General features: G+C 55.4%; 3 protein-coding genes and 6 non-coding genes across 36 annotated transcripts; 4 read left to right on the top strand and 5 right to left on the bottom strand.

The window, feature by feature from the left end:
- Positions 1-380: 380 nt before the first annotated feature.
- TRNAC-GCA lies at positions 381-452 on the top strand. Its single transcript has one exon. It is a non-coding gene; the product is annotated as a tRNA-Cys (tRNA).
- Positions 453-3,723: 3,271 nt separating this feature from the next.
- Positions 3,724-3,797, bottom strand: TRNAC-GCA. The gene has a single exon. It is a non-coding gene; the product is annotated as a tRNA-Cys (tRNA).
- A 4,631-nt stretch (positions 3,798-8,428) lies between these two features.
- On the bottom strand, positions 8,429-8,500 carry TRNAC-GCA. The gene has a single exon. It is a non-coding gene; the product is annotated as a tRNA-Cys (tRNA).
- Positions 8,501-11,986: 3,486 nt separating this feature from the next.
- On the bottom strand, positions 11,987-12,058 carry TRNAC-GCA. The gene has a single exon. It is a non-coding gene; the product is annotated as a tRNA-Cys (tRNA).
- Positions 12,059-15,926: 3,868 nt separating this feature from the next.
- Positions 15,927-15,998, bottom strand: TRNAC-GCA. The gene has a single exon. It is a non-coding gene; the product is annotated as a tRNA-Cys (tRNA).
- A 3,267-nt stretch (positions 15,999-19,265) lies between these two features.
- Positions 19,266-19,337, top strand: TRNAC-GCA. Its single transcript has one exon. It is a non-coding gene; the product is annotated as a tRNA-Cys (tRNA).
- A 5,761-nt stretch (positions 19,338-25,098) lies between these two features.
- Positions 25,099-51,747, top strand: KRBA1 (KRAB-A domain containing 1). Of its 16 annotated transcripts, none has more exons than XM_041753013.1 (18): positions 25,099-25,361; positions 33,218-33,344; positions 33,754-33,873; positions 34,553-34,699; positions 35,330-35,485; positions 36,521-36,652; positions 36,789-36,983; positions 38,061-38,216; positions 38,821-39,039; positions 39,441-39,614; positions 39,990-40,163; positions 42,509-42,661; positions 43,209-43,397; positions 44,129-44,305; positions 44,393-44,524; positions 45,565-45,669; positions 46,371-46,532; positions 48,088-51,747. In XM_041753013.1, the coding sequence occupies exons 1-18, from the start codon at positions 25,350-25,352 to the stop codon at positions 48,993-48,995; spliced, it is 3,438 nt and encodes a 1,145-aa protein (XP_041608947.1). In that variant the 5' UTR covers positions 25,099-25,349; the 3' UTR covers positions 48,996-51,747. The 16 variants fall into 16 exon arrangements, with proteins under 16 accessions (XP_041608947.1, XP_041608946.1, XP_041608950.1 ...); XM_041753012.1 differs by having other exon boundaries at positions 35,327-35,485; XM_041753016.1 differs by having other exon boundaries at positions 34,550-34,699; positions 35,327-35,485; positions 40,062-40,163.
- A 21,365-nt stretch (positions 51,748-73,112) lies between these two features.
- ZNF467 (zinc finger protein 467) lies at positions 73,113-83,475 on the bottom strand. Of its 8 annotated transcripts, none has more exons than XM_041752689.1 (6): positions 81,022-83,475; positions 79,261-79,372; positions 78,875-78,949; positions 78,271-78,384; positions 77,348-77,461; positions 73,113-74,953 (listed from the first exon to the last, which is right to left on the bottom strand). In XM_041752689.1, the coding sequence occupies exons 3-6, from the start codon at positions 78,906-78,908 to the stop codon at positions 73,479-73,481; spliced, it is 1,737 nt and encodes a 578-aa protein (XP_041608623.1). In that variant the 5' UTR covers positions 78,909-78,949; positions 79,261-79,372; positions 81,022-83,475; the 3' UTR covers positions 73,113-73,478. The 8 variants fall into 8 exon arrangements, with proteins under 8 accessions (XP_041608623.1, XP_041608624.1, XP_041608622.1 ...); XM_041752690.1 differs by lacking the exon at positions 81,022-83,475 and adding an exon at positions 80,935-80,951; XM_041752688.1 differs by lacking the exon at positions 81,022-83,475 and adding an exon at positions 80,574-80,704.
- Positions 83,476-84,730: 1,255 nt separating this feature from the next.
- Positions 84,731-136,170, top strand: LOC121489543 (SCO-spondin-like). 6 transcript variants are annotated; one of them, XM_041752681.1, is made up of 104 exons: positions 84,731-85,012; positions 85,401-85,483; positions 85,597-85,776; positions 86,027-86,271; positions 86,361-86,460; positions 87,431-87,589; positions 87,678-87,757; positions 88,197-88,334; positions 88,561-88,732; positions 88,934-89,174; positions 89,476-89,620; positions 90,491-90,605; positions 90,691-90,866; positions 90,946-91,173; positions 91,376-91,541; positions 91,766-92,000; positions 92,779-92,968; positions 93,094-93,188; positions 93,366-93,622; positions 93,953-94,087; positions 94,747-94,943; positions 95,068-95,195; positions 95,275-95,384; positions 95,692-95,841; positions 96,009-96,102; positions 96,190-96,359; positions 96,566-96,799; positions 97,011-97,232; positions 97,669-97,866; positions 98,396-98,524; positions 98,624-98,715; positions 98,804-99,035; positions 99,177-99,329; positions 99,445-99,585; positions 99,675-99,857; positions 99,965-100,115; positions 100,682-100,835; positions 100,997-101,051; positions 101,941-102,045; positions 102,358-102,561; positions 102,660-102,769; positions 103,334-103,481; positions 103,569-103,707; positions 104,213-104,261; positions 105,024-105,081; positions 106,303-106,479; positions 106,740-106,883; positions 107,469-107,639; positions 107,723-107,887; positions 108,597-108,776; positions 108,895-109,017; positions 109,157-109,286; positions 109,389-109,514; positions 109,677-109,768; positions 110,820-110,993; positions 111,317-111,469; positions 112,337-112,589; positions 113,993-114,039; positions 114,213-114,383; positions 114,915-115,046; positions 115,260-115,405; positions 116,682-116,776; positions 117,368-117,420; positions 117,573-117,779; positions 117,913-118,083; positions 118,188-118,267; positions 119,251-119,420; positions 119,924-119,970; positions 120,086-120,277; positions 120,368-120,538; positions 120,817-121,017; positions 121,358-121,454; positions 121,561-121,760; positions 122,120-122,286; positions 123,307-123,467; positions 123,650-123,873; positions 124,029-124,070; positions 124,241-124,396; positions 124,917-125,126; positions 125,279-125,446; positions 126,149-126,280; positions 126,382-126,628; positions 126,890-127,042; positions 127,127-127,173; positions 127,359-127,703; positions 128,073-128,240; positions 128,818-128,948; positions 129,213-129,337; positions 129,558-129,604; positions 129,911-130,189; positions 130,520-130,678; positions 130,848-130,964; positions 131,414-131,552; positions 131,692-131,894; positions 132,039-132,166; positions 132,261-132,403; positions 132,516-132,562; positions 133,353-133,570; positions 133,911-134,006; positions 134,165-134,225; positions 134,311-134,412; positions 134,520-134,650; positions 135,299-135,449; positions 136,030-136,170. In XM_041752681.1, the coding sequence occupies exons 1-104, from the start codon at positions 84,870-84,872 to the stop codon at positions 136,050-136,052; spliced, it is 15,477 nt and encodes a 5,158-aa protein (XP_041608615.1). In that variant the 5' UTR covers positions 84,731-84,869; the 3' UTR covers positions 136,053-136,170. The 6 variants fall into 6 exon arrangements, 5 of the variants coding, with proteins under 5 accessions (XP_041608615.1, XP_041608618.1, XP_041608617.1 ...); XM_041752684.1 differs by lacking the exon at positions 106,303-106,479 and having other exon boundaries at positions 106,728-106,883; XM_041752683.1 differs by lacking the exon at positions 111,317-111,469.
- The last annotated feature ends 963 nt before the right edge of the window (positions 136,171-137,133 follow it).

The raw sequence follows: 137,133 nt of genomic DNA, 5'->3' as shown, positions 1-137,133 counted from the left end.
TCCTTCTATGTGATTAAGTAACATTTGGACATGGGCTCTGGACCTTCTCTCAGCATAGGAGAAGGCGCTGCCACCTGGTCACAGTTATGTCACCATGCCAGGGTGCCTGACATGGATGCTCAACAACGGTTACTGCTGGAGAGAGAGTGATCTGGATGATTTTAAAGCTCTCCCCGCCCATAGAGGTTAACAAGGTGCCCAAGGGTATCCTCAGCCAGGTGCATATAGTAGAGATGCAGGGAGAGGACTGGCTGGTTTCCTGCAGGAGGAAGGCCAGAGCTGAGAGAAGCAGAGCTGGCAAAGGCATTCCAACCAGGAAAACTGATCCCTGATGTATCAACACAGATATAAGGTGTTATTTATTCCACTATACCAGTTAAGGGGGTATAGCTCAGGGGTAGAGCATTTGACTGCAGATCAAGAGGTCCCCGGTTCAAATCCGGGTGCCCCCTTCCTTAACTTTACTTTTTTTTTTTTTCTCTTTACTTCTGATCACAGGTGGGTCCCCTGTAATACAGGAGTAGCAGAGCCAGCAGGGGGCACTGCAGTAGGGTCGCTGCTTAGCTTTCTGAGCCCAGCACGGGGAGGTTAGCCTGCTCCAGATTCACAGACCCATGCCCCCAGGGAGGAATTCTGATTGGCTCTGTGGGACTGACCCCAAGGAGTGAAACTGTGAAAGACAGGCCTTTCCTACCTCTTTTCTCTCTGCCTTTGGTGTAGAATCATGAGCTCCAGTGAGCATAAGGAAGCTGGAGTTGCATTCCAAAAATCAGTGAGCACAAGGACCCGTAAGGAGCATCTGTCCTTAAAAGCTCACCTCACTCTGACAGGAAGACTTCTGGCCTCTGTAATTAATTCCAGAACCCCTTCAGACACTGACCTACTCCCTCAAGTCCAGTCAGTCCATGAGCCCTGCTCTGCTGTAAGCAGGAGGCATTCCTGTCCACCATCCCCCTCTGCACAATCCTCTGCCTCCACCAGCCAGCCACAGCCTGAGACATCAGTGTTACCCCAGGGCTGTGTCGAGTGGAGGGCTCTGGACTTCTCCAAGGCCGGGGGTCCCCAGCTGGACTGCCCATCACTGCACCTGCTGTGTGAGGCAGTAAGAGCAGCAGAGTGTGCTTTCATGGAAATACAGCTCACAGACTCCAGGTCAGACTGCCCAGATCAGAGCAGTTGGGCATGGGGCCAGGGGACTCTATTTTTAACAAGCTCATGGGACGATCCCTGTGGAAAGTCAGAATTGGAAACTGCCAATTTAGTTTGGTGCCCATGTTATAGGCTTGAAAAGAGGTCATAATTAAGAGACATGCCCAGGCACACACACACACACACCTGATTAATACTAGGGTTGGGTCCAGATCCCACATGGCTGGGCTTGGGCTCTTTCCACTTCCCTAACATGGGACAAGACATGACGGGGCCCACTGCTGTCAGCTGCTTCTGCCTCCCTGTAGCCAGGGCTGCACTGGGCTAGATGAGCGAGGCCTTCCCAAATAATGATCTGAATGATGTCCACCTCACATCCAGCATGAAACAAGATAGGCTCACAGCAGCCTGGGAATCTGAACCTCAGACCTCCTGACCTGCAGTCAGACCTCCCCCCTTGAGCCAGGGGCTCACTTCAAATTGTTTCCTATTGACACCATTTCATGATTGTGGCTTCCCCCAGGGAGGGACCCCCCCAGGACCCATTAGTTTCTGTTTATTCCTATTGGCCCCCTGTTCTGGCTGACTCACCATCTCCTGATCATAAGCTCCCTCTCATTTCCCACTGACCCCTCATCTGATGCCTAAAGCCCCCTCTGGCCTGCCCAGTAACAACTCCTCTTTCTGTCCCTGGATGGTACACTTTAATGCTTCCCTTCGCCTTCCCTCTTCACTCCACGTCTTCTGGGCTCATTTGTTCTCACCCCTGTTCCCCGCTCCCTCAGCTTCACCTCTTCAACCACTGGCTGGATGTTGCTTCTTCATCTCAAGGCCAAATCCCGGGGCTGAGCCCGGGGGAAGGCATTTGGCCAGGAAGGCTGAAGCCACCCTTTGAGTGAGCAGCCCCTTCTGCCTTGGAAGGCCTTATGTCTGGGCTCAGCACATCTAAGGGGGCAGGGATTGGGTCTAAGGCTGCCTGTTTGGGGTACCAAAGCCCCACAGCCTTCTGAACTGGTATGGGGACTCTTGCTTTGTTGCGGAGCCACTGCCTAGGACAGTCAGATCACACCCCTCCCCTGCAGGGGACTCTACACTATCCCTTCTTGGAGCCATTGGCTATGTGGATTCCAAGCCTGTAGCACAAATATCCTGGTGGCCCAGGAGGACCCCCTGGGTGTTTTCAGTTCTCACAGCGAATGGGCAGCTTCTGCATTTGGTGGGCGGGGGCCAGGGGTGCTGGACCCTCTGCAAGCAGTTCTATCAGCCCCGATGTAAGAGGAAACCCATGAGGATTGGTAGCACTTGGAGCTGGGATTGTTTTCTCCATATCCTCTCATAAATCCCCTTTACCATTTGGAGAGTACTCTTCTTCCCGGATAAATGCCCCAAGTTTCACGCAAGAGACCAAGGAGGCTCCCAGTTGAAATGAATTTAGCACTTGCAAGATCCAGGTTTGCCTTTGGGGTTCTGCTATGCTACGAGGTGCCTTCAACAGATTTTCTCATTGAGGTCATCAGAGCCCCACGTGTCCTTCCGAGGACTGAGAATGTAGAAGCTGGACCTTTGATCCAGTCATTCCCAGTGTGATGGAATCAGCCAACGGGTCCCTTGCTCCCAGTGGCACTTCATTTCAGCCAAGTACAAGCAACACTTTATTCGGCTGTTTTTGCCTCTGTTAACCCTGGGCTGCTAGATTCCTAACCAGGAAGGACCAACTGGACTTTTACTGACTTCAGTACAACTAGGTCAGGCAGGTAACCCCCAGTTCCCACACATCTGCATTTTTCTGAGGATCTCTTGCTTGCAAATTACTCCGGGTCCCAGTACGAGTCACCCACACAAGTACAAACCCAGCACATGCCTCTGTCTATGGAATCAGACTAGACAGTTGCTGGCAGGCTGTCAGGAGCCCATGGTCCTGGAGGGAGGGTGGGAGGGCGAGGCTCAAAGGGACCCCCAGTGGCTGAAATCGCAGCCAAAGCTACAACAGACTCGCAGGTGGGGCAGGAACCACTGTAGCCCCCAGAGACCACTGGAAGGACCACCAGCTCTGCTGAGGAGCCAGAGCTCTGTGTCCTGGAAGGAAGCGCACTCTGTAAAGTCTGAGCTGGGACCTAGGCCAGCAGTGGGAGGGAAGGGGGGGGTGGCAGCATCTTGCACATCTGTTTGGTATAGCAGGTTGCGGAGCTGTGCTTTCTCACCAAGACTCACTATTTTGGGGTGGGGTTCGGGTGCTGGGTGGCCACAGAATAACACAAATACCCACTGGAAGCCACTAGAGAGGGACTGACCAGCATGGTGGGGGTGGGTGGTGGAGCCCACTTGAGTCTGTGAGAAAGGCAGGAGGTGAACCCCAGGGGTCTTGGTCCGTCCCTTCTCTCTTCATATTGGTTTCTTTCTTTTATATGTATATGTATGTGTGTATATATATATATTTTTCTTTATGTTTCATTCATTCTTTTATTTATTTAATTGAAGTTCGATTTGCCAACATATAGTATAACACCCAGTGATCGTAGAAGTTTCAATGTTGGGGGCACAACAGCTGTTATAGGGCATAAAAGCAGGCATAATAGGAGGCGCCTCTGGATTTGAACCAGGGATCTTTTGATCTGCAGTCAAATGCTCTACCCCTGAGCTATACCCCCACTCGTGCATAGGTGTCTAATAAGCACTCTAATCCTGCGGAGCCACACCCTGACCGCCTCCACCTGCAGAGGTGTTCTCGGTAATACTCTGCTACCCCACAGCCCTGCAAAGGTGCCCTACCTGTCTGTCCACCCCTGCCCCTTACCTCTACTTATAGCCAGCACTCTTCCATCCCTCAGCCCCTGGCTGGAGGCATTAGCCTTAAAAATGTTGAGGTTTGCAGCTAGGACATCCTCCAGACTCACCTAGAAGAGCAGGACTCAGAATTAGCTGCTCAACAGACCCTCTGAGGCTAGGGTCGGGGAAGTAGGGCTAGGAAAAGTAGATGTTGTTGGGCCTCACCTGGGAACCCCTACACCAGACTCTCTGGGAAGGAAGCAAGGGACAAGTGGAGTTTCTCACAAGTTCCCGATGATTTTGGAGCTTCCCATTTACTTTGTGGCTTGTCCTACCTGGTATAGATCGGGGGGAGGGGGAGAGACCGTCATTAAAATCAGGCCCAAATAAAACATGCCTGGTTTAGTGACCAAGTTATGACTTGAATCTACATTTATGATTAAAGGCATCTCTGCGCTAACCTGGGCGGGAGATGACCTCCCCCCTTCACCTTTCTTTTCGCCCTTTATGTTTCATTGTTCCATGTGCTGGATGGAAGATAGAACCTGAGAGAAGGTGCAATGCATGGAGAAGTGGTGAGGTAGGAAAGAGAGGTTCATGGCCATTGGAGCACAGACCCAGACAGGGTGATTGCAAACATGTGGTCAGAACAAGAGGAAGGGCCAACAGGTGACACATCGACTTGAACCAGGCACTACATGACATGGGGTCAGATGCCCTTGCCCTGAACTCTGTCCCCGTTAAGTGTCAACACCAACACCAACATCTGTTGGGTGTTCCACTGAGCACCGCATCCCCTGTGTGGTTGTGCCTGAGCAGCCATCATGCATAGTACCTTCTCATCTCTACTGAACTAGGAGGAACTGGCTGACTAACCTCATCTGGACAGACCCCTATCTGACTCTGAACTTGCTCTGTCCTCCAGAGACTTCTAGAGATTTTACTCGCCCACAGCTCTGCACCTCCTCCATCTCTATGGGGGGCACCAATCATCGTTGAGAGCTGGAATCTTCCCTCTTTCCTTCCCTCCCACTCTGCTCCTACTTCAACTGCCCACTCCTTCTAGTCCCACCCTGATGATCACCCTCTGCACAGCAGGGTTCCCTGGGCTGCCTTACATTGTCTATTCTGTTCCCTCTGCTCTTCTCATTGCCTACTCCTTGGTTTTATTTTATTTATTTATTTATTTATTTATTTATTATTTTTTATTTTTTTTATTTTTTTACTCCTTGGTTTTAAAGGAAGGTCCCTCACTGGAGAGGTCATGGTGCCATGTTGGCCCTACACCATCAGCTCAGCACAGCTGGATGACTTGGGACCAAATACAAGGACTGGCTATTGGATGGAGCACCAGACTCAGGCCTCTGAGTCTCAGGCCATCTCCTGGACTGTGACCAGAGTAGTTCTATCATTGTAAGAAATGATATGCAAATTATAAACATACTATCTCTGAAATGACCTATTTGCTTTTCTCCACACAGGTTAGTTTTGTTTAAAAAAAAAAAAAACCAACAATTCTAATTGTCGGAGTCACTTAAAAAAGATATGCTTTTATCTGATTTCAACAGATTAAAAATGGATCAGTGGAGACTGGTCCCAACCGTCCGGGATCCCCCAACCTCACCTGTTTTCCTCCTGATGATACTGTCCCAAGGGCTCAGTATCCAGGCTGGTGGTCTCATAACACAGAGACATCCAGATTCAGGATCTCTGGCCTCATTTTGGTGCCACCAATGGCTTTATTATTTGGGACAGTTTTTGCATTTCTTTAGAACCAGATGGATTTTTCTCATAAAGCTTCTGTCCCTCATCCACTGGGCCAGTCCAAGCATTGCATCACGTTGCATTCCAAATGCTAGAAAGCAAGAAGAATGTGAAGGCATTTGTACCATTTGGTATTTTTCAGCAAACTGCCTTTTTAATTTAAGAAAAGAACTGATTGGAAATACACCATAGAATTGCTAGGAAGCAGAAATAACCCTTGGAAAAGGCATAGCCATGTCGGCCTCAGAGACTCATGGCAAGAGGCCAGAATGGTCAGGGAACTGCATCTACACCATCCAGAACCAGCCATTCTGGGTGCTTTATCTCTTGCCCATGGCTTGAATCCTAAGGAGAGCATCAACATGAGATAGCTAGTACCAGGGCATGGCTACTTCCTCGGTATAGAAGACCCTAGATTCTAGTTCTGCTAGCCCACATCCAAGGAAAACTGGGACTTTTTAGGAAGGGAAATGGGTGTTGTGAAGCCAAAAAAATTCCTAGATGTCCACAACACCTGTTTTTATTGAAACATTGCATCAGCAAATATATAGGAAGGGCTACTGTGCTTGACCATGGAAATGGTTGTTGTCACATCTGAACATATGGGAGAATGGGAACTTTGGGAGTTCAGTGTTTTCCTGTTCTTTATCTGTTGCTGAGGCATCTGCTAAATATCCCTTTGAACTAAGCAACAGAGCTGTATCTCTTATTCCAAAGCTCAGTTCACTGTTGAATAGAAAGCAGAAAGGCCAGGGCATCACATACATTCAAATGGGGAGACAGCCAAGTGTGTGTGTATGGATTCGTGCACCCATGTGCCCACGAGCTAAATATTAGGGAAAAGCTTTGGGGATTATAAAATATAAAAACAGCATAAAAACATACATACACGTAGGTAGAACTTGACAGCAAGTACCCACCCCTCTCACTACCTCACCTTTCAGGGAGATCCTTTGTACCTGAGTATTTCGCTATCCTGGCACCATTACCTGGGTAACGGGAAAGGTCCCAAAAGAGGCCAAAGTGAAAGCAAGATGTAGCAATTTGCTTGTCAAATTTGAGGAAATGCCCTGACATCCTGTGAAGCTTCATTGAAGTGGCAATTCATCCAGGAAGTGGGTGAAACTGTGAACCCAACCAGGATCACGATTGGATGATCTTCTCTTTGTTTTTCAGGATCTCAATCACTCAGTAGAGTGGGGGGAGTTTTTAGCTTTGGCTTGGGCCTAGATCCCGTTTTGTCACAACAGCTGGTCCCTGAAAGTTTTGTCCTCCAGGGGGAGCTTTATTTCGGGAGTGGTACTCAAAATATTTAGCCATCGTGGCAGCACGGATACTAACCAATCAGAAGAGACGTCAGCTACAAAAAGCCATTAGATGCCTACCAGATGAATAAGCCTCTGATCCATTGGTCAACTGAATCTAGGTGGTCAATTAATCAGTCCATTTACCACTGAGGGCCCATGGGTTCTCTGATTTTCAGCCCTGAAGAATCAACTGGATTTCCACTGTCTTCAATCCCGAGTAGGTCAGAAAAGCAATCTTACATCCACCCCACTTTCTTTGAGGTCTTTGGCCTGCAACCAGTTCCAAATGTTGTATCAGCGTAGGCACATGGTTACAGAAATAGGAATTGGTTCTGTCTATGGAAAAAGGTGAGACAATCATTGTCCAGGTGGCAGGGAGCCAGCCCGGAGCACTGCAGGGAAGTTGGAGACTCAGGTTCTTGAGACAGGGGCGATCCAAGGGGATGCAGCCAGCTAGGCTCTTGGACCAGCTAGGGAGCTGCTGGACGATGCCTGGGCTCTGCCAACACTAGAATCTGTGTCACTTGATCTGAGTGTAGTGTGAGTCAGGAGCACCTGTTGGTCCAGAAGTGCTAGGGGGCAAAAGGGAGAAAATAGCCTTTAATTTTGGCTTCTGCAGCTGCAAGGAGAACCATTTCTTCTGCCAGGGCTCACGTAATTGGGGATCCTCAAAAGATGGAAAGAGGGTTCAAAATTGGGAGGGAAAAAGAACACATCTGAATTACAATCGGGGACCTCTAGGTTATCAGTCAAATGCTTTTCTCAGGCTTGTCTAATTGGCATGTTTCAATTCTGATTTTAATGCAGAGTCAAGTTATCAGCTATGCCTGTCACCACACCTAGCAGTACTGTGCCACTGCCATCTGTCACCACGCTACCATGCCCACACCTTCCTTACCTTGTCCTCATTCTCTTACCTCTGCACCCCTGGCTGCTGTCTGTGCCTACACCTTACCTCTTACATTCCCTCAGTCCTGGGCTGAAGGCACTAACCTGAAAAGTCATTGATGTTTGGCACCATAATGTTGTTTAAAATTATATAGTGTAAATTCCAAAATAATTTTCCAGCCACTTGGAATCACTGGATGTTATAGTCAAAGTTAGCGGGGGGGCAGGGGGGGTGTGCCTCCCCAAAACACAAGTTCCCAGGTACCTCCTCAGTTCTACGACATAATAATTCCTAGGGCTTATCTGTTTTTAAGTAATTCTGGTGCAGACAGGCTGAGTAACCACTGATCATAATGTAAACTTTAATGAGGAGCTAAGGAACTTCTGCTACACACACATCATTGGCAACAGCACCATGACATGCCCCACAGCCCAGAAGTCACTTGAGAAAACTGACACAACATTCAAGGAGGGTGGTGATGTAGTGACTTTACAAAGAGCAGGATCCTAAATGAGACCTCTGTTTGCATTTGGCAATAAGTTAAGCCATCTGTAGGGGGCACCCGGATTTGAACCGGGGACCTCTTGATCTGCAGTCAAATGCTCTACCCCTGAGCTATACCCCCTTGCTGGAGTTAGGCTCCTCCTTAGCATAGTTCACCTGTGTTGCTGCATCCAAGCATTCTATAGCATACTGTATGTTCTATTCTCTCTTGGTCTACCTATGAACTTGGCAAGCCCACCACAAACTGGCTGGAGATTACCCTTCCGTTCCCCAAGAGACCCTCCCTTGTCTAATAGCACTTTTCTACCCTGTAGCTACAACCTGAACTCCTTGGATAAACTGCAATCTCCTCCCCGCTCCTTGCTCACTACCTGTAGGAGGGGGAAGGAAGAGGAAGTCTAAGAATCCTGCCTGGATTAGCTACATCTACAATAATGTTTCATAACAAATCCTCCCCAAATCTGGATGCATGCAACAATAAACATGTATTTTTATGTTCCTATGTCAGCAACATGGGTGGCAATCAGTGGGTCTAGTCTGGGTGTGACCTGGTGGCCCTGCTTCAAGCTGAAGGTCCATCTGTGCTTGGATTCTTTATGTGAGTTAGGCTTAGGTTTGCTCCAAGTCTGTTTATTCTCAGGTCCAAGTTGGAGGAGCGGCAGCTTGCAGGGCAACTTTTCTCATGGCAAAGGCAGAAATGAAAAAAAAAAGTCAAGACCAACTATGCAAGCAGGTTTCAAACCTCTGCTTGTATCACATTTGCTAGCATCCCATCAGTGAAAGCAACTCTCAGGACCCAGACCTAAATCAAGGTCAGGGAAATCTATCCCACTTCTAACGGCAGCATCTGAAAAGCCTCATGGCGAAGGACGTACACAGAATAAGCACACAACTGAGGCCAACATTTTAATCTACTGTGATCTGCCCTCTTGGTCATAATTACTTCCACATGCATAATCTACTCAGCTTGATCCCAAGGCCCCCAAAGCCTCTGCAGTCAAAGTCTGGGATCTTATCATCTACATTAGATCCAGGGGAGGCTTCTTTTAATCAGGAGAACTATAAACTTAAAAAACAAATGATCTGCCACTCACACACCCAAAATCCAATGATGGCACAGAAACAGACTTAGTGTAATATACAATTTGCATCCAAAAACTGATCACGATAGGAAGCACACACAGTCATAGAAATTAGCTCACAGAAATTGCTAGGCAAAAGTGGCCGTGCACTCTGCTACCTTGGGTTCCAGCCAGAGCCCCCTGCTGGATCCCAATTTTAGAATTTGACAGCCTTTTCACAATAATATTGTATAACAAACTACTCCCAAAACTCAGTATGATTAGGCTCTGGTTCTGCTACCTCAGGAGAGCTCCCTGTCCATGGTACTGCATGACTTGTGGTCCGACCCTCTGAGAAGTCTTCCTTTTCCTTCATCCTTCTCTGCAATTTCTCAAGAGATCATTGGAAAATATGCCCTTTCTGGTTGTTGAGCATTCTTCTCAGTTTGCTTCCCCCCTGTAGAATATGCTGGAAGCCAGGTCCTTTTACTTCCCTGTCTCCATGTCTTTTTGTCCAGGCTAGTAACACTCTTGTCAGTACAGCTTTCTCAAGCAACCTGTGGGTTTTGTATTTATTTGACTCCATGTGCCAGAAGCCACAATCATAATTCTTTTTGACATATGCTCTCCCTCCGGCTCAATTATAAATATTTGGGCACGCCTTAGTCTTTCTAGGAATATTTTTGTCCGACTGAGAGGATGTACTGGGCACCCGTTTAATTTTTCAATGCTCTTGATAAAGTGCATTCAGACTATGAGTTCATTAAGCTTGATTTGACTATGCAATTCTGAGCTATCTAGATTGCCTCAAAATTCTGACTGCAAATCAATAAGTTCTCTTCTGACCTCAATTTTTTGTAGCACCTTATTAAAAACAGCCTGAACCAAAATAGCTCACACCCTCACTATTTTTCCTTGAAATATCCTACCCCTAATTCCACAAGTTCAAGTGTATTTTCTGCCTTCCAGGTTATCATGAGCCTCTGACTTCTCAGCCCTCAATAATAGTTTTCCATTTCCCCAGGTGATTGTAAGAGTTCCCTTGCCACCCATTGCTTCATTGAGAAGACATGCCAGGTACTTCACCCATTTGTTTTAGCAGTAGCCCCCTTCTGTATATCAAATTTAGCATTTGCCAGTCTAATGTACCATATGTTGCAAAACAAGCCACCCCAAACTGGTGACACACAACAATAAGCATTTATTCTCATGCCCATGGGTCAGAATATTGAATGTGAATCAGTCGATCTAGGCTGGGCTTGTCTGGGTAAGTCCACCTCAAGCTGCGGGTCCAGCCAGCCTTGGCTCCTTAAGTTGGGCTTAAGGTTAGGCCATGTGTGTCTATCCTGGGGCGCAGGCTGAAGCGGCAGCAGCTCACAGGATAAACCCTTCTCCTCGTAAGCCGAAGCGCCAGAGCACAAACCCAACCTTGCAAGTTGATCTCAAGGTCCTGCCTGCACACACTTGCTAACATATTGGCCAAAGCAAACCACACGATGTACCAGTTATCTTTTTCTTTCTTTCTTTCTTTTTTTTTTTTTGACGCTCGTGCTCCCACACTCGCGCTGCAGTGAGGGACCGGCTTCTACCAGCGTTTCTCCTGCAAGTGAGCGCAATAATAACAGCTGTCAGTAGAGGGCGCAGCTGTCAGTAGAGGGATGTCGCAGGAGAAAAGGGGATTGTCTCCCTAATTTCTGCCAAGTGTTGTTGTTGGTGGGTTTTTTTTTCCTTCCCCTTGGTCTCTGCTGCATGGCTGGTCAGTGGTGTGGGTGTGTGAGGGCCCACCAGACACCCAGAGAATTAAGTTCCATGGCGATCTTCCATCCACAGCCGGGCAGGCCACCACGGCCCCAACTCCCCGTAAGCAACTGCCACCTGCGTGCGCAGGCCAACCCCGCTTGCATCTGCGGCTCCGAGGTTTAGTCCCCGAGCCCTCCGGGTGCAGATGCTGCGCGCTCCAGACCTCACACTTCCAAGCGGCTCTCCTGTGCCCAAGAGGTTCGCTCGCCCGGGGAGGGTGAACAGGGCAGGCTGCGGCAACCTGGCGAGTGGGCTGCAACGAAACCTCCCCGCAGCCCCCCCCCCCGCCCCGGTCTAATCCCAGCTTTGTAGAGGGGTCCCCTTTCCAGATTTGTCCTCTGAGTCCCTCTCCCCCGGGATAACTGGAGTTTCCTTTGCACCTATGTAGTTACTCTCTTTTCGTAACACAATATTTCGTTATATTAAACTTCCCACTTACGTTACTGTGTGGGTTTTGTCTCCGGGTCGGTCCAGACTGATACCTATGGCCTAGCCCAGAGCAAGGGGGTGCAGAGCACACGTCTGGGGGAGAAACGGAAGTCACGAAGCAAAGGCAACGGAAACCGAGGGGTGAACTGATCGCAGCTAATAGGTAGACCTACCAAACTTCAATATGCCGGGGAGAAAAGACACCCGAGACGCCACGGTGTGGGGAAAAGCGGCGGGGAGGGCACCTGATGACATTCAGGAGAAGGGGGTATCTGAGAAGCCATCCTCTGTGTTCGGCAATAAAGCAAAGCTCCAGCAGGGGGCACCCGGATTTGAACCGGGGACCTCTTGATCTGCAGTCAAATGCTCTGCCCCTGAGCTATACCCCCTGACGCTAGGTCGGGTGCTCTGTACATTACTTCACCGTGACGCCACACCCAGGCATTCCACAGCACCTGGACGTTCTCCTCGTTGCTAGCAGGCCTGTGACACCGGCGGGCCCTCCAGACTCACCAGAGGCCACCCTGTTCCCACGAGGCCGCCTTCTCCTTCCCTCAGAGACCCCTCGCTCCTCTGATAGGCGCTTTCCGCTCCAGCCACACCTGAGCTGCAGGAGGCACCAGGCTCTGCTGACCCGCCCCATCCTTCCTCCCCTCCCTCCTCCCTCCTCCCTCCTCCGTCTGCTCTGGCCATCCTCCCCAGCCTCACCCCTGCTGGCACTCCGGCCTGTTCCGCCCTTCTTCCCCTGGCTCCAAAACCCGTCCCCTCTTGGGACAGTCCCCTAGGGGCGCATGTGACCTCCGAGAGACAGCCCCAGAAAAGCAGGAGCCCCTGAATCCTTCCACCGCACAAGGGGGGAAGCTAGGGCAGGCCTGAAGGCTGCTGTTTGGGGGCCCCAGGGTCCCTGCTTCATGATCAGAGATCTCTTTCTTCTGCTGCCCAGCAGGAGAGCCCAGGCCCTGCAGGCCCCCCCACCCTCCCGCCCTCCCTGCTTGCAGACCTCCATTCATATACTGGGAACACACATCAGTCCTTCCTAAAAGGCATCAGTGCATCACCTAAGGGGTATGTTACATGGCATCAGAGACTGGCCAGATTCACCTTCCAGAGACCACAGAGGACACTGAACTGTGAGATGGAAGATAGAGTAGACGAGTGGAGATCCTTTTCTCATTGCTCTGCAGCTCACATCTATTATTACTGTGCTACACAGGTAACATGTTTTACCTCAAAAACACAACATAAACTCAAAATCAGTATTCTGGTGAGAATAAAGCAGTGCCCATCCATGATATTTCTACCACAATCCACCTGCTCCCATGTTGCTGGTTACTAGCCACCTACACAACACCATCCTTTCCTTAGAGGATGTAACTGGAATGTGGGGGCCCTTTGCCCGGCCTGGCTAAGTTCCCCAGGTGAGGTGAAATCCATCTGCCGGAGCTGGTTCTAGCCTCCATGCCTGATGTTTTCACCTTTGTTTCTGAGTCCACTAAGTGCTAAGTGGGTGGGATGATCCCACTTTTTGCTGATTAGTGTCCTATCTTTCACGCATGGCACAAGGATGCTGTGCATTTAACTGGCATTGTAAGATCACACCCTGCTTTTGCTTGGAGGCTTTTTCAGTGATTCAGAGGTAAGAGACAAGGCTGTCTGCACTCAGCGCTGACTAGAGGAGAGCCTTTACATATTTGAGCTTCATTTTCTTTGTCTGAGTCCCAATGCCAACAGAATTAGCCACTCTCCTGTAGGTTGCTTCCTGGTGTTCTGTGGTAACTTACTAGAGCAGGGCTTGGCCCTCACTGGGTACTTCCCACTGGTATTACCCAGGCAATATTCAACTTTCCTGCTTGGTCACGGTATGTCAATGACAGCCAGGTTCCAAATCCTGAATAACTGGCCAGATGCTCCCAGTTTTCACCCCAACAAGGCCAGATAACCAATGCCATGGTCCCCTCACTTCCCGCACCTGACTTCTAGGATTAACTTTCACACAGCCAGCATTCTGTCCCAGTAATAGTAACAGACAGTGGCTAATTGAAGCAAATAAGGAAATGCCGGGACAATGACAAAGATCTCAGAACCCTCAGGAGGTATACTCTGAAAATGGGCAGAATTAAAGGGCAACCGGGTCAGAATCATTTGCCCCCAAACAGATTCCTGGCTGAGGGGGCTGGTAATGCCCCCACTGCACAGGGTGCAGCCATCAGCCCGACTGTCCATGCCAGAGCTCTGGCTCCCCTGGAGTAGATTCCAGCCTCTTCCTGCCTGTGTGTACCTTGTGCCATGTTCCGAGTCTTAACCTGTGCATGTGATTGGCGAAGCTTAGGGCACGGCTGGGGTTGGTGGGAAGGCAAAGTCTGCTACTTTTGCCTGTTGTAGTGGAGGTAGGTCCTGGTTTCCACCAGCCATGCACAGTGGTGGACACCCCGCCCCCCCAGTGGAAAGGAATTTAAAATGTTGAAGGTGTAAGAAAGATAGTAGCATATGCCTACCACCAGTACGGAGATAACTGTGGATCAAAGCCAGAATAAGGACTGGGGGAAATTGTATAGCCTTGCCAGGGACTGGGGGTTTTGTGGCAAAGGCCTAATCTGCCTCTTCTCTTCCTCCTCCTCCTCCTCTTCTTTTTCATCTTTTCCTTCTTCTCATCCCCCTCTTTCTCCTCCTCCCCCACTTCCTCATCCTCCTCCATCTTTTCTTCTTCTTCTTCTTCTTCTTCTTCTTCTTCTTCTTCTTCTTCTTCTTCTTCTTCTTCTTCTTTTCTTCTTCTTCCTCCTCCTCCTCCTCCTCCTCCTCCTCTTCTTCCTTCTTCTTCTTCTTCTTTGAAATTCCAATGTAGTTAACATACAGCATTATATTAGTTTCTGGTGTACAGTGTAGGGATTCAGCACTTTCATTTGTTACTCAGTGCTCGTCAAAATTAGTGTACTCTTAATTTCTCTCCTCCCTTCTTGCAGAAAGATGTGGTTATCTGGAATGCCAACAAGTCTAAATAAAGATGGCAGGTCCATACCATGGAATATTTTTCAGCCACAAAAAGAAATGAGCTATCAGGCCACAAAACGATATGGAGGGACCTGAAATGCCTATAGCTAAGTGAAACATTGATCCTGAAAGGCTACATATAGTATGCTTCTAACTGTGACATTCTGGGGAAGGCAAAACTAGGGTCAGTGAAAGATTGGTGTTTGCCAGGGGTTGGCGGGAGGGAAGAGGAATGACTAGGAATAACAGATGGAATTTTTAGAACAGTGGGGCTATCCCTATGAAGCTAGGTAATTGTGGATACATGACGTCATGCATTTGTCAAAACCCATAAAACAGTAGGAACGTTGATGTAAACTATAGGTATCAGTTAATGATAATGTATAGATATTCATCCATCAATTTTAACAAATGTACCACACCTGCAAGATGTTAACGATTGGAAACCTGTGGGTGGGGGCTGGACTAGGTAAGAGGGAATAGGGGATGTATTTTCTGCTCTGGGTAGTGTAAACCTTAAACTGCTCTAAGAAATAAAGTCTACAAACATACGTATTTGTAATGACAGCATGTGAGGGCTCAATGGATGATGTTTCCGAGACCACCTGACCTATGTTCCAACGACCCCCCTAGGAGCCTGAGCGCTGTTCCCCCCGCCCCCCGCAGCAGTATCCAGAATAGTCTTCCGTGGGCTTGCCTGACACTTGGGGTGGGGCGGAGACCCTTTCCTTCTAGGCCTCCGTCTGCACCTGGCAGCTTCTCAGGCCCCTGCCCAGGCCACCGGCTTTGAGAACCAAACCGTTTGGAATCACCAGGCCTAGACCTTCCCCAATGCACCTGTCAGATTACCTAGCGGCGCAGCGGGGTTGGGGGGGCTGCTGGAGGAAGGGGAGAGAGAGGGCGCCTCGGTTTTACAATACAAATGCCCTCCCCCCTTCCCACCTCCAGCAACAGAGTGCCCAGCGGGTGGGGGCTGAGACCAAGGGCGGGTGCTCACGCGCAGCGCCCCCGCGCGGCTCCCGCACGCACCCCTAACTGCCGCTCCCTCCCTAGTGAAGGGAACTCCCCAAACACGCTCGCCGGTCAGAGGGTCACGACAAAACCTCCAATTCTTAACAAGCAATTTTTTTCCTGAGGCCGAAGGTGGCCTTTCCACCTTTTCACCCTCTCGCACTTTCTGTCCCCGGAGCCCTTCAAGAGGGAGCCAGCCCAACTTTAAAATCCACCTAATAATAGACGGAGTGAAATCACCCAGGAAAGAAAACCGACAGGGGGCACCCGGACTTGAACCGGGGACCTGTTGATCTGCAGTCAAATGCTCTGCCCCTGAGCTACACCCCCACAGCCACTAGAGCTTCCTAACTTGCTTCTTTTCACTAATGTTGCAATACCCCAGTGTCCTCCAGTACACTAACTGCCATTCATTCTCAGGAAATCTGCAGAACTGCATGCTTCTGGTCATCAGCCTCCTCTACCGACTCCTCTACAGGCTATGTTTCAGCTGGGCTGGTTTTGTTTTGTTTTGTTTTGTTTTGTTTCTATGCGCAATTAGTTATTCATCCATCTTGTCCGGTGGTCCATACCATCTTTGTTGCTTTATTATCAGGAAAACATTCTTATTTTTAAAATTGTATATTTAAGTAAAAAAAAACCCATATAATGTAAAATTAAAGCGATCTAACAGGCAGATTTATATTTTAGTAGGAACCTCACATAGACACATTTTTCCCCAAAGTAAAAAACTCAAAGTATATCTCAAATCGCCACAGCCTCAAATGTACTGTTTGCATTGTGTGTTGACCTAAATATTCTCACATTAAACCCAGGATAGTCATAGTTATTCAGGATTGTTTAAAATGCATATTTTCTAAATCATGTAATTCCTTCCTTTACTGTGTTACTTAAAAAAATAAGTTGTAGTTGAGAATTATAATTCAAAGTATTAAGCACCGATGTACATAACCTTTCTGCTGTGCAGACCCTTGAACCATGGCATTTTGAAATTAAAAAACTTTTGATGCTTTGGTGATATGAATAATTGAATAATAAAGTTGTCTTTATTGATATTTTCTATTATTATCAAATAAGTATTTTTTTACATATGAAGAAAAACAACTTCCAACCTAGAATTCTGAACCCAGGGAAAATAATATTTAAGCATAAGGGCAAAGAAAGGACATTTCAGATGTACAAGATCAGAAAGCAGAATCTCATTAAATCCACAGCTGAATCGTGTGGGGAAGAGACTTGAAATGCCCATGGATGACGGACCCTCCAGTGAGCCCTGCAGCCTCCTCTCTGAGCCAGGACCTCATACTTGATATCTTCATTCAGAGATCTACTAGGCCTTTCAAACAGAATATGGGAGAAAGAGAATTATTAGTTCTCCCCCAGGCCAGCTCCCCACTCCACCTGCTTGCCCACCTAAGTGGTATGATTCTCCTAGTAACTCAGGCCAAATACCTGCCAGGTCACCTCTATCTTTTGCATCCAAAGCCAGCAGCAAGTCCTGTCGGCTTTGGTGTCAGACGTGTGTGCATCTGAGCAGTTCCCGTGGCCCACTACCATGACTTTCGGTCCAGGCCCACCTGACCTGTTATCATACTCTCCTGACAGGTTTTCCCCTATGTGTATTTCAGACATGAGTCAGGAAACGTTTCCCGATCTGCTTGGTAGTCTTGCTCCCCTGAGAGCAAAATCTCAGTCCATGCTGCAGCCTACAGGATCTACAGGAGCTGGCCCTGGCTGCTTCCTCCCCTAACTCCTTCCCTTTTTGCCTCCAGCCACACTGATCTTCAGTGTTCCTCTAAGGGTGCCACTTCAGAGCCGTCTGGTGCTTCTTCCCTGCACTCAGGGCTCTCTGCTTGCCATCAACTCATCAGTTAGGCCTCCTCTGGTGGCTCTGTCTAAATTGCACCCTGTCATTTCTATCCCCATGCTCTGCTCTGTTTTCCTCGCAGTCCCCATTATGACCTGCATTATAGTAATACAGATTTTTGTTAATTATCTGTCTCCCTCACAATTCATGGCTTAAAAACAAAACAAAACAGCAAGTTAAGAATAAAAGCAAATTTCTGTTAAGGAAATCTCCAAGGACAAGGATGTTCAGATGCATCTCTGGAGAACTCCACATTTCCATGTTCTAACCTGGATACTTTCCTTTGTGGGGCCAAGGATACCTTCTCGCCTTCTATTTCATTTGTAAATAGGAATAATTCTACAACCAATCCCCTCAAGCCTGACTTTTCTGAGATGAATTCAGCTTTTGAACTCACACTGGGCTGCTCCAAACAGAACAGGTGCATCTCTGGCTTTACTTGCTTGAACAAGTTCTTCCCATATTGGGGAGGGGTGGAAGGCTTCTTGGGTGTTGGTTTCCTAAATGGCAAAGTGCGAAGATGGCTAACCAACAACTGAGAGCATTGCAGTGGTCCCAGGTAGGCACTAGGAGAAAGGGGAGAGGGACCTCAGGACACTGTCTTTGGTGGAGTGAAGGCATCAGTGCCTGGTGACCATGCAGAAGAGGCACCGGTGAACAGGTGCCCTGGCTGTGGCTGCAGATGTGTAGAGGTCTAGAGTGGTGCTTCTCAAGGTGAGGCCCCACACCAGCAACATCAGGATTACTTGAGACCTTGTCCTTACAAACTTTTAGGGGTGGAGCCCAGCCATCTTAGTTTTAACAAGCCCTCCAAATGATTCTGAGGCACCTTAAAATTAAGAAACACTGATCTAGGGCAGAGTTCAGATGACAAGCAGTTTGACCATCATCTTTGGTTTTAATCCTGGTTGATCCTGGAGGGGGTGCTCCAATTCCGAACTCATTCCTTTCTTGGGTGTTTCAGTACCTGAGTCTTTCTGCCAGTGGTACAAAAGGAAGCCGTGATGGATCTGTGGACAGTGTTTCTCAAGGGGGGGGGGGGTCCCCTGACTTTCCATAAGGAGTTTGTTCCTAACCCCAGATCATATCTGCATGTTTGACAAGCTCCTGAGATGTTTCCTAAGTACAAAAATCTGAGACTGTCCCAATGTAGTCCATGCACCAAGTCAAATCCTGGTGTCCTCCATTAGCTTTCCCCTTGTGGTCTTTGAGCTGTGTGGCATATTCATGCTCTAGAAGGCTGCATTCTAGTCCCTCTGCTGGTCTTCAGGTTTGTATAAATCTATTCAGATGGCTCCAATTGTGTGGCCTTTACATTTTTTGACTGATGGAAGACAGGAATGCGAAGAAGTTAAGAGAATCATTGGTTCAATAAAGTCAGAAAGAGTGGATTTAGGTACCGATCCTATCAATAGAGGGCTTTGTGTGGTAGAAGGCTAGTAATCCTGAATATCTGCATTCAGATGTTCGCTGTGAATGGCACAGACTAGTGACTCTGAAGACCCTTCCAGCTTTAAATGTTGGGATCAGTGCTCTTCTAGAAAAAAGCAGGGAGGCAGCTACAGGGAGGGGAGGCTTTTGCTCATTTTGCATCAGAGAGGTAAAATTGTGGTGAGGTAGTCTTGGCAGCTTCCAGGAGGCCCAGCCAATGAACATTTATGACAAAAATTTATAGGTGTTGGGTGTGGCTGCACATGTTAAAGGTATTACTTAGGTCCATACCTACATCAGGGGGTATAGCTCAGGGGTAGAGCATTTGACTGCAGATCAAGAGGTCCCTGGTTCAAATCCAGGTGCCCCCTGCCATTTCCCACTTTTGTTCAGGGAAGCTGGTACTAAAGATTCAGCTCCTTTCCCTAATACTGAGCCTGGGAATATTGAGACTTCCCAAATCTGGAAAAAAAAAAAAAGTCAAGGGTACCTTAAAACCCTGTCGCTGAGCACCACAGCCCCACAGTGATAGATCCTCCAACTTTGACTTCATATTTCACTTACCATGGGTCTTGTTCTACATAGGTGTACTTTTTCTACATGTTTTTATTGTTCTACATCAGTGGTATGCTGGTAAATATTTAACAACCAGCTCTTGGTGGAGGGTATTTTTTATTTTTAGTGTTTTCCAGTTTCATGGTACAAATACTCACACTGTGACCAATTTCAAGCTACAAACATAAGATCTTCGAACATGGGATGAAGAAGATATGCTAACAAGTGACTCTCTGGTGCGAACCAGCTCTAGCACACCACTGTTCCTAATCCATCTTCCCCCAAAGAGGTATGGATGGGCTCTTTGGCCCCTACTCCATCCCCACAATGCTTACTGACATCAAAGCAGTGGCTGACATCCACCTGTTTATCTAGAATCATCCATTCACTCAAGACATTTTTGATTCCCACTCAATGCCAGACACAGGAAAGACATAGTTGGGCAAGAACTGTCTGTGGTGGGCAAAACAGTCAAATGAAGAAATGGTCAAGTGTATGATAAGGATTGCCAGACAAAAGAGAGGGCCATTTTAAAATAAAAAGATTTCTGTTACAGAATTCTGTTAGATTAGATAATCTAAAACTCCTTCTACCTCAAAACACCCAGAAGTGAAAGATAAAATATCACTTTATCAAATGCTGTCAAACAAATATCCAATCACAGGTATAGTTGAGCTCTCATGACAATAAAGGATATCTTGATTGGGGAATGAACTAAAGTCTTAATGCCTGTGGTTATGATGGGACAGCTGAGGTGTTGAGTTTTAAGAGCCATGTGGATCCAGATTAGGTCTAGATCTGAAACACCCCTCTTGCAAGTAAAGTCATACTCCCAGAGAGCCACACCATTAGAAGAAGAGTGGGCTAGTAAAATACCAGCACAAACAGACAAGAGGTCTTTCTCTTCTCAGGGAGGAAGGGAATCTCCCCTGAAAATTCATAACCACAGATCTATACTTGTTAGAACTTTGAGTTTATGCTACCTGCATGGTTCAGAAATTCCCCAAGCTAAAAGTTGACATAAAAAGTGTGCCCAGCCTAACAATGATTGTGGAGTACAAGGAGAAGCAGACACAAACTCTGAAAGGCACATCTGCAAGTCAGGCCACACAGAATTCCCATGGATGAAACCTGTCTTAAAGTGGGTTCACAATTCAAAATAATAAAGTAAACAAGGAATCAGCCAACCATGAGTGAAGACCACCAGACAAAATAAAGAATGTCAGACAGGAGAATTACCATATAGATACTATGAAGTAAGTTGGTCAAAATTATTAAAGTCATAGGAAATTGAATGTATGAGAATATATGACTTTCAAAAATATGAAGCAGATACATATAAAATGAAAAATACAATCACTGAAATTAATAGTATAATAGCAGATTAGACAGAAAGATGAGAGATTTGTAAATGAAATAGAATATAAATCTTTTAAAAATTCCAGGAATGAAATGCAAATGTCTAAAAAAAAAAAAAAAGCAAAACAAAAAAGAGTGGCTAAGACTAGAATAGAGTTCTGATAAATGTCAAATATGAATTCTACAAGTATAAAACATAACAAGGGAGAAGCAATATTAAAATATATAATAGCTGAGAAATTTCCAGGCTTGTACAAAGACCTTGGATTTAAGGAATGAATCCCAAAAGAGATAAAGCCACACCTAGGCCCATTGCAGTGTCTTCATAATACCATAGACAAAGGGCTGATCTTTCTTTTTTTTTTTTTTTTTAAGATGATTCTTTTTTTTTTTTTTTTTTAATTTTTTATTTATTTATGATAGTCACAGAGAGAGAGAGAGAGAGGCAGAGACACAGGCAGAGGGAGAAGCAGGCTCCATGCACCGGGAGCCTGATGTGGGATTCGATCCCGGGTCTCCAGGATCGCGCCCTGGGCCAAAGGCAGGCGCCAAACCGCTGCGCCACCCAGGGATCCCCAGGGCTGATCTTTCTTATTAAGAGTTTATTTATTTATTCATGAGAGACACAGAGAGAGGCAGAGACACAGGCAGAAGGAGAAGCAGGCTCCCTGCAGGGAGCCTGATGCAGGACTCAATCCCTGGACCCTGGGATCACATCCTGAGCCAAAGGCAGACGCTCAACAGCTGAGCCACCCAGGCGTCCCCAAAGGGATGATCTTAAAAACAGCTAAATAGAAAAGACAAATCAGGTACCATGATGGCATAATTAGAATGACAGCAGACTTTTCAACAGAAGCAATGATGGTTGGTGGACAATGGAATAAAGTATTCTGAGTGAAAGACCATAAGTTAGAATTCTCTACTCAGTTCAACTATCAGTCAAAAGTGACGGAAATATAGCTGAAATAATTTACTTCTAAGATATCCTTGCTGGAAGAACCTTTAAAACTTGTAATTCCAAAAGAAGAACACTGAACCCAAAAGGAAGGGGAAAGAGGCAAGAGGAAAAACAGTGAACAAAGATACTAGTGAGCACATTGGTAAATCCAAACAGCACCAATTATACAAGACAAAAAAAAAAGGAGCTGAGGAGGGCTTAAAAATAATATTTAACCATAGAGAACAATTACACAGAAGACAGGGGAATGATGTGATTGAACTAATACCTTAAAATCCTTCTTTTGTGTGGAAAGAGGGTGGAAATACTAATTATTGTTAGACTATATCAAATCAGATGTGTGTGTAAAAATTTAAAGAGCTATCCCTAGATATATAGAAAATGAAGACTAAATAGTTTTCAAATTAGTAGAAAGATGTGAATCAAGGTGAATTCCTCAAAGGTGTATAAAGAAAAAGTGATCAATCGAATAGAAGAGTGGAAAGAAAGGCATAGGAAAACATCAGAATAAATAGAAAGCACAAAAACGATGGTAGAAATGAATAAAAATATATTACTAATCACAATAAATACAACTGGACTATTTGCCAATTGAGACAGAAATTGTCATTCTGGATTCAACAACAAACTCTAGCTATATGGTCTTAGAAAATGCTCTCCTGAAACATAAATAAAAAGTTTGAAAGTGAAAAGTTGGGAAAATATACACCAAATGAATACTGACCAAAATAAAGTTAGTTTAGCTATATTGATATCAGATAAAATGAATTATAGATTAAAGGTATTCCTAGGGCAAAGACTGTAACTTTATAATAATAAAATGAACTTTCTCAGAAAAATACAATTCTGTACTTGTATTCACAGTGTCAAAATATATAAGGCAAAAATTGTCAGAAATACAGGAAGAAATGGACAAATCCACAACATTAATAGATTTTAATACATCTTTCTTAGTAACTGATACATCAAAAGGCATAAAATGATAAGATGGAGAGGACACAAATAACACAATCAATAAATTTGATTTAATAGACCTAACTAGATCCCTACAACCAACATTAGAATACACATGCTCTTTCAAAGCAAAGTTTCAAACATTTATTACATACTTGATTACAAAGCAAGTCTCAGAAAATCCTAAACAAAAAGCGACATTATATACCACATTCTCTTAGTACAAGGTAAAACTCAATAACAAAAAGATAACTCTAAAAAGGACCCATACATTTTGAAACTAAAAAGTACTTTTAAATAACCTCATGGGTAGAAAAAGAAATAATGAAAAATAGAAAATATTTTAAAATTGCAGCCATTTTCACATGGAGCAGTGGACAGCACCATTTATCTATAAAAGGAAGCTAGCCAATTTATTTGGGAAAACTGTAGCTGGCTAATTCACCAAAACTCAATTCACAGAATAGCCAGGGAGCCAAAAGCCAAATATGATGAAAATGAAACCACTGATTATTGATTTGCTCCAAACCCATCTGAATTATTGAGAATTAAAAAAAAAAATCTGTTCCATCTGCACTCCTACCTTTGTCCGTGTCCAGAACTGCCAAATAGACACTTTAAATGGAATTTAGGACAGTTCTCCACAATCATCTTGCAATGTGGATACAGAGGCAGGGGTGATGCAGGAATAGGGTCAGAGGTACCAATAAAACTTTGGGGGTAGAGGGATAGGAAGGTTTCTCAATCATGGGGAGAATTGGCCACTCAGCAAATTGAGTTTTGGCAAACTGGTCATTCAGCAAATTGGATGTTGGTGAATTAATATTAGGAATGGCTGAGCCAGAGTCTACAAGTGGGGTCTAAGCCTGCTCAGGTAGGGTGAGGTTGAGTCAAAGAGGTGTCAAGATTTCTACATGCAGCAGTAAAGGTGTATCTTGGATAGAGGAATTACATTTTTCTAAATTAAGTGATTTTAAAGCTTTAGGGATCCTGAGATGGAGGGTGGGGTGCAGGCAGGCTCTGGGAGAAGGGTGACACTGGCTACTAGGAGGAAGTCTACCTCAGCAGGAACGTGCTTGCCACTGGCTCTATGTCCTTTAGGGATCCTGAGATCAGATGCTGAACTTAAGCTTTCCTTTTCCAAGCAGTGAGAAGCTTGTGACATCTTCACATCCTCCTACACCTGGTACACACACACACACACACACACACACACACACACACACACACACACGGGTCCTGTGCCAGCGATTCTTTAGGTATGAAGGAGGGGGCTTGGCCCGGGGGTGAAGCTGGGCAGGAACTGAGAGTGGTCTCCTCTCACGCCTTTCCCTGGAGGCCAGGCCAAGGATGACAACCCTGTACCCCAGAGTTCCGGGAGGTGACCAGTAGCAAGGCCAGGAGAGACCTACGGGGGGCCAGAGCTGCGTCCGGGAACAGCACTGAGACTTCTGGGCTAGAAATTCTCTTTCCCCAAATATTCCAGAGGAAGAGAACCTACGGGGCAGGGAAACGGGGGCAGCGGGCTCCCCCCCGCGGCGGGCCTCTCCGCCTCGCTGCACCCCTGCTTCGGTCTCACCGAGCGGGTGAGCTCCGCACGCCCACCTTCTCTGAGCTGTTCCAACAGGGGGCGGTCCTCCAGAGACGGAACGAGGCTCCCAGTCCTCGGCCGGGACCTGCCCCCCACCGCCAGCCCGCCGCGTCCTGGCCAGGAAGTGAAGGGGCTCATGCTTTGTTCACTCATCACACACTTATTCGAGGCCCTTACGTTCCAGGAGCTTCTGGGGTCACCTAAATCAACCAAATCGACTAGCAACTGGTCACACGAGATGTCATGACCGGGCTCAATGCTCTGGTGGGCGAGGGAGCTGGGTGGCAGATCTGAGGATGTGCGGGGGGTCTGGCACCCACCGCAGACCGCGGGGCCGCGCCGTCCGCCCTGCAGCCCCCCCGCCCCCTCCCCCAACACACACACCTCCCCGTGGCCTCGGAAACGGTCGGTTTACGGGATGTGATCTCTGGGAGAGGCGGGTCCCGCTTCATCTGAGCATCCGCACCCGGCACAGAGGATGCGCTCAGTAACTGTTGGATGCACGCATGGGTGATGGATGGATGATGACGGACGGATGCGTACCTCGGACAAACACACCCGCAAGCTGGCCACCAGGCGGGACCCGGCGCGGAGCCCCTCCCCGCGGTTTCCTGGGGTCCTGAGAGAAGCAGGTCGGGAGGAGGCTTCGGGGAGACGGCCCCCGGCTCCGCCCCCCGGCCCGCGCCGCGGCGCCCTCTGGGAAGTGTAGTTCGCGCCTGCGCCCAGCGGGCCGCCGAGGCCGGGGGTCTCCGGGCGGAAGCCGGACCACCCCTCCTGCAGCGGGGGGCGTCCGGCGGCCGCGCCGTGCCCAGCCTCGCCTCTCCCCCGCTGCCCGTGACCCCAGCCGTGCTTCCTCCCGCGCTGACCTCGGTCGCCGCTGTCGCCGAGGGTCGCGGCACAGTCTGCGGTCGAGGAGCGGGCGCCGCGGGCCGCGCCGGAAGCTGAGCGCGGAGGCTGAGTCCCGGGATGGCGCGCCAGGTAAGGCGAACCGGGAGGACAGACGGACCGACCCACGCCTCGGTGGGTCAGCTGGGCGCGGCGTGGAGCGGTCCCCCGGCGGGGGGGCAAAGACCCCGGCATCCACCAACTTTGGTATCGGGCTGCGCTCGGCCCGACGGGCCTGGTGCGCAGGAGTCTAGGTCCTCGGACGACCCCCGGCGCCCTCCCCAGCCCTTGACCCCCAGTGCCCTGTGCGCGGAGCCTGTCTCCACCTGCGGAAACTCGTTCCTTGGGGTTACGCGTCGCCCTCCCTCGGCCTGGCTTCTTTTAATTATTAGTTATCCTGGGAGCCGTGGGCATCAAGGCCTCAGGGGAAGGCGTAAATCTGATGCTTTTATTCTGGGTAGGATCCTGGATCCTTGGGGGAGGGGACATGAAACAAACTCCCAGGTTTTATCCACCAGGTAAGGTGTGTAGATTCTAGAGCTGGAGGAAGAGCCACATCTGTCACAGCCTGGCAGTTTGGGGGAGTGGTGTGCGGGACTGGGAAGATGCCAGGAAAACATGATGGTACCAATGGGGAGTTGTTGCAGTTCCTCTGGGTGGGCGCCTGGAGCCAGTTCTGTAATTTTGGTGGCCATGAACTTGGGCCATCCTCAGCCAATTGTAGACTCCATGGTTTGGAGGTGGGTTGGTATTGGGATAGCGGCTGGGACATTCTGTGGCCAGACCTAGCCGCCTGCAGCCAGAACCTCCAGTCATTCATGGCCTGCAATCTGGAGAGAAACCAGGAAAACCAGATGTTGTGGGAGCAGGGGCGGCCTTCCTTGCAGCTCTGGCTGTGCAGCAAAGCAGCCCAAGGATACCCTTGCTCGGGTATGCCCACTGGTCCCGTGCTAAGCTCTCCTGCAATTTCCTCTTCTACGAAATGAGGGATTTGGACCACCAGTCCTTCAGGTCTGATATTCCAAGTAGGATGCATCCTCACACTGTGTAGCCTCACAGAGAAGGTAGGTAGGAGTGGCTTTGGGGATTGGTAGATAACAGTCAGAGAGAGAGTTACAGGGAAGGCCTCTTGTCTTCCTATCCAGTGTGACTCCCCAAAGGCCAGGGATGTGTGAGCACAGCCCATAAGTGGGAGCAGCAGGGTGCAGGGTCCAGACTGGGAACCCAAACTTGAGGCATGCTGGGGGAATGGATCTAGGCTGGGAAGGAGTGCGGAAAGATGGACAGGTCCTGTGGGCACCAAAGCTGTGGTTTTCTTGTTGGGCTAGTGACAGGGTAAGGAGGAATGTTTTAGGAGGAACAGCATGGTGGCAGTGAGCTCAGAGGCTGCACAGTTAACAACAGCCCTGGGTCAATCCAGAAAGCTTTTCTCCTGTTGGTTGAGGGAGGGAGGCAGACCTGAAAGCCCAAAGGAGTTGAAGTAGGGCCCAGGGAGGACAGTGGGTCCAGACTGTAAGACAACAGTGTGTTTCCATCCTCTGAGGCAAGCATTGGTGCCTTACATGTTTGCACACTCATGTTTGCTCACTCCCTGATACACATACTACCCACTTGTCCTCCACCTTTTCTGGGCAGAGGGAGGCCATTGATTGAACCACCTATTCTGGCCATAGTCAGTTCCCATTTCCATTTCATAAGAACTTTGTTTTGGAGAATTTGTCTTGAGGCTAAGATGGTGAAAGACCTGGAATCCATCTCTTCCAGCTGTCTAAAAGAGTTGGGTATATTTAGCCAGGAGATAAAGAGGCAAAGTCAGGAGTAGCAGTGTGCTGAAGAGCCCATTCTGTGTAGCTGGAGGTGGCAGGCTCTGACCTGCAGGTGGACGTCAGGCAGACAGATTTGGCCATGTAACACTAATAGCCCTTATTCCATCCCAGTATTTGTTCTAGCCTCTTTTCCTATGTTGATTCACTTACTTTTCACAACATCCCTGTGCTGTAGGTCATTATGATCCTGATTTTATAAATGAGTTCACCGAGGCCCAAGTGGGTTAAGTAGTTTAGCAAGGTCCCATAGCTAATATGGAGCAAAGCAGGGATTGGAACTCTAGCAGTCTGGTTCCTGAAGTCCAGCCCTAACTCCCATGCAGTAGCTCATCTGTGTGTCCAGCACTTCTTTTTTAAGATTTTATTTATTTATTTATTTTAGAGAGAGACCGAGTGCAGCGCACAAGCAGGGGGATGGGCAGAGGGAGAGGGAGAAGCAGATTCCCTGCTGATCCCAGGACTCTGGGATCATGACCTGAGCTGCAGGCAGATGCTTCATCAACTGAGCCACCCAGGCACCCCTACATCCAGGATTTAAATGCCACATTGGGCCAGTGATAGGACCAGCTGCTGGGAATGTGGTGAGCCACCCATTACTGAAGGAGAAATTCTCTTCAAGGAGGAATTGAAGAGCCATCTTGTTTTGGGTGGAAATCAGCATTAAATGATCCCTGCCCCGGGACACCTGGGTGGCTCAGCATTTGAGTGTCTGCCTTCCGCTCAGGGCATGATCCCGGGATCCTGAGATCAAGTCCCGCATCAGGCTCCCTGGGAGGAGCCTGCTTTCTCTCTCTGCCTATGTCTCTGCCTCTTTTTGTGTCTCTCATGAATAAATAAATAAAATCTAAAAAGAAAAAAAAAGATCCCTCCCTTTAAAGTTCTAGGCAGTTGTCTGATTTCTGGTTCACAAGTGCACAGCATTTGAGAGCTGGCTACTGGGAAGAAGGAGGGCCAAGCCTGTTTTCAGGGGTCTGTGCCCCAGCATATGTTTCATTTCCAGCAGGGCTGGGCAGGCCTCCAACCTGTGACAGGGCTGCAGTGCTCCTCTGGCCTGTGGCTCTGAACTAAGAATTTGTCAGAGTCACAGGAGGCTTGAAAACCTAGATTTCTGGGCTTACTGCTGATTTAGTAAATCAAGGATGGGGCAGGGAAGTCAGACCTAATTAAAAGGAACTTGAAGTCAATCATTTGAACCTAAAAGCACTTTTATTTTTTCAGTCATTATGTTCTAAAAAGCTTCTGATAAGGCCGAGGAGAGAGTATTTTTCACTCCGTTTGTTAAACAGAGAACTTGTCTGCTGACATCTCGGGATAAACTAGCTCCCCAGAACTGTCACATGGCTCTGCTGGGTCCTTCCTCCTATGTTCCCCGCCCCAGCCAGAGCAGTGCCATTTGGACTCTGCCATTTAGCAGTGTCAACAGGAACATTTCTTTGTACTCAAGATCTGCCACTACAAACTTTACTGGGTAATGATAATTTCTAAAATTAGATGTTTGGGGATCCCTGGGTGGCGCAGCGGTTTAGCGCCTGCCTTTGGCCCAGGGCGCGATCCTGGAGATCCGGGATCGAATCCCATGTCGGGCTCCCGGTGCATGGAGCCTGCTTCTCCCTCTGCCTGTGTCTCTCTCTGCCTCTCTCTCTCTCTCTGTGTGACTATGATAAATAAATAAAAATTAAAAAAAAAAATAAAATTAGATGTTTGATGCTTGTTTTCTTAAGGTGTACCAAGATTACTGGTGATAGTCACAATTAAGCAGAGCAGAAAAGGCACTAAGATCTCAGTTCAGAGATCCCAGTCCTAGACTTAGCGCTGTGATTTTTCTACCAACTGGTCTGACCAGCTGCCTGCGGAGATCCGCCTTGTTAATCAACGAGAGCTCTGAAATGCTCGGAAAGGAAGGATCACACTTCTGATGTTTGGGTACCTTGACAATAGAGCCTGTGAGGACACATCTCAGTATCTAGCAGAGTGCCAGTAACCTGTGAGTGTTCAAGCTTGGTTCAAGCAGGTAGAGCCAAGGTAGGCTGAGTGTCTCACATACCTGGACCACATGTAGGATAGCATGTGTCAGGGAAACCTTGCCTTCAGAGAAGTAGCCACATGCCTGTGATCTCCGGCTGTCACTGTCAGATGGGAGATGTTCAGGCTGGCTTCAGTTCACATGAGCTATGTCCCATAGAGAGGGCACAGGAGATTATCAGCTAATATCCCGGGCTGGGGAAGTGGCCTTGGTAGAAAGAAGATCCTCCATGCTCAGTAGCTGATATCAGCATGACCTTCCCTGGAGCTCACTTGGACCTGGTGAGCCAGCCATGTGTTGTGCTACCAAAAGGTAAAGAGGAAACGAACCTTGTGGCCACCCTGACTGGTCTCTTCTTACTGGCCTCCTGGGGGTGTGTTTTGGGTAGAACTCTTGTTTCGAAGGTACAGAGCCTGATGTTGGTAGGGCACCCAGACTGTACATGTCTGCCGGTGGCTCGGGCCCCCTCCTGCATATGGCTAATCTTTCCTGTGGGGTTGGTTTGACTAGTTTCCGGATCCTGGGGACACCTTATTTTGTTCTGGTGTATTGGCCAGAGTGGGAGTTTAATAAATTTTTGTGTGGCAAACAAAAGACAGCAGAATAACTAGCCCACTGGCCCTTTCCTGCCCCTCCCCACCTTTCCTCCTCCAGAGCAGTGGGTGAGTGGGGTGATAAATAGGGGGTTCCAACCTTGTTCACTGACTCTGGGATCCTCTTCCTTAATGTTGAAAACTCCCCCGAACCCTACATAGTTGTATACTTAGTACATTCAGTTGTAGTGTTTGCAAATATTTTAAAATCAGTTCAGTATTACTTTTAAAGGGTGTGCACGTACTCATCACAACAGCATCTATGTATGTTTAAACATAGTGACCGAAACGTTCAAGCAAAAACACATGTGGTTAGCCAATAAGACAGTGTTTGTGCCCATTCTGACACTGGGCCAGTTGGGACAAGTCTGAAGTTCTGGGACTACTGTGCAGATGAGGACTTTCTGACTGAGGTGTCCCCCTGCTCCATCAGCCCTGACGTTCCCCAGCCTAGGAGAGAGAGAAGAGTGGGAGTGTAGCTGGGAGGAGCAGAGAGACCAGAGAGCAGAGCCAGGCAGGTGGGCCATGAGCTCTGGGATGGAAGGGAGTGGCTTGAGCAATGGGAAATGAGGTTTCAAACCTAGAACAAGGCTGGGCCATGAGGTCCCCTGCCAGGTGGGGGCGTACTCTGAGCCCTCAAGTGTCTGTGTCTTGTCAGGAAATATAAGGGGACCCTGTATTGGGGCCCAAGTCCTTCACGAGGAGGACTCCCAAGACTCAGCATAGACTCATATTCACAGCTGTGATTTGTTACAGTGAGAGGACACAAAGCAAAATAAAATGAAAGGCACATTGGGCAAAATATACAGGAGACCAGGTGTGAGCTTCCAGAGTCTTCTCCCAGTGGAATCACATGGGATGTACATAATTCTTCCGGCTAAGTTGTGATGGCTGGTGTGAAAGGTGGTCTACTAAGGGAGGCACCTGGCTTAGTCCGTAGAGCACGTGACTCTTAATGTCCGGGTTGTGAGTTCATGCCCAACATGGAGCCTACCTACTTTAAAAAAAAAGGAAGAAAGAAATGAATGAAAAGAAATGTTGTCTACCAGGGAAGCTCACTAGAGACTCAGCGCTCAGGGTTTCCATTGGTGGCTGGTCATGTGGCTATTTCCACCTAACACAGACCAGAGTCCCAGAGCAAAAGTAGATGCCCAGCATGAACCACGCTGTGCAAATAGTTGGCCCAGCAAACCACCCTCCTGAAATCCAAGTTCCCCAACAGTAGCCCAAGGCCAACCTTGTAGGGACAGTGGCCTCAGGCCTGATCCTCTAGCTATTCCGCATAGACCCTACCATTGGCTATGTTGTATCTGTCCAAAGTCCAGGAAAAATGGGGATAGCTCTTTGAGAGATGTTTTTGAGGGTGTCTGAATGTGTTCCTGAAAGGGAGCAACTATACTTGGGCTATCAGGGTGGAGATGACTTCCAGAAGGTCTGCTGGCTGGCCAAGTGGGCAGGAGGGCATTTGGGAGCCTCTGGACTGAAAGCAGGTAGTCTGTGGATAGGCTGCCTCCAGCCAGGTGTGTGGACAGGGCCCTGACCAATTCAGCAGGAGAGTGGAGGGCAGTTGTGACCATGTGGTGGTGCCAGCTGTCAGAAGGTAAGAGGTGTGTGGGGAGCAGATGCCATCAGTGACAATGCCAAGGTTAGCAGCGATGGTTTTTATTTTGTAAAATATTATTTAGTTATTCATGACAGAGAGGCAGAGACACAGGCAGAGGGAGAAGCAGGCTCCATGCAGGGAGCCTGATGTGGGACTCGATCCCAGGTCTCCAGGATCATACCCCAGGCTGAAGGTGGTGCTAAACCGCTGAGCCACCAGGGCTGTCCGCAGCGATGGTTTTTAAAGTTGCCGACTTGAGTTGATGAAACAAGGCAGTAGATTAACTTCTTTGTGTTATTAGGAATGTTTTCATTTTGTTCAATAATTTTAATTACAAAGAGTTTAGCATCTGTTTCTACAGCAGAGGGACCCTTCCCATAATTGATACTCTGCTTAATTTGCACGAAGTTCATTTTTGCTGTAATTTTAAGTGCATGCCTCTCAGACGCAGGTAATCTTTTAGGGTCTGATCACCATTTTAATGCCCACATAAGGATGATTTTTAAAGAAGTGAGGACAGAATGTTTCTCATGTCTTACAAAGCAGGGGATACTGTCCAAGGATGATCCGAGGTCTCTTCAGAGCCCTTCCTTGCAGAGTGGGCCACAGGCTGAAGAGCTGCAAGCCTACAGGGGTGAAGAGTGGAGAGGTCAGGGAGGGGGCCAGAATGGGGGAGTGTGGCGACCAAGGCATGGAGGCCTGGATGGGTTCCTGCAGTGCATAGTACCCACGGGCTGCACGGGCTTGGTGGTAAAAGGTCATGGGGGTCACTGTGGCTGGCCGTGGCCCTGGAGGTCAAGTTCAGCCGGGGAAGTGAGGGCAGGCTCAGCCCAGCACGGGCCTGGAGTCCAGCAGAACAGCTGGACACCAGCACTGACCTGGCTGGGCCAGAGGGTCTGTAGAACTGTGGCCATAGGATTTGGGGTCTGAGGATCAAGGGCCACCAGTACAGGTGCATTGGCTGCTGGTTTTCTTCATTCCCAGTCACACGGCCGTCTGTCTGTCCTGGTACAGGAGGATCTGCCTCCTCTAGACTTGCCAAGCTGTTTGAGGTGTTTTCTCTCGCTTTCTTCCTTGTGGGGCTGGGAGGGGCCGCATAAACATTTTGCTTGCTTGATTCCTGGCTGTTGGGTCATCCCCCACTAAGAGTATGGAGTGTTTGGTTCCTTATCAGACTTACCTGTTTTATGTGTATCTTGTCTTAATGTTGTAGTGATAGGAACCCAGGGCCTTGCACATTCAAGGCCAAGGTTGCTTATTACCTCCAGTAACTCTCCAGCATGGTGACTTTAGGGCTGGCTGGGCTTCCCAGCCTGGAGTTGACCTTTTCTTAGGCCCAGGCTGAGGGTCACGGAGTGTGAGGGCTCCTGGGGGGTTGCTGTAACAAAGAACCACACCAGGCAGGCTTTACCAGCAGGTGGATTCTCTCCCTGTGCCAGGGAGTCAAAACCAGGGTGGTGATGGTGGGGCGGGGGTGGAGGGGTGGGCTCCCTCTGAAGGCTCTAGGGGACAATCCTTCCCATCTCCTACAGCCTCTGCTGGTTCTGCCTTTTCCTTGGCTTGTGGCTGCGTCATTTCATTCTCTGCATCCATTGTCACCTGGCCTTCTCCTCCCTGTGTGACCCTATTGCTCCTCTTCAGCTATATCTGTGAGGAACATGTTTCCAAATAGGGCCACGTTCATGGGGGACGAGGGGAGGGACTTCAGCATACATTTTTGGGGACACAGTCCAAACCCCAGCACTGTGTCTTGAGCACATTCCCGCCCTGCCTTCACCTGCTCCCACCCATCAGGCCCGCACCATACTCTCACTGCTCCCCACTTCCTGGTGGACACCTGGGGACACAGAGAGACTGGTGGTGCTGGGAGGGAACCCCCAACTCCCCCGAGATTGTGCCCACAGGTGTCCGTGGCCTTCCAGGACCTGGCGGTGCGGTTCTCCGAGGAGGAGTGGCAGCTCCTGGGCGAAGGGCAGAGGGCACTCTACCGGGACGTGATGCAGGAGAACTATGAGACACTGCGCTCCCTGGGTAAGGAGCGGCCTGGCCCCGCTGACAAGTGACAGGAGGCGAGCGATCCAGGACCAAGCCAGTCCTGAATCAGCCAGGGCCTGCCAGGCCTTAGTCTCACCAACAAAATGAATGCCATCTGAGGTGATGTTCCAACAGCCTCAGACTGACCTGGGGGCCTCACTGATCTTTTGTTCCATCGTTGTTTTGATAGCCTGCCCCAGGGTTCTGGGTAAGATTCAGTTGGGGCACTCCAGAATGGGCGGAACACTGAGCAGCCTGGTCTCTGAGCATCTGGTGGCCCCACGGTTCTTGAGGTTTGGAGGACCACACAAACACACCTGTAAACAGGTGCCTGCGTGGTTGTGGTAGGTGGGTGGAGGCCGACTTCCATTCCCAGGGGGCTGTGCCTCCTTCTTTTCTTTCCCAGGGACAGCTGAGCGACTCCCCCTCTCTGCCTTCTTGTCTCCTACGGAGCCTGGAGGAACCATGGAAGGCAGGAGCTATGCTGGTGAGGGACAGGAGCCTCCTAGGGGAGGAGGCCCCCTGGGTGAGTAATCTTGGCAGATGAGGGACAGGCCATTTTGGGTATCCTGGTCCCCCTGGGCAGCCTTGTCCCTTCCACTGTGTGGTCCTCAGCCCCTGGCTCTACTCCTCAGGGAATGCTGTGACCTCAGCCCTTGCCATGCTGTATACCCAAACCTCTCTGAGACCTTTCACCCTTTGCCCACTTCCCTCCCTGCCCCCCAGTGTGAACAGTGTGAACCTGGAACACTGTTGCCATTGTATACAAAGCCAGGAAGAAACCTGGGGTCACTCTTGGAGAGCGTCCCCTACTCAAGCCCTCTTCCTGCCACCCACCATACAGAGCCAGCTGGCAGCTCCTGAGTGCTGCCACAGGGCTGACTTCTGGAGGCCTTGGATGGGGGATGTGGCCCACGGGCCTAGCCCTGGTTAGGCTGGGAGGGTAGGAGTGCCAGAGGGTCTGGCTGGTGGGAGGGAGCAGCTCTCCTTGGCATTCCCCTCCAAGAGGTACCGGGTACCGAGGGACAGTACCTGGAGTTCCCAGCCCCTGGTCCTGGCTGTCCCCTGGGGCAGATCCTTCTCACTTCAGGGACCTCAGTTTTTCCTTTGCTGCTACTCACGGAAATGCTGGTTTGAAGTTGTGCGCAGAGCGTGAGTGCCAAGCTGACAGAGGGCGTGGGGGTTCACTGTGGCCTCTCCAGCAGGAGGAGCACCCCCGCACAGCCTTCACCTCACCGCCCTGGTGCAGCTGGTCAAGGAGATTCCAGAGTTCCTGTTTGGGGAGGTCAGCCCAGAGGGCGAGAGTGGGAGTGGAGCTGTCAGCCTGGACAGGGAACGGGGCAGCCCTGACGGTAAGTCAGGCGAAGTAGAGTCGCAGCTGGGTGCCGGGTGCCTGCCTAGCCCCGGCCAGACCCTAGCTAGGGTCATCTGTTGCACAAATGCCCAGTAGCACGTCTGCCCCCAAGAAGGAATGGGTCATGGGTGAGACTGGCTCCTGGCCTTTCTCGTGCCCATTTCTCCAGGGCTTCAGCCACACCATCAGGGCTGTGTGGCGGGTGAGGTCAGTCCCTGTTCTTAGATGAGGCTGTGCCCCATCAGCATGGCCAGTGGGGCCCAGTCCCCCCACCCCAGCCTGTGCTCCTCCCACATCACCAGACTCTTGGTCCTTAACCCTGCTCTGTTCAGCTGGTGCTTTCAGCTCTCAGACTATACCTCCTCGAGGTGTCTGTCCCCACCAGCCCTGGCCCTCGAGCCTGCTCAGTGGATGGTAGATGACCCAGAAAGTAGGGGTGAGGTGGTCTCATCAGAACAAGACTCTGAATCAATGTTTCAGAGCCCAGGAATGATGATGCAGAGGATGCTGACATCTGGGTCATTGTAATGGAACAGGGCAAGGAAGGCCCAGATGGGACAACTTTGGGGGCATACCCCTTGCTGGGCTTAAATCTAGCTTCGGGTGTCCTCCTCCTCCTCCCCAGTAGCAGCTGTGACCGTGGAGACTTACCCTCTCGGAGGCTTGCTCAGCTGCCTTCCAGAAACACCTACTGGCTGGCCCAGCATGGCTGCCACATCCAGCAGCAGCTCATCATCCAGTGGCCTGCCTGGAGCCGGTGGACAGGGAAGCCCCCTCCCCATCAGTGAGTGTGACCCAGCGGGGCCAGGCCTCTGACCCTGGAGTCAGGCAGACTGGACTCTGTGCTCTCTTCATTGTCCCTGGAACTCAGTTTCCCTTATTGTTAATGCGGGCCAGCTCCCCAAAGAGTAGGACAAAGGCCCCTGTCTGTAGACCAAAGAGGAAGTGTGATGCTTGGCCCCTGAGCAGTCTCTCTCCCAGCCCTGCTTGCAGAGCACCGCAGGCCTAGGGAACATGCAGGCCCATCGGCACAGGAATACACTTGTGTGCACCTGCTCTGAGTCTCAGACCTTCTCACCAAGGCAGCCCCAAGAGCAGAGGAGGGCAAGGGCAGCCACTAGAATTTCTCTGTAGAGTCTGATTGTATTTTAAAAGATTCTTGCAAATTTTGTATTTGTTGGAATATCTGTTTTTTTATTTAAAATATTTTATTTATTTATTTTTAAAGATTTTATTTCTTTATTTGACAGAGAGAGAGTGAGTGCACAAGTGGGGGGAGCAGCAGAGGGAGAGGGAGTACAAGACTGGGTCCTGCGTGTCAAGGCTGCTGGACTCACTTATTGAGCCAAAGTCAGAGGCTGGAACTGGGGGGCTCTGGGTTATTCAGAGCAAGCAGTCTTGGTGTTTAAAATATAATGCCTGTGCCAGGACAGACTCCTGGGATAAGCCTGCAGAGACTGACTCTGCCACAAATGCAAGTTTCTAGGACTTGGCTGCCCTTTGGGGATGGGATAGGGGGCAGGGACTAAGAGGCCTGCCCTCTATCGGGACCGATCTGGGGCAGTTCCTCTCAGTCAGGAGCTAGGGTTAGAAAGACCTTTCTGTCTCTCCTTTTTTTTAAAAAAGATTTTATTTATTTATTCATGAGAGACACAGAGAGAGAGAGAAAGGCAGAGATACAGAGGGAGAAGTAGGCTTCATGCAGGGAGCCCGATGTGGGACTCAATCCCAGGACTCCAGGATCACACCCTGGGCCCAAGGCTGGCACCAAATCATTGAGCCACCCAGGGGTCTCCTCTTTCTGTCTCTCATGTAACAGAAACTGCTGACAAACCAAGAGTTACAGAGAAGGAAGGCCCAGAAGCCCTAGCTGGGGAGCCCAGCCCTCCTACCTCTAGCTCCAGCAGGAAGAAGGAGAATGGAAAACAGGAGAGAGGGACCCTGGGGACAGGTGAGAGGCTGGCTCTGCTGAGAGTGGGGTGTGCCCTGAAGCTGAGCGGGGAAGGGAAACAGGTATGCTCAGTTCACACAGGTGTGTCAGGCCCCCTGACAGCCCTACGCAGCAGGTGTTGTCCCTGTTCACACAGGTGGTCTTGCAGGTGCCATAGGACTCTCTCCTGGGAACAGCCCCCTGGAAGGCCTTATCAACTGCCTGAAGGAAATCCTCATGCCTGGGCCCCAGCACCCTGAGGTGTCTCCAGGCTTGCCACCTCCTGTCCCTGGCCAGGGCACCTCTCAGCTAACCAGAGTGGAGCTGGGGCCTGGGAGCCCACCCTGGGAAGGTGAGTCCCTGGGGACCTGTCTCCTCAGGCCAAGGTTTCTGAAGCCTCTGAAAGGCTCGATTTGCCTTTTTGTAGCTGTTTCTCTGTAAGTACAATGTCTTCCCAAAGGAACCTTCCCAACACGCCTGCTCCACTATTTCCTATTTCCTATTTCCAGATCCAGGTGGCTTTCTTAGCAGAATGACATTTGGTCAGCTGGTAGAAGGAAACTCAAAAACACTTTTCCCTGGATCCTTTTGTGATTTTTACTTGTCCTAATATGGAACCTCTCAGGAGGAGCTGCTGAATGTCACTTTGCATTGACTCTAAGTGGGTGTGTAGAGTCGGCAGGGGGCGGGAGGGACTGGGTGGTGCAGTGGGGGCAGGAGCCCCGTCCTGGAGCCTGGTGCCTGTTAGCTGCAAAGACTAGGAAAGCCTCCTGAAGCTTTTGAGGCTTGGTTTCCCCATCTGTAAAAGGGGATACTTGTTCCCACCTTCAGGTACAGTGAGGCTAGGATACAGTAATATACATGTGTGAGTGAGTGTGAGAAAAGCTCGGTCCTCTGCAGAGAGAAGCTCCGAGGGCAGATAGGGACCTGTCAGCTCACTTCCTTTCCCGTGTGCTGGCAGGGACGCCACGTGCCCTACCTTGGTACTGTGCTCTCACATCTTCCCTCCCTCCAGCTGTCTGGTTTGGGTGTGAAAACAGGTTGTTTTTTTGTTGTTGTTGTTTTGTTTTTTTTTTAGATTTGTTTATTTATTTTAGAGGGAGGTGGTGAGGAGAGGGGCAGAGAGAGAGGGAGAAAGAGTCTTAGACTCCTCACTGAGTGTGGAGCCAGACCCAGGACTCTATCCCATGACCCTGTGATCATGACCTGAGCAGAAACCAAGAGTCAGGTGCTCAGCCGCCTGTACTGCCCCTGCGCCCCGGGACAGGCATTTATAAACCAAACACCAAGAAGACAATGGCCTGTGCCAATCTAAATGAGTTGCAAAAAGACCCACATTTCCAGATTTCTGGCCCTTACCTGGATTGTCTACCTTTTGTTGTTTGTTGTGACTGGGCTCAGGGTGAAAATATGTTCCTGTTTCCTACAGTGAAGACAGAGGCAGTTTCTGGGGCTTGTCCCCTTCAGGGTCTGCTGAACTGTCTGAAGGAGATCCCGGAGGCTCGGCACAGACGTTCTGGCCCCTCAGGAGTGGGGGACCCACAGCTGCAGGAGGATCCAGGGGCCTGCCAAAGGAATTCTGGAGGTAAATGCCTGTGGCTGGGCAGGGATGGTCCCAGGGCCACCCCCCTCCCCTGCTCCAAGCAGGGCTCCACATCAGGCCCTCAGGCCCTCACCTCCTGTGTAGGTCAGAGATGCTGCGTTAGGGACTCTCCCTGTAGACAGAGCTGGGCATGTAGGAGGTGTTTCATCTGTCCGTGCTCATGATCCAGGTTGGCTGTTAGAGGAGAGCTAAAAGTTCCAGAAGGGAGGAAGTGTAGGCAGGGGAGGCTGAGAACAGTGCTGGCCCCACAGACCCTTGGGGCATACTTTTGAATTGGGCGTTCTTGTCATGTTGTCATGTTTATGTGGACTGGGGTAGCATCTCCATACACTGCAGCTTCTCACACTGCTGAGAAAGGTGAGTTGAGACAGGCTCACCAGCCTTGGAGGAAAGATTTGGTGCCACTGAGGAAGCCGATGTGACATCCCTCAGTAGAAGCCTCTGGAGGCACCCCAGAGGGACCAGGGCATGATGGGAGGGTGAGTTGCTGGTATTTAATGGGTGACCGCCTTGGAGCTAGAGACTGCTGTGGAGGCCAGGGGCTTTGGTCCTGACCCTATAAAGGTCTCATGGGGTCTTCCCACAGGGCCCCGACCCCTCCAGACCCCTCCTCCTGGCCCTGGTCCTGGAGCTGGCCATGTGCTGTCTGTGGTGAAGATGGAAGACGGCTGGACCCAGAGCCCCCTGGCACCTGCATCCTGTCAGCTCAGCAAGTGGACCCACAGCCCCTCTGCTACCAGCAGCCAGGGGGGTGACGGAGAGACCAGAGGGGGCCAAGTGCCCAGCTGGGGCCCCGTAGCTCAAGGTGAGGCCTGGGGGCATCTCTCAAGTCTTCCAGTGGGATTCTCGGCCCCACCGAGGCTCTGCTGGCTAATGGAGGGAGGACCTGGCTGTCCTTCTCAGGCAGTGACTTCCCCTCTGTTCACCCATAGCCGCCTCATCCAGGAGCCTTCCGTTGTAGAGACTCTTGTTTTACAGAGATTTCCTATCTGTCAGGAAGCTGGCCCCACTACATAACATGTGGGTCTGTCCACCCGGCCCCTGGGCTGGGGTACAGATCGTGTCATTACCCTGCAGGACGAGAGAGCTAATCCATGTCCCCCTCAAGGGTGTTATCCCTGAAGAAGGCAGGTTGGGGCAGCCAGCCTAGGGCTGGGCCAGGGGAATGTGCCTGAGATGGTGATAGAGCCATCTCCCCTGTCCCAGCCAGCAGTGCCTCGAGCTCACCCCTGGAAGCCCTGGAGGCCTGTCTGAAGGGCATTCCCCTGAGTGGGTCGTTACCTCCCCAGCCGCCGGCAGCCTCTGGATTCCAGAGCCCTCAGCCAGGAGACCCCGGGTCCCAGAGGCCCCAGCTACAGTCCTGCAGATCACACAGTGAAGGTAAATGGGGCTCTGGGCTCAGGGTGCTGAGGACGCTGGTGGGTCCCCCGCTCCTCATCCTGGGCCTCTGGAGGTGCATGGCCTTCCTAGCTTCTCACTGATGCCTCTCCCCAAACAGTTCCAGAATGTGGTGGGAGCCACTTAAACTCTTCTGGTCTGCCACCCCCTCTGAGGGCTCTTACTTGCTTTCCAGCCCCATGAGACCAACATATGGGTTCATGTGGGTTTAACTAGTGCTTGAGCCACTAAGCTAAGGGGAGACCCTGTGCGAGATCCTCTGGGGTAGGTGTCCTTGGTGCCCACTCACAGCCCAGGGCCCAGGGGACCACCTGGCTAGTGGCTTTCTCCTGATGTCAGCTGTGCTGTTTCCTGCAGAGGTGACTGTGGGGCCTCTTCTGGCTCTGAGTCTGCAGGGCTATGTGAGAGGCAGCCCCATCCTCCCCTCAGGTCCCCACAGCACCCCTCCCAGCTTCTCCTCATCCAGCAGCACCGATGGGGACCTGGATTTCCAGAGCCCTGGGGGCAGCCAGGCGCGTCCGCCTGGAAAAGGTGAGCTGGCTGGCCTGAGGCTGGGGTCAGTCCTGGGGAAGGACGAGAGGGCCCCCTGCCCGCCATCATGTCGGACCCAACCAGCCCAGGCTGCTGTGCCCTCTGGAGCAGAGCCGGGGGTGTTGGGGCAGGAGCAGACACAGGGCTTGTTGCAGGGTGGCAGTGGGTCAGGGCGGGGGGGAGGTGGAGGATCTGTTTTAGTGACTTGGCTCAGAAGGAGTAGGACAACATCTAAGATCCCTTAAAAAATAGAAGGTCGTCTCCTTTGTGACAACTCTTTCCTTATCCCAGACACAAGGAAATGCCTATAACATCAAACTGATGTTTTCAACTTAGGAAAAAATGTCCTGAGTTCATGTAAAACCACCCTAAGGAATGTCTCTGGTGACCCATGTCTCTCCTCAGCCCCCCGCGTGGAGGTGTCCGTGGTGAGCTGTCACACCTCTTTGGAATCTTGCAGGACTCTCTAGTGTCCCCTCTTGACCTTTGCCCCCACTCGAATCTTTGAGCGCTCTTGGTCTGCCTTGTCCACAGACACCCGGTCCCCTGCTGCTCGCCTCCAGACCTTGCGTCATCTGTTGTCTGCAGAAGGCCTGGAGCTGCCCCCAGGACTCTGCCCCCGGCTGGCTGGAGCCTACAGAGCGGCACTGGGGCCTCCCTGGTGCCCATGGCAGCCTGGACTCCTGCGCCCGGCCCTGGCTGGCCCTGGCTGTGGGGGCTTTTTCCTCCCCAAGTGCAGCCACCTTTTCTTTTTTAACTTTTAGGGTTTTTAAAATTTTTTATTTATTCATGAGAGACACACAGAGGGAGTCAAGGACACAGGCAGAGGGAGAAGCAGGCTCCATGCAGGGAGCCTGATGCGGGACTCCATCCTAGGACCCCAGGATCATGACCTAAGCCAAAGGCAGGCAGACGCTCAACCACTGAGCCATCCAGGTGCCCCAAGTTTTGGTTTTTATTTTTTATTTTTATTTTTATTTTATTTTATTTTATTTTATTTATTTGTTTATTTAAAGATTTTATTAATTTATTCATGAGGGACACACACACAGAGAGAGAGGCAGAGACACAAGCAGAGGGAGAAGCAAGCTCCACACAGGGAGCCCGATGTGGGACTTGATCCCAGGACTCCAGGATCATGCCCTGGACCAAAGGCAGGCGCTAAACCGCTAAGCCACCCAGGCGTTCCAAGTTTTGGTTTTTAATAGGTGATCCCAGGGTTTTGTTCAAAAGCTGCAAACGGTTATAGAGGAGAGGTGATGTCACCCCCCCACCCTTATCCCCACCCCAAGTCACCACAGCTGAGTCCTCTTACCTTTCTGGGCATTCCCTGCATGGCCCAGTGCTGGTTCCCTCACACAGCCGGTAGTGTTATATACACACCTCCACCCTGCTTTTTATTTTACCATTTGCCTTTGGCATCTTCCCGAATTTTCTCTGCATGTTTCTTGAACACTAGCAGCACCCCGTTCCTCCTAACCGCTGCACAGTGTCCATCCATAGGGGTTAGCATGGTGCTTGTTTGCACAGCTCCTGTTGGTGTACTTTGCTTCCTAAATAACGCAAACCGCAGGAGAGTTCATGCTGCCTTCTACAAGCTTTCAGCCCAGCTCCCTCTGCTGCCTTAGAACTCAGGGTAACTGCATTTGGGGTTTCTTATAGTTGAACTTTCCAGCCCCATGCCGCAGTCTGAAACTCCCATTCTCTCTCTCTATGCCCTGTCGGCCCCGCGTCAGCAAACGCCTTCAGGAAAGAATGTGGCCACCATGTCAGCTTATGTAGAAAGGGCTTTTCCTTTTTTGGACTTCTGGTTCATCTACTTCCAGCTGCTTCTACAGCTCTGTCACTAGAAATGGGATATTTGCGATTTTTTTTTTTCTCAAGTTGTGAACACACTAGTGTTGGCCTTCTCAGCTTGCTAAATCGTACCTGTGGTGAGGGCACCTGTAGTGTTTCCCTCTGACCAGGCAAGGGAGCCTTATGGCATTTGGTCCTCTGTGGCCGGGGCAGCATAGTGGCAACCATCCCAAGGTGGAGCAGGGTGTCATGAGGGAGCCCAGCCTGTGCCTGTGGCTGATCACCCCTGTCACCGCCCACTGACCAGGCTCTGTGGAGATGGTTGGGACAGGTTGCTTTCTTTCAGGGCCAGGCCAAGGAGGTCTGCCCAGAGCCAGGACTGACCCGTGTTTGGGCCCAGGTGCCTGGCGTGACAGGTCCAGTGCCCTGTGCCTCCTCCCATGGCCCCAGCTTCCCTGGACATGAGGGTGTAGGCAAGGCGCCTGGGCTTTGTGGAGGCTGACCTCTGACTACCCAAGATTGCAAATGTTGCAAATGTTCTTCTCCAGGAAGCCCAGTGGGAAGCTCCCCGCTCCAGGGCCTGGAGAACTGTCTCAGAGAGATACCAGTGCTCAGGCCACAGTCAGCCTTGTCCTGGTCTTCAGCAGGGGACAGGGGGCCACAGAGAACAGAGCCCAAGAACTGGACGGCGGACAAGGAAGGTAAAGCACGGCTTCCCCAGCATCTGAGCAGGGAAAGGCGACTCTTGCCCTGCCAGTGCCAGCCCTGCTTCCCCATGCAGATGGCAGGCCCACAGCCAGCCCTCAGAGGAGGAGATGCTCTGGAAATGGCCTGGGCAGAGGCTTGTGTGAGGCCATGAAGCCAAAGGGCGTGGCCAGCATCTGGGTGGTAGGTGGAGGCAGGGCAGGATACCCAGCCCCACTGTCTGCTGCTCCAAGTCCAGGCCTGAGCCAGGGCCTTGGCAGTGGAGTATCTTTCAATCCTGGCTATGTTGTCCCCGTGTACCTTGGTCCAGAGCAGTGGCTGAGCTGGGGGGCCTCCAGGAGTCCAGGGGGCTGGGTATGGGATAAACAGGTCCTGGGAGATTGAGGGCGGCTCCCGGGAACACCTGTAGGGCTGGCATGTGTCCCACACCTGGAGCTCCTGTGCCCAAGAAGCCAACAGGGGCAGAAGCTGTCCTCTGTCCAGTGTCTTCTTGCATCCATGCCCCACAGGGCTGACAGGCCTCTTGGCTTCTCATTCAAACAGGGCTGAGAGGCGAGGCCTGTGAGCCAGCCCACCTGGGACAGGGGCAGGGAGAGGCCCCCACCAGGAGCTTCCGGCTGGCCAGCCCACAGGCACTCACCTCTAGCAGCGTCCCCGTCCCTGTGTGCTACCAGCGAGGGCTCAAAGACCCTGGGGTTCCCAGGCCGGGGCCATGGAGGTGGCTCCAAGATGGTGAGCTGACATCTTCCCTGGTATTTGGTGGCACGTCTTCCCTCCCAGTAAAATCTTCGACGAGGGACTAGATTTCCTGTCCGTCTCCTCTGTCCCTCACATTGCAGCCCAGTGCCCCTGGCTGCAGTGCCCTGAGGTGTGCTGGAGGAAGACCAGAAACTCGATCGCTGAAAGGACAGGGGAGGACGGTTTCCCTGCAGCCACCGGGTTTCTCTGGGAGACGACTGATTATCTGCTTTGTTGTAGTAGCTGCTGGGGTGGTGGGGTCTCCCTCTGCTGCTGCTCCTGTGCACTTGGAGCCATGTTCCTTCCTGGGCCTGCTGGAGCAGGCTGGCAGGGTCTGACTCATCTGGATAAACGTGGTGTTTCTAAATGTTCCCAGAAGAAAAAACTGTCCCTGGGGGGCTTCCCGTGGATGTGACTGAGTCTCTGCTCTTGGACCAGTAGTTCCGAGTGAAGTGCCTGCCTCTAATCCTGGGGCCTGTCTGGAACCAGTCTGTTAGAGGCTGATACCAGGAACTTGAGACTTCAGGAATGTTCCCCGCTGGCTTTCTAGAGCACCTGGGAAGCTGGCAAGGGCGAGAGCTGTTCAGGGTCTTCCCGAGCTTGGGTGGGGCCATTAGCTGACCTGAAGGGGGACCAGCTCTGCATGCCTGTTCATGAAGGCAGAAGGTCCTCCTGACCATCGCCAGGCTAAGGGATAGAATGTTCTTCTGTTGTCATTTGCCCAGGGGCAGCCATGAAGCCCTCCCCACTCCACTGTCTGGAGAACTCTCTGAAGGGGATCTTGCCTGGGAGGCCCCTGCGCTTTGCCTGCTTGGCAGGTCCCAGCCCCAGCCCCAGCCCCGGCTCCAGCTCTAGCTTCAGCAGCTCAGAAGGAGACGAGCTCTGGCAGCTGTTCCCACAGGGTGAGTTTGCGGGGGACAGAATAGGCCAGGGAGCCATCCCTGCTGGGGGATGTAGCCACTGCTCTGACACCAGCTCTGTGTTGCCAGAGAGGGACCGCCTTCCCGGCTACAAGGGTCCTGGCCCTCTGTCCCCGCGCCCTGGCGGCGCCCCCACTGGCAGCAGCCCTAGTGAAGGCCCAGGGAGAGCAGAGCCCAGGGACCACTGCGGCCTCAATGCAGGTGAGCGCGGGGGCTCCTGAGAGAGGGCCTGGATTCTCGCTTTGCCTGGCTCTTGTCATAGTTGTCTACTTTTGTCATGCTTGAGTTCCCTGTGAGTTGTGCTGTGTCTGTGAGAGAAGGTCGGACATAGGATCCCAGGATTGTTAAACAAGTGAGCTTCATTAGAGGGCAATGAACTTAAGGTGTGTACGTTCTCTCTGACACATACACATTGTATGCGCTAATAACATCTATATGCATATATACTATCGGTCCCAGCCTGTCAGTAGTGACACTCTCAGCGAGGGATGCCTGAGGCACTTGCCCAGCCCATGTCCCTTGTAGGGGGCCCCATGGACGTTTACCATCCCTGGGGCTAGTCCTTGTGCTTCTTATGACCATTGGACATATGTAAGCAAAAGCCATTAGGGAACTTCGAGGAATGGGATTTATTACCCACAGTCCCGGAGGGGCACATGGGGTGGTCGCAGCTAGAGAGCTAGAGGAAAAGCAGGCATGGACCTGGGACTCTACCTTTATTTGACTCAAGGGTGGGGTGTCTGGGTTTGGCGGGTTCACTCTTTACCGGTGAATTTAAAGCATCAGAGCAGGAATTAGGGGCACAGCGAGGGAGAAGCGGGATTGCTCAGGTGGCCAGTTATCTAAAGCTATGTCACCCTAGGCCTTCTGAAAGAGGGATATCTATGGGTCGGCAGGGATATCTATGGGTCGGTTCCCTGTCGGGTGGGTTTGCGAGTCACCATGTCACGCAGCTGGCGATGTTTGTCTGAGATGGGTGTCTTCTGAATGGATAGCCCACCGATCAAAGGTTCAAGTCAGGCACTTGCGCTGCGTGTCCACACGTATGTATGTATGTAAGACGATGATGGTGATAGTAATGTGCATTTTCAAAATTTGAAAACAAATGAAAACTGTGTCAACAGTGAGGTTCACCCACCTGGGAGGATTTAGAGGTTGTCCTGTCAAGAATGCCAGAAATGTGTCTGCTCTCCCAGGCAGCCTGGCTCCTTAGTCCAGGCCTGACCCAGTGTGTCTCCCAGCAGGAAGAGCAGAAGAAAAGACAGGAGGCAGGTCCCAGTTGCCCTGGAGAAACGTGTACCCAGAAACCCCGGGCCGGCCTGGCCCTCTGGGCAGTGCTGGAGGAGGTAAAAGTGGGATAATAGTTAGGGAAGGGAACTCCCCACCTACTCAGGCCAGTGGCTCTATGTGGTCCTTGGCTCCTGCACAGGCCCGGCCGTACCAGTGTTCCTCATGGCTCAGTGGGTCTAGTGGGACATGGCAGAGGGGGCTGGGCACAGAGCAGTTTCCCATGGCCTACGGGCCACCCCCAGCATGGGGCCTGCAGATCACCACCCTCTCCATCTGCCGCTTCTGGCCCCCCGCAGTAGAGCTAGAAGTGTCACACCCTTGCTGTGGAGGACTCCAGAAGAGTCCAGTCCACCTTCATCACATATGCCCTGGGGGCCCATCAGCCAGGGTTGGACTCCCTGAAGGGCCCAGTATATCTGTCTTGCATCCTATTTAACCATTGTTTGAGAAGCTGAAAGTTCAATTTTTAAAAAAGAATTTTGAAGACTATTTATTTGAGAAAGAGCACATGCATGCAAGCAGGGGGTACGGGGGAGAGGAGGGAGAGAGACCAGCAGACTCCACGCTGAGTGCAGAGCCTGACTTGGAGCTCCGTCCCAAGACCCTGAGATCATGAGGAGTCCCAATCCAGAGTCAGATGCTTAAGTGACTGAGCCACTCAGGTGCCCTGAAAATTCAGTTCTTTTGAGGCTCTGTCCCAATATCCACGCATCAGAGTGGGTCTCCACAACTCAGGTGGTCTCTGCTCTTTCTACAGGGGCAGCTGTGAACCCCTGCCCTGCCCCTCAGCCGGAGAAAAGGCCTGGGCCGGGCCCCAGCAAGCTTCTCGGATCTGCCCATGGTCCCCTGTCCTGGAAGCCCAGGATCAGTGAAGAATCCAGGGGTCTGGGGCCTGGAAATGGAAGACCAGGTGTTGCAGGTGAACCAGTGGCTTCAGGAGTGCTGAGGGCACAGGGTGGTGGGCAGGGGGTCAGCGTCTACAGTGGTCACCCATCTTCCTTCCCTCCTGCTCAGCTCCTCACGGGGCAGGCTAGCCAGAAGCCTGGGGAAAGCTTTTACCTAGCACCCCTGCAGGCTTATTCGGGTCACAGGTAGGAAGGGTCTCACCTTGAACTCCAGGTTGCTGTTTTGTTCAGTGTTTTCCTACAGAAATAGCTGGCTTTTTCATCAAAGCCCACAGGTACTTTTTAGAAGCAAGGATACCAGGGTAGATAATGCCCAAAATCAAAGTCTGGCGTTTGAGGAGACTTTTCTCGAGAGATGAGGTAACAGGCCCAGTAATGGTGAGCAACTTGGCTGAGGGCATCCCAGGAGCCAAGAGCTGGGCTTCTGTGTCACACCTGCCATGAGGAAGCTCCTCACTGTACACTTAGAGGCCCGGAGGGGGTGTGTGGGCCCGGAGGGGGTGTGTGGGGCTTGGGCTCCAGCTCCCTGTGGGACCCACACCCAGACCCTCCCACCGGCGGCTTAGTGGGGCCCCAGTGCTGTCTTCCAGGTTCTGCTGCTCTGAACGTGCAGTGCTTTCCTGAGAGCACTGAGCTGTCCTGAGGTGACCCCACCCCTTGCCTCCTGCTCAGATAGAAGTGTACCTGCCACACAGCCAACATCTTTGCCCTTAGCTTAGCTCCTTCCTGGAGAACCTGGCCAGGTAGCACTCCAGCCACTCTGTGGTGCTCCAGGATCCACTTCTCTGTTTGAAGCCTGGAAGTACAGAGAGGGGGGCAGAGCTGGGTTGGGGTGCAGATGGGAGGGGGGCAGGGCTGGGCTGGGGTGCAGAGAAAGAGGGGAAAGCAGGCTGCCCCACCAGTCCCTGGTAGTAGCAGGGCTTTCTTGTGATTTTTGCCTAGGGTGGAGGCCAGTTCCAAGGGGCCTTACAGCAAAGGATTAGGTGATTTAAAAAAAAAAAGTAATTTAAGATCTAAAATCTTGTGACTCTGACCTCAGAATGGAGGGGTAGAGGTCAGGAGGGACGTGCTGATGACCAGCAGCCCTGGGTACTGACCAGCCCCCTGCTTACCGCACTAAAAGCCTCCCTGCCCCAGGCCGGTCTGGCCATCCTGGGCTCCTCTCCCACAGGCTCTCCGGCCTTGGCCTCCTGCTGTCCACTGAGCATTTCCAGACCCAGCCTAGTGACCTGGTAGGGCAGGGTTAGGTGGTCTGGGATGCCACTTACTCTCAGAGGTGTCACAGAGAGCTGCTGAACCTTTTCCTAGAAGGTGGGCAGGCCATTTACCATCCTAGGAGAGTTTGAGACCCAGGCTGTGGTTTATCCTGTCCATGAATTTGGGGAGGAGCCAGGAGATGTGCCACCTTTGATGCCATGAGCACTGGCATCGACATTCCCAAGCCCGAGTTACTTCGTCCCACCTGAGGCTGGGCCTTAGTGGGTGGGGAGGATGCTGAAGGGGCCCCCCAGGGGGAGACAGCTCTGACAGCCCAGGAACTCTCATCTTGTGTCCCTGCTCTGGTTTTAGCAAGGACGCACGGGAAGCCGGCTCCCAGAGGCCTGCCTGAGCCGCCCCCTGTGGCTGCCATCCCTCCGGCTTTGCCTCAGGCACCCCCGCAGTCCTGCCCCTGCGGAAGTGGTCTGCAGCCAGAGCTCCGCAGCCTTGGCGCTGCCCTCTCAGAGAAGCTGGATCGGCTCGCCACGGCCCTGGCAGGCCTGTCTCAGGAAGTAGCCACCATGAGGACCCAGGTGGATCGGCTCGGGAAGCGCCCCCGTGGCCCTGGGTCCAAGTGCCAGGCTTCCTGGCCATGGGCCCCCTCCCGGGGACCTCGCTGGTCTAACGGCCCTGCTCACAGACACCTGCCCTATTGGAGGCAGAAGGGCCCCACCAGACCGAAACCAAAGATCCTGCGTGGTCAGGCGGACGGCTGCAGGGCCGGTGACGCCTCGGGCCTCTCCAGAAGGTTCCGCCCGGTATCTCAGCTGCCGCCAGATGCCCCCACGGCAGAACCTTCTGGGCCCAGCTCCAGCCCTTCCCAGCAGCCTCTCTCCTCAGCACGCAGCTGCCGTGCTGGAGTGCCTGTGCCTGCCTCCCTTGGACACACGGGGGGTCACCAGAGTCCACCCCTCCTTTCAGTGCCTACTGCCTTACCCCCACAGATGGCTTCTCTCACAACCAGGGGAGATGCAGAACCACGGTTTGCAGCAGTGGTGCCACCTGGGACCCTCAGCTGGCCCAAGGATGCAAGCAGCCTGATGGCAGGGGTCCAGAGAGCCTGCGAGGAGGAACTGTGGGTCCCGAGGCGGGGGACCCCTAGCCACCTTCTTCAGCAGCTTCGTCCTGCTGATGATGTCCCGACCCTGCCCCCTTCTCCTAGGGGCTGTCCCACCCCCTCAACCTGCTCCAGCCGAACCTTCCCCGCTTCCGGGCCGTGAGGGGGCTGGGTGTTCTGCCACTGGCCTGACCAGCCCTGACCCCAGGACGCTGTTTGCTCAGGGAGGCCACTCTTTGGTGTGCATCTCAGCCACGCCTCTGGCCTTCTTGGCTCAGGTTCATTCAGATGCTGCTTCCCCAGCTTGTCCTTCCCACTGGGACAGCCCTGGCTTGCAGGTGGCTGGGGTGCCCGCGCGTATATGCATGCCACGTTTTCCTGGCTGCTCCAGCGGCTGCCCTGCCTCCTTGCACCTGCCCTTCCTGGTCTCAGCACTAAGGAGGGCTCAGCTCTCCCTTTCCTGGTCAAGAGGGGCTGTGGGTGTTCTTTGGAGAGAAACCTGCCCCTTGGTTGATGCTGGATTTGCCTGCAGAGTCTAAGTGGAGAAGTAGGGGTACCAAGGGAAAGGCCCTCAGCTTCTTGGAAGGGGCCCCGGTGCAGCTGGACCAGGGCCGCCATCGGTTCTGTGACCAGGATGAGCATCCAGTGGGCTCATCTGCTTGCCTCTGTGCGCCCTCGAGGGAATTCAGTCTCTGGAAAGGTGGGAAGGTCGCTGTGGAACGGAATTCCCAGATGGGCCCTTGGGTGAGCAGTGCGCGTTCCAGGGCCCACGGACCACAGCACAGGTAGTCATTCATGGCCTGGAGGCCACAGTCTGAGGTCAGGGTGGCGGCAGGGCAGGTGCCTGCTGAAGCAGTGAGGGAGAGTCTGCCCCAGGGCTCCCTCCCGCTGTCACTGGTCCACTTGTCCACCCCCGTACGCACGACTCGGGATACTGCCTCTGTAGGGACCTTGTTGGACTCAGCTCATGCTGACGCCCTCACTGTGACTTGACCTTCCTGCTGTTAGGTGCTGGGACTTAGGACTTCAACATGAATTTTGGGGGCACAGTTCAAACCCTAACACGTGTAAGAGACTGGGTTATGCCTTCTTGAGTTTGTCTTGGGAGAAGTGAGCATGGCTAAGGCGTCTCTAGGCCAGAAGGACCTGCCTCATGTCCTTCCCCAGGGTCAGCTTGTTCCCCCCCGCCAGGCTCACGTTCCCACTTCCATCCTAATTAAATGTGAGGAATCCTCGGGAACTGTCTGTGTCCAGGTTGCTGAGGCAGGGCCACCCTGCTGGGCTGATGTGGTCAGCTCTGTTGTCAGGGAACACAGGTGCCACTGCAGAGGCGCAGGCCGGCTCCAGGCCCTACAGGGGCTGTAGCCCCATTGCACAAGCAAGGTCCTTTGGCTGCTGTGCCTGGTCAGGGGACTGGGGACGCACACAGGGCCAGGCCCATGCTCCTGGTCGCCCCTCTGGAAGCAGCACCTGCTGAGGTGGGAGGGAAGGGAGAGGGCCTGGGGCTGACAGTCTGTCATGGGGTAGGGCGGGGTGGGATGCGCAGGGAAGCATTGAAATGTTTCCAGGTCAGGAGTAAGTCCTAAGATGACTGTCTCAGAAGCTGAGGTCTAGAAGATCACAGTAGTAAGATGTTTAGAATAGGCAGTCTCTTCACATCTAGCCATACTTGATAAAAGAATAAGGAACAGAAAACTTCTAGACTTTCCATTCAAAGACCTCAGGAAGAGGAGTCCGTTGCTTTTCAGGCTTCAGGGACCATGGAAAGAGTAGGACAGGGCCGGGAGGGGGCGAAGGGTGCAGTCAGCAGGAAGAGGTTTTGTGCACTCCTCCCCCCTTCTCAGCAGCGGTCATGGGGGTGGCCCAGCACCCACCTTTGAATGGCATCTTAAGGTTTTGTTTGTGGACCTCCTGAGTATCAGCCATCATACAGACCCTGCACGGCAGGCGTAAAGGAGCAAACGAGCTCAGAGGGTGTAAGTGACTTTGCATTTGCACAGCTTGTCCTTGGCAGAGCCTGCAGGGGCACCCCTGTCGGTGCTTGGCAGCGGGGCACGCGCCCTCCTCTGCTGGGTGACCCTCCTGCCAGCCTTCACCTGCCCTGCAGACAAGGATGTTCAGGGTGAGCCCAGTCTGAGTGGTCCAAATCCAATCCCACCGTACATGAAGTTTAAGTTTTTTTTTTTTTTTTTTAAGAATGTGGAAAACAAGTAATAAAATGAACAGTAAGAAGCTTCCTGATCTGTGTGTTCGTCTCACAGGTCCACTGCCGCCCAAGTACAAAACCCTCTTTCAGTCGTTAACTGGAAAATCTAGAATCACTAATTTGGTAGAAAGTCTGTGCGGTTTAGTATAATGCGCGCATCTCCTTCACCTACTTCACGAGGAAACGTGGTCCCCTTTGGTGAGAGGAAGAGAGGGGCTATTTGGGACTCAGGAATTTCAGGCCCCAGGGGTTGGGGCTTAGTGCTTAGAGCGGAGAAGGCTCCAGCCCTGCCTGCCCCTGTGTAGTCATTCCTGAAGTAGTTTGGCCAGTGGCTCCTGGTGCACCTGGATACAAACCTACCCCACATTTCAGGGGTCCTTGAAGTCTTCCCTCTGCTGCCTGCCAGAAAAGCAAGAAGGGGCTTAATCTATCAGAATCAGAGCGGGCTCCCCAAAGCCTCCAGGCCTCAGGCCGGTCAGAGGGTCCACTGGAAGAGGGGCTGTCGTGGTGGGGGGTGTAAGAACCACGGTTTGCTGCCTGCCGTGTCCCCTGATGTCACCACTCCCTCCCAGGCCAGACTTGACTCCACCTTTCCTCCACCTTTCATCTTTCTGTTCCAGATGTGGCTTCTGTAAAGAGCCTACAGTTGGCTTTTATTTTTGAATCCAACTTGACAAATTCTGTTTAGTTAGAGACCTTAATCCATTTATGTGTATTATAATTATGATAGAGTTAGATTTGAATATATGGTCTTATTTTGTGCTTATGTTTGTCTCACTTGTTCTGTTTTTCCCCCCTCTTTCTTGCCTTTTTCCTTTTTTAAGATTTTATTTATTTATTTGGCAGAGAGAGTAAGCAGGGGAGGAGCAGAGGGAGAGGGACAGCAGACTCCCTGCTGAGCACAGAGCCCACCCTGGGGGGCTCTATCTCAGACCCCAAGATCATGACCAGAGCCAAAATCGAGTCAGATGCTTAACTGAGCCGCCCAGGCACCTCTCCTGTCTTCTTTTTAATTGACAATGTTGTGGGTTTTGTCTGTTTTTAATCATTTCATCTTCCCTCTACTAGCATCAACATTTAAAGAACTAGGAGGAAAAACACCCAAATTTACAATCAGATTTGGGAATTTTTAACATACCTTTTTCAGAAATTTTAATTTTAATTTTAATTTTTTCCCTTTTCAGAAATTCATAGAACAAATCAGGAAAGATATAGACGTGAATAAGCCAACTAATAAAATTGGCTTGATTGATGAATATCTAGAACACTGAGCCATAGAACTACAGTACATACATTCTGTTCAAGAATACACAGGACATTTACAAAAGCGACCATATACTAAGTTCTGGAGCAAGTTTAAACAAATTTAAAAGTAATGAGATTATACAGAATATGTTCTCTGACCGTATTTTACTATCAAAAATCTTTTACTGCTTCCATACTAGAAGTGATTTTTTAAAAGACTGTATTTATTTATTCATGAGAGACACACAGAGAGAGGCAGACATAGGCATTGGGAGAAGCAGGCTCTCTGCAGGGAGCCCGATGCAGGACTCTATTCTGGGACTCCAGGATCATGCCCTGAGCTGAAGGCAGACACTTAACTGCTGAGCCCCACCCCAGCATCCCTAGAAGCAATTTTTTAAAAAATATTTTACTTATTTATTCATTCATGAAAGACACAGAGAGAGGCAGAGACACAGGCAGAGGGAGAAGCAGGCTCCATGCAGGGAGCCTGATATAGGACTTGATCCCGGGTCTCCAGGATCTTGCCCTGGGCCAAAGGCAGGTGCTAAACCACCAGATGCTTAACTGACTGAGCCACCCAGGGATCCTTAGAAGCAATTTTTAAATGAGAAATCATATTTTAAAAAATGCATTATGCTCCTAAATAACCCGTGTGTCAAAGAATAACAAAGAACCACATCTCAAAGCTTGTAGGACAAATCTAAATCAGTACTTAGAAATATGAAGACATACACGGGTATGTGAAAAACTAAAGACGGAATTTACAAGGAGGTACAAGTAGTACCTCCTGGCTCGGAGCCCGCTCAGGGATGCTAGTTCTAGTGATCTGGAGTAGGGCCTAGCAGTGATGTCTGTCTGTCTGCCATCTGTCTATCCATCTATCAGCTACTATCGACTTTCAGGTTGTTGTGAGCAGCAAAGAAGGCTCTTCCCAGTCACCTCTCCCGGGACCGCGGGCTGGGGGGGGGGGGGGGGGGGGGCGGGGGGGGACCCAGGCAGGGGGGCAGGAAGCTGCATCTCGGGAATTCCCGGCTCCCAGGCCCCAACTGGGATCCTGACGACGGAAGGGGCTTCGGTTCCCGGGCCCGGGCGCCCCCTGCGGGGAAGGACGAGCACTCGCAGCCGGCCGGCCGCAGGCGCAGGAAGGAACGCGGAGGACGGGGGATCGGCCCCACCTGCTCCTCCTCGGGGCGTCCCCGGTCCTGCACGGGAGCCCAGCCTGTGTGTTCCCGGCTCCTGCGGCCCCCTTGCTGGGCGGCTGGGAGGGGCAGCTGCTCCAGAGACTCCCCAGAGTGCCCGGACCCAAGTGCCAGGCGGTGGGCCGGCGCCCAGAGCCTTCTGCTGGCGGCCCGCGGGACACCTGCCACCCTGCGCTCGCCCACGGACACCTGCTCCCTGTACGAGCTGAGCCCGCGCAGGCGCCTCGCGGCTCCCGCCGGCAGTGCCCTTCCGTCCTCCATGCCCACGTTTTGTCCGAGTCCACATTATTAGCAAAGTCCAGCGTCGGTGTCCCCACCGAGGGGATCAAGTCACGACAGAGCGGACCCTGCGTCCAGGAACGGTGCTGCGGGCTATTTAATCGTCAGGCACTCTTGAGAGGTAAAGTTGGTTATCCCGGGTTTTGTTTTTTTGTTTTGTTTTGCTTTTTTTTTTTTTTTTTTTTTTTTTTAATTCAGAGGCCCAGGATCACACCCCAGGCCGCAGGCGGCGCTAAACCGCTGCGCCACCGGGGCTGCCCGGTTTTGTGGGTTCAAGCACCGAGCCTCAGAGCGGCGCGTCCTAAATCACGAATCTCGGAGGCAGTGGGGTGGGCCTCGGCCTGTAACTGGCTGCTGCTCTCTGTGTCGCCTCCACGTGATCCTGTCCCTTCCCAGGATAATACCATCACTGACTACTATTCCCCGCGACACCGAGGCCCATCACTTACTCAGACATCTTTCTGCTGTTTGATGTTTGGCTTGCCGTGAACAGCTTTGTGCTTGTGGCTTTCTTCCCCCTGTTTTTAAATCTCCAGAAATAGGATCACTGGATATGTGTGCATTTTAGGGATCTGGACAGGGAAAGGCCAATTGCTTCTTTTTTTAAAAAAAAAAAAATTATTTATTTATTCATGAGAGACACACACACAGAGGCAGAGACACAGGCAGAGGGAGAAGCAGGCTCCACGCAGGGAGCCCGACGTGGGACTCGGTCCCGGGTCTCCAGGATCAGGCCCTGGGCCAAAGGCAGGGGCCAAACCGCTGAGCCACCCAGGGATCCCCAGGCCAATTGCTTCTAAACGCTTAACTTCTTTGACACTAACAGTCCATCACTGTATCCGTTTTACAAACGTATATCATGGAGTGGAACTGATAGTTTTCCCTTTAATTTCAAGCCTTCAGAAAATGTGAAGGAATGGTGCAATGAACATCCATAGACACTTCACCCAGAGTTCTCCAAATGTCAATGTTTAACCACGGTTGCCTTATCTCTCTCTCTCTCTCTCTCTCTCTCTCTCTCTCTCTTTCCCTTTCTCTCTATATGTAGATATTTTTTACCTTTTTTGGTGAACCATTTGTAGGTATATTTCAGACATTATGGCATTTCACTACAAAATATTTCATCATATATATCTTAAGTGGAACAATCTCCTACATAATCATGGTATTACTAACGCCCCGCAAGAAACCGAACATTGAGACAATAACATCACTGCACAGGAGTGCCTGGGTGGCTCAGTTGGTTAAGCATCCCTCTCAGTTTTGGCTCAGGCCCTGGCCTCAGGGTCTTGAGATGAAGCCCCATGTTAGGCTCCATGCTCAACACTGCAGATTTTCTCTCTCCTTCTCCCTCTGCCCATCCCCCATGTGCACTCTCTCCCTAAAATAAATAATTAGGAAAATCATTGCACAATGCATAGTCTGTATTCCGATTTCTTCAATTGTCCCCAGAATGATTTTATATTTTTTTGTCCAGATTCAGCTAAGAATATTGCATTGCATTTGATTGGCATGTCTCTTTCATCGCTTTTATTTTTAAAGATTTATTTATTTGAGAGAGAGAGCACAAGTGGGAAGAGGAACAGCAGAGACAGAAGGAGAAGCAGGCTCTCCGCTGAGCAGGGAGCGGGATGTGGGGCTCAATCCCAGGACTCTGTGATCATGACCTGGGCCAAAGGCAGATGCTCAGCCAGTTGAGCCACCCAGGTGCCCCTCTTTTGACTCTTCTAATCTAGAACTTGCCCTTGTTCTTTTTTCTTCCATGACATTGACATTTCTTAATAGGTCAGAGAATTTGCCCTGTACAACATCCCATTACCTGGATTTGCCTGTTTTTCATGATTGGATTCAGGTTCAACATATTGAGTGAGTCTAGACAGGTGATGTTGAGCACTGTTTCCCATTGTTTCATGTCAGGAAGCATATGTGTCAACCTGTTCCATGATGATGATAAATGTTATCGTTTGGTTTCAATGGGACCCACTAGATCTCTTCCCTATGAAGATCCCCTTTCCCTTTGTATCCTTTGCATAGTTGGTCTTGGACAACACAGGTTTGAACCATGTAGTCCGCTGACACATGGGTTATTTTCAATAAACCCAGTTTAGTACGTCAATGTATCTTCTCTTTCTTATGATTTCCTTAATAACATTTTCCCTCTCACTTACTTTATGGTAAGAATACAGTAAATAATACATATAACATACAAAGTAGGGATCCCTGGGTGGCGCAGCGGTTTGGCGCCTGCCTTTGGCCCAGGGCGCGATCCTGGAGACCCGGGATCGAATCCCACATCGGGCTCCCGGTGCATGGAGCCTGCTTCTCCCTCTGCCTGTGTCTCTGCGCCTCTCTCTCTCTCTCTCTCTCTCTCTCTCTCTGTGACTATCATAAAGAAAAAAAAAAAAAAGACTCAAAGAATTGCCTAATATAGTGCCAAATAATTTCAACATAATTGGAAAACTTTGCTTTCATGAATTTATATACAACCAGTTTAGAGTAACACAAATAAACAAAATAAAAGTGTCAAATGCGAACAACTATTCCAGTCCAAGATGTTAAAAAAAAAAAAAAAAAAACATACAAAGTATGTGTTAGTTGACTTTATGTTATCAGTAAGGGTTCTGGTCAGCAGAAGAATATTAGTTCAGTTTTGGGGGAGGGACAGAGAAAGAATCTTAAGCAGAACCCTTGCTGAGTGTGGAGCCTGACTTGGGGCTTGGTATCACGACCCTGAGATCATGACCTGAGCCGAGATCATGAGTCAGATGCTCAACAGCTGAGCCACACAGGTGCCCCTAAAAATAATCATTTTGAAAAGGCTAGTGGAGCCCTGGGTGGCTCAGCGGTTTGGCGCCTGCCTTTGGCCCAGAGCGTGATCCCGGGATCCTGGGATCGAGTCCCACATTGGGCTCCCTGCAAGGAGCTTGCTTCTCCCTCGGTCTATGTCTTGGCCTCTCTCTCTGTGTGTGTCTCTCATGAATAAATAAGTAAAATCTTTAAAAAAAGATATGGAAAAGGCAAGAATATAAAGAAGTACAAATAGCCCACAGCATCTCATATTTCTTAAGTGCTCACCATATGCCAGGCGCTGAGCCCCTGTGTTACTACTTTAGACCATGTGATACCATCCCCCGGCCACAGCTGATCAAAGCGGGGCTGAACGTGACCTCAGCTTAGCCAATGTCCTCTCCTAGGAACTTGGAACTGAGGCCAGTCGGTCGTTTGACCACACTGGCAACAGGTAAACATGGAAGCCATGGGGAGGCCACTCTCACCGCCACGGGAATAAAGAGGCAGGAAGGCTGGTCCGTGGAGAAGAAGGAATGAACAGATGCAGAGACGCAGGGCTGAGAGAACCACCTATCTTGTGAGCCACTCCTGCAGAAAGCGGCCATCCAGAGGGTGCACTGCCCTCGCTGGGAAGCAGCATGGGCTGCAGGGGTCCCCTCGGGGAGCGAGCGACTTGGAGGAGCCCAGCAAGCACCTGGGAGAGACAAAGTCAGGGTTCCAGCAGCTCCCTGCCCCTCAGAGGACACTGCGCCAGGTGACACCACCCCTAGCCTAAGGAAGACCCCCCCCACCCGGCCATCCCTTTGGGAGGGCCAACTGAGGCAGGGACAGTGAGGAGGAGGAGGCAAGGTTGAGGTGGAGAAATATTGATACCTGGGGCTCTTTCCTCGTTGGCCTAGAGGCAGGCTGGCCCTGAGTGGGAGAGGGTTAGATCAAACCCGACTGAAGATGGGACCATTCCATCACCCAAGACATAGGGGATGCGCTGCTGTGAGGTCTGGGAGTGATGGTTGTCCACGGAGGTGGCTGTAGCCCTTCCTGCTCTGCCACGTGACTTTGCTGCTGTCCCCCCACCCTCGGGGGTGATTTCCCATCTCTCCAACCTCGGCTGCCCTTGTGACTTGATTTGACCAAGAGAATGTGCCAGAAATGACATTGTGTGTGTTCTGGAGCCAAATCCTTACAGATTCTGCTCCCACCTCTCAAAATATGAAGTCGCCATGTCAGGAAGCCCAGGCAGCCTCCCAGAGCAGGAGTGGCCCAGCCTGGGTAGCAGCACTAACCCCCAGACACATGAAGGGAGCCCCTGGTACCATCCGGGCTCCATCAAGCCCCAAAGCCACAAGATGACTGCCAAACACTCGGATCTTAGGGGAGGCCAGCCAAAAACCTGTCCACAGGGCCCATCCCAGGGTGCCAACCCACAGAGCCGGGAGCAGACTGGTCCATTTAGCAGTGATTTGTTGCTTAACAGTGTAAATCTGGTACAATGGAGAAGACAGGTCTGACAGGATGTGTTCCACAGTGATGATGGGAGAAAAAATAGTGTTTTTCTTGCCTCTTGCTCACCAACTACCCAGCCTAGCTCATTTAACGAACCAGTTGTGTTTGCAAAAGGCAGATCCCCACAGTGATACTGGACAGTCCTCAGAGTTTCTCCCTGGGGATGCTTAGGGACCTACTTGACTTAAAATGGATCCTTCAAGTTTCTGGCCATCTTCCTTGTCCCACTCAGCAGTGGCTGTCCAGGCATCACTCCCGCCGAGATGTTGAAAGCTCACAGGACTAGCATGGCCCAGAAGAAGAGAAGCCTGCGTGCTGACTGGGAATACAAGTGGGGGCAAGGGTGGGCCCTTGCTGCTCTGTTTGCTTCCTGCAACAAAGCACGGCCGAGGTGAATGGGGCATCGGGTGGGCAGCTGTGGGGCAGCTGGGAAGTGAGGAGCCCCTAATCAGCCTGTTCCACCCAGATAGGGGCAGCTCGAGAGTGTGTACCTGCAGAGTGCCCTGGGCTTTCTGGGTCCCACCCTACTCTGGGCCTAGCCAGGTGGGGTGGGCTTCCATCTGGGTTTGCAGGTGAAGCAGGGGGTGAGGATGGGGGTCCTTCAGCTAATTTTGAATGTGGATCTGGTCCCAGATCCTCAGCACCCTGTGCTGTGGGTTTGAATATCCCACCCTCCCCAGCCTGCCAAACAGGAAGGGGGTTGCAGAGCTGGGGTGTTTCCTCTGGCCCTACAGCGGTTCCCAAATTGCATTTAGGCAGCTCCTGTGGTAGGGGCAGCCCAAGCCCAGCGACACAGGGAGAACCAGACATCTGATAGCAAGGTTTGCCAGATAGAAGACCTTGGGATTCCATCTCTCCTTTCCCTCACCCTGCGGTCCCAGCGGGGACTTGTCTCCTTCTCCAGGCCTTTGCTCTCACCTGTGCAGGATGAGAGGTTAAAACTGGTCAGACAGCAGAGGTTCCTAAGCCAGCTTCAGGGACCTTGAGGGCCATGGATGGGCTTGCATGTGTGTCCACGTTCCCTCTGAGCTGACACGCAAACTATTATCTCTGCCACTTTGCTGAGGAAAGCTTTAATCTCGATGGCGTACTTGGTGGTATACAGAAGGTTAGGAATGTCTGCTCTAGGGAATTCTTAGTTCCCTCCGACACCTGCTTTCCCTTTCTGTACCCTCCCCCCATGTGGCACTCTGTTCCTGTCAGTCTGTGTGGCTGGCTCCTCATCGAGGAGCATACTTGGAGAGCAGCCCCAAGAACCCCCAAACGATGGCACATTACACTAAGGCTGTTCAAGTGGGGGAGACAGAAAATATGTGGTGTACACCAGACATCTTACTCCGACAGTGGACCCAACCAGTAAGCTTAGCTTTAAGTATTCTAGCAGCCGAGGGGGAAAAGTAGTTTGCAGAATATTTATGAATTCTCCAGGATTTGTGCTTTGGCTGTTACTGCAACTTAGCCCAAAGCTTTAACTCTGAACAGGTAGACTCTAGGCACTAGGGCTCCCTCGCAGGGCAGAGATTTTGAGATAGGTGGGCCTTCCGAAGGGTCTCCTCTTACCACTACCCCAGCAGTTCAGCAAGCTTACAGTCAGTGAAGGCCCCAGGTCCCAGGAATCCAGACAGGTCTCCTCGACTCCTGCCCTGGAGCCGCTCCTGGGTGGCTGGGGAAGGCAAGGCCCTCACACCCATAGTGGCTTCCCCATTCTGAACCTCACTTTCTGTACCTGGGACATGATGATAACAGTTCCCCATCAAAGGGGATTTTGGAATGCTCACTTCGGTAGCATATATACAAAGGGGATTTTGGAGAATTCACCAAGAGCCTAGGGCACAGCAAGCAGGGATTTAGGTATATGGCAACAACCACATGCAGAAAGCATCTGATAAAGTGGCAAACAGCAGGTCCTCAGGCACATAGAAAGACGCTCCCTGTGGCTGGGCCCTCATGACAGGCCACCCTGGGGAGGGGGTCTCTATCTGGATTTGAAGAGGAAGTCAGTGTGGGTGGGCAGACCAAGCCAGGCAAGAAGGGGAGATGGAAAGGCTTTGGCATGCCCAGGAGACAAGAGCAAGGTCTGTCAGGGGTAAGGGAGGGTTTGTACCCAGAAGCCTGAAAATAAAGGTTCAGAGTTAAAGGTTTGTTGGGCGGGGGGACACCTGGGTGGCTCAGTGGTTGAGCCCGGGTCCTAGGATTGAGTCCTGAATCGGGATCCCCGCAGAGAGCCTGCTTCTCCCTCTGCCTGTGTCTCTGCCTCTCTCTCTGTGTCTCTCATGAGTAAATAAAATCTTTAAAAAACAAAAAAAAGTTTGTTGGGGCTGAGCGTGGGGGGCTTTGGATGAAAACCACAAACATGTATCGGGTGCTAGCCAGGCGATGGGTGCCAAGCTGGGCACCAGGGAAGCTCCCAACCCATGGCAGGAGACAGATGCATCCACAGCAGACAACACAATGTGCCAACCACTCCAGAGTTTGGATTTTCAGGGGAAAGATGTATTTAAGTTACAGGAAATGAATGAAAGTTTATATAGCAGGTTACATAAGTAACAAGTTACAGGAACACCAACCTGCCAGTTGTTGGATAAATGATAACATGAGAGCAGCTGGAGGCCAGACTTGAAAGGAGAAGATATCGATAATCCAGGTGGGCGCACAAGCCTGGACTTGTGTGGACGGCTCCAAGGCCTATTGTTCTGGAAGAAAGGATCCCCCCCGCCCACAACGGCCCAGCCTACCCAGAGAGGGTCAGCCTCATCCTTCAAAACTACAGCCCTTCTGGGAAGAAGCCATAGCACGATGGTGGTCTCTGAGGGCCTCTCGACAGCCTTCGGGGAAACCTTGGGAGGAGAAATCCCAGCGCGAGAAAGGGGGTTCTGAGCTAGGCAGTGACTGTTGAGCTGGGCTGGAGGAGAGCCCAGGGCCTGGCTTCTGGAGAGCCCGAAGGAGAATCCAATTTGCAGTGCTCCTAATGATGTTACATAATGACGTTACATAAGTCCATGACATAAATCCAGGTCCTGGTGTTGACCAGGAATGCCCCTGCCCCGACGCTGACCTCAGCCCAGCCCGAAGCCCTGCCCTTGGTTGGGTAGTTGGGAAAACCTGTTTCCTAAAAGCTTTCCACTGGTGCCTGACAGCAATGCCTTTTCTTGAAGAGCCCTGGTGCCCTTTGTCCCCCCCCCCCCCCCCCCGCCACAGTTGCTGTTCCTGGACTGTGTAAGGCACAGACCAGCACACACCAGCCTTTCCCCAGATACAAGCCCTCAGGAAAGGACAGGATGTCACCTATTTATAACAGTGATCACCTCTGATTGCGAAGTGTAAGATGTGTCTCTGGTTAATTCCAAGGATCCATAGGGAGTGAAGAGTAGCTGTTTCTCCCACCCTGGGCCCAATTAGGGAGTTGGGTGGGAGGGGAATAGAGGGTGGGGGTGCTGTCTCCCCCTGCCCCAGGCCCTTGGAATCATCCCCCCCCACTCAGGATGCTGGTGGGGAGCCTTCCCAGTGCCCCTGTCTCTCCAGTCCACCGCCTGCCAGCTCCCCTTCAAGCTGCTCACCCTCTGCGGAAGCCTCACCCCTGGGTGGCTCCTCCACGCTCTGTCTCTTCACCAATAAGCCTCAGAGCAGGCAGGTGCTCACATGCACATGTGCACACACATATCGTTTACAGAAACACTAAACAGAATGGTCATGTCTGCTGGAAGAGTGCTCCATTCTTTTGCTCCTGCAGTGACCTAAAAGTCAGCTGGGCTTTTTCATTTGTTTATGGTCACGTCAAAGCCTTTTTGCTATTAGAGAAGAAAATATAAATTTAAAAATTACTTGTAAAATAAAGGAACATAAAGCAAAATTATTATCTTTTGGGGTTTTTTGGAATGCTATGATGCATCTCCAAAAACGTCCATCCGATCATGGTGGAGATGCAAGAGGTTGGGGGAATGTGAGCACCTGGAGAGCCCAGGTCCACCACTGCCAGCATCTGATCAGAACCCTGCTGCCTGCAGCCCTCCCCTGGTGGACAGACCAGCCCTGTCCCTGTCTGGTCCCTATCCCATCCCCGCCCAATGCCAGGACCCTGCATTTCCTTCTCTCCTCCTCCAGCTATGGTATCACAGTGAAGCTTGTGGTCTCCGTTGAACCGTGTCCCCTAAAGAGGTGTTGAAGCCTTAGCCCGTCCCTGGGAAGGTGACCTTATTTGGAAATGCAGTCTTTGCAGATATCATCAGGTTAAAAAGAGGCCATTACAGTGGGCTAGTCCAGTATGGCTGGATCCTTCTAAGAAGAGACACAGAGAGAGACACATGCAGAGAGAAGACCACGTGAGGACAGAGGCAGAGATCGCAGCGATGAGCCTACAACTGTCATCTCAGAAGTTAAAACAACGAGTATCCAGCAGCAAAAGAGTTTATTTGGGAACAGCGCAGGAACTGCCACGTGAAACACACGAACGATGGGAGACCGTGGACAAGTCTGGTGAGCAAAGGTGGACGCAGACCCTTTACAGAGGAAAGGGGAGGGAGTAACTGGGAGAGGATGTTACGAACAAAAGTTCATTGGAGGAAAATGGAGGCCCAGAGTGGTGGCGGCCTCTCATTGGCTGCAGGTGATTAAAGTGACAGTGTCTCATGGGGATCCCTGGGTAGCTCAGCGGTTTGGCACCTGCCTTTGGTCCAGGGCGGGATCCTGGAGACCCTGGATCGAGTCCCACGTCGGGCTCCCTGCATGGAGCCTGCTTCTCCTTCCTCCTGTGTCTCTGCCTCTCTCTCATAAATAAATAAATAAATAAATAAATAATAAATCTTTTTGAAAAAAAGTGACAATGTCTCATTGGCTGCAGGTGATTGAAGTGACAGCCTCTCATTGGCTGCAGGGGAGGGCAGCGTGCAGTTGCGGGGCAGAAAGGAAATCCGCTTTCTTCCTGCAGCTCTATGTAGGCGGCCACAGGTGGAAGAAGTGCGGAAGAGCCATCCCTTCATGGCTTTCAGACTCCGTGTTGAATGAATTCTCCTTTACTCGTTTACACAAAAGCAAGGAATGGCCAGTAAGGATTGCCAGTGATACCAGAGGCTGGGAGAAAGGCCTGGAACGCATCCTCCCCCAGAAATGTCAAAGACACAGCTCGCTGACTTTGGACTCCTACCCTCCAGAACTGTGAGAAAATACATATCTCAGTTTCCCCCGTTTGTGGGACTTTGTTACAGCAGTCCTGGGAAGTAATCCAGTGCCCTTGGTGAAGGAGCCCTGTAGTAGACTCCTGCACGCGTGTGTTTGTGTGGGCGCGCGTGGGCGCAGGGGAAGCAAGCAGAGCAGGCAAGCTAGGCAGGCAGCCTGCAGGTAGCCCTCAATCCTGGAGCCTGGAGATGGGCCTAAGCTGGGCAGCATCACTAAAGTTGTGAACCAGGGCAGCCCGGGTGGCTCAGCGGTTTAGAGCTGCCTTCGGCCCAGGCCATGATCCTGGAGTCCTGGGGTCGAGTCCCATGTTGGGCTCCCTGCGTGGAGCCTGCTTCTCCCTCTGCCTGTGTCTCTGCCTCTCTCTCTGTGTCTCTCATGAATAAATAAATAAAATCTAATAAATAAATAAATAAATAAATAAATAAATAAATAAATAAATAAAATAAAGTTGTGAACCATAGGTTCTTGTCCCAGATTCCTACCCACCTGCTCCATGAACACATCCTGAGGTCCTGCTAATGTCCTCCACACACACACCTGTCCTTCCTTCCTCTACCTGTCCACCTTGTCTCACCCCCTCTGCGATTCTGGACACCAGCGCCTCTTCCCAGTGCCTCTGTTCAGGATGTCACAATATATGTTTACTATGGAGACTAAACTTCATCCTGTGACAATTGCTCACTGCTCAAAATCACAGCTGGTGACCAGCATTCCACCTAGACTTCTTTCTCACCACTCATGGTGACTCCATAACTCGCAATCGCTCCTGGAAAGGGAACATTTTGCAACAGATCCCCAGGCCCACTTTCAGTGGCTTCGTGGTTTTGCTCAGGTCTGGGCCACCAGGAAATGTGACTTCCTATCTTGGGCCACTGGGGCAGGAGCCCTGTTTTCTCTCCCAGGAGACAGACATGCACTAATGCAGTGGGGGAATGGACCATATGGCCGAGAGCCCAGTCCAAAGGACATGGTGTCAGCAAGTTACCCCACCTCCTCAGAGAGGCCCTCCTGGCCCTACAGGTGTAATTCATTGCTTCCTACCCTTCATCCCAGGACCCTTCACATAACTTCCCTTACACATTGACCTAATATATCCACCCACTTGAGTTCCTTGAAGACCAGGAATGTGTGTATCCTCTCTGCAAGAAAATTGCAGAGTCTGCTGTACAAAAGTACAGGCTCTAGGAAAATGCAAATCAAAACCACAATGAGAGATCAACTTACACTCAATGGCTACCATCAAAAAAACAGAAAACAACAAGTCTTGGTAAAGATGTAAAGAAATTGGAATCATTGTGCACTGTTGATGGGAACGCAAAGTGGTGCAGCCACTGAGGAAAACAAGTGGTGGTTCCTCAAAAAATTAAAAATAGAACTACCCTGTGATGTAGCAATTCCACTTCTGGGCATATGCCCAAAAGAATTCAAAACAAGGACCCGAAGAGATAGTTGCACCTCCATGGTCCTAGTGTATTATTCACAATAGCCAAGAGGTGGAAGCAACACAAGTGTCCCTTAATGGATGAATTGATAAGCAAAATGTGATATCTACCTACGATGGAATATTATTCAGCCTCAAAAAAGGAAGGAAATTCTGCCACATGAGACAACATGAATGAACCCTAAGAACATTACGCTGACTGAATAAGCCAGTCAAAAAAAAAAAAAAAGAATACTGTGTGATTGTCCTTATCTGAGGGACTTAGAGTGGTCATATTCATAGAAACAGACAGTAAGTAGTGTGATGGTTGCCAGGGACTCGAGGGAGGGGAGTGACTGGGGAGCTATTGTTTAATAGGTACAGAATTTGAGTTTTGCAAGATATATCAGTCAAAGTTTTCCAAAGAAACAGACCTAAGAGGATGTGCATAGAGAAAGAAAAAGGTTTATTATAAGGGATTGGCTTATGTGATTATGGAGGCTGGCAAATCAGACTCTGTAGGGGAGGCCAGAGCCCGTGGACCTGTAGAGAGACCCAAAGAAGAGCCTGTCCTGCAGATCATGCACCTCTGCTGGCTGAAGGCCTATTACCCAGAGAAGGTCAGCCTTGGCTCTGCTCGTGTCTTCAGCTGGTGGGATGAAGCCCACCCGTATTATGAAGGGCACTGCTTTACTTCAAGTCCACCTATCTAAATAATGTCATCCAAAAACACTGCCCAAAAAACATCCGGAATACTATTTGGACTAATATATGGGCTCCATGGCCCAGCCAAGTTGCCACATAATGTTAATCGTCACACAAGACAAAAAGAGTTCAGGAGGTGAATAGTGGCAACAGTAGCTCAACGGTGTGGACGCACTGAATGCCACTGAACTGTACACCTAAAAGTGGTAAAGATGGTGTGTGTTCATGCTATGTGCATTTTCCTACAACTTAAAACAATCTTTTTAAAAAAGGACAGGTTCTAGAACTGAACCACTGGGTTACTTTCATCATGTACTGCTGTGTGACTGTGGGCATGTTACTTAGACTCGCTGAGCCTCTTTTACCTCCTCAGAAAAGCTAAATAAGGGGCACCTGGGTGGCTCAGTGGTTGAGTGTCTGCCTTTGGCTCAGGTCATGATCCAGGGGTCCTGGGATTGAGTCCCACATCGGGCTCTCCCACAGGGAGCCTGCTTCTCCCTCTGCCTGTGTCTCTGTCTCTCATGAATAAATAGATAAATATTCTTTAAAAAAAAAGAAAAGAAAAACTAAACCAAGGACAATGATGCCCACTCATAGGATGGTGGTAAGGAAAAGAGGGCAGCCCCTGTAAAACCCTTAATTTGTAGAGTACTTAGCACAAAGTAAGTGTTCAAGATAGTTTAGTTTATGACTATTATTCCCAGCATCTAACAGTGCCAGACACATAGCAGGTACTCAAGGCATGTTTATTGGATGAATGAATTACCTCATTCAAATGACTTAATTGCTCTGTGCCTCAGTTTCCTCATCTATAAAGTGAAGATAATGTAGTTATTGTGAAGATTGGTTGTGTTTATTTTTTTAAATTTTTTAATATTTTATTTATTTACTTGAGTGAGAGAGAGAAAGAATGAGTAGAGGGGAGGGACAGAGGGAGAAAGAGAACCAGACTCCCTGCTGAGTGGTAGCCTGATGCAGGCCTCAATCCCAGGCCCCTGAGATCATGACCTAAGCCGAAGGGAGATGCTTCACTGACTGAGCCCCCTAGGCGCCCCTGTGTTTACATATATGTACATACACACACATGTATATATGAAGAACTCAGGCTGGGACCTGGCACACAGCAAGTATTAGGTAAATATGTGCTACCATTATTACTAGTGGTAGTAACAACAAACCCTCCCCATACCGCCTGCCCCACTGCTCCTGACTGCTCAGCTCAGCACTTAATTACCCGCTGTCTTGGATTGTTCTGGATTATCCCATCTCCTCTTTGTCTGCTCCGGGCCTAACATCCTTCAAGACTCACTCAGGACCCTCCTCCTTACCCTGCCACCTGTGACTGCTCTGGCCCACTGCCTCCCCTGCTCTGGACTCCTCCTGTGCTCATCCCTGAGCCACACCACTGCATGTGAGGGTCTAGGTGTTTGGTGATGCTCCAGCCCTCTGTCCCTAAGGCTTAGCGTTGTGAGTCAGGACCTTGGCTTTTAGTTTTTTGGAGTCTCCTCAAGCAGCCAAAATGCCGGGCCCCAAAGCCACAAGCTGCCTGTCTTCTCTCTGGACTCTAAATGCCACAAGGGCAAGATCTTTCATTTAATTCCCTATAGTGGGGATCCCTGGGTGGTGCAGCGGTTTGGCGCCTGCCTTTGGCCCAGGGCGCGATCCTGGAGACCCAGGATCGAATCCCACGTTGGGCTCCTGGTGCATGGAGCCTGCTTCTCCCTCTGCCTGTGTCTCTGCCTCTCTCTCTCTCTCTCTCTCTCTCTCTCTCTGTGACTATCATAAATAAATAAAAATTAAAAAAAAATAATTCCCTATAGTGTCTGCACAAGACTGGATAGACATTAAAGCTCAGCCAGTCTTAACAGGTGGAAGATTTAAACGCCAGAGTGTCCCTGTCTGCGGAGTTGACCAACCAAGCCTGGGGAACATATGGAGATTTCTGACTCAAGATTCACAGGGATGTCCAGCAGGTCTCTCTGACCCATGGTTCTCCTTGCCCAGCCCTACCGATGGAGAAGGGGAAGAAATAGGGGGCTGACTGCATGGAAGCTTTTTTGTCTTACTAACATGGAATAGGACGACTTCACTAGAGCCTAGATTAAGTATCTCATAAGTTTACCCACTTCCTTTTGCTCATTTAATTGCTGCCAAATACCCTCTTTAGAACTAATTTAGGGCAGCCTGGGTGGCTCAGTGGTTTAGCACCACCTTAACCCCGGGGCGTGACCCTGGAGTCCCGGGATCGAATCCCACGTCGGGCTCCCTGCAAGGAGCCTGCTTCTCCCTCTGCCTGTGTCTCTGCCTCTTTGTGTGTGTCTCTCATGAATAAATAAATAAAATCTTAAAAAAAAAAAACTAATTTAATTTCCCAAGCCTGGTGTCCCCTAAAAAGACAATAGGAACAGTGTGAGCATCTGAATATCTCCCGATACAAAGCACACCCGCCGTGTGTTTATCCACAACACACCAGGCTGGCTCCTTCACTGACCCCTCCTGCTCAAATGGAAAAGCAACAAGGCAGGAATGGAGTGCGTGGGAGCGCTGGGTGCCTGCTCATTGCTATTCATGCTAGAAGGAGTGGTGGAGCTGTCAGGAATGGTCTTGAAGTGGCAAGCAGGTAGGAAGCATTGTCTTTTGGTCACCGTATGCTCTGGTGCAGGAGGCCAACACGGTTCTTCATCTTTCTCCACCTCCCCCTGCCACATGGTCATCACCAGAATGGCTATGGGGATGTGTTCCATCTAAGACCTCCCAATTAGATCAGTTGGGGGTTAGGAGGTTGGGGAGGGGCAGGAAAAGACCTAGAGATGGGGGAAGTGTCTGTCCATCAGGAATGAGTCCCTTGCTCTTATGTGTACAGATCCCCTGAGTGCTGATGGCCCCCAAAATCCTATAAAATGATAGCAATAAGAGAGTTGTCCCTGGCCCATCCATTTGGGATGGGGTGGAGGTGGGATACAGAGAGGCCTGAGGACTCTAATAAAGTCTAATAAAGTCTAGATCATGAGGAAACACTAGTGGATGCCTTGTGGGGTTCAGGCCTCCATGGTGTTTGTCATCTCTGTGAACTATTATAGTCCAGGGAAACCTGCTAGAGAGCCATAGCTTCCATGGTAAGTTAGTTTGGACCCCATTTCCCTCACAGGCAAGAACTTGGATCTGTGAGGTAGAAGAGAGTTTTCTAACCTGTTGGCAGCTACAGGGATGTGAAGCTCATTCTTCCAGCTACCAGGACAGTGGGCTGGGATCTAGGGCAGCCCCCCTTGCACCTGCTAACCCCCTACCCCACCCCACCCCTAACACCGCAGGCCTTGTACTGCCCTCTCCCTGACCCTAAGAGTAACCTTATTGCCATGTGCCATCACATAAAAAACAGTGGGACAGAGTTTCTGTTTGGGATGAGAAGGTTCTGGAAACATAGCAGTGATGTTTATATCACATTGTGAATGTACTTAATGCCATTAGAGTGTATACTTAAAAATGGTTAAAATGGTAAACTTCACATAATGTGCATTTCACCATGTTAAAGGCGTGGGAAGCACGGGTTCCATGGCACTTAGGAGAAAAAGGAGAATCACCAGCTGTGAGAGAGCAGGATCTGAGGAGTCCACGGGGCTTCAAGGGGCACAGGGGAGAGGTGGGTGGGGAGAAGGCTGAGTTGGATCCTTCCTCTCCCTCAGTCCTTAGCTGGACCCCGTCTCTGCTCAGTTCGTGTTCAGACCCACCCACATCTTCCACCCTGTTGTCTCCTGACTTTAGAGCCACAAAACTACTAAGCGCTCATGTGGCATTTCCTTCATCCTTCATCTCTCACGTCCAATGCAAGCTCCTGAATGACACGTGGTGTGATCAAACACCCCGGAGTTCAGCTGTGGCTGGTACATATGGGGGGCAAAGACCGGGTACTCAACACCCAGAGGCTACCATCAATCTTTGTTTGGAACAGGACTGGAGAAAAATAAATAAATTTCAATTAATTAATAAAACCTTCTGTTTTCTATGTAGAAATAGTACATTTGTGCTTTACTTCTCAGAGCATTTTCACATGCTGGGATGTGGTTCTAAGGTAAAAAGGTTGATGCTTTACCAAGATAGTCATACCTGGGCTGGTTCACACCAGGGGTGTCATGAGCGGTGTATGTTGTAACTGCCTGGAAACAGCCCTCACGAATCCTAGTCTTTCATTGCAGACACGCTGCATTTTTTAGCATCATCTCCTGTCTTTGTTGTGTGTGGTTTTTTTTAGATTTTATTTATTTATTTATTTATTTATTTATTTATTTATTTATTTATTTATTTAAAAAGGGGAAGTGAGAGAGAGAGCACAGGGGGTATTGAGGTGGGCTGAGGGAGAGGGAGAAGCAGACTCCCCACCAAGCAGGGAGCCCACTTCGGGGCTCAATCTCAGGACCCTGAGATCATGACCTGAACCGAAGCAGATGCTTAACCATCTGAACCATCCAGGTCGGGATCCCTGGGTGGCGCAGCGGTTTGGCGCCTGCCTTTGGCCCAGGGCGCGATCCTGGAGACCCGGGATCGAATCCCACGTCAGGCTCCCGGTGCATGGAGCCTGCTTCTCCCTCTGCCTATGTCTCTGTCTCCGTCTCTGTCTCTCTCTCTCTCCGTGACTATCATAAAATAAAATAAAAAAATTTGAACCATCCAGGCACCCTCATCATCTCCGGTTTTGATTACCACCAGGCTCGAGACTAAATGCTTTGACTATTTGCAAACAAACTCAAAGGACAAAGATACACCTTGTCAAGAAGATTCAAAAGAACAGGAAGTCCTGTAAATGTCTCACCAAATATGCTACAGGATAGAAAAGCTATTCTTTTTTTTTTTTTTTTTTTAAGATAGAGACAGAGAGCACCAGTGTTGGGGGAAGGGGGGATGAGGGAGCAAAATAATTTTTTTTTATAGATTTATTTCCGTGAAAGACGGGGGAGGGAGAGAATGCGCATGCTTGCATAAGCAGGAGGGGCAGAAGGAGTTTGAGAAAGAGAATCCCAAGCAGACTCCCCACTGAGTGCAGAGGAGGATCTCAGGACCCTGAGATCATGACCTGAGGCAAAACCAAGAGTCAGATGCTCAACCGACTGAGCTACCCAGGCACCCTGGGAGCAAAAGAATCTTAAGCAGTCTCCTCGCCCAGCATGGACCCCAATGGGGGGCCCCCATCTCAGGACCCTCAGATCATGACCTGAGCCGAAATCAAGAGTCAGATACTTTAACCAACTGAGCCACTCAGGCGCCCCTAAAAGTTGTTTTTACACAAGAATTCCAGAATGTTTTTTTTTTTAAATTCCAGAATGTTTAGAGAAATATAAACATTGGTATAACCAACATAAATGTTGCTTTCATGTGTTTGATTTGATAAGTCTGTGAGATGACTTTTTTTTAGCAGGAATCACAAATTCAGTGCCTGGGAGGCCTGGGAGGCAACCCCAGAGAAGAAAGCCAACGGGCGAGCCGAGGGCCCAGCACACTGCACCTCTCCCTGTGTCTGAAGAGGCCACTTCCACTCAGCTCCAGCCACAAGTGGCCAAATCTTCCAACTTTTCACAAGAGAAGCTGGAAGTCCAGAGTTTCAAGTGAAATTACCAATTAAAATGCTGCCAGGGCCGAACTCAATAGCCCCTATTTTATGGCCACACGTCCGTCACCTGGAATCACCTACTCATTCTTGGCCACAAAAGGTAAATTAACTGCATTCCCATGCACGTGTGTGCCTTCCTTCACTTTACAGTCAGAGAGGCCTCCTAACTAACCTACCTCAGTAGCACCTTGTACCTCACTGGCACCTTGGTCTCATTTTCTTCTACCTTCTGTGGAACTGTGCATTTGTGATTCACCACTGCAACCTGAATTCTGTCCCCACTGCCCCGGGAGCAGCTCTCACCAAGGCCGCCAACGATCTCCTTGCTGCAAAATCCAGAGGATTTGGAAGTTCTTATTACGTGACCTCTTGACAGCCTTCAGCTGCTGACTTCTTCCTCTATCTGGAAACACTGCCTTTGCTCAGCCCCACTGTGCATCTCAGGGTTTCCCTTTTCACTCTCTGGCACCGCACGCTCTCAGTCTTTCCAGGCTTCTCTGCACACCATCCCCTGAACATGAGTGTCCCGAGGGCTCTGTCCCAGGCCCCCTCTTTGCTGGCTCCACACTCACTTCTTGTGGATCATCCAATGCCCCACAGCTTGAGAAACATGCCAATGGGCCTCAGACCTCTCTCCAGCCCAGGCCCCCTTCGGAGCTTGCACCCACAGGGCCTGCTTCCTACTAGGTACGCACTGGTTCCATCCTCTCAGCAGATCCAAGACTGCTCCCCAGGGGGCAGAACTGCTCCTCCTCCTGTGTTGCCCATCTCAGGGGGAGTGCCACTGTCAAGCAGAAATCAGGCCAACCTCGCCACCCTCCATCTCCCTATCCATCCTGTACCTGGTGAGTGTCTCTTCGGTCTTCTACTTCTCTCCATCTCCTCTGGCACAGCTGTGGTCCACAGTCTCCACCACCTGTCACCTGGACTGCACACCTGCAGGTCTCCCGCCAGCCCCTCTTTAAAGGCAGCCAGTCATCTTTCTAAAATGCATCCATGTCAACGTCATCCTATTCCTGCTCTGCCCAAACCCTTGCATGGCTTCCTGCTGCCCCTGGGTAAAATCTGAACTCCCTCATCTGTGCTGAAGGCTTTCCAGGTCTACCTGTTCTTGTCCTCATTCCCGGGCTACTTGAGCAGCCCTCTCATTCCATGCTCACTCTGTACTACAACTGTGCTAGACTTTGGACCTCTACATGCACATCCTCTCCCCCTTCATTTGGCCACTCATGCTCATTCTTTAGGCCTCACATTAGAGGTGTCCTCATCTTGCAAACCTCTCTCGACATTTCCTTGATTTTCGGTGCCTTCACCAAAGGCTTCTCAGCTCACCCTAGCCTAGGATTTCTTACATTTCTTGCAAGTCTGTCTGTCTTGCTTACTACCTAGCATAATGCTTGGTATGCAGTAGGCACCCAGTAAATATTTGCTAAGGTTGTTTTTGGTGATAGTAATGCTAGAGTTGGAAATTGCCTCAGCCCTCATCAACCAACAATCTATGGTAATGAGAAAGCAGAGTCCCAGGAAAATGACTGCTCTGCTCCAGGTCCTACAAGAGGCGCAGGAGAGGTCAGGCCCAAGCCTTCTCCAAGTCCAGCATGTTCCCCTTTGTCCTACTCTGCTCTTCACTGCCTACCAGCCAGCCAGCCCTGGCTGGGCACGTGCAGTTACAGGGACATCTGGATCAGGCATCCATCATAAAGACAGAACTTAGGGGAAATTGTGTTGGGAAAGCAAACTTCATCTGCTGCTCTTGTCCTTCCTCACACTGCCAAGCAGGGTGGGGCTGCTGTCCCAAGATCCCCTTGGGAAAGATCCAGAGCCCACGGTGTGTCACACTGTCTCACTGTCTCGTGGGAATGGCCAAAGGGCACCCTGCCCCCTCTGCATTCCCTACAGCTCTAGCCTCAACACTTCCAATGAGAAATGCATGTTAATGTTTCTTCCATCAAATGGCTGATCTAGAAGTAGGAGCCGGGAGAGTGGTTTAGCAATTAACTCTATTATATTTTCATTTGGTAGAGCCCATTTTCAGCAACTGGCTAAATTTAGCTTACCCCGGATAGGAAGGGATGGTCCGTGGGAGGACTGAGGTGGGCAGTGGATGAGAAGAGGCAAGGGGTTCCCACCCTGTGCTCATTTAATAGCCCCAGAACTTCAGATTTTAATTTTAATAACACTTCACACAGATGACCATTCTTTCACTCCCCCTGTAGAGGCTGCTGACCCAGCCAGGCCATAGCCAGTGTGGGCTCCAAAAAACAAATGTCTGCTTTCTGATGGGGTCTCTTGGTGGGATTCTCTCCAGGACTGGGGCCTGAACTGTTCCCAGCAAGTGTTCATTCTTAGCATTGTCTTTGTCACAGAATGTCAAAGCTGGTTATCCTTTACGGACTTCTCTCCGGCAAGATAAGGAGGGAAGGACACCCATGGCCACCCAGGCCATCGTGCTCACCCCCCAGATCTGCGGCATGGATCTCTCCAACCAGTGAGCCGAGGAAGGGTCCTGGGGAGGAGAGGGTTCAGAAGAAAAGGGGGGGCGCCCCTACCTCTGTGGGAGTGGGCCAGGCTGGGGCTGAGAGGTCGGCGTCGGAGGCCGGCTGGGCCACTTCGCCGTGGATGCGCTGGTGCCGCACCAGGTGGGTCTTGCGGCTGAAGCTCTTGCCGCACTGTGGGCAGGAGAAGGGGCGGGAGCCTGTGTGGATGGCCTGGTGGCGCACCAGATTGGTTTTGGAGCTGAAGCTGCGGGCGCAGACGGCACAGGCGTGGGGCCGACTGCCCGTGTGCACCGCCTGGTGGCGGCCAAGGTGTGACTTGCGGCTGAAACGGCGGCCGCACTGCGCGCAGGCGAAAGGCCTGGCGCCGCTGTGGGCCCTGGCGTGGGCGACCAGATTGGGCCTGGAGCCGAAGCGGCGGCCACACTGCGCGCAGGCGAAGGGCCGCTCGCCCGCGTGCGCCCGTCCGTGCCGCGCCGGGTGTTGCCCAGGGGCGAGGCCGCGCCCGCAGTCCGGGCAGCAGGGCCGCTCGCTGGCCGGAGCGTCCTGGGTCGCCGGTGTGCCTCCGGGCGCTGGGTCCCCGGCGGTGCCCAGGGCGCACTCGTCGCACCCGAAGGGGCGCCCGTCGCCGCGGTGCAGACGCTGGTGCGTGGCGAGGTTCTTCTTCCAGCCGAAGCTCAGGCCGCAGGTGGCGCAAGAGAAAGGCTTGGGCCCGGGAGGGGACCGGGTGGGGGACGGAGCGGGGGAACCGGGCGAAGCGGGCGCGTCGGGAGAGGCCGGGGTGCGGCCGGCCGCCTCGTGCACCCTTTGGTGCCGCACCAAGTGCTGCTTGTGCGTGAAGCTGCGCGAGCACCGCGCGCACTGGTAGGGCCGCTCGCCGGTGTGGATGCGCTGGTGGCGGATCAGGTGAGTCTTTTTGCGAAAGCGCTTCTCACACTCGGTGCAGGGGAAGGGCCGCTCGCCCGTGTGCGTCTTCTGGTGCGAGCCCAGGTGTATCTTCTGGCTGAAGCGCTTGCCGCACTCCGCGCACGGGTAGGGCCTTTCGCCGGTGTGCGTACGCAGGTGGCGGGTCAGGTGAGCCTTCTTGCTGAAGCGCTTGTCACACTCGGAGCAGGGGAAGGGCCGCTCACCGAGGTGGCTGCGCTGGTGCAGCAGCAGGTGCGTGCGCTGCGCGAAGCTGCGGCCACAGTCCGGGCAGGCGCAGGGGCCCTCGCCGCGGTGCAGCCTCTGGTGCAGCCGCAGAGTCAGCTGGTCCCGGAACCGCCGCTCGCACTCCCCGCAGCCGTAGGGCTTCTCCGAAGGCGGGGCCCACCCGGCCAGCGCGAGCCCATCCAGGGCCCCTGGGACCCCGGGTTCCAGCTTGTACGTGGCGGCCAGAGGCCCCAGGTCCGGCGCGGGAAAGGGGCCAGGGAGTAACGACAGATGCTGGGGCCATTCGACTTCCTCTTCCGCCTCCTGATCCTCCTCCTCCACCTTCACCTTCCGAATCATCCACTCATCTCCTGGGAAGTCAAAACGAGAGGAGCCGATCAAGCCCCACTTTTATTCAGGCAACGTTTATTGGCCAACACTACCACCACCGCTTCTGGAACCCCGAGGTCTGGCTTTTGTTCTCTCCATTCTACCGGAAGTTTCCGGGGAATTACCAAACCTGCAGGTCGCCTTTCAGTCCCCCTCCGTGGTTCTCTGCAGCCAAGAAAGGTGGGGAGAGCCCCCAGTCCCTCCTGGGGCTTTCTCCTGGCTTCCTGGGGCTGAGGGGGTGTTCCTCCCTGCCTCTGTAGAAGGGGGTACTTTTGTGCCTCCTGAATGTAAATGATGCTCGTGTAGTCCTCAGGCTTCACTCTAGATTCCTCTGCTCACCTCAGCTGTCCCCCCACCCTATCTTCCAGCCCTTTCCAGAACCACAGTCTCCCATCAGCTGAGCAGCTCTAACAACCTTCCAGTGGCCAGGGAATTGCCCCTCAACGGCTCTCCCTGACCCTTACTCCTTTCATTTTGCCTCTGGTGCCAGGTGAGAAATCCCAGTTTAGGAAGATGAGAATGGAGTTTTTGGGAATTGGGGAACCAGTGAGCAGTGCCAACCTCTGGAGAAGCAGAGAGGGCCCTCCACGGGAGCAGACTTGAGGTGGGTCCCACTGGAGCTTTGCCCTTCTTGGGCCCTGCGATGGTCCAGCCAAAAAAAGCTCAGGTCCCAGACTGGGAACATCCACTGGGTACTCCTCTGCCACCAGCTAGTAGTGTGACCTTGGTTACCACTCTGAGCTACGTGAGTTAGTTTGCTTAGGCATAAGGGTTGTATTAGTTCATGATTCCTAACCATGGTGCTGCAACATCATCTCCTGGGGGGCTTTCTGTGGGAGCAGGGTGCACGAATCTGTTCTCTTTCTTTAAAGCTCCCCAAATCATTCTTCTTTAAGCATCACTGAACCAGATCTGAGTTCCTGTCTGGCTCTCTAAGTCTGTAATAGCCTGAGCACTATTGGACATGTGCACACGGACTGTCACAGATTTACTCCTGGTTTCTTTATACTGGTCCATCAGTTCCAAACAACTATTTATCCTATTGTCCTAGTGCTTTTGTTTCCATTACACCAGTCTTCTACTCAAGAACCATCAATAACGCCCTGTTATTTCCAGGATAAATTAAGTTTGAGCTGCATCTGAGATTCACCACAACCTAGTCCAACTTTCTTCCTACCCTCAGGCATAAACGCTCCCCTGCAGCCAGGTTGGTCTGCTCTAACCCCAGCCACATGTTGACTTCTCTGTATTAAAGTTTCTTCTCAGCCTAGAATGTTTTCTCAACCTCCACCCTGCTATCAGGGCTGATGTCACAACTCCCTCAAAATGCAGCACAGATCAACAAAATCTGACAAATCCAATGCCTGAGGATCACTTATACACCTACAGCATTTACTATTAACACAGTTATGCTTACTTGCAATGTGGCTTTATTGTCATTTGTTCTTTTAATTCTTTATTCTAGTTCATACTAATGCCATCTCAACTAGACTTTAGTTCCTGAAAGGCAGACATCTTGTGTTCCATTTCTTTATGTGTCTAATAAAAATGAGGATTGCCACTATTTATTGAGTGCCAGCCACAGATGACACACTATCCACTGTCACAAAGCTTCACAGCAACCATGGTGTGGTTCTTCTCCCTGCTTACAGGTGAACAAACCAGCTCCTACAGGTGAAGGAGCCTATCTAAGATCACTTGGCTAGTCGACATGGAGCAAGGATTAAAACCAGGTCTGTGCCAGCCCAGGAGCAATCTCGTTCCCTTCTACCTAACACAGTCTGTATCTAGCAGGCCCTCCATAAACCCCTGGAATAAATGACATCACTCAGGCAGAAGGTGATATGGTTGGTGGTAGTAAAAGGAAATGACGGCAGCATTGTGGAGAGAGAAAGTCAACTGTTCGATCACCCTGGGTGTGGGGGAGATGAGTCCACTGTGACATATTTGGAGCATCTGGATACCACTGAGATTGAGATCAGTGGAGATTTGGGGAAGGGAGCTTGTTTGGTGGAGAGGCAACGAAAAGGTAGGTCATCCTGGGAATGGTGATTCAAGTCATCAATAAGCACAAACTTGGCAGGGGTGGGGGGTAGGAGAAGAAGTTAAGACTTCTAGAGGATGTGGGGGTGAGGGTCAGTTTTCCTGGGTGACCAGCCTCTCTGAGTTCTGTCATCTAGGATGTGGAATGTCCCCCGCCTCCCCCACCCCCTGGGGGGTGCTGAAGCTCTATAACAGAAAGGTGTCAAGGACTGGTTCATCTTAGGTTGGAAGAACCCAAAGTGGCTGCCTCATCAGATAGCAGTCAGGAGTTTACAAGGCCCCCATCCCCTCTGCCTAGGCCCCTGGTGGGCTAGAGACATGGGAGGACTTACCTGGGCAGGAGCCCATGGGCTCAGCCTTCTGTGGTGTGCATGCCTGGCCTCCTCTGCAGGGAGCTTCAGCTTCTTTAGTGTGTCCGCCTTCCTCTGGTCTGGGGGCCTCGTGCCCTGGCAGAGAACAGGCTACCTCAAGGACTCCAAAGACATCACAGGTGCACAGAGGCCCCACTGGTACAATCAAGCAGAGACTTTCGAAACCCGAGTCCCAGCCCTGCTGTCAGGATTGTGTCCCACATCACACATGCAGGGACTGAATTCTCAGCTGCCCCAGGGCAGCCTCAGGCTCCTACAGCAGGGCAGGGGCAAAGGCTCTGTGGGTTTCAAGAGCCACAACTCTGAGGAGCTTCTGGAATAGGTGTGTGAGATAGTGGAAGCAAGGAAAGGTCCCTGCCCTCTGAGACTCCTTAGGAGGAGGGATGCAGACCTCCCAGCCACCAGATGGACCCAAGTTCCAGGCAAATCACTGCAGAAGATCAGAATGTCAAGAAGCCAGACACGGGCTTGCTTTGCGTGTCTTCTCCAGGAGCTACTTAGCCACCTTCCTGCCTCTTCCAAATCTTGCTCAAATCTTACCTTCTTACACCCCCCCCCCCCCGGCAGGGGGGGCCTACTCTCACATTATTTAATCCTGTAACACTCCCTCCCCTCCAGCTCCACCTCAGGCTCCCTCACCCTGCTTTATCCCCGCCCATCCCCAGTGAACAGAACCCCTTCCTACACATTTGTTGTTTGCTGACTTTCTGCCCTCTCTAAGATTAAGCTCCTGGAAGGCAAGGATCTTTGTCTGTTTGGTCATTGAGGTATTCCAAATATCGAGAATAGCACACTGGCACTTAGTGGGTGCTCAACAAATACTTGATGAAGAAGGAAAGGTAGATCCCACTCTGAGCCACTGTTCATGGTCCCCACCTCCTTACCAGAGCATGTGCCCAGCATGCTGTCTTCCCTGGAAGGGGACATCTGTTCCTGGTTATGGGACCCTTCCCCGGGCTCACTTTGGGGGGCCATCTCCGGCTGTCCCACAGAGAATCCTGTTACAGATGGAAGGATGGGACCAAGTAAAGCATCTAGTACAGAACAGGTGATCAAAGGGAGGGCTCTTCCCCTCCCTCCCAAAAAAATCTAAGTTTTTTTTTCCAACTTGCTCAGGAAGGAAGGGTCTCTAGCCAGCATGACAGGGGATAGCCAGGCCCCCCAGCAGCCTGGCCAGGTATCAACCTCAGCCCCTCTGCATTGAGTCAAGGGCAGGTGAAGGAAGAGTTAGAACAGATTTAAATATTCGGGTGCTCTGTGTGTAGGCATGTGCACATGCAGTCCAGCACAGCCTCCACAGGGCCAGGCACTGAAACAGACCCTGGAGAGCTGATGCTGCCCTACAGGTTCCCAGGGGTCTCTGGGGTCTCAGGGTGGCAGTCCCCTGAGGATGACCCTGCTGTCTGAATAGTAGGGAAGCAGCCGGCCCAGGGTGCCCCTGAATCCTGGCTCCCGCCCACCCACGTTCCTTGAATGCTGCTGGCTCACCCAGGGAGCTGAGGGCCTCAAAGGTCTCTCTCATGGCAACCCAGGTAGCTCCTCCTGGGGATCAGGCCACAGACCCTAAGGAGAAAACACATCCTTGTTCGCATTCATCTCTGGACAGCTGCCACCTGGGCCCTGGCTCTGCCCAACCTCTCCCCATCAGCTATCCCCAGGAGCTCCAAAGGTGAGGTCCCCAGGTACAGGTAAGGGGAATGAGGGAAGATGGGCTTCAGAAAGCCAAGAGGTCTTCAAAGGCCAAGGACCAGGTCTTGAAGCCCCTCCTGCACGCTCTGGTCAGCTCCAGAAATCAGCTGCACCTCCACCCTCACCTGATGGGTCTCTGCACCAGGCCCAGCCCACCAGTGGTCCCCACCCCCCAGTGCCCTTGCCTGGGGACGTGAGGAATCAATCGACTCTCTGGGGAGGAGGTGGAGAGTGGAAGATCGGGGTGGGGAGCCGGGAACTTCATCTCCTGGGCCCTCCAGCTGTCACTTGCTGGAGCTGGTGAAATAGGAGCCAGCCAAGGGGCGGAGGTGAGTGTCACTATTGGGCAACCGGTCGGGGAGGCCCTCAGAGGAGGGTCTTCACTGAAGGCAGGAAATGGCTCTCGCTTCCTCTCCCCAAAACCATCGCCCCTCCCCCTCAGGGCTCCCCCCCCCGCAGGGACACCCCGCCCCCGGGACCCCTCCCCAGCTTTTCCTTCAGCGGGTTCCCTGCCCCTCCCCCCGCAGATTCCCCTCCCCCCCATCCCTGGCAGCTTTCCCTCTGCCCCTCCCTTCTCGGGCTCCCTCTGCCTTCCGCCCTCTCTCCCCACCGAATCTGGCCGGCTCCCCAGCTCCGCCCCCTGCCCCGCCCCTCCGGCTCCTCCCCCTGCTCCCGGCCGGCCCGCCCCTCCCGGCCCCCTCCGGTAGGCCCTCCCCAGCCACCGCCCCCCTGACCCTCAGCTCCGGGCAGTCTCGGCGGCGACCGGGCTCCCTTCCTCCTCCTGGAGCTCGGGCCGCCTTCCCTTCCCTCCCGGTTCTCCCCCGGCTCCATCCTCCTCCCCGACTGCACGCCCTCTCCCTTCCTTTCCCCCTCCTCTTTTCCTTCCTCCCTAACGCCGCCCTCCTCCTCCCCGCTCCTCTCCCTCACCCCGCACTCCCCTCCCCTCTCCCTCTCCTCCCCCACTCCGGTTTCCCTTCCTTCTCCTTTCCTCTCTTCACCTCAGCTCCCTCCCTCTTCCCCCTCCCCAGCCCTCCTCCCCTCACCCTCCCTTCCTCCCTCCTGCAGCTCGCCTTCCCCTCCGAGGCCCCCGGCTCCCTTCCCCCTTTGCCTCCCCAGCAGGCTCTCTCTCGCTTCCCTACCCTCCCGGTCCCCAGTCCCTAGAACCGCTCTTCCCCTCCCCCCTCCAGTCCGCTCCCCGCGCTCCCTCCCTTGTCCCCCGGCTCCCCCGAGCCTGGGAGTCGGAGGCTGCGGCTCGCCCCGGACCCTCTCGCGGACCAGGCTCCTCTCCACCCCTACCTCCCAACATACCTCTGCTCCCCTCCCCTCTCTCAGAGGCTACCTTCCCGGTTTCTGCTCCCCACTGACTTCTACCCCCCCCAAGTTTTCCTCCCGCCCAGACCCCTCCCGTCCCACCCCTTCCCCGCCTCCGTGGGTCCCCTGGAGCCTCTCCGCCCGGACCTCACTCGGGGCCCGGCCCTTCCCAGGCTCCCGGACTCACCTGTCAGCGCCCTGCTCTCCCGCCCCTCCCAATCGGCCGGATCCCTCGGGGTCCCCCTTCCCCCACGGCCCCCTCCCACACCCCCCCTCCCCTTTCCGGAGACTCCTCACTCCCTCCCCTCGGGAGCCTCCCAACCGTCTCCCCCGGACTCCCACCGGGCCCCCTCCCCCCCTCCGGCCTCCGCCCCTCCCTCCGGATCCCGGGTCTGCCCTCTCTCCTCCGCTACCGTGACCACCCCCAAGCCGGGCCCTCCCTCCCCAGCCCCTGCCCCTCCCTCCCCGGCCCCAGCCCCTTCCCTGCCCTTTCTCCACCCCCCCGGCCCCTCCGGCGCTCCCAGCGCCCCCACCCCCGGGGCTGTCACCTGCGCGGAGCGGGCAGTGACTGAGTGTCGGGGTGGAAGGGGAAGCGGGCGGAGCCGCCAGCCGCTGGGCGCCTCCACGGCCCGTACCTGGCGGGCTGGCCGGTCGGCCCTCCCCGCTGCGGCGGGACCCAGGCGCCCCGGCCTCCTGCCCCGGCCGGTTCTGCTCGCAATGGCGCCCGCTGCCTGTAGCTCGGGTGCCGACTGCCCGAAAGACTGACAGACTGACAGCCCCGAAACTTCGCGGGGAGGGGAGAGGAAAAGACGCGGAGGGAGCGGGAGCGGGGAAGCGGCGCCCGGCGGGGGGGAGGGGAGCGCGGAAGCGGGAGGAGAGCTGCGGGGTACCCCGTGGGGGAGGTAGGGGCAGGGGGTGCGGGAGTGGGTTGCGGGAGGGCGCACGGCGGGGGGAGGCGTGCAGGTGACGGTGTGGAGGGACGGAGGCCCAGAGTAGGTGATGGAAAGTGGGAGCCTAGGAACGGGGGGGGGAGGGAAGAGGGGGGAAGGGAAGGGAGGAGTGTGGGGGGAGGGGTGGAGGAGGGAGAGGAGGCAGGGAGGAAGGGCACGCGGGCTGCGCGGGAGGGTGCTGGCTGGCGCCGAGGGAGGAGCCAGGGGAAAGGTGGAGCGCGAGGGGAGGGTGCGGTACGGAGTTGGGGAGGGGGAGACGAGGGGGCGTGCTCGGGGGAGGGGGGCCCCTGAGTGTCGGCGGCGCAGCCTTTGAATCGCGAGTGCCCCGCGGGAGCGAATCTGTGCCGCGCGTCGCGGCGGGATCGAGTCTCCGGACTGTGGGTCCGCGGGGCTGGTCTGGGAAACTCCGACCCCGCCCCTGCTCTCCACCCCGAGTGCCCCCGGATCCACTCCGACCCACGGCCGCCGACCCCGATTCCGGAGGACCGGATCCGACCCCTGCGACTGGAGCGGGGGTCCCTTGGGGCAGCGGGGGGCGGCTGAGGGGGACAGAGCTGGGCCTCAGTGCCCGCCGAGAACGGGCCCTTTGAAGCAGAAATTGGGGTGGGGGCTCTGAGCCGGTTTCCAGGAGAAGGCGGGGCTGGAGAGGAGGCACCAGGGGGTGAGGCTGGAGACCCGCTGGGCGGAGACTCCGAGGGCGGGGTCCGGGGAGGGGGCTGCGAGGAGGGGAGAGTTCTCTGGGCGGGGTAGGGGCTGGTCCTCCCACTGGCCTGGCAACCTGTACCAGTGAGGTGAGGAGGTATGCCCTTAGCCCTCAGATCCGGCTTCTGGGGGGCTTGGGGTCCCCGCCCCGGGTTAGGATGTTTTTCTTCGGCCTTGCCACCCTGGCACTTGACTCCTTCTGAAAGCTCCCTATAGGGAGCCTGTCCTTGTCCAGCTGAAATGTGGGCTGGTTATTTCAGGGCCCCTCTCCCTTTTCTTTCTCTCCAATCTCCCCTGGCTTCCAGCTTCCTCCCTCCTGCCCCCTTTAGGGGAAAGGGGGATTGTGATTTGGGTTTCTCCCCAACCCAAGTGTTGCCTTTATCACCTGTGGTTGGAATCCAGAGCTGGGAGGGAGTCCTCCAAGAAGCACAGCGTACAGCAGGGGTACCGTCAATATTCCCTGATGTTTAGGAGAGGCATGGGAGTAGGTGTTATCTGGAAGGGCACAGGTACCTCGGAATCAGCTGGGAAAGGCTCTGCAGTCTCCTGGATAGGCTGCTTCAGCAAGTCTGTGCACAGCCGGCTTATGGCCCTGGGAGCAGAATGTGTCTCTGTGCTAGGGTAGCCTGTGAACACCTGTCTGCCCTTGGGAGACCTGCAGTGGGGGTGTGAGCATGCGAGGCACAGGGAGAGAGTGTATAGGGTACATGAGTGAGAGACTGGGAACAGCAACATGTCCAAGGTTCAACCCAGGCCTTTTCTGAGGACTCTACCTGAGAGCTCCCAAAGGGAACTCTCTGTACCCTCTTTGGGCCACAGGACCAATGTGGGCCCAGGAGAAATCCCTGGCATGGCTCTGGTTCCCAGCAGCCTTCTCGCCCTAGGTGGGGTAACTATGGGGGTCTGGAGATTCATGCAATCTGAGGCCCGGGCCACATTCCAGCCTGGGTGTCCTGGAAGCTGGTAACCAAGAGGTAACCAGGATTCACCTGGGCCAGCTGTTGCCCCAACCGGATACTTAGATTATCCCATGAGGCTGCCTCGCCCCCCAGCGCTGGTGGGGGGGGGCTGCCTTCCAGGCCTCTGTCTCCTATTCACTTCCCCCGCCAACACACACACTTCCCACCCTTGCTGATCCTCCCTGAGGCTTGCTGTGTTCCTTGCCCAGGCTTCCTGGTTCTGAACCCTAGAAGACTCTCTCAAAAGGAGACCCGGATGGACCCAGCCAGCCGCACATAATCACCCCCCTAAGGAGTCAGACCACAGAGGAGAGGGCACACATTCTCCCCCCTGTCTCCACACAGTCCAACCAGCCTGGAAACTCAGCTCCTTCTGCTCACTGGTTCCCAAGTGCCTGGTGGGAGAGGGAGCAGGAGGAGGTAGGAAAGGGAGCAGGGAGAGAATCATACTCAGAATTTTAGGACTAGAAGACCATATCAGTTGGGATCCCTGGGTGGCGCAGCGGTTTGGCGCCTGCCTTTGGCCCAGGGCGCGATCCTGGAGACCCGGGATCCAATCCCACATCAGGCTCCCGGTGCATGGAGCCTGCTTCTCCCTCTGCCTATGTCTCTGCCCCTCTCTCTCTTTCTCTCTCTGTGACTATCATAAATAAATAATAATAAAAAAGACCATATAAGACCATATAAAAAAGACCATTTATACAATAACTTAACCATTTTGTGGGGTCACAGTTCCTCTTGAGAATTTAATAACAGTTATGGAACTATCCTCAGAAAAACGCGTACACACGCAATTTCTTTCTTTCTTTTTTTTTTTTTTTTAGATGTATTTATTTGAGAAAGAGAGAGAGAACATGGTCAAGAGCGAGGTGGGTGGTGGAGCAGAGGGAGAGAGAGGATTTCAGGTAGATTCCCCGCTGAGTGCCGAGCTCTGACATAGGACCTGATCCCACAACCCTGAGATCATGACCCAGACCTAAATCAAGAGTCTGATGCTTAACCAATTGAGTCACCCAGGTGCCCCTGCACACACACAATTTCAACGTGGAGCCCTTGAGTCCCACCCAAGCAAACATCCCTGGGAAGCCCCTGAAATTTTTTTACTAGCAAGGAAATTGAGGCTCAGAAAGAGAGTGGCTTGTCCAGAGTCCACACTAATTTGTGGTACAGCCTGAGGGGAAAATATCCGAGGCTCAGAGTGTCTGGCTATAGCCCCGGGCACATGCGCTCCCCCACTGAGCGCTCACACACACACACACACACACACACACACACACACGCATCTATACACACACAAGAGGGGCAGGAAGGTGAAGGTTTCCAGGGAGAGTTGGCCTCCAAGGGGATTGTGCAATGTGCAGGCAGGTCCAATCTGGTTCTGAGCAGCTGGTGCCCCAAGGCATGGGGCTGAGATAAAGCCTCCCCAGCCCCATGGGCCTTGTTCTAGCTGTCTGGGCTGCCTTGGACACATTGCCACCTGGCTGCTGTAGAGCACTCACCTGCCACAGCATTGCCTTCCCCAAGCCCAAGCCTCACAGCTCCCCAAAGCTGACCTGGGGGGAGCACCATGCTGCTCCCCGCCCTCCTCTTTAGGATGGCGTGGGCACTGGCTAACGGGTAAGCAGCCCAGCTTGGGGCCCCTCTAGCTAAGATCCTCTGCTTCTGCCTCTTGAACAGGACCCTCTGGGGCAGCCAGATGCTGTCCCCTAGGCTTCTTGCTCCCAACCAGCCTCCTCTTCATTTCACTAAACTTTCCCTGGGAGGGTCTCTTTTGGGAGTGGGATCACAGGACAGGGCTTCTTGGCAATAGAGGGGGCTGGTGGCTACAGTAGCTGTCATTTCCCATCTGTGGGCAGGCGGTGGTGTGAGCATATGGAAACCTTCCTGGTGGAGGAGGAAGTGACCCCCCGCCAGGAGGACCTGGTGCCCTGCACCAGCCTCTATCATTACCAGCGCCTGGGCTGGCAACTGGACCTGTCCTGGGGTGGACGTGCAGGGCTCTGTCCCATCTACAAGTAAGTGAGGGTGGGAGTCTGGGTTGGCTGCTGAGAAGGAGAGAGCAATGGAGCCAATACTCTGAGGGGAAGGTGAATTGGGGGGGGGGCTGCCCTGGAGAAGCAGGCATTTGGGAAACATGTCTGGCTGGGCTCAAGAAGAGTCAGGAGTGTGGGATTGGGCATAGGCAGCACAGGGAGAGGTACTACGTCTCCAGTCTGCTTTGTCAACATCACTCTCACTTTGCACAAAGGGAAATTGAGACCTGGAAGGGCAATCACATGAGAAAGTCACTCAGAGAATAGATGACCAGATTGAATGTCCCAGGCCATCTTCAGGGACGGGGACGGAGACAGGGCTGGGCTGAATACTAACTTCTTCTCCCTGCTGTCCGCTCGGTGGACCCAGGCCCCCAGAAACCCGGCCCACTGCAAGGAACCGGACAGTGAGGGTTTGTTGTCCAGGCTGGGGGGGCACCCACTGCACCCTGGGTAAGCACCTGCTATTAACCCAAATCTGGGGTTTTGTGGAGGCCACCTGGGGAGGGAAGCTGGGTCCAGGCTGACTCTGTGGGTTGCCCCATTCTCTCCCTCCACCCCCACAGCCCTTGCAGAGGCCAACCCTGGGGGTCACTGCTTTGCCACACGGCAGTGCCAGCTGCAGGCAGGCTCAGCTAATGCTTCTGCACGAAGCCTGGCAGAGTGCTGTGCTTGGCCTTGGGGACACAGCTGGCAGGATGGCCGCTCCCAGGCCTGCCTCAGCTGCTCTAGCCCACACGGCCCAGGTGAGTCTGCTGCCCTGGCCATCCCTTTCTCCCCCTGCAGGCACTGCTACAGAATTCTTGGGCTCTGGGCCTTTCTGCAGAGTCCATGCCCATTCCCCTGTCCTCTGGGAGAGTCACCTCCAATCCCTCCTGCCTCTAGAGTGAACACACACTCTCCACCTGCCTCCTGCTCCGGAAGAAGCCCCGTGCCCTCATCCTCTACTCTCCTGCCTTCACACACAGAGGCTCATAGTTGATGATTCTCCTCCAGGCAGCTCTCCCTCTCCAGCTCTCCTGCAGCCCCTGCTGGGGGCTGTGGCCCAGTTCTGGAGCCAGCGCCAGCATCCCTCAGCCACCTGTGCCACCTGGTCAGGCTTCCACTACCGAACCTTTGATGGGCACCATTACCGCTTCCTGGGCCGCTGCACTTACCTGTTAGCAGGAGCTGCTGATTCCACCTGGGCTGTCCACCTCACGCCCAGGGGGCATTGCCCCCAACCTGGGCACTGTCAGCTGGTGAGGGAGGGGGAAGGACACAGGGAGGGAGCTGGACATGAGAGAAGGTGAGCCACTGAACACCTCTTCCATTTTGTGTCTCCCCCAAGGCTCGAGTAATGATGGGACCAGAGGAGGTGCTGATCCAAGGCAAAAATGTCTCTGTGAATGGGAAGCTGGTACCTGATGGGGAATCTCAGCTGCTCCACGGTACTATAGGGAGTGGGAGACTTCCCAGTGCCTCACTGTTCCTGGGGACAGCCTGCCTAGCCCTCAGGGCAGGGGACTGCAAAAGGGGCAGTTGAGTGGGAGCCTATTGCCCCATACCTACCGCTGCTGGGAGGTATCTGGAAATGAGGAAGCCAAGCTGACTCCTGCATGGCGCCCCTGTCATACTCTCCCAGGGCCGCTTGGGGCAAGTCCCTCTACTTCACCTCTTTGGGTGTCAGGATGCCTGCCTGGGCTCAGTCAGTAAAGCATAGGATTCTTGATCTCAAGGTTGTGAGCTTGAGTCCCACCCTGGGTGTGGAGGTTACTTAAAATCTTTAAGGGGCCCCCCAGGTGGCTCAGTTGAGTAAGCATCTGACTCTTGATGTCACCTTAGGTCATGATCTCGGGGTCATGAGATGGAGCCCCATGTCAGGCTCTAAGCTCAGTGTGGAGACTGCTTGGGATTCTCCCCCTCCCCTGCCCTGCCCTGCTCCGTCCCCTGTCCCCTGCTTGCTCCTGCTTGTGCTCATGCACCTGCATGCTCTCTCTCAAATAAATAAATCTTTTAGTAAAATCTTTTAAAAATTAAAAACAACACTCTTTTCCCACCTGCCTCCCAGTGGTGTGAGGAAGGGCTTAGTGCTACTAGACGGGAGCCTCTCCTACCAGAACTTTTTTCCTGGTTTTCAGTCCATGAAGTGAGGTCGGGTGGGGTTGTGCATGTGTGCTCACAAGAGCTTTGTGGTTCACCTATTACTTGTAGTTTCTTGTTCAAGAGGGCATCTGTAGTGTCCACCAACTTCTCAGAGAGGGCTCTGATGGAAAGCCCGTTGCTTCTCCTTTAGAGAATATGAACTGCAGAACTCTCTAGCATTGTCAGAATTCTATTGCCACTCCTTCCCTGGGCAGTCCAAGCCTTGGTGTGATGGTGGGAGAAGTGGGAAGTGTGACCCTGCCTTCTCTTGCCCAGGGCTGAGCCTGCAGTGGCAAGGGGACTGGCTGGTGCTCTCAGGGGGCCTGGGGGTCACTGTGCGCCTGGACGGGTCGACTTCGGTCTCCATTTCTGTGGACTATGAGCTCCAGGGACAAACTCAAGGTCTCTGTGGTGTCTACAATGGCCAGCCTGAGGGTAAGTGGGCATGATGTGGTGGTTGGTACAGGAGGGAAGGAAAGACTGGAGAGCCCAGACAAGGCACCCCTGCCTTACCCTTCCCCAGATGACTTCCTGGAGCCTGGAGGGAGACTGGCTGTGTTAGCTTCCACCTTTGGGAATTCCTGGAGGCTCCCTGACTCAGAGGTGAGACCATAGCCCTCAGGGAGCCCCTGGTCCCTGCCCTGTCCCTCCCCACCTCCTCATTTCTCTGACATCTCCACACCTCTGTTCTGTCTTCATCACTGGGCCTGCTCTGTCCCAGGTCCTTGGTTTGGGACAGGCTCAGGGTCCCATGGAATTTATGTGGTGAACTGACCACTCAGGAGACACACTCCACAACCTGGTCACTGACCAGCTTTGGTTCACTAGCTAGTTATCAAACCTCCTGCCTGGGGGTGGATGTGACCCCAGCTCCCTCACCCCTTACCAGAGGTTACAACTTTGTTGCTCCCCAAAACTCCAGGATGTCTGGGCTGGTGGCCATGACAGTGGGCCATGAAGCAGCCATGAGGGTAGTGGCCACTTCTCTGGTGTCCCAGTTAATGTCCCTCAGCCCCCATTGACCTGACTTAAATGTCTCCAGCCTGGGTGTCTGGATTCGGTGGAGGCAGCCCAGGGCTGTGAGGACCCCCTGAGGGGCACAAAGGCAAGCACAGAGGCTGAAGCCCAGGATGTGTGCCACCAACTGCTGGACAGTCCATTCAGGGAATGCCATGTGCAGGTATGGGTGGGGGTGGAGGTGGTATCCACCACCAGAGAGGTGGGAAGGATGGGTGCTAGTGAGGTGCCAAACGGAATCTGGTCCTGTCATTGCTTTGTATGTACGTGTGATCTCAGAGGTCCCTTCTGGTGCTCATTCTGTTTGATTATAAGTCCGGGTGTGATTAAAGCTAGAGGAGGGCGTGCTGGCGAGGCTGGTTGACTGAGGGGCTGTCCTTTCTCTGCAGGCTCCCCCTGCCGAGTACTACCAGGCCTGCATCTTTGCCTACTGTTCTGGGGCCCCAGCAGGCAGTGGGCGAGAGGGCCGGAGGGAAGCCGTGTGCGCCACCCTGGCCAATTATGCCCAGGAGTGTGCCAAGCAGCATATCCACGTGGGCTGGAGGAAGCCAGGCTTCTGTGGTAGGGCTGGTGCCTGCCCCTCTTTGCACAGTCCCTAGCCTCCCCACCCTGCGGCGCGGGGAACCCACTGACAGCAGCCCTGTGGCCCCGGTTTCTGGAGCGCTGGGCCTCCTCCCAAGGGGTCTGGAAGGAGGAGCCCTACCCCCACCCCCACCCCCACCCCACCCCACCGGGACCTCACAGCCCTCTCCCGGCCCGCAGAGCGTCTGTGCCCTGGAGGCCAGCTGTACTCAGACTGCACCTCGGCCTGCCCACCCAGCTGCTCCGCGGTGGCTGAGGGAGGGGAGGGGTCCTGCCGGGAAGCGTGCGTGAGCGGCTGCGAGTGCCCGGCCGGCCTCTTCTGGGACGGCGCCCTCTGTGTCCCTGCGGCCCGCTGCCCCTGCCACCACCGGCGCCGGCGCTACGCCCCCGGGGACACCGTGCGCCAGCGGTGCAACCTGTGGTGAGTTCGCGGGCCTCGCCGGCCCTTTGGCTGGGGTTGGAGGCCGCGTGGGCCCCTCGGAGTGCCCCCTTATACGCTCTCCGCAACCTGCCTCCCCTTCCGGGGGCCTCTCACAGGGGCCTGTGACCTCTCGTGGCACGCGCACAGTTGATGGCCCTGCCCAAAGACCTAGCCAGTGACCTCCACCGGCTGACCCCCAGACCTAGAGGGTTAGCGAGGTGGCTGGGGGAGGAAGGGCCTCGGGGTTGGGGGGCACGATCAGAGCTGGATCGGGGCGCGCCCCCACCCCTTGTGCCCACAGCGTGTGCCAGGACGGCCGCTGGCTCTGCGCGCAGGCGCCGTGCCCCGCCGAGTGCGCGGTGGGCGGGGACGGGCATTACCTCACCTTTGATGGGCGGAGCTTCTCCTTCCGCGGCAGCCCGGGCTGCAGCTCCGTCCTGGTGCAGGTGGGTCGGGGGAATTAACTCCGGGAGGAGCCCTCCTGGGGTGCTAGAGGGGAGAGGTGACTGTCGGGAAACCTCTAAATAAACCAATGAGAAGTACACAGTTGCTATTCCGGAAAAAGCTGAGAGGGAACAGCCTCTGGAGGGAAGGTGGTTGGCCGCAGACCCCTGAAGCCTCCCCTTGGGGTCCTTCCCTCCGCCTTAGGTTCCCATGAAGGGTCCTGGGTCATCGCCACGCTAGGCAGCCTGGGGGCACAACGCAAAACCCATCCTCGAAGTCCCTTCTCACAGATGGGACAGGCTGGGCTTATCACAGGCTGTTTCCTGCAAAACAACCCCAGGAGACATATGGGTTCTCCTTCCTCCCCAGCCCTCCCCCCAGTAAAGTCAGGTGACTTACCGAGTTTAGGTCCACAGACAGGAACAGGTGTGTACATCTGCCGCAGGCCCATGCAAGTGCACATAGATTTAGCGTGTGCATACACACACACACACACACACACACACACAGATGAGCGTACATACCCACCGAGAGAGAAGAGGAGAGGCATCTTGCTCCAGTGTGCACACACACCTCCACATCCTTGCACACACACATGCCTGTGTGCACACACATATGCACGCACACACACCTCTACATACTTACACGCACACACATAGAGATACTCAAAAGTGCCCGCGCTTGCCAGAGTTAAGCCCTATACCTCACAGAGAGTCTGGGGGGCAAGAAGGTGGTCGCGCCTGCATTGAGTGGGAGCTGCCTCCAGATGTGTCCTGTAGGTGCCCTGCAGAACAGGAGAAGGTGCAGAACAGATCCTGTCCTTGAGGTCTTCCCCACCCCCTCCCTACCACATTTCTTACCCTCTGCTCCAGGACCTGAAGGGGCAGCTGCTGATTGTGCTGGAGCACGGGGCCTGTGACAGTGGGAGCTGCCTCCATGCCATCTCTGTCTCTCTAGGGGACACCCACATCCAGCTCAGAGACTCAGGTAGCCCTCTCCTGCAGTGTGATCACCCCCCAGGTCTCGTCAGCCCACCCTGCAGGGGCAGCCCCTCACAGGTGCCCTATTCCAGGGGCTGTGCTCATCGATGGGCAGGATGTGGGCGTGCCGTGGAGTGGGCCTAAGGGCCTCCGTGTCTCCAGAGCCTCCTCCACCTTCCTACTGCTGCGCTGGCCTGGGGCCCAGGTCCTCTGGGGAGTGTCTGACTCTGCAACATACATCACTCTGGACCCCCGCCATGCCCATCAGGTGTGCTGGGGGGGCAGGCGAGTGTCTGGGCAAGGCTCTAGTGGGCCTGGATTTGACAGTTCCATGCCCCCGCCTCTAGGTGCAGGGTCTGTGTGGCACCTTCACATGGAACCAGCAGGACGACTTCCTGACACCTGCTGGCGATGTGGAGACCAGCATTGCAGCCTTTGCTATCAAGTTTCAGGTGGCAGGAGAGGGAAGGTGCCTCTCAGAAGACAGTGCCCCACTCTCCCCCTGCAGCACCCACAGTCAGCACCGCATTTTCGCCGAGACAGCTTGTGCCGTCCTGCATGGCCCAGCCTTCCAGGTAGCCAGATGGGGGGTACTCCTGCTTGCACCTGTAAAATGGGGTCCAAAAGTGCTCTGCCCTCATCCTGGGCTATTGGAAGGGCCCTGCTCCCTGCCGTGGCAGGGCTACCAAGCACAGGGAGGTGGTAGCGGGACTGGAGGGCACAGGCGAATCTGTGGAGGAGGAGCCAACCCAATTTTTTCCTCCTCTCCCCCCTAAGGAATGCCAAGGGCTGGTAGACAGGGAGCCGTTCCACCTGCGCTGCTTGGCAGCTGTGTGTGGCTGCGCTCCCGGCAAGGACTGCCTGTGCCCTGTGCTCGCTGCCTTTGCTCGTCGCTGTGCCCAAGAGGGTGCCCCATCTCTCTGGAGGACCCAGACACTCTGCCGTGAGTCGGCTCAGCCAGCCAGCCCCACCCCCAGGCTCCTCTTCCCAGCCCCTTCTAGAAATAGTGCACAGGGACCCAAAAGCTTTGCAGCAGGGGAAGGCCCCCAGGAGAACCTCTAATGTCTGAGTGTGCCTTCTTTCAGAGGCAGAGGGGGTGTGAATTCCAGAAGGGTGGGTAGAGCAGCAGCAGTTAGGCCCCTGACCTGTGTGTGTCTCTCTGCCCAGCTGTCCCGTGTCCTGGGGGCCAGGAGTATCAGGAGTGTGCCCCAGCATGTGGTCACAACTGTGGGGAGCCAGAAGACTGTGGGGAGCTGGGCAGCTGTGTGGCTGGTTGTAGCTGCCCACCAGGGTTGCTATGGGACCCTGAGGGTGAGTGTGTGCCCCCCAGCATGTGCTCCTGCCAGCTTGGAACTCATCGCTATGTTCCTGGCAGTGCCACCATGAAGGACTGCAACCACTGGTAAGGGCGGTGGCCTTGTGGGAAGGCAAAGAGCTGGAGGGCGAAGGGGCACAGTTAGAGCAAAGAGGTTGGGCTTGTAGCCCTGTGGGTTAGGGTATGGCATGCACCCGCAGGGCGGCAAAGCACTGATAGCTTCTCAGTTGTGGAGTGTTTTTCAGACCTCTAAAGCACTCTTGTACATTATCTTTTATAATTCTAGTGAATTCTTACAATGGCCTAGTAAAGTAGGAAGTAGAAGAATTGTTCCTATTTTGCAGATGGGGAAACTGAGGCTTGAATAGGCCAAACGGCTTGCAGGGTCACAGAGCTTGTTAGGGATGCAGGGCTATGAATCCAGATCTCTGAATTCTGGTTGAGTGTGGTTCAGAGGCTCTTCCAAGGGTTGGGGAGAAGTAAAGGCCAGTTCTGGGCCTGTGGAGGCAGGATCAGTGGCCAGAGCTTGGTGGGTGAGGATGAGACTTCAGAGAATCCCTCTCCTACCTGGGCTGGGAATGGGGTTCTTTGAGAACCCCAGAGCCCAGAGAAGGGCCCCCGTGGTGCTGAAGCAGGAAATGCTGACCATGTCTGTCCCAGGTATGGCTGGCGCTGGGAGCAGCCCCACTTCCTGTGCTTGTAACTGGGGTGTGGGGGTAAGACGCTCAGGTCTCCGGAGTCAATGGAGTCAACGTTAGGGCCTCAGACCCCCTGGGTTCCTGAGACTCTCCCAGGTCAGACTAGAGGCGTCTGGAGGTGAGTCCTGCCTTGGGACTGCCTCTTACCTCCCTCCCCACCCCGGCAGTGTCTGCCAGGAGAGGGGCCTCTGGAATTGCTCTGCTCACCACTGTGGCCCCCAGCAGACATTCTGCCCCCATGAGCTCATCTATGTCCCCGGTGCCTGCCTCCTCACCTGTGACAGCCCTAGTGCCAACCATTCCTGCCCCCCAGACAGCACAGGGAGCTGTGTCTGTCCCCCAGGGACCGTGTTGTTGGTAAGTCTGGGAGGGGGCTGCCCAGGGCACCACGGGGCCTGCTCTAACCGGGGCATTGCCCGAAACAATGGGTGGTGAGTCTGGCAGCCCTCCAAGGTGCCCCCTTGTCCCCGGCCTCTGCCCAGGAGGAACGCTGTGTGCCTCCTGAGCTCTGCCCCTGCCGTCACGGTGGGCAGTGGTATCTGCCCAACGCCACCATCCAGGAGGACTGCAACATTTGGTATGTCTAACCCCTTGAATTAGGATGAGGTGGGATAACCAGACTGACCTGGGCACCGGGGGCTTTCCAGGATTCCCGCAAGCCTCAGTTTGGGTCTGTCACCTGGAACCTGGACAGCTTCATCCCCTGGATACATGTCCTCATGACTCTGCCTCCCTGCCCCCACCCCCATCCCAGTGTATGTCAGGGTCGGCAGTGGCACTGCACAGGCCACCAGTGCAGTGGACGGTGCCACGCATCGGGTGCCCCCCACTACGTGACCTTTGATGGGCTGGCTTTCACCTTCCCTGGAGCCTGCGAATATCTGCTGGTGCGCGAGGCCAGTGGTCAGTTCACAGTGTCTGCCCAGAACCTGCCCTGCAGGGCCAGCGGCCTCACCTGCACCAAAGCCCTGACCGTGCAACTACAGAGCACTGTCGTGCACATGCTCAGAGGTGGCTGCAACGTGGAAGGGTGACACTGCCAGGGAGGGAGGGGCACGCTGGGTGGCATCACACTTCTGCATGGGGGGCCAGGGCCTTGGGGTTCTCTACTGCTTACTATCAGTGCAGCGGGGCTGGCACCTCTCTTCTCTCCTCTTGGTTGGGAATCATAATCTGGAAGGCTCCAAGAAATTAAGACCCAGAGAGGTCGAATGACTGGCCCAAGGTCACACAGCTGGAGAAGCAAAAGGAAGGTTGGAGGCAGGCCGGGGAGGGCCTCTTGGAGGATCTGGGAGCCCTTACAGTCCAAGGGAGAGCCTGAATACCTGTCTTCCTCCATAGGCCGGGCAGTGATGGTGAATGGGGTGAGCATAACACCCCCCAAGGTCTACACAGGCCCTGGGCTGAGCCTGCGTCGTGCTGGTCTCTTCCTGCTGCTCACGACCCGCCTGGGCCTCAGCCTGCTCTGGGATGGAGGTCAGGTCCCCACCCTTAACCATCTGACCCATGTCCCCTTAGTGTCATGAGGCTGACACCCCACAGACTCTTCCTCTTCTTTACAACTGGTGGGAGTTCCCAAATTATGTTTTTAAAGTTATGTTTCTCTTCGATGTAAAAGCAATACCTCCTTGCCAAAGAAACATTTAGAAAATACCCAGTTTGGGAAAGAAGAAATCTAACATCCCACTACCCAAACCCAAGCAGTTGGCATTTTAGAAAGAACAGTCACTGAGAAATTGAGGAAAACCAAAGAAACGCCTGATGTGGGAAGGGGTCGCCCGGTCAGCACAGTGGGGCTGCCCTCTGAGCCTCTGGGGCTGGTGGGTGCCACAGTCTGTCTTGAAGTGGGGGTTCCCACCTGGAATTTCCCGGTTGCCCATGACCTGGGTTTAGTTAGGAGGGTGCGCTCCTACTTCTGCCCTAGCCCCCCAGATGCTGATGTCTTATCACCAGTCAGCTCTGCAAAAAACAAAAAACAACAACAACAACAAAAAACAAACAGGTGTAGTACCTGTGCTGATGGTTAAACAGGCCCACAGAGTACCCAGCCTTGGTCTTCCCCTGCCCCTGGCCCTGATGAGGGCCAATGGGGTCATTTCTGCACAAAGCTGCACCCTGCTGCCCTCTCTGCCCAGGCACCCGGGTCCTGGTGCAGCTCGCCCCGCAGTTCCGCGGCCGTGTGTCTGGGCTGTGTGGAGATTTCGATGGAGATGCCAGCAATGACCTGCGGAGCCGCCAGGGTGTCCTGGAACCCACAGCTGAGCTGGCTGCCCACTCCTGGCACCTGAGTCCACTCTGCCCCGAGCCAGGGGACCTGGCACACCCCTGTACCGTGAGCATGGGCAGGTGGGGGGGAAGGGTGTGCAGGACAGCTGCAGAAACCTGCAGGGCGGGGAGGATTCAGGGGCTGGGTGCAGCAGATGGGGTCTGGCTGGTCCACGGTGCTGTGCCTGCAGGTGAACGCCCATCGGGCCGACTGGGCCCATGCCCGCTGCGGGGTGATGCTGCAGTCGCTCTTTGCCCCGTGCCATGCGGAGGTGCCCCCACAGCAGCACTACGAGTGGTGTGTGTATGATGCCTGCGGGTGAGAGGGGTGAGCCAGGGATGAGGTGGGAACGGGTGGGAGGGGCTGGGGTCCAGGGGCTGAATAATCCCTTCCACAGCTGCGATTCAGGGGGTGACTGTGAGTGTCTCTGCTCAGCCATTGCCACCTATGCAGATGAGTGTGCCCGGCGCGGACTCTATGTCCGCTGGCGCAGCCAGGAGCTCTGCCGTGAGTGTGCCCTGCCCTCAGTCCCCGATGCCCAATTCCACCAAGCCCTCAGCTCCTTTGTGGATGCTCTTCCTGGCCTGCAAGCAAGCTGTGTGTTCATTCAAGGGCAAATATGTGTGGTGCGCACACTTTAAGCACACTGAGGTTGCTTTCCTGTAGAACTTTCACATTACAAACAGCCCTGAGAGGGGCTCAGCAAGAGTCTACACCATGCTGCCCCGTGTGCTCCGTGTGTATCATCTTGGGCTGGCTTACCTGCTGATGCCCTTGCACCACCTTGACCCAAGCCTCTCTCCTCTCTACCCAGCTCTGCAGTGTGAAGGGGGCCAGGTATATGAGGCCTGTGGCCCCATATGTCCCTCCACCTGCCATGACCATGGTACTGAGCCTGGGTGGCACTGCCAGGCTGTTGCCTGTGTGGAGGGCTGCTTCTGCCCCGAGGGGACTCTGCTGCATGGTGGGTAGAGTCAGAATCAGGGGCGGGGGTAGGGGTGGTGAGGGGTAGTGGGGGGTGGTGCTTGGTGGTGCTGGGACAGGGAAGAGAGCCACAAGGTCATGGCCACAGGACTGGCGCTAGGGGCTGCTGTGCCCCATTTGCTCCAGTCTTGCCCCCTGTGATCCCAGGAGGAGTCTGCTTAGAACCGGCTTCCTGCCCTTGTGAGTCAGGCGGCAGCTTCTTCCCCCCGGGGACCATACTGCAAAACAGCTGTGGGAACTGGTGAGTGGGGGGGCCTCAGGGGAGCCCCATGACCCTGGGCTGCCAAAGCCCAGCACTGTGACTGATCCCAGGACACTGTGTGCTCAGCACATGCCAGGACAGTCAGTGGCTTTGTGGGAGCGACAGTACACGCTGTGAGGAACCGGTGCCTGGTTGTGTAGAGGGAGAGGTCCCATGCCAGGAGAGTGGGCACTGTGTGCCCCACAGGTGGCTTTGTGACAACCAGGATGACTGTGGTGATGGCTCAGACGAGGAAGGTGAGTGTCCTTGCCTGCGTGGGGCAGTGGCTGAGTGATGGGTCAGTCGTCGTACAGGTAACTAAAACCTGTGCTAGAGTGGCTTTCTGAGCTCACATTGCCAGCGGCTATGCCTGGTGGGCAGGGCTGTTCTGGTCTTTCTGGGGGAGGGGGGGCTTCTCTAGGACCCTTTGTCATCCTAACCCTATCGGCTTGCCTCATGCCAGGCTGCGCCACCCCAGGCTGTGGGGAGGGGCAGATGTCTTGCAGCTCTGGCCACTGCCTGCCCCTGGCCCTGCTCTGTGATGGGCAGGACGACTGTGGAGATGGGACAGATGAGCGGGGCTGCCCATGCCCCCACAACTCACTGACCTGCGCTGATGGGCGCTGCCTGCCCCCCACGCTGCTCTGTGATGGGCATCCCGACTGTCCAGATGCTGCTGATGAAGAGGCCTGTCTGGGTGAGTGGTCTTCCCCTCTGGACTCCAGTCCACTGGGCACCCCCCTCCCACAAGGCCTGTCTTGTGAGCCCCAACCTTCCTGCCTCCCCTCCTTCAGCAATTCAGGTTCCTGCTAGGAAACTGACACCTGTAGAGGTGTGAATAGGGGCACCCCAAACAGTGAGCTTAAGGGGCAGTGCCTTGGGACCACCCCTCCTTTCCCTGGCTGCAGGGCAGCTGCACTGCACTCCTGGGGAGGTGTCCTGTGTTGATGGCACCTGCGTGGGGGCCATCCTTCTGTGTGACGGGATCTGGGACTGCCCAGATGGAGCTGACGAGGGACCTGGGCACTGCCCCTTTCCTTTGCTGCCCACCCCCCCGGCCGGCACTCTGCCTGGCTCTTCCGCTGGCTTTGGGGAGACTGTCCAAACTCCCCTGGCCGGTGCCAGCTCCGGTGAGTGTGCTGGGGGAAAGGGGGTGAAAAAGCTAGAGTCTAGAGGCCTGGGAAAGAGAGGTGGGGAGAGCATCTCAGAGGGAGGCACTGAGGCAGGTGCGGGGTGGGGGGGCTGAGGGGTGGGGGGGAGGTAGCACAGACCCAGGCCCCCAAGACACTAGAATTCGCAACCTGAAAGGGGTGGTGCTGGAAGAGTCGGGATCTAACTTCGTGACATCCAAGGCCTTCCCACTGATGTGAGGGGGCTGGAGGTGGTGAGCGGAATTCCTGGGTGAGGAGGGGACAGCTTTTGGGAAACCAGTGCGGGAGCGGAGTGCGGGAGCGCCTGGACGTGTGGAGGGGCTGCAGGTGGGGAAGGTCCGGGCGCAGGAAAGGACCCTCAGGGCCAGGGCGCAGGGAGGCGGGCAGCCTGGTCTAGCGCGGGTGCCCGTGGCAGCGCCGCCCTGCGGTCCCCTCGAGTTCCCGTGCGGCAGCGGCGAATGCGCGCCCCGGGGCTGGCTCTGCGACGGCGAGGAGGACTGCGCAGACGGCAGCGACGAGCACGGCTGCGGCTGGCCCTGCGTGTCCCCCGCACAGTTGTGTGACGGCGAGGCGCACTGCCCGGATGGCTCAGACGAGGGCCCTGCCGCCTGCGGTGAGAGCCCGGCGCTGCACAGCCGCCAGACCCGGTCCTTCCCCACCCCCACCCCCACCCCTGCGGCACAGCCAGGGAAGAGCCACGGAGGTGTCCCGTCGTCAGAGCCTCCTTTGATCTTTTTCATGACACTGTCTTTGAAGACTTTTGCCCTTCCACCCAGGCCCAAGGGAGAGAAGAAAGGGGCTTTTGCTTTGGCCCACATTTGGGCAAGAAGGGATAAAGCCGAGGGCAGTGGGTCTGTGGCATGACCAGTGGGCCTGTTTTGGGGGCTACCCCTCCTGCTCCACCCCACCAGACCTGGGGGTTCCCTTGTGCCCCTGCAAATCCACCCTTCCCGCTCCCACCACCTGTCCCTGGGAGGAGGGGACAGCTGCCCAAGGCTCCACCCCTCCCCAGGTCTGCCCGCCCCTCCCAGACCCCTCCCAAAGGTGTCTTTGGGCTAGGTTCAGGTTCAGTGCCTTTGGTTCCCCCTGCCAGCCCCTCTGCAGAGAGAGGGCACAACAGGATGCTTTTCTGGTGCCCGCAGGCTCCACCCAGCTGCCCCCGTGCAGTGGCCTCTTCTGGTGTGGTTCAGCTCTGCAGCTGTGCCTAAACCCCGAGCAGCTCTGTGATGGAATCTCTGACTGTTCCCAGGGCAAAGATGAGCTGGGCTGTGGTAGGACATTGTTCCCCTGGGGGAGGCCTAGGCTGGTGGGGGGTGAGGCATGTGGGGCAGTTCTCACTCCTTGTCTGCTTTCTCTTCTCTTCCCCTCAGAGGGGGTGACAGCCCCAGGAAGCCCCAATGGAACAAGGGTTCCCTGCCCAGAATACTCCTGTCCTGATGGCCTCTGCATCAGTTTCCAGCTGGTGAGGTTGTGGCGGGGGGGGTGCACAGGAGGCAGAGCCATCGTGCCACCCAACTCAAGAGGAACCTTAATTCCCATTCCCTCCCTAGGTGTGTGACGGACAGCCTGACTGTAAATTGGCAGGGGACGTAGGGCCTTCCCCAGAAGAGCAGGGCTGTGGGGCCTGGGGCCCCTGGGACTCATGGGGACCATGTAGCCAGACATGTGGGCCTGGGGTGCAGGGCCGGAGCCGCCACTGCTCCCCACCTCATCTGCCAGTGCTGCAGCGCTGTGGGGGCCCTGAGCACCAGACGCAGGCCTGCTTCACAGCCGCTTGCCCAGGTGAGGGGCCTGGGGTGCCCGGGAGGACCAGCGGGTTAGGTGGGGGCCCCTGGAGAGAGCAAAGGAGAGGAAGACCACTGGGCTCACAGCCTGGCCTCATGTCCTACCCCCACCAACCTGTCTTGCCCCTCCTCCTCACAGTGGATGGCCAGTGGACCTCCTGGTCTCCCTGGTCCCTGTGCACTGAGCCGTGTATGGGTACCGTGACCCGTCAGCGACAGTGCCAACACCCCCAGAACGGGGGCCGGACCTGTGCCATGCTACCTGGAGGCCCTCACGCCACCCGTCAGATCAGTGAGTGCAAGGAAGGAGAGCACTGTGGGGAGGAGGGTGTGGAGGGGTTGCTCCTGGGTGGCTTGTTTCTGCAGGGGACCCACTTTCCCAGACTCTGGTTCTGATTTCCTCTCAGGGCCCTGCCCTCAGGATGGCTGCCCCAATGCCACCTGCTCTGGGCAGTTGGTATTCTGGCCCTGTGCCCCCTGCCCTCTGACTTGTGATGAGATCTCTGGTCAGGCTGTGTGCTCAGCTAACCAGCCCTGCAGCAGCCCAGGTAAGGGGGGCCCTGGGCCCAGGGGGTGGCAGGTGTATCTGCAGAGGCGGAGCTCTCTGCAGGGAAGCCTCACCCTGGGCTTCCCCTAGGCTGCTGGTGCCCTGTAGGCCAGGTGCTGGGCAGTGAGGGGCGGTGTGTGTGGCCCCGGCAGTGCCCCTGCCTGCTGGATGGAGCCCGGTACTGGCCTGGGCAGCGCATCAAGGCCAACTGTCAACTTTGCACCTGCCAAGATGGGCGGCCCCAGCGCTGTCGGCCCGACCCAGACTGTGCCGGTGAGCTCCTGCCCTTGGCCTTTCCTAAGGGGTCCCTCGTCCCCTCCCGGGCCAGCCGGTGGGGTACCCAACCCTCTACTGGCCCCTGACTCTTGGCTCTCCCTCAGTGAACTGTGGCTGGTCCTCCTGGTCCCCCTGGGCTGAGTGCTTGGGCCCCTGTGGGAGCCAGAACATTCAGTGGTCCTTCCGGAGCCCCAACAACCCCCGCCTCTCCGGCCAAGGTCGCCAGTGTCGTGGCATCCACCGCAAGGCCCGCAGGTGCTTGTACCCACTCCGGGGGGACCTGCAACCCTCAACCCCAGCTCCCAATTAGGAAGCCACTGGTGTCCCCTTTCTCACTCGAGATGCTTCCAGTGCACCATGGACCCCAGATGAGGAACCTCCCTATTCTGAGCCCTATCAGCCTAAACATCAGGATTCCCAGCGCATCTTTGGGGAACCCCTGAATCAGTTTTATGCCCTCCAGGTCCAAAAGGGGGATTAGGGAGCCCACAAGTCTAGGGGCAGGTATGGGTCCTCTGGTTTGTATCCCCATGCCTCTGAAAGTAGTGGGGTCTGGCTGCCCAACCCCCTCTGAAAGGGGCTCCACTGGCCAGGGTTTTGGCATAGCTTGCTTCCATGCCCCTCTCACGGGCCAGTTGCAGTTTCTCGGGTGCAGAGGTGGGATCTGGGTGATGGGGAGACCAAGCTTCCCAGTTGACCCAATACTTTCCCGGTTTTACCACTGAAAGTCCCAAGCCCTGGGAGGCCACTCACTCCCAGCACATCAGGACAAGTTGGTTGCCTAGGTGAGCCCACTCAGCCGGTGGCGGCCCTTTGTGCAGGTGCCAGACGGAACCCTGTGCGGGCTGTGAGCAGCAGGGCCGGGTCCACAGTGTGGGGGAGCGCTGGCGAGAGGGCCCCTGCAGAGTCTGCCAGTGTCTGCACAACAGCACCGTGCACTGCTCCCTCTACTGTCCGCTGGGCAGCTGCCCCCAGGTGAGGGGGGCAGAGGGGCCTGGGGCTGGGGTAGCAGGGGTGAGGTGGGGGTGGGGTGGGGGGGCTGGTGGCAGTGTGCAGAGGCCAGGGTTGCTGATAGACTGGGTCAGAGGTTGGTGGGTTGCCAGCTCAGCATGTCCAGCCCGACTCTGTGTCCACAGGGCTGGGTCCTGGTGGAGGGAATGGGAGACTCATGTTGCTACTGCGCCCAGCCTGGTGAGTAGGTCTGGAGAATGGCTGGGGAACTCCTAGGATAGGAGGAGGGCAGGTACTCAGAGGGAGCCCCAGGTGGCAGCACAGAGTCAGAGTCAGAGTCAGAGTCAGAGGGGGGAGCAACTACCCCAGCCTCAGGGTGGAAGGAGTCTGGGTCCTGGATCCTGGGGAAGGAAGGGGCCCTCTGGGTGGGAAGGCTTGTCTCTGCCCTCCTAAGGTCAGGTCTCAATCTCTGCCTGCCTTCTCTGTCCTTTTGGGTCAGTGGGCAGCCTTCTTCTCCCTCTCCTCCCTACTCGTGTTCTCTGTCATTATCTCTGTCTCTTTCTCTCAAATAAATAAATAAAATCTTTAAAAAAAAATAAAAATAAATGAAACAAGAAAATACAAAGGCTTGAAAACTAATGGCATTTATGGGTCCAGATTGCTCATCCTAAAAGTCCACCTACAGGCTGCTGAGGTTAGAGGAGAGGCAGCATACACAGTTGTATAGATTGTTCACTACGCAAGTTAGTCAGCAAATGGGAGCTAGACCCCAACCACAGGGCTGCTTCTATCCAGAGATACCTTTTCTAGGGCCCACAAAGGTCCCCTATTAGCAATATCAGCCCTGGATTAGGAACTGCAGCTGCTTGGTCCCGGCCCTGAAGTAGTTTCAGGCTGGCGGTTTTATTCTATGTTCTCTAAATAAATATTCGGTGGAAGTGGAAACCCCCAGCTCAAGCCAAGGGAAGGAGGATGGGCCTTTCCCAACTGGGAGGTTGTTCTGGGGGCTCCTGGGAAGTCCTGGGAGGGAAAGTGCTCCAAGAAGGGGAGAGCCCTGGGTGCCGGGCCAGGGGCTGGTGTGAGCCTATCTGCAGGTCTCCCCTCCTGACCCTCGAGTCTCCCTACACAGGTGAGAACCAGATGATCCACCCCATGGCCACTCCTACCCCCTCTCCAGCCTTCCATCCCCAGATCGGACCCCCTCTGGTCACCTACGTTCTGCCTCCGCCTGGAGGTGAGGGCCACATGCTGTTGCAGAGCAGACGGGAAATTGCCCAGGGGTCTCCAGCCTAGGGGGGAGGCAGGCCTTCTGGGATCTGCCCACCTTCCACGGGAGGATGGTCATCCTCAGGATCTGGAAGTCATCATGGCTTAAGTTGCTTGTCTGACTCTCCTCCCGGGACCACCCCCTTCCATCCTGGGTCGAGGTCAACTGCAGGGCCCTTGGCATCCCTCAGCTCCCCTGTGACTTCCCGACTATCCTCCTGGAGGGCTCCTGCCACCCTCTGCCCTCTCCAACACCAGCCCCTCTCTGCTCTGCACCTAGACCCCTGCTATTCTCCACTGGGCCTGGCCCAACTCCCCAAGGGAAGCCTGGAGCCGAAGCTCCCCACCCAGGCTGCCGTGCTGGGGGCTTCCACCCCGGGGCCTGGCTCTCAGGGTCGGAACATCGCAAAGAATACTTACGCTCAGCAGCACACCTGGCCCACCTACCTGCAGCTGGACCTGCTGCTGCCCCAGAACCTCACTGGTCCGTGGGGTGGGGGGTGGGGGCTGGAGGAATGGGCAGTGATGGTGGGCTGGGGGTGGGCTCATTCTTTCAGCTCTGACCCCTGCCCTACCCCCTAGGCATCATCACGCAGGGGGCTGGGTCCTTGGACCTGCTCCAGTTCAGCAGTGATGGTCTACACTGGCACAACTATAGTGACATCCTGCCTGGTAGCCTGCCCCCAGCCGAGGTACTGCTGCCCAAGCCTCCTGGGCCAGTGACCCACCATGCCTCTTTGTGGGTCCCACAGTCTTCGTCCTGGAGGCCTTCCAGTCTCCTGAGGGACATTCCTACCTTCAAGGCTTGTTGAACACCTCTCAGTAGCAGGGGCTGTCAAAAGGGTGTAGGAAGCAACCACAGTGGCTCAGGTGCAGGGCAAGGGTGCAAAGCTCTGTGGAGGGAGGTGGGTAGGGTGAAGTCAAGTTCACTGAGGATCTCAGGGATCATTTCAAGAGCAGCTGAGATACAGCCTTGCCCTTTTGGGGTTTGTATCCCCCCCAGGGAGACAAGCCTCCTGAAGCGGGAAGAATCAGGCTATACCACGTATTGACTCTTAATTCTGTCTCTGGGGACACACCAGGGCCAGAACGCACAGCCTTAAGGGATCCTGATGATTAATGCCAGGAGAGCAGGAGCTCTGGGTTCCTTGAAGTTTGGGAGACTTGAATCAGGCGGGGTCTCTCAGCAGGGTCAGGGTGGCAGCTTGAAGAACAGGCCAGCCCGGGCCTGGTGAACAGGGCCCCTGTCCTTGCAGCTTTTCTCTAGGAACAGGGATGATGTGCGCCCCCCAGTGCAGATGTTTGGCCAGATGATACAGGCCCGGCATGTCCGGGTGTGGCCCCACGTCCCCAGGGGTGACCACAGCATCTCCCTGCAGGTGGAGCTGCTGGGCTGTGAGCCAGGTAAACGTACAGGTGGGCTGGGGGAGGGACAGCTTGTTGGGGGGGAAGCACTCAGCCACCCTCTCCCACCTGTGTCCCTGCTGGCAGCACCCCTGTGCCCAGGGGCTTGGCACCGCTGTGCCTCTGGTGAGTGTGCTCCACGAGGGGTGCTGTGTGACGGCATGAAGGACTGTGAGGATGGCTCAGATGAGGAGGGCTGTGGGCCCCACCCCGCCACCACTGGCAGGTATGGGGTACCCTGCTACCCAGCTCAGCCTCAGAGGGACCGGCCCTGTGACAGATGCTCTGCAACATCTTCAGCCCCGAGGTGCCCAGGGCCTTGTATACCAACTGCCTGTGGCTGGGTGCCTTTGGAGGCCCCTGCCCACCATGGGAGTCTAAGATTCTATGCCATTTGCCTAGAGTCTGGAAGTTGGTAGTTCTCAAAATGTGGCCTCGAACCAGCAGCATTGGCATCCCTTGGAACTTACTAGCAATGCAGATTCTCAGGCCCCAGATCAGACCTACTGGGACAGATACTCAAGGATGCGGCCCAGAAATCTGTTTTACAAGTCCTCCAGGGGAGTTAATCATTGAAAACCACTGAGATAGCATCACCTGTGTCTAGTCTTAGCAGGCAGTGCCTTTCTGGGGTGCCCCAGCCCTTCCCCCAGAGAGAGCACTGACCACCCTGCCCGCTGGGGACTCTGAGGTTGGGAGAGCCCCCCAGAGTCCCTTATTTTTCTTCTCAGAGTCTGGTCCACGGCCAGGACCCCAGCACTCTCCACCCAGCCCAGGGAGGTGAGTGGGGACCTGAGGCCCAACACATGGGGTGTAGGGCATGGGGAGTCCCTGCCCCAGGGCCTCTGCAGCCATGTTCCCTCACCCTGCAATCCTCCATCTCTTCACTCCTGCAGCCAGCACTGCCTTCCTATGCGTCCCTGGTCTGCTCTTGCGGTTGGCCTCAGCCTGTGAGCCTCCTGGGTCCAGCCTGGTTCTGGCTACCAGAGGGGCAGAGACGCACAGGGCAGATGCCTGGCCTGGAGGAGTCTGGGAGACAAGAGAGGTCTTCAGCCTGGGTAGTGGCATCAGGGCATGAGGCACTCAGAGCTGGGAAGAGCCTACTTGTCCCTGGGGTCCCCAGAGTTCTGGAAAAGGCTGGAAGGATGAGGGGGTTGTATAATGTGGAGATGAGGGGTAGGCATTTCCTCTGGAGAAGAGCCTGGTCAGGAACCCAGCAGGGAGAGTGATCGCAGCACTGAGGCCCACCGGTGTGGGTCCTGGGGGAAGATGGGGGTTTGAGGGGCAAGAGCCGAAGTAGGATCCTGAGTGGGGCAGTGAGAATGACCCCTGAACTCCCAGGACCGGGGGGGGGGTGTCCAGCCTGGAGGTGTGTGGGGGAGTAAGGCTCTGCTCTCAGCTCTACCCTGCACTTTGGGGACAGGAGAGGGGCCATGGGCCCCGGGTGCTTCCCACTGGGAATGAGATGTGGATGCCTAGTCGCCAGGCAGAGCTGCCTTAGGGCCCAGGCTGTGTGGGTGGCTGAGCCCTCTCCATCCACAGGGTCTGACAGAGGCTGAAGGCTGGCATCCCTGGCAAGGGTCACCCATACCCCCCACAGGTATGTGCACAAACTCGAGGCCCCTCGTCCCCAGCCCCCAGGGCAAGGGACCTTACATCTCAGTAGTCAGTTTCCTGGCCCCTGGCATCCCTCACTGGAGTAGGGTTGCCTCCAGAGGGAAGACCTGGTCACTACGCCTTGGCCAAATCCTGCCCCTGCTCGCCCTCCCAGATTCCAGGGTTGGATGCCCCAGGCTGGCTCCCAGGGCTGAGCCTGTGCCCTGCTGTATGGCTGCTGTCCCCACTCCCCTGGCCAGGACAGGTCTCCCTGGGGCTGTGGAATGCTGCCTGGCCCCACTGCTCCCTCATGAAGGCAGCCGGGCACCCCTTTCTGAAGGGTCTCTAAGTGGGCACAGGGAGGTTGGGGTCACCAAGTTAGCATGTTCCTAAACTGGCCAAGAAAGGAGCTCCCTGCTGGTTACATACCAGCCTTCCTGAGCCGTCATCTGGGCGTGAGCCCAAGGCCAGCTGTCTCACAGCAAGGCAAGGAAGGGGTGGGCTGTGAGGGCAGTCAGCTGTGTCCTGGAGCTGGTCTCCTCCCTTGGGAGACGTTGGGTTTGCCTCACCACCTACCCAGTCTCCGTTTTTCCATCTGTAAGACCAAGAGGTCTTATAGACAACGTGCACAGCCCTTTCTGGTAAGCTCCAGCGGAAGCCGTCCAGGAGCCTGGTTGGCCCGTGTTTCTGTGTCTTTTGTGAAAAGCAGATGAAGCAACTTGTACCATCGCTTGAGTCTGTAACACGCAGACTATGTGATGAATTCTAATGTCATCCTAAATCTGCTTCTAGAAAAATGACTGTCTTTTAACACTAATCTCTTATTTCAAACCCCTTTCTGCTGTAGCTTCCAGGGTATCATTGGGTACAGGGCCTTCAACATTGTCCTGTCAGTTGTACTTGGAAGCTGCCATGCGTGTGTCCTTGAGAGGAGGATACATCTCTCAGCTCAAAACAAAGCTCATAACAAAACAAAACAAAACAAAACAAAAAAACAAAACAAAAACTAAGCTCTTTTTTACTTTAATGGAAAACCCTCTTGTGTTCCTTGGACCAAATCCCACTTCATTTGTGGTCTGAAGGCCCTCAGAAGGTAGGGTGTGGTCTGGTCTTACCCTGCACCACCCCCAGCCCAGCCCGGAGACCCTTGGGAGAACCTGTTGTCTGCTTCATCTCATGGAAGGGGAGTGGGCGGGTCTCACCCCTCTCCCTCCTGCACCCACAGAGAAAGGGCCAGTGACTCAGGTCCCAGGCTCTGAGGCTCCTCGCTTGAGTCCTAGGGAATCTGTGCAGACCAGGACCACCCCCTCCCCAAGCCAGCCTGAGGCCACATCCCCAGGACCAGGAATGGCAGCCGTGACAGTGCTCCCCGAGTACCCAGAGACTCCAGGGGCCCCTGCTGGTAAGATTCTGTGGTCTTCTACCCACTAAGTCCACACATCCCAACAACGTCCCTGTTGGAGAGACAGAGGCCCCAGGAGATTAGCCACTTTGCTCAAGATCACACAGCACGAGGGCAGGGTTTTGGGAGGACCTAGGGCCAAGCCTCCTGATGCAGGAAGTGGAGGCACACCAACTGTCAGGAGGAGGGAGGTGGGGGGCTGAGGGACGGAAGGCGTGGTGGGCAGGTGTCCCATCAGCTGGCTGCAGTGGCACCCACAGGCCAGAGTGTCACCCCGGAGCCGTTCCCGCCAGTGTGGTGCAGCCCAGGCCAGGTGCCCTGTGAGGTGCTGGGCTGCGTGGAGCAGGAGCAGGTGTGCGATGGGAGGGAGGACTGTCTGGATGGCTCTGACGAGAAGCACTGTGGTGAGCAGGGGCCCTTGGGGAGGGTTTGAAGTCACAGGGGTGGCAGTGGCAGGAGGGCTTTAGGTTTGGGGAAGTCTCCGCCCCCTGTTCCTAGCTCCTATGGGAAGGAACCGTGAGAGGCTGGAGGGGAGCAGAGAGTAGAAAGAAACAGTGGGTAAGAGCCAGGAGTGTGTGTGTCTTTGCAGATGGACAAGAGGGCAGGTGGGATAGGTCTTGGGTCCTAGCCTGTTTCACAAACCCTGTCTGATCTTTGAGGAGATTCATCCATTAATCCAACCATCTGTCTATCCAAACATCTGTCCATCCATCTGTCCATCCATCCATCCACTCACCCATCCATCAGCCAGCCAGCCTTCCAACATACATTCAGCCACCCTATCCGTCATTCTTATCCATCCATCCATCCATCCATCCATCCATCCATCCATCCATCTATCCAACATGCATGGGAAGCTTCAGGAGGAAACAGAGGCAGGACCTCTGGTCAACAAGCTGTTCTGCTCGTGGTCTGAGGCAGAAGGGGCTCAGTCTATCAGCCGGTCAGGAATCACTTACGTGGCTCCCTTCCCCCGACCTCGCGGGCAGTGGGCCCTGTGCCCTTCACGGTGCCCACCACGGCCCTACCCGGGCTGCCGGCCTCGCGAACCCTCTGCTCCCTGAGCCAGCTGAGCTGTGGTAGTGGTGAGTGCCTGCCGGCTGAGCGGCGCTGTGACCTGCGGCCCGACTGCCAGGACGGCTCTGACGAGGACGGCTGTGGTAGGTCCCTGGCAGGGATGCCTCTGAGGGCCCCGCTCCTGTGTGAGCCCCGCTCTGAGTCTTGGACACCTGTCCCCTTGCAGTGGACTGCAGGCTGGCGCCCTGGTCTGCCTGGAGCAGCTGCAGCCGCACCTGCGGGCCGGGCCTCGCCTCCCAGCGCCGGGACGTGTTGCGGCCTTCCCTGCCTGGGGGCAGCTGCCCATCCGACAGGTTCCGCACCCAGCCCTGCTTCGTGCAGGCCTGCCCAGGTAACCGGCTCCCTGGCCTCCTCCCCTGGGTGGGACACCTGTGGTGGGCTCCCATCCAGACCCATACCGGGGAGGACAGCCTCGATCTCTTGGGGACCCCAGGGTCTGAGCTCCTATCCGGGACTCTAGGAGAACAGCCCCTTCCGATGTCACAGCCTTGTACCTCCAGAGGGCTAATCAGGGAGCCTGCCCCTGGCCCTGCCCTCTTCCTGCCCAAGTGGCCCTGGATGGGTCTCTGACTTCCTCAGTGTGGGAACTAGAGCCCAGAGGCGGTCCCACTTCAGAGTGACGGTGTTACCAGGCTGTGCCCAAGACCTCGTAGACCTTTTGTTCTGTAGGTCTGAAGGAACAGTCCCCACCTTGCCTCTGCATTGCAGAGCGGGGCACCGGGGTCTCTGGAACCCCCACCCCTGGCCTCCTAACCTGCTTTGTGTCTGCTGCCACCAGGAGACGCTCTGCTGCAGGACTCCCACATCCCAGCCCCTTCCAGGGACCAGAGCCTTATCCTGGGAGGCACCTGGAGGTCTTTACTCAGATCCCCCCACCTAGCGGAGGTTTTCTGGGACAGGAGAGGAAGCTGTGGTGCTGCCCTAGGCCACCTAGCTGGCCACTGTCCAGGTCCTCTCTCCTCAGCCGCCTGGCTTTCTCCTGCACAGTCTGTGTCTCCTCGGGCTGCCCTGCTCCACCTCCATTCTTTCTTCCCACACAGTGGCTGGGGCGTGGGCTGTGTGGGGGCCCTGGGGGCCCTGCAGTGTCTCCTGTGGGGGTGGCCATCGGAGTCGCCAGAGGAACTGTGTGGACCCCCCGCCCAAGAATGGTGGTGCTCCCTGCCCTGGGGCCTCCCAGGAGGGGGCACCCTGCAGCTTGCAGCCCTGCACAGGTGACACAGGTGAGGGAGCTGGGCCCTGCAGGGGCATCCAAGGATGGGGCTCCGTGGGGGTGGGGCTATTGGGGAAGGTCACTGGGCCTCCTGTACCCACCCTGCCTAAGTGCCCATCTCCCGCCAGACTGTGGGCTTGGCCGTGTGCATATTAGTGCTGAGCTGTGCCAGAAGGGGCTTGTGCCACCGTGTCCACCCTCCTGCATGGATCCTGAGGCCAACCGAAGCTGCAGCGGGCACTGTCTGGAGGGTGAGGCACACCCAGCAAGCAGGAGTGAGGCGGGTGGAGCCCTCAGGGGGAGTCTAGGATGCTTGCTGGCCCTCAGTCTCCAGCCTCCCCTCCCACTGCCCCCCACTTGGGGCTGAGTGTCCTCCTGCCTGTACCCTAGGATGCCGCTGCCCCCCTGGGCTCCTCCTCCACGATGCTCGCTGCCTGCCCCTCTCTGAGTGCCCTTGCCTCGTGGGTGAAGAGCTGAAGCAGCCAGGGGTGCCCTTCCTCCTGGACAACTGCACCCGCTGGTGAGGATGTCTGCTCTGGTGGGGAAGGCCTAGGTCAGGGGACCGGCCCCTCCCCACCCCCCTTCCCAGTCCTGACCTCCTCTGCCTCCCTCTCCCTTGCAGCCTGTGTGAGAAGGGGGCACTGCTGTGTGAACCAGGGGACTGCCCCGTGCCCTGCGGCTGGTCAGCCTGGTCCTCCTGGGGTCCCTGTGACCGCTCCTGTGGCTCTGGAGTGAGGGCCAGGTTCAGGTGTGCGGGGTGGAGCCATTGGTGGGGGCAGGGGGAGGAGTATGGGAGAAGGAAGGGAAAGGGTCATGGAGGGAGGGTGGTGGCTGGAGGACCCTCGAACAAAGAAGACAGGAGTGAGGGCAGGATGAGGACAGTGGGTGCTCAGGCTGCCTCTCCCCCCAGATCCCCTTCCAACCCACCGGCTGCTTCCGGGGGCGCCCCGTGTGAAGGCAACAGTCAGGAGCTGCAGGCCTGCCATGTGGAGTGTGGGACAGGTATGGTCAGCAGCCAGGATCGGACCCAGGATGCGGGGGCCTGCTACCCACCCCATGCCTGCCTCCCTCCTCCTAAGTCCTGCCCTAGGAATACAGCGCGACCGACCCCCCTGCATGGCGGTCAGGGAGGCCTTCCAGTCCAAGAGGCCCTGGAAGTAGCCTTGACACATGAGGCTTGGTCGGGGACAAGACAGAGGATGGGGCCTGGGCAGCATCCTCTCCCCATGTAGCCTGCCCGCGTGCCAAGAGCAGGCTGGTCTTGCGGGAACAGGGTGTCTGAGAGCAGGGGTGAAGCTGGTCCTGTTGGCCGAGTGTTAAGGCTGGGGTAGCCGATCAGGAGGACACAGATGCCACACGAAGGAGCCCAGAGTGTTTCCCTCTCCCACTGCTTGGGGTCCTCTCTGGCAGAGCAGGTGCAACAGAGACTGCAAAGCAGGCAGGTGGGGCAGAGGGGAGAATAGGAGTCAGGGGCACAGGCGTGGCTCCATGGGGTCTGGGCCAGGCTCTTACAGCAGGGAAGGGAAGAAGGGGGCAGTGGGCCCTGACAGGTGTCTAATTGACAGTATCTGTGGGGGCTTGGGTTCCCGGCATTGAAGCTGAATGAAGGACAGGTGTTTAGAAGACTCTGGAAGAGTTGATCTGGGGGAAAATGTGAGGGTAGGTAGTGGACATGAGGTGCCAGCCGGGCCCATAGATAGAGGTGTGGCCTGAGCTGGAGCTTGGCTGAACAGGAGGCTGTGCTGGGTGGTGGGGGTCCCCAAGGGGCAGAGGCCACGTCTGAACCCAGAGAGGCACTCCCCATCTTTACAAGTCCATCTGATACCCGGCCCAGTCTTGGCTTGGGAGCTTGGCTTGGGAGCTTGGCTTGGGATCTTGGCTGAACAGGAGGCTGTGCTGGGTGGTGGGGGTCACCAAGGGGCAGAGGCCACGTCTGAACCCAGAGAGGCACTCCCCATTTTTACAAGTCCATCTTATACCCGGCCCAGTCTCCCAAGTCTCTCAGCCCTGCAAGGACTCCTGTGCAGGACCCCTGCTCCCTCTTCCCCTCCAGAGGTGCTGGGCTGGACTCCCTGGGCGCCCTGGTCCTCCTGTTCCCGGAGCTGCCTTACCCTCGGAGGAGGCCCCGGTTGGCGTAGTCGTTTCCGGCTCTGCCCCAGCCCCGGGGACACATCCTGCCCAGGAGAGGCCACCCAGGAGGAGCCCTGTAGCCCCCCTATGTGCCCAGGTATGCCCCCCCCCTCTGTCCCTGGGGTGGGTTGATCACTGGAGTGGGATGAAGAGCGAAGGGGAAGAATGACCCCTTGGGCAGATTCTGAACACCTGGGACGGGAGGGGGCAGAGGGGCTAGAGCAGACCTGTTGTCCCAGAGTTTCTCCTCCAGCCCCACCCTGGGATTAACAGGGTGGGCCTAGCCTGCAGGGGTGCTTGGGACAATCCTAGCTGAAGCTACAGTTGAGATTCTGCACACAGCCCCGGCCCTCCCATGCCCCATCCCCTGCCCACATCTTTGCTCGCTTGCATGGTGATAGACTTGGCTCTTCCCGACAGTGCCAAGCACCTGGGGTTTGTGGGCTCCCTGGTCCACTTGCTCAGCCCCCTGTGATGGAGGCATCCAGATACGTGGGCGCAGCTGCTCTGGGGACCCCGAGTGCCAGGGACCTCACAGCCAGACCAGGGATTGCAACACACAGCCCTGCACAGGTGCAACCTCCCCCAGCCCCTGCCCTTCTCTACCCAGCCAGCCCCTGGCCTTGACCTCTCTTCACCCCACCTTCTCACATCACTGACCTCTGGCTCCAGGACGGGCCCTGTCCTGAGCTAAGAAACTGCGGAGCATCCTGGTCTCTGTCCTCTGGCTCCTGTGCCCTGGGGACCAGGCACGGGCTGCGGCCCAAGGCTCAGGCTCTTTGCTCCTCCCTGGCCAAGGTCTCCTTCCCAGGCATGTGGCTAAGGAAGTCAGACTGGCTTTCGGGCAGAACCACTCACTGCAGGAATTTCGAGAAGCAGAGCCAGCCCTTCTCTAGAAACCCCTGGCCCCGTGTCCCTCTCCTTTTTCCTTTGAGCCCTGCTCCTGGCCCAGTGACTGCTCGGCTTTCAAGGATATTTGTGTTGGGGCACCTGAGTGGTGCAGTCTGTTGAGCGTCTGACTCTTGACTTCAGGCCCAGATCTCATGGTCTTGGGATTGAGCCCTGTGTTGGGCTCTGGACTCAGCATGGAGTCTGCTTTAAGATTCCTCTCCCGGTGTGCTTCCCACCCCCCCATCCCCCCCCCCCCCCCCCGCAATAGAATAAATCTTTTTTTTTTTTTTTAAAGGATATTTGTATTAAAGTCAGCCAAAGCTATGAATCTTTACCAGCAACCTCCCAGACACGAGAGCAAGCCTACGGGGGCGGGGGGGGGGGGGGGGGGCTGGCTGGGGGGGGGTGTCGTGGAGAGCGGGAGGGGCTTCCTCTGGCTTCTCACTCCTGCTCCCCCCACCCCGGTCACCTGCCTGCAGCTTCCCCTCACCGCTCCATCTCCTAACCCTTTCCTGCCCATGCTGAGACCCGCTCTGTCTTCTTGTCCAGCTCAGTGCCCGGGGGACATGGTGTTCCGCTCAGCAGAGCAATGCCAGCAGGACGGGGGCCCCTGCCTTCAGCTGTGCCTGGCTCAGGCCCCGGGGGTGGAGTGCACCAGCTTCTGTGCCCCTGGCTGCACCTGCCCCCCTGGCCTCTTCCTGCACAATGCCAGCTGCTTGCCCCGTAGCCAGTGTCCCTGTCAGCTGCATGGGAGGCTCTACGCACTGGGAGCGGTGGCTCTGCTGGACTCCTGCAACAACTGGTAAGCCTCTGACCCCCAGTGAGGGGTGGGGGGCAGGGGTTGCTCGGTGGCTCCAGGGGTGGACAGGCCTGGACACACACACCGGGGGTCAAGCTATCCCAGGCCTGGGCCCCAGGGATACCAAGGCGGGTGAGACACCTGGCTGGGCATCTGTGGGGAGGCTCAGGCTCAGACAAGGGAGGTGATTTGGGAAGGGAGTAGGGGCTGGAGAGGGTCCTCTAACCTCCCCTTCCAGTCACCTCCACTTCCCTTTCCTGGGTGTACTTCCTACCTGGGATCCACTTGATTTCTGCTCAAAGATCTCACGGCTCCACGCTGACACCCCCCCCCCCCCCCCCCCCCCCCCCCCCCCCCCGTGCCCTGCCAGCAGGGGACGCACTCCCCCATTCTTACCGCACTTTCTGTTTTCCTTTTCTTACGTTTAAATTCATTTTCTCCATCTTTCCTACTCCTCTTCCTTTTTCTTCCCCATCCCCTGCCCCTCCACCCATGATCCCCTTCGGCTTCCTCTCCCCCACCCCTTCCTCTTTGGCTTTTTCTTTCTTACATTCTTTTTCTCGAAATCCCCTGTGTTTGAGCAGTGGGCTTTAAAACGTTGATTAGAGGGGCACGTGGGTGGCTCAGTGGTTGAGACGTTGGCTCAGTTTGTGATCCCGGGGTACTGGGATTGAGTCCTACATTGGGCTCCCCAAGGAGCCTGCTTCTCCCTCTGCCTATGTCTCTGCCTCTCTCTGTGTCTTTCATGAATAAATAAGATCTTTAAAAATATATAAATAAAATAAATAAAAAAATAAAACATTGATTAGAGAAAAGTAAAAGGAAAGAAAAGTTCACACTTCTTCCCAAAGATTCATGGTAGGGTCTACTCTTTCTAAATCGCTTCTTCCGGGAACCCCGGGTGGCACAGCGGTTTGGCACCTGCCTTTGGCCCAGGGCGCGATCCTGAAGACCTGGGATCGAATCCCACGTCGGGCTCCCAGTGCATGGAGCCTGCTTCTCCCTCTGCCTGTGTCTCTGCCTCTCTCTCTCTCTGTGTGTGACTATCATAAATAAATAAAAAAAATTATTAAAAAAAATAAATATATCGCTTCTTCCTGGCTCTGCGAGCTGTTCAGAGTCCTTTCCAAACTGTAACAAATGCAAACAGAATGCAAGTTAGGTAAAGGTGACTCTCTGATCAAAGTGAGAGACAAGAGACAGCGCTGTGCCTGGGGCCTCGGGTAGTTTACTGGGTGAGACTAGGTGAGAGGGCCTGGACGAGAATTCTCAGCCACCTCATGAAGTTCAAGGGAAACACGGGGCAACTGGACATGGTGGTGCCCGCCGCTTCCCCCTGGGGACAGGTGCGTTGAGCTGCACAAGGCAGGGCCTGATTGTGGCCACAACGGGTCCTCTCTCTGCAGCACCTGTGTGTCTGGTGAGATGGTGTGCACCTCGGAGCCCTGCCCAGGTACCCTTGATGCCCAGGAATCTGCAGTGGTGGGTCCTCGGGGACCACAGAGGCTGCTGGTCCCTTCAGATGAACCCCTGGGCTGTGGATGGTGCCCTAGGGAAGTTGGGGACTGGGGATGACCTGACCTGGCTTCACACCTACTCTGCCCCTCCCCATACCCACCCTGGCAGTGGCCTGTGGCTGGAGCCCCTGGACCCCATGGAGTCTCTGCAGCCGCAGTTGCGACGTGGGCATTCGGCGGCGCTTCCGGGCAGGCACTGCGCCTCCAGCTTCCTTTGGGGGTGCTGCATGCCAGGGCCCCAACATGGAGGCCGAATTCTGCAGCCTGCGGCCGTGTCGGGGTAAGAGCTGGGACTGAGGCCCTCAGAACCCCCAAGAGAGGAGGCAGGAACATCCCCAGTCACTTCCCCACACCCCCAAAAGATACTAGGAAGTGTCCCCAGAGAGCCCCAAAAGCCCTTCCCTAAGGGGTCCTCTGTGGAGGCCAGCCCTGCTCCAGGCAGAGGAGTGAGGCCTCCTGAGGTGGGCTGTAATGCTGCAGGTGTGAGAAGGGAGGGGTGACCTAGGGTGTCGGGGGGGGGGGGGGAGGGTGCTGTTGATGCTGAAGGTGTGAGAAGGGAGGGGCACACTAAGGTGTTTGGTTGGGGGGGCATGATGCTGCAGGTGTGAGAAGGGGGCACCTTAGAGTGGGTGGAGCGGGGCCATGATGCTGCAGGTGTGGGAAGGGAGGGGCACCCTAGGGTGTCTGGGTGGATGGGGGGCCGTGATGCTGCAGGTGTGAGAAGGGGGGACGCCCTAGGGGGTCTGGGTGGAAGGGGGGACAGGGGTGAATGTGGGAGGCAAGACCCACAGTGACCTGGCTGCCACCCCAGGTCTTGGTGGGGAGTGGGGCCCCTGGTCTCCGTGCTCTGTGCCCTGCGGCAGTGGCTACCGGAACCGCACCCGAGGCGGTAGCCTGCCCGGCCTTCTAGACTTCTCCAGCTGTGGGCTGCAGCCCTGTGCAGGTGAGGGCGGCACTCACCTCCTCCACTGCGCCTCGGCCGTCAGGAATCGTCCCACCCTATTAACCCCTCCCTGTCACCCCAGGTACCCCTCTGAGTTCCCGTGTAGCCCTGTGACCTCCCTGGCCCCACCTAGAGCCAGTTCCTCTCCTGGGTTGGGAGCCCCGGGAAGAGTCAAATGTGCTGGGGCTGGGCTACCAATTTCTGTGTTCCCAGGGCCCGTGCCTGGCATGTGTCCCGGGGGCAAGCGGTGGCTGGACTGTGCCCAGGGCCCTGCCTCCTGTGCAGAGCTCAGTGCCCCTCCAGGGATTGACCAGACCTGCCACCCCGGCTGCTACTGCCCATCCGGGACACTCCTGCTGGTGAGCTGACTTCCTTAGGACCCAAGCAGGGGCAGAATCAAGGATATAGGGCTTCAGGGTTGAAAGGAAAAGCACTGAACTCAGGGGTCACAGCTCAGCTCTGCCAGCAGCCGGCAGGTGACCCTGAGTGAGTCACATTCGTGCCTCCATGAGCCTCTCTTGCCATTTGTGAAATAGTGATAGGTCTAGAAGATCCTTATGATTCATGCCTACTTGAGCTGCTCTCTTCTCTTACGTTATCATTAGTTATTTATTGAGCGCCTTGCTCACTTAGTTTTAGAGGGCTACGCGATAGGGAAAAAGCAGACTCTGCCTTCGAGAAGCCTCTAGTCTGGGGAAATCAGACCCAGAGCACCTAGAATGAAGATAGAACCATCCTTACACAGGAAGTGAGCTTTGCATATTGTGGAGCTCGGGATGCAGACTGGCGGGGGCTGGGTTGGTGGCAGTGGGCTTCCTGGAGGAGGTGATCCTGATGAGACTGTCAGAGACTTCAGAGTGTGGAGAGCTGCTGTGGGAAGGCAGTGGGAAGGCAGTGGGAACCAGGTCGGGAAATCAGGCGGGCACCATGAAATCTGGACCAAAGCTCAGGGGGCGGTGGGGAGGGCTTACAGAGGAGCTGCTGAAGCCCAGGGTGTGGGCAAGGGGCCAGACTCCAGGGGGGTCTGGGTTCAAATCAGACTCTTCTACTAGGAGCTCTGTGACCTGGGGCTGCATAGTCTTGTGCCTCAGTTTCTTCCTTTGTCAAATTGGGGTAATAATGTACTTAGCCATCGGAGTCTGTAAAATGCTGACGTGTCTCCCAGGGCCTGGCTCACACCTCAGTACATTTGATCTTTGAATCATGTGCTGATGGATGGCAATTTTAAAAATTTGGGACACTAGCAACTTTTGTCCAAACTCCTTGTGTGTATAATTCACCAGTTTAAATTTCCTTGATGAAAATGTGGCATTTTTTTTAAAAACATCATTGCTATATGAATTGCTCGTTTTGTATTTTGTTGGCTGATTTTGTGGGCATTTGACAGTTCAGTTTCCTGTCCTGCAATTGGAGATGGTCTTTTGCTTCAGAAATAGGGATCCCTGCCCCTCCTGTAACCGCTGGCATGGATTTCCCCATGAGCGGCCATGGGAGCAGAAGGGCTGTTTGCGGAAGGAGCATGGGTGGGGTTGGAGGGTGGGAGCCTGAGAAAGGGTGCTGGGTTCTGATGGTGGGGAACAGGCTGGGCCAGACCCACCTGGAAGCCAGAAGATGATGGAAGGTTTTTGGTTCCAGAACAACATATGTGTGCCCTCCCAGGATTGCCCCTGTGCCCACGGTGGGCGCCTTTATCCCCCGGGCAGTGTGGTGCTTCGTCTGTGCGAGAACTGGTAAGGACCCATGGCTGTGACCTGAGAGCACCCTGCCATCTCCCCACGCAGCACCAGGGGGCTGTGGAGACCCCCCTGCCCCCTTGGGCACAGCTGTCCAGCTCCCCGAGGCCCTTGCCCACGCCCTCCGTGCCCATCTTTTCTCTCCCCACCTGTCTTGGTCTGTAGTGTGTCGCAACAACACAACAGACCTGAGGCTGGTGTTCTCACACATCAGGAGACTAGAAATCAAGGCTCGAAGTGTCAGGGGGTGGTTCCTCCTCAGGGCTGCGAGGCAGAGTCTGCTCCAGGCCTTTCTCTTGTGTGGCTGCTGGTGATCCTTGGGGTTCTGGGCTGTGGCTGCATCCCTGCAATGTGCCTCCACGTGGCCACCTTCTTGTGTCTCCATGTCATTCCTCTCTGTGCCGGGTCCATGTTTCCCTTTGTATAAGGACACCAGTCATATTGGACCAGGGCCACCCTGACACCCTCACTGTGACTTGATCACCTCTGTAAAGAAAGACCCTGCCTCCAAATAAGGTCACATCCTGAATCCTGAGTGTTCAGGCTTCAGCCTGTGACAGCACCCTGACCTCTGCTGCTTTCTTCTAGCTCCTGTGTTTCTGGGCTTATCACCAACTGCACCTCCTGGCCCTGTGAGGAGGGTGAGAAGGGGCCCCATACACGGCTCCCTACCAGGAGAGGAAAGCACCTGGGCAGAGCAGGGGGGAAGGGAGGAGGGTGCTCTGCCCAGGCCAGAACCTCTGGCCTGTGCTCGCTCCATCCTCGCTCTGCCTTTCCCTCCTGTGTACCCCAGGTCAGCCCCTGTGGTCACCCTGGACCCCATGGAGCGAGTGCTCTGCCTCCTGTGGCCCTGCCCGACGCCACCGGCACCGCTTCTGCACCAGGCCCCCCACCACGGAACTGACCCTCAAGGTGCCGCTATCTTCACCAAACCTGCCTACACCTCTGTGCCCAGGCCCCGACGCTGAGGAGGAGCCCTGCCTCCTGCCAGGGTGTGACCGTGAGTCCTCCGGTGCCCAAGACAGTGCATTCCACAGTCCATGGATGCCCGCTGCCTTGCCCCAGCTGGCCCCCAGCCCCCGCAAGACCCGCTGCCCCCTACAACTGCTTCCTTTCCTTTGCCATCACGCCAGGAGCTGGGGGCTGGGGTCCTTGGGGGCCCTGGTCCAGCTGTAGCCGGAGCTGTGGGGGAGGCCTGCGGAGCCGGATGCGAGCCTGTGACCAGCCCCCTCCCCAGGGCCTGGGGGATTTTTGCGAGGGGCCTCAGGCCCAGGGAGAGGCCTGCCAGGCTCTGCCGTGCCCAGGTACCTGCCAGGAGCGAGGGGATGGGGGTCAAGGAGCACGACAGAGAGACAGGCCAGAGAGGGCCATGCACACAGCTCTCAGCCCATCCCATCCCCTTCACCAGTGACCAACTGCACTGCCATTCAGGGGGCAGAGTACAGCCCCTGTGGCCCTGCCTGTCCTCGCTCCTGTGATGACCTTGTGGTGAGTCTGGCTCCCTCAGAATGAATGCCCTCCAGTGGCCCTGAGGGTCACTCTGCAGGAGGGCAGGGTATGGCTTTGGGTCATGACCCCTTTGGGCTGCCTGGGGCAGCGTAGCACTGTAGGGAGGGGTGGGGTAGTGCCGCCCCGGGCTGGCTTCCCTTTGTTCTGGAGTGAGCTTCACCCAGCAATCTTGCGTTCATCACATCAAGCCTTTCTGAATGTAAAGACTGTATTACAAAAATAGCATAAACACGTGTGAAGGGGGGAATGAGCCCATGATGTCATCTGAAACACTACGAGCATTTTGGTGTGTGGATCATGACTCTGAAGGTACATGTGTGTGCATGCATGTATGCATCCATGCCCTGGTGGGTGTGACTTCGCAGAACACCTGCCCAGGATGCTGGAGAGGGACAGAGGCAAGATACAAGGGGCCCCCGCACGGAGCACAGTGCGGGGTGGAAGCTGACCTGGATCGGGGATGCTCAAGGGATGGTGCCCTGAGGTCTGCTGCAGGGGTCTAAGAGGGGTCAGGGTGAGGAAGGAGGAAGAAGGGCTGATGCCTGGCTCCTGGCTCCCCCAGGGGACCCCAGCGCCTTCCCAGGTGACCCCCTGCCCAAGCCAGCTTTCTGTTGCCCTGCTTCCTACGTTCCAGGGAGGTCAGGGAGATGCCTTGGTTCCCAGGCACTGACCAGGTCCCCCATCGAACCTTCCACAGGGTTCACATTTGGAGGACACCCTCCCTACCCCCTTACCCTTGCCCAGGGCAGACCTTCTCAGGCTCTTGTCTTCTCTCCCCACTCCTCCCCTCGGGAGGGGACGAGCAGATACTGTATTTGGACAGAATGACTGTGAGCTACCTCCTCCTTCACTTCATCGTTCCCATGGGGCTCTGCACTGACTCCCCAGGGCACCCCTCCCTGCCCCCTCGGCCCTGTTTTCTGCTCACCCGAGCCCTTCCTTGCTGCCTCCCCACCCCCCAGCACTGCGAGTGGCACTGCCAGCCAGGCTGCTACTGCCCTCCAGGCCAGGTGCTGAGTGCCGATGGGGCCTTCTGCGTGCAGCGCAGCCACTGTGGCTGCTTGGACCTGCTGAGCGGGGAGCGGCACCAGCCAGGGGCTCGGCTGCCCAGGCCCGATGGCTGCAACTACTGGTGAGCAGAAAGAGGTGCCAGGGTGAGGGCAGGGGGCACCTGAGCTCTCCTGAGTCTCAGCCAATGCAGGTTAGATTCCCATGATCCCTGAGAAGATGCAGGCAGGGACTCTCACCCCTGTCTAATAGGTGGGGAAACTGAGGCTCTCTGGGAGACATGGCAGGCTGGGGATGGGTGTGTGCTTGGAGGGGATGGAGGGGTGATAAGCATGGTGTTTCTGCTCACCGTCTGGCCCCAGCCAGCAGCAGACTACCTATGGTCATCCCCCAGTAGGACACACCAGCCAGCGACCAGCAGGGAGCCACAGGACACCTAGAGGCCCCTGAATAAGACAGGGAGCAGGGTCTGGAGGCCCAGGAGAATGGAGAGGTGGCATCTGATCCCCTGAAGGGGAGGAAGGGGTATAGGGGGAAGGGAAGAGGCAGGTTAGGAGGGGTGCATGTGGAGGGCACGGGCAGGGCTGAGACGCTGCCCTCCTTCCTGTGCCTGCATGCCCTGCCTAGCACCTGCTCAGAGGGGAGGCTGAACTGCACAGACCTGCCTTGCCCAGGTACGTATGTTCCAGCTCAGAGGAGGTGAGGAAAAGTGGCCAGCATCACTGAGAGGGCTGGGACCAGGGAGGAGATGCCTGTCCCCCAGTGCCCTTCCACCACTGTCCCCTGCAGTGCCTGGTGGCTGGTGTCCATGGTCGGAGTGGACAGCGTGCTCCCAGCCCTGCAGGGGCCAGACAAGGACTCGCTCCAGGGTCTGCACCTGCCCCACTCCTCAGCACGGGGGGACCCCATGCCCGGGGAAAGCAGGGGAGGCAGGGACCCAGCATCAGAAGGAGGCCTGCCCCAGCTCCCCCGACTGCCCAGGTGAGATGCCCCCACTAGTCTGCTCAAATCTCAATAGGCCAGGCACCTCCCAGGCCTCCTAGGGCAGATGGTTCTGTCTTCCTGGCACAGTGGATGGAGCCTGGAGCCCCTGGGGACTGTGGTCTCCCTGTGACCCGTGCCTGGGGCAGTCCCATCGGAGCCGGGCGTGTGTCTGGCCCCCAACCCAGGAGGGAGGCAGGCCCTGCCCTGGGAGCTACAGGCAGAGTCGCCCTTGCCAGGACAATGCCACACAATGCACAGGTGAGGGTTTCTGCAGAGATCTGGGAGGGTCCCCTTATAAGGCTAGGGAGACACTGCCTCTGACCTTTGACCCCAGCATACACTGCCGTGTCACTTTCTTTGAGGAACAGCCCTTAGATCACTCACCCCGTAATCCTGGGGCAGGGTGGAAGGTCAGAGCAGGTGGGTGGCGGGGGTAGGGGTGGGGGGGGCGTGGCAGGAGGGCTTGTCACCTGTGTGCTAGGATCCTTTAGGATGGGCCCCTGCTCATCACCCTCTCTGCTTCCCTCCTGCCACAGACTGTGGGGGTGGCCAGGGTCTTCTCCCCTGCGGGTGGCCCTGTCCCCGCTCCTGCCAGGACCTGTCTCCTGGGAGTGTGTGCCAGCCGGGCTTGACGGGTTGCCAGCCCAGCTGTGGGTGCCCCCCTGGCCAGCTGTCCCAGGATGGCATTTGTGTGCCTCCTGCCCACTGCCGCTGCCAGTACCAGCCTGGAACCATGGGTCAGTGCTTCCCTTTGCCCTCTCCCAGTGACCCCCAAGCACAGCAGTGCCCTCCTGCCCGGCCTCTACCACTCTGTCCCCCACGGGCCCAGCCTGGAGCTATAGGATGGGAACGGGCCACCTGTCCTCTCCAACGCTCCTGGAGTTAGTCTCTCATGCGTCCCACAGCATTCCTGGCCTGCTCCGGGTTGGGGCTTCCATCTCCCAGGCCCGGAATCTGGGGCATCACAGGGTGAAGGCTGATAGGGAGGGAGGAAAAGGCAGTGGGGCAGGAGGAGGGATTCAGGGTTGGGAAACACACTGAGCTATCTGGAGTCCCCCACCCTACTCATGCCTTCAGGGATTCCTGAGAACCAGAGCCGGTCAGCGGGGCCTGGGCTCAGCTCCTGGGAGAGCCTGGAGCCTGGAGAGGTGGTAACTGGGCTCTGTGACAACTGGTGAGCTGAGAGAAGCAGGGAGGGACTGGGCTGCAGAGCCGGGCAAGAGGGCTCTTGGGGGAGCTGGCCAGGGTCCTGCTTCTCAAGCCCCCTCCCTTGTCCCCAGCACCTGTGTGGAGGGTATCCTGCGCTGCCAGGAGGTGCCTGGCTGCCCTGGCCCTGGTGTGTGGGGTACTTGGGGCCCCTGGGAAGACTGCAGTGTTTCGTGTGGAGGTGGGGAGCAGCTTCGCTCCCGGAGATGTGCCCGGCCCCCCTGCCCTGGGCTGGCCCGCCAGAGCCGCACCTGCCACACCCAGGTCTGCAGAGGTGAGTCCCAGGCCAAGGGTCACCCTGGATGCTCCAACTTAAGTTGGATTCCCCTGTTGGCCTTTGACATGGACACACAGGTGTCTTTGCCTTCCTCATCCCATCCTGTATGCTGCCCTTTTGGGCTGATGATGGACAAGTGGAGGAGGGAGTAGCCAGATTCAGGGAGGGGAGTGTGTGGGAGGGTGTGATATGGACCCCGAGGGGCATAACCCAGGGAGGGGACTGCTGACCCAACTGCGGAGCCCCGGGAGCGTGGGCACTGGGGTGAGTAAGCAGGTCCCAGTGGGGTGGGTGGAGAAGTAGCCATCTAGGGCTGCGCGGGGCAGCGCTGGGCACTGATGCAAAGATTACCCCAGAGGCAGGCTGCCCAGCTGGACGTCTGTACCGGGAGTGCCAGCCCAGTGAGGGGTGTCCCTTCTCCTGCACCCACGTCACGTGGCAGGTGGGCTGTTTCTCCGCTGGCTGCGAGGAGGGCTGCCACTGCCCCGTGGGCACCTTCCAGCACCGCCTGTCCTGTGTCCAGGTCAGAACCCACTCAGCCAGGAGCCCAAGGCCCGCCCCCTCCCCTGCCTTTCCTTCCTCTCCCCTATAGCTGCTCACCCCCACAGACCCTGTGTGACCCCAGGCTGGCATTCAGCTCCCAGAGCAGACGCTGGGGCGACACTGCCTCAGGATGTCGCTGGTTCCCTGGAATGGGGACCTTGCTCTTCAGCAGCAGCTCTCCCTGGCTCCCAACTCCAGGTGGAGCTGTCCATGACTGACGGGCGGCCAGGTGCCCCCTCTGGCTCCTCGATGCCCAGCAGCTGGCAGTCGGGCTCCCCACGCCATTCAGACCACAGCAGGGAACCGTGGGTCCTCACTGCCCCCCTCTCCCTGCCACATCCCTGTGGGGAAGCATATCCCTCCCTTTACTCTGGCTGGCCCCAGACTCCTTGTCTCCCGCTGTGAGGTCCAGACTGCAGACAGGTGCCAACAGTGCTCTGCTGAGCTCTACAGATGCATGGGGATTTCTTTCCCTGTCTTTAATCCTACTCTTGAAGCCAGTGCCCGGTGGCTGCCCCCAGCCAGAGTTCCAGAATGCCATGCCCAGAAGGGCCCGAGCAGCCACCTGGTCCCATCTGCTTGACTTTGAGCTGATGACACTGGGTGAGCTGCAGAGAAGAAAAGGGAACACCGAGTCACACACACAGACAGTTACTGGTGAAGCTAGGAGCCAGGTGTCTGTTTCCTGGCTGCTCCGTGTTCCCTCCAAGTGCCACCCTATGAGGGCCTCTGCTGACCCTGCCTGGGTCCCATGCAGGACATCCACTGGCCATTCGGGCCAAGCTCGTAGGCCACTAGTCCCTCATGTTCATTCCCCTGACTCAGGGAAACAGTCCCACTTGCTCCAGGGAATGCTCTTCTGGGGCCCAAGCCCCTCCCTGCTGCCACCAAGGAGCCACCAGGAGCCTTCCTCCCCAACCCCTTGGAGGCAATGCACAGGTGCAGAGATCTGGCACCTGGTCTGTGTGATTGCACCTTCTCCTCTGCTCCCACCCACCAGGAGTGCCCCTGTGTGCTGCCAGCCTCACTGCTGCAGGAGCTGGGAGCTGCGGGTGCTGACCCTGGGGCTCGTCCACCCATTCTGGGAGAGGATGGTGGGGCCCTTGGGCCTGGGGATGAGTTGGGCTCAGGCCAGAGCCTTCGTACAGACTGCAGTAACTGGTGAGGGGATGGTGAGAGTGGGGGAGGTTTGGAATGGGGGGTGGGCGTTGGCTGCTCCGCCCCTGCCCAGCCTGACTACCAGCTCCATCTCTTCACTGTCCAGGGGGCGGAGACCCTTGCCCACACCCCTTCCTCTCAGAGTCTGTCCTGTGCAGCCCCTCAACCCCGTGCCCTTTCCACAGCTCCTGTGTGCATGGGAAGCTGTCTTGCTCCATGGGGGACTGCTCCGAGGCTGCTGATGGCTTCAGTCCCTGGGGGCTGTGGGGCCCATGCTCCCGCTCTTGTGGTGGGCTGGGCACCCGAACCCGCAGCCGCCAGTGTATGCAGCCCTCCCTGGCTCCAGGCAGCCTGGGTTGCAGTGGGCCCCGCCAGGACCTCAAATACTGCCTCAGCCCCGACTGCCCAGGTGAGGGAATTGGGAAGTGCAAGTCTGGCTGTGTTTGGGGCCTTAGGGTCCACAGGAGACCCAGCTGAGGGAAGGGCTGAATCAGATAGCAGTGGTTTGGTCCTGGTGTACTGCACACTCAGAAGCATCCTGAACAGGGCTTTTCTTTGGCACAGGGGCTGGAGGGTTCACAGTGGAGCCAGTAACAAGCATTCCAGGTAGCCCAGACTCCTTGGGTCCCAACCCCTGACTGCCTCTACCCCTCCCATGTGGCCTCTCTTTGGGAAGAACACGCCCAGGACCTCCTCCCTTCCCGGCCCTGCTTCCTGGGAGTTCAGGAGCCCAGGGTTGACTCAGCAGGAGATGCCTCTCCCCCTTCTCCCTGCAGGTGGCTGGGGCCCGTGGTCTCCATGGTCCCCCTGCTCTCACACCTGCACAGACCCCACACACCCTGCTTGGCGCAGCCGCACTCGCCTCTGCCTGGCAAACTGCACTGGGGGTGACGCTTCACAGAAGCGCCCTTGCAACCTGCCCTCCTGCACAGGTGTGTCTCCAGTCTTGACCTCTGACCTGATCCATGTCTGAACCACGGCCATCCCCTCTAACCCCATCATCCTCCTTCCAACAGCTCACTCTGACCCCCAACCCACGTCCAACCTCCAAAACCCTTTAAGCAAATACTGAGTTCTGAGCACAATATCTAATCATGAATCCTTGCATGACTCTGGGCCCTGGGGTGCTCTGTGCAGCCCTGGCAGCTGCTGGGGAGCCCAGCAAACACCAGCACATCCTCCCTTATGTGTGTCCTCAACACTCACCCAATTTCCCACCCAGATCCCTCAGCATCCCTGTGAGTCTGGGACCACTGCCCCTTGTGAGAGTGGGGACACTGAGGCCTAGTTACCAAAGCCCCACAAGAGCCAGTATTAGACCCTCAACACAAACCCAAAGGTCTGGATGAGGTCACGGCTGGCCCAGCAGATGAGGAAGGCCGCACCCAGGCTGAGGTCGAGGAGTCAGGGCTGGCTCCAGCTCAGCTTCGTTCCTCCTGCCCTGGCCCGCAGAGCCATCCCCGTGCCCCAGCCCTGGCTGTGTGGCTGGGAACTGTTCCTGGACTGCCTGGGCCCCGTGGGAACCTTGCTCTCGAAGCTGCGGGGTAGGCCAGCAGCGCCGACTACGGGCATACCGTCCCCCGGGGCCCGGTGGGCACTGGTGCCCGGACATCCTGACTGCTTACCAGGAGCGTCGCTTCTGCAACCTGCGGGCCTGCCCAGGTGAGAAGGACTGGTGAGGACCAGAGCATGCCCTTCCCTGGCATCACGTGCCCCTGTGGCACTACCAGGACCCTGCCCAGGGCTCCTGGTCTATGGAGGGGCCCCCCTGCCTGAGCTAGATCCCTCACGAGGCCCTTCTCTTTTCCACGCAGTGCCTGGAGGCTGGTCACGCTGGAGTTCCTGGTCCTGGTGTGACCGGAGCTGTGGGGGGGGCCGGTCCCTGAGGAGCCGCAGCTGCTCAAGCCCCCCGCCCAAGAACGGGGGTGCTCCCTGTGTTGGGGAGAGGCACCAGTCTCGGCTCTGCAACCCCTTGCCCTGTGGTATGGCAGTGGGGATACCACATCCCAGTGGCCTTTGCCCTCGGCACAGGTCTTCCCATGCCCCTCCTAATTTAATTTCCATGATGCCTTGTGGCAGAGACCCTCACCAGCCAGCTGAGGAAACTGAGGCCCACAGGGGTAGATGGCGAGGTCTGGCACTGGGTAGGGGGGACTCGCTCAGGTAGGGGGTGCCCTCCATGGACCAGGCGCAGTGTTGCTTGGAACCACCCAGCAGGTCAAGGCTTTTGGAGGATTTGAGGGTTCCAGTCCTGAGTGCAGCTGCACCTGGGGTGTGGACAGAGTCAGACATGCTCCTCCCACCTTCTGCTCCAGTTATTGGTCCTTCTGAGCTCTGGGGGCCCCAGGGACCCTGGTTACTCTTGTATGGCCTCCAGGTGAATACAGAGGAGCCAGGTAGGTGAGCATGTTGGCTTCACAAATTCAGTCCAGGTCAACAACATGTATTGGGTGCCAGGCTAGGTGCTGGGATCCCCCGGGTAGGTAAGAGGAACTCCCTGGCACTCAAACGTCCCAATCCCGGGGGTCTCCCCAAGGCCCCTTGTATCTGTGGGCACCAACGTGGGGTGAAAGATGGGAGTATAGCTTCACAGAGGTAAGAGTGGTTCCTGGGCAGGCAGGTGGAGTGTTTCTGAGCCCCGGTGCCCAGAGCCCTCTTGACTCTGGTCTTCCCCATCTGCCCAGAGGAGGGCTGCCCAGCAGGCATGAAAATGGTCAGCTGTGCTGACCGCTGCCCCCGCCACTGCTCAGACCTCCAGGAGGGGATCGTGTGTCAGGATGGCCAGGCCTGCCAGCCGGGTTGCCGCTGCTCTGAGGGTAGGAGCTGCCCTGGCCCCATGGCATGTCACAGCGGCTCAGTGGGAAGGCAGGTGGGAGCTGGGTGCCAGCACAGCTCTGGAGGGCTGCCTCCCCCACAGGCTTCCTGGAGCAGGACAGTGGCTGCGTGCCAATTGAGCACTGCGAGTGTACAGATGCCCAGGGCCATAGCTGGGCCCCGGGCAGCTGGCACCAGGAGGCCTGCAACACCTGCACCTGCCAGGCTGGGCGGCTCTCCTGCATGGCTCAGCCCTGCCCACCACCTGCCCACTGTGCCTGGAGCCGCTGGTCAGCCTGGAGTCCCTGCAGCCGCTCATGTGGGCCCGAGGGGCAGCAGAGCCGCTTCCGGTATGGGGCTGGGCAAGGCTGGCATCCCCTCCCCAACCCTGGTCTGCTGCTGCCCGGACTCAGTCTCCCTCTCTGATATGGAGGTCCTGGATCCTGCCCCCACCCCGTGGCATACCCTCTGTGTCCTGGCCCCAACTTTTGTCCCTGGTCATCCTTGCTTTCTTTAGCCACCCCAGGTTTGCCCATCAGGTGTCTCACCAGGAGGTGAGTGAAGAGGGACCCTGGGTGTCTCTCACCTTCTCTGCCCTGGGCCCCACCCAGGTCCTCCACCTCGGGCTCATGGGCCCCGGAGTGTCGGGAGGAGCAGTCCCAGAGCCAGCCCTGCCCTCAGCCCCCATGCCCACCCCTGTGCCTGCATGGTGGCCGCCTCTACACGCTGGGGGACAGCTGGTTGCAGGGCGAGTGCCAGCAGTGGTAAGCTGGGGCAGAGGTGGGGAGGGGTGGTCCATACTGTCCTGCCTTATGGCAGCATCCCTGAGTCCAGGCTCCTCCTCTCAGCTCCTGCACCCCGGAGGGCATCATCTGTGAAGACATCGAGTGTGCAGGTCTGGGGTTTCGTACCAGTCCCACCTCCCCTCGCCCTCCTAGCTTCATGCTGGCCATTTGCTTGCATTGTGTTTATTTCCCTCCCAGCCCTATTTATAGCTGCCACCCCCTGTATGGACCTTGCACAGCCCTCGGGGCCTTTGCTCCCTCCAGTTTCTCTAACCTCATCTGTGCCCTCCTACAGTCCCTGGGGCCTGGACGCTGTGGTCCCCCTGGTCTGAATGCTCTGTCTCCTGTGGAGGTGGAAACCAGCTTCGCACCCGGGGCTGCATGGCCTCGGGCCTTGGCTACAGCAGAGCCCCCTGCCTGGGCCCTGGCACCCAGACCCAGCGCTGTGGACAGCAGCCTTGCCTGGGGCTGCTGGAGTCCTGCTCCTGGGGCCCCTGGGGGCCCTGTTCCCGCAGCTGCGGCCCAGGCCTGGCCTCCCGCTCTGGGTCCTGCCCCTGCCCACTGGCTGAAGTCGACTCTACCTGCAATGGCACCTTCCTCCACCTGGACACGCAGGCCTGCTACCCAGGACCCTGCCTGGGTGAGTGTGCATGGGGTAGCCAAGCCCCATCACCTGTTCCCTGCCTCAGGAAAACTCAGGGAGTAATGTGATTTCCCAAACCCCAGATTCTACCCCCCAAATGTATATCTATCCCCCTGATATTTTGTCTAGTTTCTTTTCTCTTGTCACCATCTCCTCCCTTGAGCCCTTTGGGCTGTGCCCCTCACTGCTGGGTGATGGGGACCTTGCTGCTGGGTGATGGGGAGCACAGGGGATCAGGACTTGTCTGAGCTCCCTTTTGCTCTTGCCCTGTGCAGGGTGTTGGCTGGGGTTGGGAGAAGAGGGGAGGGATGGGAGGGAACATAGGCTGGAGGAGCCAGGCTGGCATCCCCCCACCTTGGTCCCCAGAGGAGTGCGTGTGGAGCAGCTGGAGCAGCTGGACACCATGCTCGTGCCAGGTGCCCGTCCAGCAGCGCTACCGGCACCAGGGTCCAGCGCCCAGAGGGGCCGGGGAGAGGCCTCCCTGCACACGGCTGGACGGCCACTTCCGGCCTTGCCCAGTCAGCAACTGCTCTGGTGAGGCACTGGGAGCAAGAAGCTAGACAACTGAGCCCTGGCAGGGCCTCCCAGCTCCTCTCCGAGCAAACATGCATGCCCCTAGGCCCTTGGAGCAGGTGCCCTTGCCTGCACTGACCCCTGCCCTCAGCAGCTCAGTTACTCTCCTGCCTCACCCTCAACTGCTGTCACCCTCAGCTGCTCCTTCCCCTCCCAGCTCTGCTGTGATTTCCCCACTTTGTAGCTGCTGGCTGTGTCCACGTGTGGTGACGCCCAGGCACAGAAGGTCTTGCCCACCCCCTGTGGTAGCCACCTTCTCGTCTTCCATCTGCCAAGCCCAGGAGTACCTGCCAGGCCCCTAGTTCCCCGAGGCCCCATCCTGCCTCTATGCAAGCTATGTGGCTCTCCAAGGCCCAACCCTCACAACCCTTCCTAGAGGCACCCACAGCAACACTAGTCAGTCCTTACCAGCCGCATGGGGACAGGTTTACAAGGAGACCCTAAGGGGCCTTGATGGGATCCCGTACTGTGTGCTTTGGGCTCAGGGGGGTGGAGGGTGTCTCTAGGCTGTCCCCAACCGGCCTCTGGTCCCCCACAGAGGACAGCTGCCCACCTCCCTTTGAGTTCCAGGCGTGTGGCTCCCCCTGTACCGGGCTCTGTGCCACATACCTGAGCCATGGGCTCTGCCAAAACCTGCCGCCCTGCCAGCCCGGCTGCTACTGCCCTGAGGTGAGGGGTGGGACTGGGGGGGGGATGTGCCCCAAGAGAAGGGGGTCTCTGTCCCACTCCTGCACTTCCTCCCCTGTGATGCCTCTGTGACACCCCTCCCCACGACACCTTTTAAGAGTCCCTGGCGTTTGGCCTCTTGCCCATGTGCCCATCCATTTGCTTAGTAAATCATCATATGCACCTGCTGTGAGCAGACACGGTACTGGCACTAGGGTACAGAGGTGGCTGCCACACAGCCCTGTGCCTGTGTCCCCTTCTGCTCAGGGGCTGCTGGAACAGGCTGGGGGCTGCATTCCCCCAGAGCAGTGTAGCTGCCTACACATCACAGGAGAAGGAGCCAGGGTCACCCTGGCTCCCGGGGACCGCCTGCAGCTGGGCTGCAAAGAGTGGTGAGTGATGAGGGTGGGGAGGTAGCATCAGAGGACTGGGGCCAGGGAATGGGGAGTGGGGAGGCCCCACAGGGAAATCCCCCAGGCCCCGGGCCCAACCCCAACCTCATCCTGCTCCAAATGAGCCCAGAGTTCAGGTCACCCCTACGTGAGCCCTCCAACCACTGCTCTGGGCCGAGTCTTGGCCCCCCAGTCCTACCGTGACCATCCCCTCCCACAGTGAATGCCAGCGCGGAGAGCTGCAGTGCACCAGCCAGGGCTGTCAAGGTAACTCTGGACTTGAGAGACCAGCTGTCCTCATTTGCCCAGGATCGGAGGTGGGGTGGGGGTGGGGGAGGGGTGGGGTTGGGGGGTGGGGGGGTTCTTGGATCTGGAACTCTTAGTGCTGGCACCTGACAGTCCCAGACACACCAGGCCAGCTGGTCACCCCACTGTGGCTCCCCCAGACCTCCTACAGCCTTTCCTGTTTCCAACCCTTCCTGGTCATAACTAGAGCTCCTCCTTCCCATCCACTGGCGTCTGCGGTCTGGGGGAGGGTCACTGGGAAGGATGCCCACTCACTGCCCTTCCTAGGTCTTCTGCTTCTGAGTGAATGGTCTGAGTGGTCACCCTGTGGGCCCTGCCTGCCCCGTGGTGTGCTGGCTCCTGCCTCCAGGACTGCTCTGGAGGAGCACTGGTCTCAGCACCCAGCTGGCCTCTCCCCCACCTTGGCCCCCTTGCTGGCTTCGGAGCAGCACCGTCATCGCCTCTGTTTGGACCCTGAGACGCGGAGGCCGTGGGCTGGGGACCCAGACCTCTGCACTGTACCACTCAGCCAGCAACGCCTCTGCCCGGACCCTATGGCCTGCCATGGTAAAAAGGAGGGAAGAGATAAACAGGGCAGGAAGGAGCCTGAAATGAGAGTGGTGGGGGACCTCCCCAGGGGGGCTTGGGCCATGCTGTTTATTTCAGTAGCCAGGCAGTTAACAGGCCTGCTAGGCCTCCTGCTTGCCTCCAGGGCCTGCTGGATTTCCCGCTGGGTGGGGCAGCAGCAGGGAGCATCCATGCAGCCGCTGAAAAGAGGAGGAAGGGTGCTTGAGGGGCTCAGGGCATGTCATAGTGTCTGTAGGGCTGGAGTAGAAGGTAGAAGCCAGAGGCAGAGGGGATGGGGGCCTGGGTACTGACTCCATCTTATTTCCCCAGACTTATGCCAGTGGAGTCCTTGGGGGCCCTGGAGCCCCTGCCAGGTGCCCTGCAGTGGGGGTTTCCGGCTACGCTGGAGGGAGGCAGGGGGGCCCCCCGGAGGGGTCTGCCGAGAGCCATGGGCTCAGACTGAGAGCTGCAACGTGGGGCCCTGCCCAGGTAACCCCATCATGGCACCTGGAGGAGGCGTGGGGACAGCAGCATACAAGCTGGCACCCGAGGGGGATATTGCCTCTGCTCCTGGAGGCGCGCAGAGGAGCACAGGGTGCTGTCGTGGGGGCACAACAGAGTTGGCCCCCAATGCAGACTGCTACTTTCTGGTCCTCAGGGGAGAGCTGCAAAGCCCGAGACACCGTGCCCACCCCTGACTGTGCCAACCAGTGCCCTCGAAGCTGTGCTGACCTCTGGGACCGCGTGCAGTGTCTGCAGGGACCATGCCACCCAGGTCCCTGGGAACCCTAGGGCCTCTGACTGGGGCATCCTATTCTGCTGCCTCTTGCTCCCAGAAAGCATGTGACCTGCGGGCAGGGGGTGTGCTGCTGTACTGGGTCGTGGGTTACAGGGCAGCAAAGCGGATCCTTGAGTCACTTTCAGCAACCGAGTAGGGCTCCTGCATAGAGCGAGCCTTAGCCAAGGTGGACTGTGTCCGTGAGGGTGCTCTCAGCAGCTTCAAGGGTTCCTGAGGTGGTGTCCACACAGAGGGGGCTAGCATGACCCCTTCCTGTGCCCCAGCAATGGGAACAGTGTGGGGACTGGATCAAGTGGGGACTGGGGGGCTGGGGGTGGGAAGGGTACTCCAGTGTCAGCTTGAGGCTCTGGACTCTGTCTGGCTGCCAGAAGGATCCACTGTGAGTGCCTGTCCTGAATCTTGCTTGTCCCCTCCCCCACCCTCAGGCTGCCGCTGCCCCCCTGGCCAACTGATACAGGATGGGCACTGCGTGCCCATTGCCTCATGCCGCTGTGGCCTCCCCAGCCCCAACGCCTCTTGGGTGGTGGCCCCAGCCGAGGTGGTACAGCTGGACTGCAAAAACTGGTATGGCTGCCCACTGGTGGCTAAGGGGAGGGATGTGGAGCTCTGGTTGGGTGGGCTCGGGGCAGGTCAGGGTAATGGGCATTACAGGGATGCCAGGGCTCTCTTCACCCTGACTCATGCCCTCGACCCCTGTCCACAGCACCTGTATCAACGGGTCCCTGATGTGCCCACCCCATGAGTGCCCCATCCTTGGGCCTTGGTCTGCCTGGAGTAACTGCTCTGCTCTGTGTGGTGGGGGTACTATGATGCGGCACCGGAGCTGCAAGGAGGCTCCTGTGGGGGTACCCTGCCAGGCCCAGGACACAGAGCAGCGGCAGGGATGTAACCTGCAGCCCTGCCCTGGTGAGCACCTGGGGTGCTGTGTGCCTGCCCTTCCCTCTGGCACCACTGAGCTCAGGCCCCTGTCCCAGCTGGAGTTTGCCAGGGCAGGTGGTGGGGCCTGGGCAGCCCCTTCACTGGTATTCCACTTCACTGTGTGCCCCCCAGAGTGCCTACCCGGCCAGGTGCTCAGGGCCTGCGCCACTTCGTGCCCATACCTCTGCTCGCATCTGCAGCCCGGTGCCAACTGTGTGCAGGAGCCCTGCCAGCTTGGCTGTGGCTGCCCCGGAGAGCAGGTATGTTAAAGTGCCATGTCCTGACTCCCGTGTGTGTGGGGGGTGGTGCAGAGAAGTGGTGATCTGAGTATAACCGGAGCCTATACCACCCCAGCTGCTGCACAATGGCACGTGTGTGCCCCCTGCTGCGTGCCCCTGCACCCAGAGCTCTCTGCTGTGGGGTCTCACCTTGACCCCTGAAGAGCAGTCCAGGGAGCTTCCCCCAGGGACTGTGCTCACCTGGAACTGTACCCGCTGGTGAGGGCGGGGGGGGCTAGGGGTAGGGAGGGTGTGGAGGGCAGGGTTGCTGAGGACAGGGGTGAGGAGCAGGGCCTGGGATGCCTCCGAACACATGCTTCTCTCTTCCCAGTATCTGCCAACAGGGAGCCTTCCGCTGCTCTCTAGCCGACTGTCATGGTGAGCTGTGGCTGTCTGGGCCCCTGCCGGTCCTTCCAAAGCCAGGGTGGGGTTGGCCCTGGTGTGGGTGAGGGTCCTGCCTGCCCTTGGTAATGCTATCTCTTTCAAGAAGCCGCTTCCCAGCTCTGTCCACACTGGTGTTGGGGGCATTCCTGCATGCATACTGAGCAGGGCTGTGAGCAAAGCAGGAGGTGGAGGGTTCTTTCCCCACAGAGGAGAAAGCCAAGTCTGAGAGGGAGAGCTAAAATAGGACCCTCATCTGGCAGTCCCCAGGAGGGTTGTGTCTGCCCTGCACTGTTTTGCCCCCATCTGATCAAAGTCAACAGACCTTTGCTGAGGCCTCACACGTGCCCAGCCCTGGTGCTCTGGGCTCTGTGCAGATTCAGAGACACACAGGTATGGTGAGCCCCGAGCACCCCAGCCTGGCTGCTGAGGGCAGACTCACCCACCAGAACAGAGATAAGAGATGGTTCTGGCCCACTGACAAGCAGACTACACCCACAGGATGGGAAATCATTGCCACAAATGGAGAGGTCAAAGTGGACCGGCCTGGTCAGGGGAGGCTTCTTGGAGAAGGCAAGACTCGAGTTAGGCCCCGCTAGCATTTGGGAAGGTAGATAAGAGCAGAGGGGTGTGCTTGGAGGCCTAGAAGTCCAGAGGCTGCTGGAGCCGAATGGGCAGCTCTGGGAGAGAGGAGGGACTCTAGAGGTGCCTAGCGTGGGAGTGGGGAGAGCCAAGGCTGCACCCAGGGCTGACCCGAGTGGTGGTGGTGGGGCGTCTTCCCTGGCAGAGTGTCCCTCTGGAGAAATGTGGCAGCAGGTGGCCCCCGGGGAGCTGGGGTCCTGCGAGCGGACGTGCCAGGAGCCCAACGCCACGGAGACTCTGGGTAACTGCAGTGCGGGGCAGGTCCCAGGCTGTGTGTGCCAGCACGGGCTCTTGCGCAGCCAGGCAGGCCTCTGCGTGCCCACAGACCACTGCGAGTGCTGGCGCCATGGGCATCCCTACCCGGTGAGACACCACAGCCCCTCTGTGCCACCCAGCCATCCCCAACCCAGGCCTCCCTCCATCAGGCCTCCCTCCCATCAGGCCTCCCTCTGGTCCACGGACTCCTCCCCCTATGCCAGGGCCTGCCCCAATGGGCAGCTTGGTCATCAGCTATCACACTGGGACAGTCTCTGGGCTCTACCAGCCCACCTCCCTCCTGAAGTCCTGTTGTTGACTTCGGCCTCTGGCCACTGTCCTGACTAGATCCCCAGGCTGGTTTCAGGGATGGTAGTAGTGTAGAAAAGTTGAACAAGCAGAGTGATGGAGATCGAGATGGAGAAGAGGCTGTCTCCTATCTCCCCAGCCTGGATCCGAATGGCAGGAGGCCTGTGAAAGCTGCCGCTGCCTCCATGGGAGGAGTGTCTGCACCCAGCACTGCCCCCCCCTCACCTGTGCCCAGGTACCCACCAGCAGCCCTGCTGCCCTCTCAGAGAACCAGGAACTCCCTAGGTTCCTTCCTGAGTCCCTTCCCAGAAGCTGGTCTTAGGGCCTCAAGCAGGCAGTGTTGGGCATTGGGGCTGTCCTCCTGAGTGGACTGGGGGGCCACTCCCTCTGCAGGACGAGGTGACCATGCAGGAGCCAGGGAGCTGCTGTCCCACTTGCCGCCAAGTGACTCTGGGTATGCAGGGGACCTGGGGTACTTCCTGCCATGCCTTTGCCTGCTCTGGGCCCTTCTCCTAAACTGGCCCCTATGCCTACCCTAGGAGGCCTGCCTTCCCCGGTGCTGCCTACCATGGGGATTAGCAAAGTGGAGACCCCCAGTACTGCACCACGGCACCTGACCACCCTTGCCCCAGCCGCCACAGGTACCCCTCAGGTCCACACACTGTCCCCTCCACCTGGAGTCCCCTCAGGGGGGCCTTCTTTCTCTGCCCTGCCCCCACCTCCTGCACTCACCTGCTCCTCCCCACAGAAGAGCAGTCAGCTTCCTGCCGGCATCTCACAGAGCTGCGCAACCTCACCAAAGGCCCCTGCTACCTAGACCAGGTGGAAGTGAGCTACTGTGCTGGGTACTGCCCATCCAGCACCAACGTCATGCCTGAGGTGAGCGAGGGGGCTGCTGTGCACTCCCAAGGGCCTACCACTGCGAGCCTAGACCTGAGCAAAGCCCAGGGGAGGTGAGGGACGAGGTTAATCTCAAGGGAAGATAAGCCAGGGGTGAAATTTTCCCCAGTGTGGTGACTTCCACCTACTGCTTGGCTCCATGCCCCTCAGCAGGGCTTGGGCTCAAGAGCTTACTGCAGGCCTCCACCGCTGCCGGGGAGGGGGGGGCTACGGGGACGACAGACAGGGGGGCAGGGATGGACTGCTTCTGGTGTGGGCCTACCAGGACATCAACAGGAAGGGTATGAAGGAGCTAAATTAGGCTCTGAAATCACAGCCTATCAGGTAGTGAAGAAAAGCTCGGTGGGACATAGCATTGTCCCGGACATTCCTGGCAAGGCATCGTGAGCATGTCCCAGAGGATGGCCAGACTGCTGCCCTGCACTTGTTCTCCTGGGACCCAGAGGGTGCAACCCTGCTCCTCCCCCCCCCCCCCGCCCCACGGGTTGGCCCAGCTGGACAGGGAGTGTCAGGGTCTGGCTCTCCCTCCACTGGGAAAGGCCCTGGGGTGGGGTGGGGGGAGACAGGTGGTTGGGGCCCACTGCTTGGCCCCATCCAGCTGTCCAGCTCAGCGGAACCCTCCCGCAGGAGCCGTACCTGCAGAGCCAGTGCGGCTGCTGCAGCTACAGCCTGGACCCCGAGAGCCCCGTGCGCATCCTGAATCTACGCTGTCCTGGCGGCCGCACGGAACCGGTGGTGCTGCCGGCCATCCGCAGCTGCCAGTGCAGCGCCTGCCTCGGTGGGTCTGGGGGGGCGCTGGTGGGGGGAATTCCAGGGTGGAGTGGGGACAGGGGCAGGCCTTCCCAAAGGCACCCATTTCCCAACTCACAGGCTTCTCGGGATTCTTCCCGAGATTCTTCCTTCCTGACCCCTTCCGACCTGCTCCTTCTGCTTCTCGGCTCTGTTGTTGAGTTCTCCTCCAATAGACACAAGCTTGGGGGTTTGGAGTCCATCAGAGCTGCTGATCCATCAAACCAGCCCATCTTTCCTTCCTTGCTGAGCACCCGTGACCTTAGCCTTACCACCAGGCCGACAATCCCCACAGGCTCCTTGGGAGGGCTGAGGGAGAGCACAGGTGTGAAGCGCCTGCCAGGTGCCTGGTTATCCTTAGGTCCCCGAGGCCACACTGTGGCAGAGGAAAGAAACAGGTGCAGGGGTGCTGATACCTAGCCTGGGTAGGGCACAGGGCAAGAGCTGGCCTTTCTCTGGGCTTCTTCCTCTCCTGCCAGTTTGTTCCACCACCCTCCCTCCAGCTGCATCCCTCCCCAGCCTGACCACTGCCTCTTTGCTAGTGCCTCTCCCCCTCATTTATCCTCCAGGAGGTGATTTCTCAAAGCACTGATGGCTCAGCTGCATGAGGCTGCCTTGCCCCACTGATGCAATCACCAGGCTCAGAGGCACTGTCCCTTTCCTCCCCAGCTGACCAATCTGCTCCATGCCCTGGTACCAGCATATCCCAAATAAAGTGACATTCACAGCAAGCCTGTGTGCAGAGTCTGCTTCTGGGGACCAGAGCGGGAAGGGAGGCAGAATGGGTCTGAGCCCTGCACAAGGACTGTCTCCAGGAGGCTTCTGTGAATCTGCCATGCTGGTGAACTTGGGCGAGTCGCTTCCCATGTATATGCCTGTTTCCACATCAGCAGGTTGCATATAAAGTCTGAAGCTCTCTGGTGCATGGCTTCTGCTAGCCAGTTCTGCCCCTTTTTCCCGCAAAGAGTTCCTGTGTAGCTGGTGCCACCCAGCCCCACCACCCTCTCCTGCTTCCAACTGCCAGTCCCCATCATCCAGAGAAGACTTCAGTTCAGTTCAGAGTGTCCTTGTCGTGGACACTCAGAGTCCATGTGGATAATCCATTCAGTCTTCACCACCTCGAGTGCAATGACCTTCCCCTTCATTCCACAATTCAGCCGTCTGCAAACACTTTCAAATATTTACTTACCGATCATGCCTTCCCATCCTTCCGGCTTACTTGCTCTAGTTCCCCACCGCTATCATTTATTTCAAATTCACTGAGCCTACCAGGTTCTCACTTTTCATTAGCTGCCTCCTGTTGCCCCTCAGGATTCATGGTCTGCACGGTGATTCTCATCACTGACTGCACGTTAGAATCATCCGAGGAGCTTTTGAAACCCTATCAATGCCCAGGCCCCATCCTGAACCCATTAAATCAGATTCTTTGGGAGCCTCGTGGGTAATTCCATGTGCGCCTAGCTGGAAATGAGAACCGCCTGTCATTCTAAATCACTCCAATGCAAGTACCATGAAATCCTTTGCTTTTCTAACTACATTCATACCCACCTGGCAATACACCAACTCAGAGTAATGAGTTTCTAGACAGAATTTTTGCAGATGGGGTGTTTTTACCTTATGTTTGTGATCACAAACCTCAAACAAGCCTTTAATTCAATCTGCCATTCTACCTA

Source organism: Vulpes lagopus, chromosome 4 (genome assembly GCF_018345385.1).
Source record: "Vulpes lagopus strain Blue_001 chromosome 4, ASM1834538v1, whole genome shotgun sequence".
In the NCBI taxonomy this organism is placed as follows: domain Eukaryota; kingdom Metazoa; phylum Chordata; class Mammalia; order Carnivora; family Canidae; genus Vulpes; species Vulpes lagopus.
This window is presented reverse-complemented; position numbering and strand designations above follow the sequence as displayed.

Bases quoted from the DNA above. Each gene is read 5' to 3' on its own strand.
- KRBA1 (XM_041753009.1), top strand. The intron at 42,662-43,208 runs GTAAAGCACGGC...TCATTCAAACAG, and splicing joins CTGGACGGCGGACAAGGAAG to GGCTGAGAGGCGAGGCCTGT. The intron at 44,306-44,392 runs GTGAGTTTGCGG...CTGTGTTGCCAG, and splicing joins CTGGCAGCTGTTCCCACAGG to AGAGGGACCGCCTTCCCGGC.
- ZNF467 (XM_041752692.1), bottom strand. From the start codon at position 78,908: ATGAGAGAGACCTTTGAGGCCCTCAGCTCCCTGG. The intron at 78,385-78,874 runs GTGAGCCAGCAG...CATCTGTAACAG, and splicing joins TGAGGCCCTCAGCTCCCTGG to GATTCTCTGTGGGACAGCCG. The intron at 74,954-77,347 runs GTAAGTCCTCCC...TTGACTTCCCAG, and splicing joins GCCCATGGGCTCCTGCCCAG to GAGATGAGTGGATGATTCGG.
- LOC121489543 (XM_041752681.1), top strand. From the start codon at position 84,870: ATGGAAACCTTCCTGGTGGAGGAGGAAGTGACCCCCCGCCAGGAGGAC. The intron at 88,335-88,560 runs GTATGGGTGGGG...CTTTCTCTGCAG, and splicing joins TCAGGGAATGCCATGTGCAG to GCTCCCCCTGCCGAGTACTA. The intron at 96,360-96,565 runs GTGAGTGTCCTT...GCCTCATGCCAG, and splicing joins TGATGGCTCAGACGAGGAAG to GCTGCGCCACCCCAGGCTGT.